The sequence below is a fragment of the Meriones unguiculatus genome, chromosome 6, assembly GCF_030254825.1.
Source record: "Meriones unguiculatus strain TT.TT164.6M chromosome 6, Bangor_MerUng_6.1, whole genome shotgun sequence".
In the NCBI taxonomy this organism is placed as follows: Eukaryota; Metazoa; Chordata; class Mammalia; order Rodentia; family Muridae; genus Meriones; species Meriones unguiculatus.
The window spans coordinates 125,734,548-125,878,726 of NC_083354.1; the positions used below are offsets into that span (position 1 = coordinate 125,734,548).

The window sequence follows — 144,179 nt, forward strand, 5'->3', positions numbered from 1 at the left end:
ACTCTAGGCAAGTGCTTCTAGCACTGCCTTAAACCCACAGACTCCTGTTACATGCACACCTGGTATAAATTAACATTTTAGTATACTCATCTTTGGGACACCCTAAGTGGTGAGCAAAGGGTACTACTTGTGGTAAAGATGTAGCAACTTTCCGGGGGAGGGAAAACACTCTCAATTGAATTCAGAACTGCTTCTGGTAAATCCGGAGCATCTTCGTTAAGCCATTCTGCTTCCTGCTCTCTGACTCAGATGTACTTTCCCTCAGGTGCTACTCGTTAATATTTACATGTAGGAAAAAGACACAAGCTTCCTGCTTGAAGGCACTGAGTTAAAAGTCATCCTGAATGCACCACATGCGGTTCTCCAGGACGGCTTCTCCAGGCAGCAGCCTGTTTACACAGAATCTTAGGGGGTTGTCTATGAGAAGGATACAAGGTACAGAGCAATTTAAAGGTGCCCTCTTGGATTTGTTTCATTGTGAAGTCATGTGAGTAGGAAATGCAGCCAATGTTCCTAGGGAATGCACAAAGCTGTTAAAGATGCTACAGAAATACACAAAAGGAAATGAACAGAGGGGGAAACCATGCATATGAGCACAGCACTTAAAGCGGGGCACTGAGAACAATGGCCGCCTCACTGTGTGGGACTGGAACATAGGACCTAACTGAGGTTTAAGAAATACTTTGGGCAGAGTGCGGAATCTTCTGAAAGAAGGGGAAAATAGAAAGACCTGGAGGGAACAGGAGCTCCACAAGGAGAGCAACAGAACCAAAAAATCTGGGCACAGGGGTCTTTTGTGAAACTGATACAAACAAGGACCATGCATGGAGATAACCTAGAACCCCTGCACAGATGTAGCCCATGGCAGGCCAGTGTCCAAGAGGGTTCCTTAGTAATGGGAACAGGGACTGTCTCTGACATGAACTCATGGTTGTCTGGCTCTTTGATCACCTCCACCTGAGGGGGTAGCAGCCTTACCAGGCCACAAAGGAAGACAATGCAGCCAGTCCTGATGAGACCTGATAGCCTAGGGTCAGATGAAGGGGTAGAGGACCTCCCCTATCAGTAGACTGGGGGAGGGGCATGGGAGGAAAAGAGGGAGGGTGGGATTGGGAGAGGATCTGGGAGGGAGCTACAGCTGGGATACAAAGTGAATAAACTGTGATTAATAAAAATAAAATTAAAAGAAAAAAATTAAAAAAAAAAACTAATTCAGCGTGGATTTTAAAGTAGTTTCCTTTTTATTCTCAGCAAGTGCAGTACCAGATCCTGTATTTTGAAATATATTTAAAGCACTCACCTTAGCAGTAACTATTTTGGAAAGTAACTATTGTGGAAAGCAGGCTGAATGACTTCTGAGTAGGTGGTTTTAAAACTCTATGCTGTTTCGTTTATTCATCTCTGTAGCTTTTATAAAGACATCCCTGTCCTGTGGCCCTTCAGAAGCTACAGTTCCAGAGACTCAACTTTTTCTCCTTCCTTTTTCAGTCAACCGCAAAACTAAGGGAAAACCAAAGATTCAGCTCGGGCAGTGTCTGGAGTCCCTGTCCTGACGGTACTGCGTTCCTGAAGGCTAGTTCTTCTGGCATATGCAAACCAAACAGAAAATAGAAGTACAAAATATTTTATTATGCATTTTCATAAATATATACCGTATGTACATAGCATTGCTTTTAGGCGGTTACACAGCATCACTGTAGAGAGCAGCCAGACATGTTGTGGCGGGACAATTATCCTGCAGTACCAGGGCCTTTCAAGTACACAGTATGCCATGAAGAGAATTACTTAAGAGTATAGTGATGGGAAAATAGAAAATGATTAACTATATGGTTCAGGACTTACTTTAATTGTATCCTCACTCCACTTTCTTCTTTATTAAAAAATAATCTACTGACTCATGAAGCCTTAGTTTGCCTTGAATAAATTGGTCAACGTAAGATGATGTGTTTATAGCCTGTTATTTCTAATATTTACTCATAATTGAACAGCAACACTTTGAAGGAGTACTGTTAAAATATTAAAATGTGTGGAAAATCCTATTTTGGAAAAAATATCACCCAGTTTAACAAACGTAAATGACAGGAGAGACCAGGTACATAACAGACTGGATTTGTACCTCTCCATGCTGTGTCTAACAGGGACCTGTCCACTACACACAGGGTGAGTTATTACAAAGAAGCCCACTCAGTCAGCAATAATACAAACCCACATTTTAAGTAAATATGAAAATATCTTTTAGAGTTTATTTAACCATAAATATAGATAAAACATACAAATACTGACCAGAACACTAGCTTTGAGCCAAGTAACAAATAGATTTAAAACTCAGAAAATGTAGGCAGGTCATTTTCTGAGACGATGGCAAGTGACGGGGATTAGTGTACTATTAAGACATCAAGACCTGTCTATGGAAGGCAGCATTGGCTTTTTTTTGTTTTTTGAACTCATGGTCAGTATAAATGTATTATTTAGTAAATAAATATAACACATAATGGGGAAATAATATGTTCTACTATATATCATATTTTACAAGCTACAAAAATAAGTCTGTTGGTAAAAAATGAAAGAATAATATGTATTACAAGTTTTTTTAAAAAAAAATATAACTTGACATCACAGCTTGTACCACAATTATACTGAGTCCTTAAGCTCTGTATCTCAGGTTAGATCAGAAATCTTTCATCCACTAGTGTCTTAGTTGCCAAATTCTTTTGTCCGACTGCATTTCGGATAAATCGAAAAATCTGGAAAATAAAACAATTGAAAAGGAAATTAAATATTCATAAAGCAATTAAATACATCCATCAATGTAAATATCTAAATTAAATTAGCTCATTTTCTCAATCATTTCTTGTCATGAATGAGATACTTTAATTACTAGATACAATTCTTTTAAACCATAAAATACTAGGAAATACTTGTATGTATTAATATATATTCATACTCATACGAATATACTTTTAAATACTTAAGGAATTTTTTAAAAATCCCTATAGCTACAGAAACATCAAAAACATCTTCCCGGTAAGGACAGAATTAATCCATGATTCTAGATTCCGGGTTCCTTTATGCAGGGGGTATTTGGGTGCTATTAAGAATGACATTCCAAGCACAGCTGCCATTTTTGAAGTGTCCGCCTCGGAGGTTCTACCCACCCGGTCATCCACTGTCCACCCAGTGAGGCTGTGTGAGCTTGGGGGGACATCCCTCAGTGGCATCTGCAGTGCTTTCAGTTCTGCTTGAAAGGGACTCTCGTCAAAACTGGGGCTCACTCTAGGCCTGTGGGGGACTGCCAGCTAGTGTCCTCCCAGCTGCCAGAGGACTGCTTTCCACTGGCTGCTTGCACTTCACTGTCTTCCGGAGCAGAGTGTGGTCTGTTGAATGGTTCTTCCTTCCTTTGGTAGGGTTACTCACATTCTAAACATTCACCAAGCCCTACGGAAATGGATGCTCTTTGTATTCTGTTAAAATAAACACCTACACTTCTAATATTCCTGCTTCACAAGAAAACAGACTACGTTTTTAGACTTACCTCTTGCTGCAGGTATGTGAGGAAGGATGCTAAAACAAAATTCTGGCAAGCCAAGTCCACAACACAGAAGAACAACAGATCAAAGATAAGGAGCATGGCCTCGTTTCCATAGTACAGCACACTGCTGAAAGAATGCGCTTCATCTGCAAAAACCACGGAGAAGACGTGTCAGACAGTGACAGAAGAGATCTGGCTACACTCTGGACGCAGGGTAAACATGCGGTGCTTTATGGCTCCCACCAAAGTAGGAGGTCTACAATGCTAGTCAGAGAACTCAGAAAAACTAGAAACAGCAATTTTAACATCAAAGCAAACGCTGATAATTGTGAGAAAGGGGAGTGCACTATGAATGCCTTCCACAGGGCAGCAGCTGAGTATCTGTTCTCTGCTTATTTAGCTAAGGGCTAAATTAATCTTAGAAATACTGTCTGAGATGAAGAATGAAAGATAAAATCCAGCAAAACATAGCATGAGTATTGTGGAATTTCTGTCTCAGTTTCCTGAGACAGAAGTCTTGCCCTCTTTGAACTCAGCACACAGTCCTGTCCTTTCTGGGATGTGAATACCCTTTAAAGGACCTGATAAGTGCTCCAGAACCCTTCGCCATGAAAAAATAAGCAAGAAATCAAGGAGGCATAGACAAACACAATGAACTAGTTCCTAGGGTGTTCAGAGAACTACCGGCACCGCCATTTAAGTCCAGTGAGGAGCTTTATGCAAGGTGGCGACATCAGGTGCTGTTCTGTCATGTTCAGATGTTAGAAGCAAGGATGATATAATTTGTGGAAATTTACTGTCTGTCAGCAATATCCTTACACTAAACGTACTTCTCTATATGCGTATGGGCATGTAACACATATATAAGCAAAACAAAATGGATCAAGTTCACATACTCCCCTGGTGACCGCTATCTGTTCTAGCAATGACACCACAGAATGGCTCCCTAGCTGATTGTGACCTTCTCTTTCCTCCAAGAGCTGCTCCCTTATATTTTCTTAATGGCATCTTCCTAGATGTCCCAAGTTACTTCAGGTACAACACGGCTCGCTCTCTTTCTCTCAGACCTGTCCTCACCTGCGTTTCCTGAAGGACATTACCGAGAAAGATGGTTAACTTTTGTATTATTTTCCTCTCCTTTCTTCTAGCTCTTTTTTTTCTTTTGTCACGGGTGGTAGTGCTGTGTGTGTGTATTCTCATGTGTGTGGGAGTACACATGTCTGCATGCACGTGATGCACATGGATGCCAGAGGAATGCATAAGCTATCCTGTTTTTTTTTTTCACTCTCTGTCTTACCTGGGGGGGCCAGGTTCTTCACTGTAACCGGAGCTAGCCTGATGACTGGGAAGCCCCACCACCTCTGCCGCAGCAGTGAGGTTACAGATATGTATGTAGTCATGGTCCGGGGGTGCCATGGGTCCTGGGATCCATGCACAGGCCCTCACGCACACACAGCCCTTTCTCCTTTATTGATGAGCTCACTGTGTTTCTCAGGCACCTGAAACCTGGGTTCTCACCTCAGCCTCCTGAGCAGGTGGAATTACTTGAGTGGACCAGCTCTGCCCAATTTTTCTTTCCTATTGCCTTTTCTCCTAACATCTCTAGTACCTCCCCATGCCTCTTTTCTTTGTATCTATTCCTACTGCCTTAACTTATACTATCATCATCATCTCCTGATGAAGATTAAGACAGAGAAATGGAAGGTAGGAAAAGAAAGGGAAATGGAGAAAGAACAAGTGAAAAAGAAGGGAACAGGAAGAACACAAGGCAGCAACTGTCCTTTCAGAACAGCCCTCCCTGGGCAAATACGCAACACCCCTCTCGAAGTGTGCACACTAGCACCCCTCTCCTGGCACCTGCCCATAACAGGCTCAGCTTTAGGTTCTTTACACATGATCATTCCACAAAATCTTTACAAGGTCATGCTTTACAGAGAAGTTCAGAAAGGATAAGCAACATTTTGAAGTTCAAAGACAGTTGAGTTGGGTTTTAAGCTTAAGGCCAGAAGACTTTAAAGCTATATTCTTTACACACACACACACACACACACACACACACACACACACACACACGTATATATATAAAAGATTTGTGTATTTATTTTATGTATGTAAGTGCTCTATCTGCATGTACACCTGCCTGCCAGAAGAGGGCATCAGATCCCAGTACAGATGGTTGGGAGCCACCATGTGGTTGCTGGGACTTGAACTCAACATTTGGAAGAGTAGACAGTGTTCTTACACACTGAGCCATCTGTCTAGCCCTTGAAGCTGTATTCCTAATGACTGGCCATTCCTTTAACTCAGCCTGCACTTGTGGCCAGCCCACACACTGGGTCAGTTTACACACGTCAACAGTCATGCTCATTAGCAGTGGCTTCTGAATTGCTTTCACCATGTGTTCTCTTCATTCAACACACTCTCACAACACACATATCTTATTACCTTTTATATTATTACTCTTAAAAATCCAGGATAATAACGGAATGATACATTTATGAAGTACTTTTAGTATTTCACATTTCCATGGATCAATTTACATATAGCTTGTACCAGCTAAATGTTTTTTCTGGAGTGACTAGTTTAGAAGATAAAGGAAAACTCACAAAACAATTTTTTTTTTCTTTTAAGACAGGGCTAGAGCCAGGCAAGGTGGTGTTTACCTGTTATCCCAGCACTCTGGGAGGCAGAGGCAGGCAGATCTCTGTGAGTTTGAGGCCACCCTGGTCTACAAAGCAAGTCCAGGATAGCCAAGGCTACACAGAGAAACCCTGTCTTGAAAAAAAAAAAAAGAACACAAAACAAACAAACAGACAAAAAACAGGACTGGAAAGATGGCTCAACAGTCAAGAGCCAGGCTGCTCTTTCAGAGACCTGGCCTTGAGTTCCAGCACTCATGGGTGGCTCACAACTGTCTGCAACTAGAGGATCTGATGCCCTCATCTGCCCTTGGTATGTAACAGGCACACACATGGTGCACAGACATCAAGCAAAACACCATAAACAAACAAACAAACAAATAGAAATGTAAAAAATTTAAAAATGATTCCTAGTACCAATGTCAGTAATTTTTAAGACTTTGGCTAAAAAATGAATTAGATACAGAAGATAGGCCACTCTTTAGACATTTTGTAAGTCTGCTCTTTAATGAATATCCCAATAAAGTCTAAATTTAATGTATTTGTTGTATGATCTGTTTGAGAGGTAGGTTAATTCTGAAATTTGGCCCTTTTGCTTTCTTGTATGTCTGTTTTTTTGTTACAAAATAGAACACAGGAATGACTATAATTTAGGAGTTTGAGTTAATTAAGTTCCCAGTGTTTCTATATAAAATTACAGAAAACAATGGAAAAAATAACTGCAAGCACTCCCTCCTCCACCTATACTGAAAACAGGACAAAGCTGAGCAAGAGCATGGGCGTCACCATTGTAGAAGATGCTCTTCTCCATGGGCTCCATGAATTCCATCCCAAGGATTCTCTCAAGAAGCAACTTGTCTTTGATAAAGTAATCCATTTCCTTATGAACCTAGTTGGAGAAGACAGTCATGTAAAAACCGTATCAATTAATGCAAACTTAGAAGCAGAAAAAATAAGGAATAATATACAAAGAAAAACGTTTATAAAATAAATCACTACACTAGTATTTATAATAAAATTAGAAATGCTTTAAATCTTAAATTCTATTAATATATTTAAGGCTAGAAATACTGAAAACTGACTTATAAGATGCTTTTTAAGAATACAATCATAGTGTAAGGATTTCAATGAGTAATAACATTTTGGTGACATAAAATTCTAGTATAGTATAAAGTTCAGTTTTATGGGATATATTTAAGAGAATCATCATTTGCTAATGGGTACATTAAAATCACACTTTTTTATGTAATTTAACTTGATCTCTAAACCATAAATTGTTAGTGACTATAAATATTTTAAATTTTTTTAAAAAATTTGTTAATTTATTTAAATTTATTAATTTAAATTTAAATTTATTAATTGTGGCAGACAACAAAAACATGGAGTTCACTGACATGGCTAATTGAAAATATAACCGAAATCCCGTTTAACTTTTCAAAAACAGTAGACGACCCTTGTTTACATACAGACACCAGCATACATACATGATCAATGAAAGAGCCAAGGAACTTATTCATTGCGTGGTATGCTTTTATACTTTGTTCAAAAGTGCTTGCTGATGAACTCAGTAGTCTGGCAGGGCCATTTCTCTAGTATGAAAAAGAGAAATGTATAAATATAACACACCTTATGCTTTGGAATTTAAATGACCATAAATATGGCAAAATGCATGTGAATAATACTCTATACAAACCCTTGTTAGTGTCTCGTGAATTCTGTCATAGTGCTGTCTCATCTGACTAGAAACTGCAATCTGAAAAGTCTGACCATCCGTGTTGGGTACCAAACCCCTTTGGCTGCACAAATTTTCCTGAAAAAAAAATTAAGGATTTAAATTAAGATAGGGGTCCTTTCTGAGACTGATACTCCAACCAAGGACTATGCATGGAGATAACCTAGAACCCCTGCACAGATGTAGCCGGTGGCAGTTCGGTCTTCAAGTAGGTTTCCTAGTAAGGGGAACAGGGACTGTCTCTGACATCCACTCAGTGGCTGGTTCTTTGATCACCTCCCCCTGAGGGGGGACAGCCTTACCAGGCCACAGAGGAGGACATTGCAGCCAGTCCTGATGAGACCTGACCTGATGGGCTAGGGTTAGATGGAAGGAGAGGAGGATCTCCCCTATCAGAGGACTGGGGGAGGAGCAGGGAGGAGATGAGGGAAGAAGGGTGGGATTGGAAGGGAATGAGGGAGGGGGCTACAGCTGGGATACAAATTGAATAAATTGTAATAAATAAAAAAATAAATTCAAAGAAAGGAAACCATACCGTTTTTCTTTAGTTAGTATCACAATGTTACAAGACTCATTAACCTAGTGAAATGTTGCTGATACTATACTTGAGACAAAGACTGTAATATTATTCCAGACCCCCAACTCCAGCTCTGAGCACATTCCATCATCCCAGCTTCCCTGCTGGTCTCCACGCCCTCTCCTTTACTCTGCTCTACTGGAAACACCGAGTTCACGGGTATGCGGGATTCCTAGCTTTCCTGCGACCAACCTTACTGTTCTGGAGTGTTCGCGAGAGAAGACTGAACAGTGACTGTTATGGACAGGGCGACTTCTCACGGAAGTGCACACTGACAGTCATGACACACACTGTTTACCCTAGCTTACTGCCCAGACGCTTTCCACCGATGGCTCATGGCTCCATCAGATTCTGATTCCGTGACACTTCTCCATTTTAAAGAAAAATTTAACTTAGAAGAGGAGAGGCAGTTGTGGGGATTGCATAAACTATGAAGAAGTACCAAGAGAAAGAGATTAGCTACACATCTCAACATCTGGACTAAATGTATTTAAAGCACTTCATCTCTAGCCCCTTTCTAAGTCATAAACGCAAGGACAACAACAAACTGCAGCTACACCGATTCCTTTTTTGTTTAACATCACATCCTAAGCAATTTTCCACGTCATTACATACTCTATAAACCACTTGGGGGGGGGTGTGGAAATAGTGCAGTTTTTTATTTGCATATAAAGTGACATCACAGAGAGAGCACCCATGTACTGTCTGACAGCTCTGCTCATGGGTGATGATGGACACCCCACAGTCTTCACAGCCTCCACGTGGCAGGCAGCATCGGATAAAGACGGGGATCTTTTGGACCTTGAGTTCCTTCACTGCAATGAGCGAAGTCTGCCTCCCCCTCAGCTCTATCATCACTGGGCACACAGCGAGGTGTGGGGCGCTCAGGGGCCCAGCACCCCGTGGTTTTCTCGTCCTCGGTCATGTGTGGAGTGCAGCTGCGGCCTGCAGTTGCTCCCCAGTTCTCCTAGGCATTTTCCAAATCATCGAGGCCTTCTCCCCCCTCCACATCGTCAAACTGAAATTGTCCTTTTTGTGTGACACTGTGTTCTCATTGCAGACCTGAGAGCTGTGTACCTCAGGCTCCCAAGGCAGCACATGGGGTCTCCCATTTTAATATACAATATTTAAGCGCTTACCTCAGAGATGTTTACTGTAAAGATAAACTAACGTACATAATAATCTATAACTTTCACGTTTTCCTCTTGTGTTAAAAATCTGGAGTCTAATTATCTATTTGTGTTTTGAGTTTTCCTTGAGTTAAACCTATATAATCAGTCAAAGACTATGAAGTCCCAAGGAGCTCCTGACGTAGAGTACTAAACCTTTTTCATTCATAAAAACTTACAATGTTCTATGGGTGCCCATTCTTTAATGTTATTAACTACTAGCTTCAAAAAAGTATGGTGAGTTGAAGAGGGAAAACCATGCTTCTGGATATTAATATTGCTGACATATTTGTTATAGGCACTTTATCCTAATTTGCTATCTTTTACTTATGACTGATATATGTGTACTAAGACACTGAAGTAAACTGGAGTAAAATCAATTACTACTGGCTTGTCAAGGCTTTCTGTTATGCTTTGAATGCCATTCCTCAACTGGACATATCTTTTCCAGGGGCTTTTGGTTTAAATTATTACGGGTGACCTTCGATCTCAGAGTCATTTCGTAGAGCTAAGCTCCTAATTCTCCAAGTCACCATTCTGATGAGTAAGTGCTCACAAGTCACAGATGTGGGCTCAGTAAAACCCGAAGGCTTTCTTAAGTGTTCTGTGCCTGTTTGTTTGTTTTCTGAGGAAGTTATGAGGGTATACAGTAGAAAGAAGAGCAAATCAGTCATCACTCAGATTTTAACATCACCAGTATTTAACCAATCTTTGTTTCATTTATTGTCTCAAATTTGTTTTCTCTTAGAATATTTCAGAGCAGACTTCAGATCCTGTCATTTCAAATGTGGCTCTCTAATAAGGACTTAATAGAACATCTGCCATTGTCATTTTTATAACTAACAAAGTTAATCATTGCTTCATAAATGTAAGTTGACATGGGATCCATTAAGTCAGGCTTTTTCCAAAGCCTGATGAGGATCTGAAGTCCATGCCTTGAGCTTCATTGCTTTGTGTCTTAGGTGTCCCTCAGTACATGGCATCTCCTCTCTCACTCCATTGCCCTCCTCTCCTTCCCTGCCATTGCTGTGCTTGGAGACAGTCATTTGTTCTGTGGCATTCCACACTCGGGATCTGCTAAGCACTTCCTTCAGTTCCATTTAAGTTATCCCTTAGTCTTTACTACTTTAAAACTGTAGTCAGAGCTGGAGATTTGATTATATTCAGGCTCAATTTCTGCATCATACCAGGAAGTGCATAATGTCCTCTTGCTTCATTTTTAACTTACTGTAAAGGAGTCATTGTGTTCCCTGATTGTCAGCCTGACCCTTCATCATGATTTCCCAACTGACAGGCACTGGTTTTGACATCCGCTGGTGAGGGCAGCTTATACTCAGTCATCTATTCGCCACAGTGAAAGGGTGATTTCTTAACTCAATGTCCTGCTTTCTCTGCTGCCTATTTTATTGATTACTGTCAAATGCAGTTCACATGGAAACCACAGGACAAAACTAGACTCCTCTGAGACTCAGGCGCATGACTTGGCATCCCTGCAGCTTTCAAGTCATCTGTGAGGACTAAGTTTTCAACTTAGAGAAGATGTAGAATACATTCCTACCGCTTCTCGCTTAAGGTTCATGTTCATTTCCTCCATGTTCGTGTCCGCATGGCCATGGACCGACCTGCCGTGGATGTAGTATCCGAAGCATCTGTGGGACAGCAGAAACACTGACACCTGCAGAAAGAGGAGGAGGAGAAGCAACTTTAGAGAGGAGAAGCTCCTCTATAAAACTACAAAGTGAGCTTTTGTTAAAATGGCTCCCCTCTTCTCAAAATAACAAGGATTAAGTTCTTAGGAAGTATATGAAGTGGAAACCAAAGTAGGCAGGATAATAAAGGTGCCTTTTTGTTTGTTTTATGTAGATGGAAAGAAGGCTGGAGCTCTTTTCTAAAGAAGGAAGACATTCTGATATATATATTATATATACGGTATATATATATATATCCTGATATATATATATATAAAATTTTCAGGGGCTGCAGGATGAAGGAAGCATTAATTATTCATAATTAAGAACTGCAGATAAAGAAGAAAAAAGCTATGACAGGAGAATTAAATTGTGGAGCTTTATATTTAGTCTTCATATTAACAGCTGGTTGAAAATTAGATTACTGATCCGGGCATCATAAAGCAGCGTACGAAGCTGCAGCAGAACTGCTTCGTGACATACATGGACACACATGTAATGCTGCTCTACGCATACTTGTCTTTTCAAAGTGGGGAAATAACAGTTGCAAGATGACCCCACCAAGTACTCACGTTGCTCATGGAACACAGATCAACAAACTGCCGGATCTTGTCTTCTATGAATCTCTCGTAAAAGGCGGCAAAGAAAACAACCTGAAACAGCAAGTCACGATCATGGTTGCCTCCTTCCAAACAAGAACCTCTACAGGGCTCCCATGGAATAAGATCTGTGACTCTCTCCTCAGAGGAAGGAAGTCTCAGAAACATGCTGAGAGCTACCCACTGAGCCCATTAAAACATCTGTGTTGATGAAGCAAGGAAAGACAAAGGTGGGAAGAAAGTCTTCCAAATTCAGCGTGAGTTAGTTCTGGGACAGGGCTCAGTCTGTACTGTGCACGCTGCACGGGCATGAGGATGTGGGTTTGGACCCCAGCTCCTGCAGAAAAACCTGGTGTGCAACTGGCCTCAGTGTGCTGGCTCACTGAGGGACCTTCAAAAGTACAGTGGAGAGTGGCTGAGGAAGACACCTGGGGCTGGTCTCTGGCTTACACATGTGCACACACACGTGTGCACACCCATACCCACATACACACCCACACACATGTACACATGTACATACACACACACACCTTTAAAGAACAGGAAAATACCAACAGTCGAGGTGTAAAAATGAAGTGCACACTAAAGGCTGACTGATTAGAATCCAGAAGAGGTTGCACACACTTGTGAAGCAGTAACAGGTAAAGGAACTCACGAGGATATCCGAGGGATGACCGTAGAACAGAGAGGAAGGCTTTCTTATTGGTGTTGCCTCATGACCAAGGTTCTAGCCAAGAAGACACTGACCGGTACTTTGCAAAGTACCGGTCAGTGAATGTGTGTGTGTGTGTGTGTGTGTGTGTGTGTGTGTGTGTGTGTGTGTGCGCGCGTGCTGGCGAGTATGCACATCACATGTGGATGCGGGCGTCTGCAGAGGCCAGAGAGGCCACCGTGGCCTCAGACACGGAGTTACAGTAGGTTGTGAGCCACATAACTTGAGTGGTTGGACCAAATTCTGGTCCCCTCTGCAAGAGTACTGCCTGCGGTTCCAGCTTCAGCCACCAGCTTGATAGGGCCTATCACCTGAGAAGGGGTTCCAGCTGGGGACTGCCTCGGTCAGACTGGCCTGTGGGCGTGTCTGCTGGGGATTGACTTGATGATTAAATGATGACGGAGAGTTGCCTATGCCCAGTTACCTATGGGCAACAGCACTCTGTGGGTAGGTGGCCCTGTGCTGTGTGAGAACCCTGGTTAAGCATGAGTCTCGGGGCAACCGGCAAGCAGCCTTGCTCCATGGGAAGGCTTCAAGTTCCTACTTGGTTTTCTGCCCCAACAACCCTTAGTGATCCCCTGTAACCTGAAAGTTTAAGTCCAATCAATCTTTCCTTGTCCTAAGTTGTTTTGTCATTGGTCTCTGTCCCAGCAACTGAATCAAAGGGAACATGTCCTTAACCACTGAGTCATCTTTCCAGCCCCAAGACTTGAAAAGGGGGAGGGGCAAACTCGACTCATGATTTCCTTCTGTGAGCCCATCAGCCATGATGGACCAGGAGATGAGCTCAGGGGTGGGGGTTCCACATGGCAGAGAAGGGGCTCTGGGTCCTGAACACACCACCGAGCCACTGCTTTGGCCTCTGCTCTGGCTTCTGCTCTTCTTTTTTCATGAGCAGAAAGCGGAAGGCAAAGGAAATGGTCTTCATTTCTGACACTCCTATTTTGCTTTGTTGTTACATTTAGTGAAGTGGGGACTGCTTCACACAGCATTCCATGAAACGACCTACAGTGATGCTACCTTAAAGTCAGATGTAGCAGGTTTGGCCACAAAGTGGCGCACGCACAATACTTCCAAACATCAGGCCCACACTCATCAAAAGATCTCATTTCAAACGCTATCGTCCATGTGTCCTTCCCCCCTGTTAGCACATTTACGAGCTCTCAAAAGCCCCAGTTCTGTAGCTTCAGGTTTGAACAGTGTCATCAGTGCTCAAAAGTGTATATTTCAAAAGTCAGTTCTCGGGCTGGGAAAGTGGTTCAGTGATAGCACATACGTGCCTGGTATATATGTAAGGCCCTGAGTTCAATTCCCAGCTTTGGGAGAAGAAGTCCACTGTGGAATGCCACTTACATCCAATCCAAAGAAAAAAGGTAATTTAAAAAGACATAGGGTAAGAAAAACACCATATAAACAAATATAAACAAAAGAAAGAAAAGAATCAAGAAAGAATCGCAGCACTCCTGCCCCTAGTTACATGTAAACTAGGGTCTGCCCTGGGACTGAGTCTTCAACAGACTCTTCAGAATCCACAGTCGACAACAAGTGAACTCTGAAACCAAACTGTCTGGGTTCAAATTCCAGTGCAGCCAACTCTAGCCATGTGACCTTACGCAACCCTTTAGCCTCCAGAGCCTCAGGCTTCCTCGCTTGCGACATGAGGACGCTGACTTAACCCATCTCTGAAGGCTAAAGTACAGACTAACTGGTTAATGTGTGTAAAGCGACTATTGATTCGCACAGTGCCTGGACCATGATACAACACAAACAGCTATTATTCCTGGCTTGGTCACCTTCTTTCTGCTGTAGAGCTCAGCATCTGAGTGACGTCAGTATACACCCAGGGTTACAGACTGGCAATGTGGCTTACGGAACAATCTCTTGTTACCTGTATTATTCCAATCACCAGCCAGATAGCAGTAGCCACGGCATATCTCAAAATGCGGCTGTAAGGAGCTATGTAGTCTGACGGGTCTCTAGAAAGGCTAGAGGATGGATCCATTAATGCTAAGTTTTTGAATCCCACAACCTAAAGGAAAAGGAAAAATGATAATTTAAACGGACTTTGGTGAAGAAAACGCTTCTAGACTGAACATGAAATACTTTTCTCTACCTGCCTTGAAAAATGAAAATACATAAGCTTATGAAAAGTAGGAAAACCTAGGCACAAATTACAAACCTAAAACCACCAATACATTAAACAAACACCTAGCAATTCATGAGTACTTCACAGGTGTCAGGCACTATGCTAAAGACTTTCTGTATTTCAAAAGAACACATCCGCAAATGTCTTCCCTCTTGGAAGAAGTGAAGCAGTAGTTAAGAAAGGTTGATGGGTACATTACTTTGACTGCTCTGTCTCTTCCCCGTGGAAAGCAAATCTGTACAGTGAAGTTCCTATACAATTGTATTTACTCTAGTGTTTTACAAAGTTAACTGCAGACGCATTTACTATCTTTTCAAGCTCATCAAATATTCAAATCCTTTTTACTGTCCTTTTGTGTTTCCTTTGCTTAGGCTAGGTTGGAACCTGCTATGTACATGGGCATGACCTTGAATTATTATTATTTTTTTATTTTTCTTTTCTTCTTTTTTTGGGGGGCTGTCTTTGTTTTTAGCTTCCCATGGAGACACTCTAGATAGGTAGACACACTGTTGTCACTAACCACTGAAAGAACACATGTGCTTCTGTTAACAATCTCTAGAGCCTGTGACATCCTGCAAGCTTGGATCATCTCTATTTCTCACACTGTTACAGAGTATGATTGTCATAGTTTGAAAGTGCATTCAAAAAAGCAGGTGTTGGAAACTGTATCCTCAATGCAACAATGTTAGAGTGAGAGGCATAGAGGGGACATTTAAGACATGATGGCCATAAAAGGGGGGTTGGGCCAGCTCTTTGGGATGGCCTTGAATTCTTGATTCTTTTCTGCTTTCACCTTTGGAGAGTTGGGGAACAGTACTGTACTACCACACCTGGCTTCACCAAACAGTATCAAAAACACAAAACACTGCTTTATCAAAAATATAAGTATCTGAGGCAACAGAAGTGTTGATTAATTTAATTCGGCCATTCTGCAATAAATACACACACTCGTAAATCAGTCTGAACACAATAAACACATAATTTGTGTGGAGGGGATGTGCTGGAGAGGAAAGTTGGGGCCTCATGGATGCTGAGTGAGTGCCTTATTACTGAGCTATATTGTCCTGCACAACACACACCCTTCCTGTAACTATTTGGAGACAAAGCCTTGCCAAGTTGTCCAGGCTATCCTTGAACTTACTCAGAAGCCCAGGCAGGTCTTGAACTTGTGACTCTCTCACCTCAAATTTCCAAGTAGTTGGGAGATAACAAGCGTACAATGGTGGTCAGTTCTGAGGCAGGGGTGAGACTATGAATCATACAGAAGGGAGTGTTTTGAAAATACACAGGTGGAATCTCCTAAAAGCTACTAAAGATAATCTGTAATGATAAGGAACACAGGTATTTCACACAAGTTCATCAGGGAACGCTGCAGCAGGCCACTGGTGCAAAAGCTGGCCCCTAAACCCAGCGTACTCAAATTCCCGGGGACACAGAGTGGACCCAGGGTAACCCCAGCGCTGCTGGAAAGAGGAGGAGGTGACTGGGTGACATGTGAACTGTTGCGCATGAATGAAGAGTCTGGCTTGTGCGCGGTGAAGTGCACTGGAGGGAGACAGAGGTGAGCATTTGTTACAACCAAGTGGACACCTACAGCACTGAACTCCACTTTCAAAGCGGTTCAGACTGCAAACCTTCTAAGTGCCTCATCACAGCGCATTGAATCTTTTTGCTTTTGTTTGTTTTATATGGAAAGGTAAAAGGTGAAATGTAAAAGACATTTCTTTATACTGTTTGGACAATACTTCACCACAGAAAGCTGTTGCGCTGCCTGAGAACTTGACATTATAGTAACATTTATGAAGTGCTAGAAAGCTGCATCAAAGGATTACATTACAGTTTATACCTCCAAGAAGAAGAGCGTGGTGAGCACTTGAAAGAGCGGATTAATTTTTCTCACGGTCTGAATCTCATTCCATTCATTTGCTACAAAGTATGTTCTCCATATGCTCACGGGAACAGTGGCACTGCGCACACCGCCCTCACCTGGAAGGAAGGCTCAGTGAGTAGAGGCCCTTTGCTCTGCAAGGCAGCAAGAGAGTGCTGGTGCAAACACTGATCCCCCGTACCTTCAACAGCTTTGAGGACTTTTCCTTTCGGTCGTTCCCAATCAATGAAGAATATATCTATGGTAATCTGGGATATGAGCTTATGCAAAAACTGCAAAGCCTAAAAAGAACATAACAAAACACCTGAGAAGAATCATCATTTAAGAGTAATTATGAAACCTGTATTTTTCTTGCAAAGCACAGCACCATGTAAGACCATAACGTATGCTCAGAATCACCAAGAATACTGTCAAATTAGCTGCAACTCATGATTGCCCAGGCCAATTTATAACATCTCTGAAAAAATAATTTAAGGCTTAACTTTAAATGGGCTATTATAAATGAAGACAATTTCCTGTGTAAGATAAAATAACTGATGTTTTCTTTCAAAGCCAAACAAATTTTATACCCAAAATCTTAAAAGTATCTGAATTTGAAAGACTCACTAGCTTCTTAGCAGGCCTTTGAAACTGAGTAACTTGTCCTTTGAAACGTACCTTCATAGCAAAGGCACACCCCACGTAAGTAACAAAACGTTCTTCCTGAGCTGGCATCGGCAGCAAAACGGAGACAGATTTCTGTGCCTGTAATAACAATCACACGAGGCTTTTTGTACACAATTTATAAGCCAAATGAAGCATCAGTGCAGCAAATAGAGATGTCCTAATACATGGACCACCACAGGGTGAGGAGATTAGCAGCTTTCTTAATGAGCTTGAAGAGAAATTGTTCTCTTATGAAAACAGATTGCCAGTTATTCAGACATTGACATTTAGGTTAAATTCAGAAACTCACTCACTTTGAAGAAAATAAGCCAATAAAGACCAGTTCCCACTGTGATGATAAAAAACACATTGGCCAGATCACCAGCGTAGTACACCAAGAATTTCATAACTGTCTGCAATTTAAAGAGAATTACCGGTGTTAAAGACTCCATTTGTTTCCTGCTTATTACCTTTATTTCTGCAGAAAACTGAGCAGAAAATATAAGCTCTACTTCACTTTCATCATAAAATGGGAATAATAGAAGTATCACTTTTAAGAACTTACACTATAAAATACTTTCTTCTTTGTGTGTGTGTGCATGTGTGTGTGTGCGTGCACGTGTCCATGATCTGGGTGCATAAGTGCTGAGTACCATGGAACGCATTCTGAGGTCAGCGGGAAACTTTATGGTGTCGGTTTTCTCCTTCTACCTACACCCCCAGGAATAGAACCCAGGTCTGAGAGCTTGTATGGCAAATGCCTGCACTTCACTGAGGTATTTTATTGGTCCATGAATATTACTACTTTTTATTTATTGATTTACACATTTATTTTTAGGATTTTAACACTGTGTGTGTGTGCAGGTGCCTGCAGAGCCCAGAAGAGAGCATCAGATCTGCAGTTCCATGTGGTCATGCGCTGTCCAACATGGATGCGTGGACTGAGCTCGGGCCCTCTGCAAGAGCGGGGTACACTCTTGTCTCTGAGCCTCTCTATCTCACTGAGTATTATTTCTAATAATACTGATCTGTTGTTCCACTCATTTCTCAAGCCTGAAGCTTTGTTTCACGTGTCTATATACTCCCAGTTACAAAGGCCAACTGCATTTGCCTAATATATTTCTCCCGAATCCTTTTCATTCCACTCCTCTTTCATCTCTCCCTTTATGAGAAAGGGGAAACTGCTTTCAAATTTTCTTAGTTGGCTATTGCTACTTAAATCTATCTTGTATGTTTTCACAGTTATTACTATGTATTCTAATTATCTGTTGCACAAAAGGATTGAAGGTTTCTCATGCTAGGTATATACTGAGTGACATCTCTGGACCCTAGAGTTCGCTTTCTCAGATGTAAACTGGATTATGTCATGTTTTTCTTAAAAAATATAAAATGATGACTCACTAAACTCTTGACCCACAAAATCCTTCAAGGCCAGCTTTCTTCTTGGCTCATATGCCAGCTTCAGCCTCTTACTCAACGTTAACTGCTTCACAGTTCCACCTCAAACACTTTGTGGAAAGCAACTGTGTTATTGTCATCAGTCTTCCCTCTCTCCATCATGAGCTCGGAGGGCAGCCTCCACTGTATGTGCTATTCTCCTGCTGCCCAGTACCTGACGTTCCACAGCAGATGCCCAGTGACCACCGTGGAGTGGACAGTCAAAGGTGTGCCTGTGTAGAACGCCTGCTTTGACTATCCCAGCAGCAGCGCCAGCCCTCTCGCTCTGACTCCTAGTACTGGCTTTGGGGGTGGGAAGACACCTTGGCTACAAAGTTACTACAGACCCTTTCTCATATTCTTGATTTGCAGAATGGTAATAACAGCTGCCGTTGAGTTACTGCAAAACCTTAGCAGAAAGTCTAAGCTCTACTTCACTTCTGTCCTATGCAAAATGGGAATAATAGCAATGCCCACCTAGACAGAGCTTTGAGAAGATTAAGTAAACTATATGCATAAAACAAAAAAACAGTAAATCTTCAAATATTCAGTCAATGTTAGGCAAAAAAAATTTCAAAGATTAAGTGAGAAGTAAACTATAAAGTTAATGGAGTAAAATGTGGAAGAATATCTTTTTGGTGTTGAGATGAGCAGGTTTTCCTAACAAAATGAACATGATATATATAACACACAAAATTCACGTGACAATGTGAAAACTAACTAAATGTTAAATGCTAATTATATGTTGAATGTTAAAGGTATGGACAGGATAACATCCATAAATTTGCTCATAAATTCGCACAAAAGATTTCAACATGAAAAACCAAAAGAGAATTAATATTTTGAAAAGAAAAACTCCTTCATATGAATAAGAAAAACAAGAAAACTAAAAAAAAAAAAAGAGCATGAGATGTAAATAGTTCACAAAGAAGAGAGCCTAAACATTTAAAAAGCATGTAAGGGACTAGAGAGAGAGCAGTTAGGAACACTTTCTGCTCGACAGATGTTTGCTTCCCAGCATCCTCGTGGCCTTTCACAACCATCTGTAACTCCCACTTCAGGAGACCTGATGCCCTCACTTCCCTGTCATTTCGGTGGGCACCAGGTATGCATGTGTGCACAGGTATACACGCAAGCAGAAAATCACAAACATAAAATACAAATTCTAAAGCATATGAAAAATAAAACAAAGAAAATCAGTAATGAAATCCTAATATGTGCTACTGTATTGGACAAAAATGGAAAGGTTAAAAAATATCAAGCACTGGCAAAGACAAGAATGAAAAAGGTGGTGGGGACACTGTCAGCTCTATGTGATGCTGGGAGGAACGGGAAGGTGCAAATGTTTTACGAGCTCAAATCATTTCCCTAACTTAACTCCAGAAAAATCAAAGGCAACTTTCTTACTCACCTTCTGTCTAGCTCTTACGGGAAAGATCTTGAAGAGGAAAAGATTAAACAAACGTCCTTTAAAAGCTGGGCATGTACCTGTAAGTCGATCATGGGGCTCCCAATGCGCCTCTTCCACCCCGCTGTCTTCAGGAGAGACGATAACACAGCCAGCCCACCCAGCACACCCAGCGCGATCTAGAGGAGAAAAAACAACAGAAAAGAAAAAACACCGAGGACTTACAATTCCGCTCTTTGGTGCTAAAAACTACTGTTGCTAGAAAGTAAAAGTACTCCAAAACTGATGGAAAGCTGAAAAAAAATTCAATTGCTAAGTTTGGGGGAAAATTGAGCAAGAAAAACGAATAGTAATGGATTATAAAATCACCTACATTAAATATCCATAAGATTATATTGACTTAAAAAATAACTGAATAAATAATTAGTGAGGGCAAAGGGAAAGCTCTGCCTTATAATAAATTTCCAATTTATAAAGTCACAAGAAATTAAGAAAATAGAAAAATCGCCAGGCAAATGGCACAGTGACGCTCTCTGCAGCCAGGCATCAGCAGTGCACGCTGAAACAGTAGAGCAGCGGCTAACAGGACTGCTCGCTCAGTCCCCGCCGCGCAGTCACAAGGACCTTAGTTTGGGTCCCCAGAACCCATGTACACCCACATAAACAGCATGGCGCATGCTCCCGCAGGCCCAATGCGGCGGGGGCGGAGCCTGAGGACCCCAGCAGCTTGCTGGCCAGCTAGTCCTGCCAAATCTGTGAGCTCAAGGTTTAGCGAGAGACTGAAAAAATAAAAACACGGTGGAAATCTAGAGGAAAATATCTATCTAAAGTTGCTCCCTGGCCTTCATATGGACATATATGTAATATGTAGACACATACACATACACACACACACACACACACACACACACACACACACCCCACTCCTGACCTGACCCCAGGCACTGACTACACAAACTCAAATTAATCATGGGAAACTTGCAAAAAAACCTAAATGGATGGCCGAAAAAGCTAAATAACAAATGTTAACAAAGTATCAAGGCCATGAAAGACAAAGAAACACGGGGCCACAGCCACAGACTGTAGGACACTCAGAGCTCAAAACTGAAAGCCATGTAGAATCAGAAAAATGACAGAGACAAACCCAAACCAACTCGGGTTAGTCCACAGGATTACATCAATGCTAATTTCCTGGTTAGCATCACTGTGCCACGGCAAAGAGCACAAGGTAAATCTATTCTCACAACTTTGCTTACATCTGAAAAATTTAAAATTAAAAATGTAGCGTAAATATTTAACAAGGAAAAGGTACTCACATCTGTCTGAACAAATGCATCTCCTTGATTCATCTCATATTTGACTGAGAAAGAAACCTGGTATTTAAAAGAGAACAGATCACTCATACTAAAACACTATATAGCTGTTTTTATAATAATAAAATTGTAGCTGGGTTCTGTCATAAGTTTTGTCATATTTTTAACAACCACTTTATGGATGTTGGCCTTTATTTACAGAAATAAGCTTTTATTATTATTATTATCATTTAGTACAGTTTATTCAATTTGTATCCTGGCTGTGGCCAGCTCCCTCCTCCCCTCACAACCTCATCCTCCCTCCCTTATATACCCCTTCCCTGTCCACTGTAGGGGAGGTCCTCCCCACATTCCCTCTGACCCTAGCCTATCAGGTCTCATCAGGACTGGCTGCATTGTCTTATTCTGTGGCCTGGCAAGGCTGCACCCTCCTCAGGGGAAGGTGATCAAAGAGATGGCCGCTGAGTTCATGCCAGAGAAAGCCCCTCCTCTGATAGGCTTTTTTAAAGAACAACTATGCTGCATTGGATCTCTCTCTTGAACATGCATGAGAGGAAAGAGGAGTTGCTTGGGAACTGAGGTTGCTGACAGTAGTTCTAGCCAAGCGAATCATATTGCATTTTCAGAAAGGTTTTTGTCACTGAGAAATATGATTGACCTTCTATCAAAAGTTTATCAACTAGCTAAATAACCCTAACCTAAGGCAGACTACTCAGACATTTGAACAGGAATCCTTGGGACATCACGATGTTAAGAAACAAGAGAAAGCATAAGGGCTCACTGAGACTGCAGCGACAATCACGGACCCTGTATGGTTGAGTAGGTCCTCTGCATATACGTTACAGGTATTTAACTTGGTGTTCTTGTGAGACTCTTAACACTGTGAGTGTGTGTGTGTGTGTGTGTGTGTGTGTGTGTGTGTGCGTGGTGCATCACTGATGCTTTTGCCTGCCCTTGGGACCCTTTTCCTCCAACTGTGTCACCTCGTCTAGACTTGAGCTGGGGGTTTGTGCCTAGCATTATTTGTTATACCATGTTCGGTTGATATCCCTGGGAGCCCTGCTCTCTTTTGGTTTTGTTTAAAGGGAAACTGAGGAGGACTGGATCTGGGGGAGAGGGGAGGCTGTGGGGGGGCGAAGACGAGGTGGGATGGAGAGAGGAAACTGTGGTCAGGATGTAACATATATAAAGAACATATATAATATAACATAACATAATATAAATAACATATATATTATGTATAAAGAATCAGAGAAGAGTATAGGTGGGGAGAGGCAGTTACCTTGGTTTTCCCACGGCTATAGAAGAGTGGGTTTGGGGAAGCATAAGGGAGTCAAGAGTACAGTGTCAGATGCACAAATACCAAGGTAAAGATGGCTGCCTTCATGAGAGATTTTCGGCGAAGAAAAGTGTCAAAAGCTGAAGTGGGGACAAGCGTCAAACGGCTGGACAATGGAAGGGAAGCTCAGGAGCTAGCAACATGGACGAAGATCTAACGGCTATTAGTGGCTTCAGGGGGTTTTTAGGGTGAAACACTCCACGAGTTTCACAAGCAAAGGCTCTATGAGAGAGGCCAGCCGAATACCAGCTGGGGAGAAAGGGTATCACACAAGGTTACTGGGGGTGGGGGGCAGGCAGGAATGGGAAAGGAAAGAAAGCGCAGAGTCCCACAGTGGATGGCTGACCTGCTTGGTGAGGGAGGAGCTGAATTCAGCTGCTACAGCTACAGAGGAAAGGGACAGCTGAATGCTCAAAACTCAAACACAACATTTTTTTATGGCTGCCATAAGGAATGTAAAAGGACATAATTACGTTTTAATTAAAATGTTTTAAGTTTAGAAATGATCAAAGAACTGTGTATTTTGTACTTACAATATATTTGAGGTGCGCTTCAGCAAATCAAAGTAGTTCATACCTCTAAATTTCTTTTTCTTTTTTCTTTTTAAAAATTGGTTTATTTATTTGTTTTGTGTGTATGTGTGTGTGGGGGCACATGTCATGGCACATATGTGAAGGTCAGAGGGCAGCTTTGTATAGCGAGTTCTCTCCTTCCACCGTTAGTTCTGGGACTGAGCCCATGCTGTCAGGCTTTGCCTAGCACCTTCATCCTCTGAGGAACCCATTGGTACTCCTCTTTTATTTCTTATGTTTCAGTTTCTAAAGACTTGGTTTGCAAGTTGTGGATGATAATAATATTTAAAGAAAGAGTGCTTACATTAAGATAAGAATACTTACAAGGAAATTTTAATCCAGGCAGCCTTATTTGTTATTTAGCATGTTTCTGGATTTTCATCTCTCATTCTAGTATATATAAGCCCAGTGAACAGAGGCTGATTTTACCTAATTGTTTTAGGCACAACAAATAAGGACAAGACATCCTTTAACTTGTACCATGTTCCTCTAGGGTCACAGCATTAGGAAGGCTGAAAACCACTGTTCTTTTGTTTAATAACAGCCTGGTCATAAGCCCAGTACAAGTACCACAAACAGGACAAGAGCACCATGCCAGCTAACCAAAGTAGAAATTAAGATGATAATGATAAAAAGAATGACAGAAATTAAGTTATTAGTGAATGCTCTATAAGGAAAGCTTATCTCCTGCTTCCCATGTTTTCACAGGACAGGTAATGCGCTAGAAACCTTCAGGAGAAGATAAAGCATCCAGGATTTTCCGCTTCACTCTATTCTCTCTCGTTTTTGGTCCTCCATGCAGGAATGTTCTCTCTGAGGGACAGACTGAGGAGGCTTGGCCATGTATGACCAGGATTTTCCAGGCTTATTCTTTGGTCCAGCCTGCATTTTGAATGTTCAAGCTGTCTTTCACCCGGGGGCAGGGCGGGGCGGGGGCTCTCAGACACAGAGGGCCTTCAGTTCTTTAGTGAATCGAAGCTGCAGGTCTGAACTTCATTCTCTAGTCCATCTTTGTACTACTAGTTATAAAGCCGGCATGTTAATCTGTCTGTTGAAACATCTCTATCCAGGGGCCCATGGAATGTTGAGCCCGCATATAGCCACTGTAATTTACGAGTTGCTGGTTTAGCCAGGCAAGGAAACACAAGGCAAAATGATCAGAAAAGTCAGGGCCAGATGCTATGTGCCTCAGTGTAACACTATAGTAGGGGTGCTTACTTGTTGGTAAGCACCATTGTTGGGGCTGGAAGAAGGGCTCAGTGGTCAAGAGTGCATACTGCCCTTGCTCAGGACCTGAGTTCAATTCCCAGTTCCCAAGAGGAGTGAGCCATCCTTAATTCTAGATCTACTCCTGCTCAGTTACTGGGGGAATCTTACGGCTCGGACCTCCCGGGGAACCTGCACTCACAGGCACACACCTGCCCCCTCTACTACACAATACACATAAATAAAAACAGTAAAAATTTCATTCTTCCTTGCCCTTCAGTGCTCAACATCCATAAGAGCTCAGCTTCTTTCTTACATTAGACACTGCTAATTAAGATTTGACTATCTAAGGAAAGATATGTGTTTAAAACTGTAAAAAGAGCACCTTTTGACGATATAAGCCACATCGGTGTTATATTAATTATTTACAGATACAGGGCACCAGCTAATAAAGACCTTACCTTCACAGACTGGCTGTTAACAGTTTTGATGTCAATGTCATTGTAGGCAATGGTCAGGAAGGGAGTATATATGTTTCCACTTTTTGTGTTGGGTACAAGGCGTATGCTAAAAAGAAAAGACACTCAAATTTACAACTATATTTAAAGCCTTAGGCATATATTTATCATTTCTTTTGCATTCCATATAAACTATCTTGATATTTAGGAATTGATCAGTTAGTATGGACTAGCAGAGGCTAAGTACAAACTAAGAGTTAGACCATAGCTCATCTTTATCGGTTAAAAACTTTAACACTAGAAAAATGCAAGTAGATCTATATTTATCACCCTGCACAAAACTTAAGTCCAAGTGGTTCAAAGACCAAGTGGTTCGACATAAAACCAGACACACTAAATCTGTTAGAAGAAAAAGTGGGGAAGAGCCTTGAACTCATTGGTATAGGAGACAACTACCTGAACAGAACACCAAAAGCTCAGCTCTAAGATCAACAATCAATAAATGGGACTTCATGAAACTGAAAAGCTTCTGTAAAGCAAAGGACACTATTGTCAGAACAAAACAACAGCCTACAGATTGGGAAAGGATCTTCACCAACCCTACATCTGACAGAGGGCTATTATACAAAATATATAAAGAACTCAAGAAGTTAAACAGCAACAAATCAAGTAATCCAATTAAAAAATGGGGTAAAGAGCTAAACAGAGAATTCTAAATAAAGGAATACTGAATGGCAGAGACACAAAGAAATGCTCAATACCCTTAGCTATCAGGGAAATGCAAATCAAAATGACCCTGAGATTTCACCTTACACCCATCAGAATGGCTAAGATCAAACTCAAGTGACAACACATTATGAAGAGGTTGTGGAGAAAGGGGAACCCTCCCCCATTGCTGGTGGGAATGTAAACTTGTACAACCACTTTGGAAATCAATCTGGCACTTTCTCAGATAATTAGGAATAGTGCTTCCTCAAGATCCAGCTATACCACTCCTAGGCATATATCCAAAAGATGCTCAAGTATACAACAAGGACATCTGCTCAAACATGTTTGTAGTAGCTATATTTGTAATAGCCAGAATCTGGAAACAATCTAGATGCTCCTCAATTGAGGAATGGATACAGAACTTGTGGTACATTTACACAATGGAATATTACTCAGCAATTAAAAACAAGGAAATCATGAAATTTGCAGGCAAATGTTGGGAGCTAGAAAAGATCATCCTGAGTGAGGTAACCCAGAAACAGAAAGATACACATGGTATATACTCACTTTTAAGTGGATATTAGACATATAATATAGGATAAACCTACAAAAATCTGTACACCTAAAGAAGCTAAGCAAGAAGGAGGACCCTGGGTAAAATGATCAATCTTCATTGAGAAAGGCAAATGGAATAGATATCAGAAGAGGGATAAAACAGTGAACAGGACAGGAGCCTACCACAGAGGGCCTCTGAAAAACTCTACCCAGCAGGGTATTAAAGCAGATGCTATAGCCAACCTTTGGGCAGAGTTTAGGGAAGTTTATGAAAGAAGGGGTTGATAGAAAAACCTAGAGGGGACAGGAGCTCCACAAGGAGAGCAACAGAACCAAAAAATATGAGCTCAGGGGTCTTTTCTGATACTGATACTCCAACCAAGGACCATGCATGGAGATAACCTAGAACCCCTGCACAAATGTTGCCCATGGCAGCTCAGTCTCCAAATGGGCATCCTAGTAAGGGGAACAGGGGCTGTCTCTGACATGAACTCAGTGGCTGGCTCTTTGATCACCTCCCCCTGAAGGGGGAGGGACAGACTTACCAGGCCACAGAGGAAGACAATGTAGCCAATTCTAATAAGACCTGATAGGCTAGGGTCAGATGGAAAGGGGAGGAGGACCTCCCCTATCAGTGGACTGGGGAAGGAGCAAGGCAGGAGATGAGGGAGGAAGGGTGGGATTAGGAGGAGCCGATGGAGGGGCCACAGCTGGGATACAAAGCGAATAAAATGTAATAAATAAAAACAGTGGAAAAAATAACTTTAACACTAAAGTATATTCCAGCAGACAACACTGAGGCTCTGACACACACAAAGGAAACCACTGAAGCACTGTGAACCATGTTTAAGAAACAAATAACAGGGGGGCTGGAGAGATGGCTCAGTGGTTAAGAGCACTGTCTGCTCTTCCAAAGGACCCGGGTTCAATTCTCAGCACCCATATGGCAGCTAACAACTGTCTATACCACCAATTCCAAGGGATCTGACACCTTCACACTAATACACACAAAATAAAATAAATTATTTAAAAAAAAAAAAAGAAACAAATAACAGTACAGGAGCCTACCACTGAGGGCCTCTGAAAGTCTCTACCTAATACCTCAGTATCAAAACACATACTGAGACTCATAACCAAACCTTTGGCAGAGTGCAGGGAATCATATGAAAGAAGGGGGAGTTAGTATGACCTGGAGAGGACAGGAGCTCTACAAGGACCAAATATATCTGGGCACAGAGGTCTTTTATGAGACTGTAACTCCAACCAAGGACCATGTATGGATATGACCTGGAACCCCTGCTTGGATGTAGCCCATGGTAGCTCAGTATCCAAGTGGGTACCCTAGTAAGGGGAACAGGGACTATTTCTGACAAGAACTTAATGGCTGGCTCTCTGACCCCCCCCCCCCCCCCGCCAGGAGCAGTCCTGCTAGGCCACAGAGGAGGACTTTGCAGCCAGGCTATCCCTCCCCTGGACTTATCAGTGGACTTGAAAAAGGGTAGGGAGAAGATGAGGGAGGGAGGGTAGGACTGGGAGGGAATGAGGGAGCGGGATACAGCTGGGATAAAAAGTTAACAAACTATAATTAATATTAAAAACATAAAAATTTAATTAAACAAAAAAATAAACATCTGAAAGAACTACACTACATGACACCTAAAGAAAGGCACAATTAGCCAGGCCTGATGGCACATGTCCTTTTTTTTTTTTTTTTTTTGTTGTTGTTTTGTTTTTTGTATTTTTTTTTTAATTTTATTTTTTTTTTTATCAGTTACATTTTATTAACTCTGTATCCCAGCCGTATCCCGATCCCTCATTCCCTCCCAGTCCCTCCCTCCCTCCCTCCCTCATCTCCACCGTGCCCCTTTCCAAGTCCACTGATGGGGGGGGACCTCCTCCCCATTCATCTGATCCTGTTTTATCAGGTATCTTCAGGACTGGCTGCAAAGCCCTCCTCTGTGGCCTAACAGGACTGCTCCTCCCTTCGGGGGTGGGGAGACCAAAGAGCCAGTCATTGAGTTCCTGTTAGAAATAGTCCCTGTTCCCCTCACTTTGGGAAACCAATTGGTTACTGAGCTACCACAGGCTACATCTGAGTGGAGGTTCTAGGTTATATCCATACATGGTCCTTGGTTGAATGTCAGTCTCAGAAAAGACCCTGTGCCCAGATATATTTGGTCCTTGTGGAGCTCCTATCCTTTCCCCATCAGACTAACTCCCCTTCTTTCTTATGATTCCCTGTACTCTGCCAAAGGTTTGGTCATGAGTCTTTGCTTTGAAAACACTGCTAGTTAGAGTCTTTCAGATGCGCTCAGTAGACCTTAATCCCAGCACTCAGGAGGCAGAGGCAGGTGGATCTCTATGAGTTTGAGGCCAGCCTGGTCTACAAAGTGAATCCAGGACATCCAAGACTACACAGAGAAACCCTATCTTGAAAAAAGCCAAATTAATTAATTGATTAATTAAAAAAGGAAAGGCACAATTTGGCAAGTACAATGTATTAGTAACATACAGTTAGTGAGTCCAAAACGAAAAATCCCAGCATGGCTTCACCAAGAACAAGTCTACCCTAATTAGGGCTGATTTTGTTTTTATTAGGGATTCTACACTGGCAAACTGAGCAGATGTTAAGACATCGCACATCTGGATGTCAGCATCTCCTGACAGTGTCAACTCATATAATTGTTATGAGAATCCATATGAGCAATGAGAAAATAATGAGCATATGAAACGCTTCAATATGTAAAATGAATGTATTCAAAGCACACATTATAAAATACCGGAGAGGAGGGACTCAGTTAAGATCTTAATATTACATGGGAAAGAGCAGTACAGGCTGCATTGTACCACTGAAAGGCAGGGGATTTTAACAAGAGGGAGATGCTGGCTAACCTGGGTCCATCTCTAGGTTCTAGAGAGAGCTGTACAAGGCAATGGGGTTGGAGAGGCTGAACTCACTCATTCCTCAGCTCTTACTAAAGGACCACTTCAGCCACTGGGATTGCCTTCCCTCCTCTCTCAGTCTACTGGAATTCGCAAGGTACAGAGTAGCCAAGAACATAAATTTGTGCAAACGCTGGAGGCCATCTGATACAGGTCCCCAGCGTTAGCCTTTAACCTTTACTGGTCTATGCCCATCAGGACATATCTAAGTCTTTCGTATTATTTCAGCACAGTTCTCCCTATTTCAGTCTGATAATTACCGGTAAATACTTTCCTTTTGGCATTATCTCATATGCCCCCAAGTCATCAGGCAGCTTTATTTATTTATTTGTTTGTTTATTTGTTTTTACCTTAGTGATATCTGGGTGGCAACTCGAATTACTCTCGGCTGATTTCCTAGGTCATTTTCTCGACCACTTACGGCATCCACTAAGAAAATACGCCGAGTGAGAAGCCACTTGCTGGAGCTACTGTCTTTCATAGTAAAAAGGAAAAAAATGGTATTAGGAAAACTGCTTTCAAACTGACACAACATTTAAAAGAAATTAAGATCAAAACTTAGCATTTTGTTTTAAGCAAGATGGCCACAAAGAGCTACTCCTGTAAGAAATTATCAGCCTGTTCTACTTCATGCCTAGGTCACATTTTGTAGCATGGGTAATGACAAAAGAAATTAGTTTGTCCCAAAAGAAGGTCAAGAACGGTGAAGAAAACGTCTCAATTTTCAATTTGACTCATTTCCCTCAGGATGTACACTCAGCAAGGGTATGATTTCTTAAAGTCCTGACAATCAAATTAATAAAAAGCCTAAACATAGCAGCAATCTCACCGCTTGCTTATACCTTGGCTTGTACTGTATAAAATCACACACTAAGAGGCTCCACAGTCATTATCAGCACCACTGGCTGACTAAACTATCATATTGGTTTACAGCTATTGATTTCAGCCATGAGAGAACGGTGTTGACTGTCTTACCTTGGTTCACAAACATTTTATTGTGTTGAAGATTTAGGTTTAACACAGGTACAGCCCAAAGGTAATGGTGTTGATCCTCATCAGTATATTCGAGGTAAACATCATAAAATACAGGACTGGGAAAGTCAGCCAGGATTTTAGAAAGAGAGATTTCACACTAGGAAAATAAAAATAAAAGCATCACAACTCAAAATTAGAGAGCATATGTTATCATTAAACATTTCTCTTTTTTTTTAAATTTTGTGAAGTAAAAGTATCTTTAAACTGTATTATTTGCATGCACTCCTAAAAGCCCCAGTCCAAAAAAGAAAAAGAAAAAAAGGCCGACTAGTAAAGACCTTTTCTGTTTTTAGCCTATACCATGAGGAGAAGATTGGATTTTACTTCCAATACTAAGTGCATAACAGAAGAGGCTTAAAAGCTATCCCTGTCCTATGGGACAAGGACCATTCTTCCTCCTCATGTGCAATCATGCTTGAAGCTGGCTCCCTTCAAGAAGGCTAGCTCATCTTTCACCCTTCACCCAGTCTAGGCTCACCCCTTCATACTGACCCATTCCTGTTCCTTGCCATGACTGTGCTAGGCCATCCTACCGTCCCAACATTCCAACTGTGGGTTCTGCATAAATTGCTTTTTTTACTGTGTTCTGTCCAACGCTGTTCATTATATAACCTGAGTATCACTGACTCTTGAGTCCTTCTGTATTTCCTTGAGAACTGGTACCTTATGCATACCTGCAATATAATACTTTGACAGTTTCTGCCAATTCCTGTCTACATAGCTATTTTGTTCACTGAGCTGTGCTTTGTCAGTGGCAGTCAGTTACACTGCAGAAATCATGGTTTAGACCTGTCAGAATATTTACCTGATGCAACAGTCTTAGTATTCACCTCCTATTAGTGACTCCCACTGAAACACAGGCACCAAGCACCTCACACAGCTGTTTTATGAATCGAATGGACCTGACTGATAAAATGCTGAGCACATCATCCTGTACTTAACACCCAGTCTCCCTGCTCATTGCAGTTCATGTTGTTATGAAAAGATGATGATGAAACACCCTATAAGTCATTTCTCATCATAAAATTCATGTTCATGGTAGAAAATTTGGAAAATACAAGAAATAAAACAAAAGTCACTTCTGGCACAATTGTCCCAAATTAATCAATAAAACATGTGTTTTCTTCCAGTGAATTTGTCACCAAGACATTGTTCCCTGTGGTCTTGTTCTATGAGTATGACATAGAAGTTGTTTAAGAAGTAATTTTACATGCTAGTGAGGATCTTTCAAATGTTACATGCCTCACATTTGAGTCTTCCTTTGTCTAATACTGTGATGTCAAAGTGAAAGAAGGTCATGATAGGAAGGAGAAAGGGAAATGTGGAGAGAGGAGAGGAAGCATTGTTATCTTACTGGGCAATAAAGTAAGCAGGGAATTACAGTTTTAGTAGCCTCTGAACAGAAGCTTTATTGTCAAGTGCTCAAGAAGAGCATTATGTTTAAGATACATACGCCTGGATGCAGACAATTGACTATGAAAATCTAACATTATAAAATATTTAAAACTGCAGATGCCAGTGTCCCTTTGTCTTGATGATTAGAGTTTTCTGTACCCAGATAATATAAAATTTATTAATTAGTGAAATTGTTCATTAACATGAAAAAAATTTCTGAATTAAAAAACATTCACTTCTCATTCTAGTCACTAGAGAACAAGGTGAAAATACAGACGGTCAATAAATACAGACGCACTCACATCTTGCAGGTACGTCGTTCCGAAAGAGTATGCGGCATCCAGTCTCCTCTCTGTGTCTGGACAAAGCTTCAGCAGAGAACACAATTGATAAACATCTCTCACAGATGATTCCTTTGCTGAAAGAGCTCGCTGGTTCCCATATGAACACAGGCTCCGTTTTCTACTTATTTAATGCGTGGAGGCAACAGAAAGCTAAAGAAGCATGTTTTGTTATAAATTAAAGCTGTAACTTGAGAAACAGTTTTAAGAAATTCCAGCTCGGCCATGGCATGGTGGCTCAGCAAGGAAAGGCACTTGCCACCAAGCTTCAGTCCCTGAGACCAGGAGGAGAGAAGTGACGCCCACAACGTGTCCTCGATCCTCCACACATCACATGTGTGCACGGACATGGACACACACACACACACACACACACACACACACACACACGAAAATTTAAGATTCTATCTAAAGCATCAGGACTCCCCCCAGCTGATCTTCTTTAAGCAATACTCTAGTCTGCTCCTCTTGTCTTTGCCTCAGATGAAGATGAAGTACGTTTGCAATCCTTTAGCTGGAATCATGCTTACCTGTAAAACGCCGCCTTCTAAAGTTTGCCATTTGATAAAGTTTCCTCTTATATCGTAGGAAGCAGCAACAAACTTCAGCTTTATGTTTTGGTTCAAGAAAAACAATAGTAAAATTATGTCAGATAGTCTATGGAGGGTATTTTTCATTCTGTCTTTTCAATGTAAACACTATCTTTGTTGAAAAATTAAAGTCAACTATTTTATTTAAATGTAAATTAACCGCATATCTATACAACTCAGTGCACCTTAAAACAGGACTGACATTTTGCTGAAGTACTGTTTTAGGACAGAGAGCAACCAATGTTCATGGCAGAAACCTTCCTCTCAGATCCGCTACGTGGATGAGTGTGGAGGAAAGGCCTAATACCGCATTCTGGAGAGTTCAGCAGTTAGGGGTGAGAGCCGGGAGCTGTGGCACGCTGCGAAGTGCAACAGGACCTCCGGCAGTTTCTGGAAACTGTCTTAAATCTGTGGGCAGATATGACCAAGACTTATTTGCATCTGGTGATGAAACCACTCTTGCCAGCCCTCCAAGTGCCACCGTACCCAAACAGTCCAGATATTTACACAGCTGAGTGCGACAGCCCAATCCTGCACCTGCAGTTGTCGGGGGCAGCTGATATGTAGCTGAGTATGTAAACTTAACTGTCTCCTTCCTGACACTGGAGACTGGGGTGGAAGCCAGGGACGGTGTATGCCAGGTAAGCGTATCACCACCGGGGTCCATCCCCAATGGAGTTACTTTCTTAAAGTCAGGAGATCATGTGTTGTACCTGGTTTTGTCCTTTAAAACTGAAATTTGTTGGAAGAGGGGTCGTACTGAGAACTTGAGGTGCCAATCCTGGCTGGTCTCCATAAAACAGCCAAGGAAGGTTCTGTCTCCTACAAACAATTAGACTCATGTTAATAAACAGAAGAAACACTACATATTATTAATATTCATGAAAAAAGTACACTGAATTCATTTTGGAGAATTCCATCAATCCAAATATCCTCACCAGAATGGAATAGAATGAACACTGATCAATCCAGCAGTACTTTCAAAGATATAGTGGAACAGCCAACACGCATCAAATGTGGTGGAGTCGTAAGAGTTCATATTCATCACGCACATATTTCCAAGAGCTTGGCAAGATGTCAGGTTGGCGTGAACCTACACGAGGAAGTGGAGCAACGGTAGCGGTGTGAGCAAAAGTTGACAGAAAAATTGTGTCTCATTCTAGTTGTATCTAATCTTCTAATTGCTTTGTATTTTCTTTTGCTTTGTAATACTTTGTCTGTAGCTTAAGTAGACAACAAACTTTTAAATATTTTAATTTAAATGTCTGTGGGCTTTGCCTGCAGTGGTCTGCACCCTGTGCCTGTGAGGTGCAAAGGCTTCAGTTTCCTGAGACTGGAGTTACAGACCATTGTGTGTCACCAAAGGGGTGCCGGGAATTGAACCTGGGTCCTTTGCAAGAGTGGCCAGTGTTCTTTATTTTTATTTTTATTTTTTATTAATTACAGTTTAGTTACTTTGTATCCAGCTGTAGCCCCTCCTGCATTCCCTCCCATTCCCACCCTCCCTCCCTCATCTCCTCCCATGCCCTTCTCCAATTCCACTGATAGGTGAGGTCTTCTTTCCCTTCCATCTGACCCTAGTTTATCAGGTCTCATCTGGACTCGCTGCATTGTCTTTCTTTGTGGCCTGCAAGCAGCCAGTGTTCTTAACTGCTGAGCTGTCTCCCCAGCCCCCCAAAACCACTTAGGACATAAAGATGAATAATAATATTTTAATTATAAGTTTTAGGTAAATATTAGTGTGAGTGCCTGAAAGGAGTATGAGAACACAGAATGATATCTTAAAGAAACTATTAGAGAGAATAGTTATATATATTATATATATATATATATATTTTTTTTTTAAAGATTTTCTTAGATTTATTTATTTTATTTTATGTATGTGTATTCTGCCTGCATACATGTCTGTGTAACACATGCTGTCTGGTGCCTTTGGATCCCCTGGAACTGGAGCTACAGATGGTTGTGAACCACCATGTTGGTTCTAGGAACCGAACTCTGGTCCCCTGCAAGAGCAACAAGTGCTCTTAGCCACTGAGCTGAGAATAGTTATAGTTTAAGGAATACCATGATTGTATATTACATCTGAAATAGAATTTATTTCACTTTGCTTGAGTAATTTGCTTTTATGAACAACAAAGTAAGGTCATTAGTTGAGTTTACTCTCAACTTTCTTTCCCAGTTCTCCCTATCTAGAAAAGAAAAAAAAAAAAAACCTTCATTTTGTTATTCAAGTAAAACACTCTAGAAAGAGCTTATCTTTTCCCCTTCTCCTATCCAACTTGTGAGTGAACCTTGTTGCTCAGCCTTCGCATAAGAGGCAAAAGCTCAACATTTTCCTTTTTCTACAAATCCACCGGCACCTGTGTTCTCCCTCTCTCCAATTTAGCACGACATGACTCTTTGCTCCTGCTGTTGCCCCAGCAACTCTATTCTTCACGCTACAGCAACACTTTCAAAGCCTGAAGACACGTTAGGACTTCTTTTGTAGACATCCTCCTAGATCCTCTTGAGAGCCACTCACACTCCATCTCCACTTCCCCTGCCCACTCTGCTCAGCCACTCCTGCCCACTTCCAGCTTCTTCAGTGGGAGGGAGACAGATCTTTGACTCTGGGATCTCTGTTCCCTACTAGTGTCTTCTTAGAACACTCTTCCCCTTCCTCTTTGTGCGGCTTACTAGCACTTCTTTCAGGTCTTCGCTCAAGCAGCATCTCTAAAGCATGTGCGCCTTTAACATTCAACATAGCACAGGCCAGGTGCTGGTGCACAGATTTAATCTTAGCACTCGTAGGCAGACTGAGGTGGGTCTCTCAGTTTGGGGGTACCCTCATCTATATAGTGAGTGAGTTTCAGACCGGCCACGTCTTCATATTGAGACCCGATCTTAATCCAGCACACACATGCACATGCACACATGTACCCATGCATACTTGCCTGCACACACATACAGGCACACACACTTACTTTCTTTGCTCTTTATTCTGATATATCACCTTCATACACTATCAACAGCCTGACATTTACTTAGAGCAAATATAGAGCAATAAGTACATTTTTATTATCTACATGAGGGAGCTTTCCTGTCTTCTTGTGAATGTCAAAGCTGAGAACGGGCCTGGCACAGAGCATGTCACCCTAAGGTACTTCCCAAAAAAACATTCCCTTTCTCCACACAGTAAATTACAACTGTGGAAGATTTAATGAGAATGGGCCCCAGAGACTCATATGTTTGAATACTTGGGCCCAGTTAGTGTAACTGGGCGTGGTCTTGCTGGAGGAGCGTGTCATCTGGGGTGCCTTGAGATTTCAAAAGTCTCCCTGCCATTCCCGACGGTCTCTCGTTCTCTCTCTGTCTTCTACTTGCACGTGAAGATGTGAGCTCTCAGCTGTCCCTGCCACCATGCCATGCCATCATGAACTATAACCTTCTGAACTGGAAGTCCAATTAAACGCTCTCTTTGATAAGTGCCTTGGTCATGCTGTTTTGTCACAGCAATAGAAAACTAAATCAACAATCAAATAAACCTGGAGACAGTCAGCACGTGTAAACTGCAAAATATTTTATGTACTCTTATTTCAATCCAATGGAAAGGCTTTATTTTTCTTATAGAACATTAATATAAAGGGCTGTGTCTACTTAGAGAATTTTTATCCAAATTAAAAAGATGATGCTACAATTCATGAATGTAAAATTAATTTTAAAAATATTTATGCTTACCCAGCATGCAGCTGCTGTTGCCTGCAAATACTTCGCAAACCATTCTGAGTTTAATGACAGGCCCTATAAACAGAAAGCTAGGTTTAAATTCAAAGGAAGATTCCTTAATTTTATGAATCAGGAAGACACTAATACATGTATTAACTGAGAAATGACCAATGTTGTTGTCTTATTGCTATTAGAAAACTAGAGTCTAGTAGAATTTAAAAAATAAAGCTGCATGACAAAATGATACTTAAACAAAGGATATAAGATGACAAAATATGTACATATTCCTAATTCCTAAAATATACATGCTAAATTCACTAATACAAAAAGTGTCAAAAAGAAAAATGATAGAGTCTGACTGAGTACTAAATGCTTAGCATTTATTGACAGGATTATTATAAGTATATCAAATTGACAGTCACTAAGAAATTAGAACAATTTCTACACAATGGGAAAGTTGGTATCTACAGAATAATATTTAACATCTCCAAAGTGGTGCTTTGTAAACAATGAAGGACATCAGAACAACCTTTGCAATGTCCTAAAACCAGAAAATACCTGATTTAACCAAAATCAACCAGAATCACCAGGGGACAAAGGCAGGCATACATTTGTTTTGTTTTATTGAGACAGGTTTCATGTAGCCCAGATTGGTCTCAAATTTACTACATAGTTAGTCTGTGACTTTGAACTCCTGATAGTCCTGCCTTTCAAATTCCAGGAGTACAGGGTTGTGTCATCAAACCTGCTTTCATATCTGAATCCAGAGAGCTATAAACCTCTGTCCAAGAATCACTACTTTAAGGTTTACCTGTACGTCTTGCTAAAAGCTAAGATGTTGAGAACATAAGAATAGTAAGAGTGAGTTACAGATTAGCAGAGGAAACGCAACCAAATTATCTGGAGTATAGCATAACAGCTAGCAAATACATTTAAAATTACAAAGGCACCATTTTCATTTCTTCAATAAGCAAAATTTTCTTTTTTAGGAAAATAAATAAATGCATAGGATAAGGCTGAAGACAAACACATGCACTGTTGCACTCACATACACACTCACATACATGCTTACACATGCACAGATGTTCTTTATGATAGAACACCAATGCATAAATGTGGAAGGTTGTTAAAGGAAAGAATCCCAACGGACGAGATGGAGCTGGTATGTTAAGAGCCAGTGAAGTATGACCTTTGAAATTCTCCTCACACCATCTGTGGCCATTCCACCTTGACTGTGCCTGAGCTCAGAAGTTAAGCAGAGTCAGGCTTGGATAATGATTGGATGGGAGAAGATCTCCTCAAAAAAAGCACTATTCAGTTACAAGGGAGGAAATGGTGAGTTTCAGGTAATCATGTTAATTTCATGGCAGGTGTTCAGATGGACAGAGACAGACCCTGTACACCTCTGACAGGATGTAAGTACTGTGTTGAGCACACCGTTCTTTCTTTAATGGCTTTCTACTGTGCACACATCAAATGTGACAAAAGACAAGGCAGACGCAGCCTGGGGTTATCCCACAGATGGGAAGTCTTGGAACCTGAACTGCCAAGTTCATGAAAGACAGGGAAAAGACTTGTCTCACACTAGACACAATACGAGGGCATAGCCTCTAAAAGCCTGGCGATTTCAGGAAAAAGAAACATTGTTGTGACTTTTTGAAAAAAAAGTTTTTTTTTTTCAGTTTTAATTTTGTGAAAAGGTAAATCCATCTCAATTAAAGGAATGAGCTAAGGTATAGAAGGGAGTAAACTTTTAAAATACTTTGCTGAGCTGTCAGACTCAGGTTTTTATAGTGATTTTACACGGTACTTTCCAGTGAGTTACGAATAAAGCGTTCTCAGTTTGTCTGAAATTATTCGAAGGAAGAAATGCAGTACCTTTCTCAGTCACACAGGGGCAAAAAGAACTGAACACACTCACGAGTTCTCCGTAGCGTGCAGTGGAGATCACACGTTGACGGAAATTCTCTGTGCTGCTGACACACAGCCCACCTGTCTTCACAGACCAACAAGAGAAAAACGCCGGGTTATAGACATGTGTTATCTACGGAATTGAAGGGTACCCTTCACCCACTTGACGGTCCTTACTAAGACGTGAGGCTCCGAACATGCACAGGACCTGCTTGTATTCACGAACGTTGGTTCGCAGCGGACACACCTGGTCAAGATAATAAACTCAGTTTTAAATGTTAAGGAATGACACTGAGCCTAATTTAACTGAGAATTTATCTTCCTAATGACACATTGGAACACAGTAAGTCAGCTAAGCAATTAACTATATAAGTTTAAAACAGCATGACTTTAAAGAAGTTTACATCATTTTTTGTTATAAGGTAAAGTATAAATGAAACTGGCTAATCACAAAGGACTACATACATGAAAATGTACAGAATGAGTAACACTAAATAGCAAAGATTATAAAAACATTAACTAACAACAGAGCCCAACAAACTCATATAAACATTACTAAATAGTTTGTCTAAGTAGGTATGTCAAATATACCTTTTCAGTGTATGCTGAGAACATGAATTGGTTACCATTTCACCAAACCTGAAAGGACACGTTAACCTACCATCTCTGTTATTTCTGATTAAGCATTGAGATAGACAGAGTGTTCTGGGCTAGCATGGGATTCGTGGGCATTAACTTACTATAATATGGAGAGAGGTTAAGAAGCAGGCTATGGCATGGCATGAGACTCAGATCAGGCTTGGAGAAGTATTAGAGGGAAAACTTAGGAGTCAGCCCAGGAACACATTTTGGATCTTTCAGCTCAAGTCAGTCTGAGAGAGTAAATAATCTGCTGCTGCATTTCACAAGAAGATCTGTTATTTTCAACGATCAATTTAGGAAGTGAAGAGACAAACAGAGCTTAGAGACAAGTTATCAATGTATACTTTAAAAACACTGAAAATGCTGGACGAGGTAGAGGGTGTTTATGCTACAGGAATGTGTGTGGAAAGGGATGTGCTTATGAATTTATCTGCATGGGGCAAATGCATACATAAAAAGAAAACAAGCAATACAAAACTGGGCTATATATGAGTGGACCTGAGTTGTGATGACATTTATTAATATGCCCTTTGTGCAGCTTTGAATGAGAATGGCCCCACAGACTGCTATATTGGAATGCTCAGCCATCAGTGTGTGGGACAGTTTGAGAGGAATTAGGAGGTAAAGCTTATTTGGAGGAGGTGTGTTGGTGGGGTGGGCTCTGAGGTGTCAAAAATGCAGGGGAAGTGCATTGTCTCTCTCTTTGCCTATTGCCTGCATATCAGAATACAAAGCTCTCAGCTACTGCTCTAGCACCAGGCCTGTCTGCTTGCCATCATGATAATAATGGACTAAACCTCTAAAATTCTAAGCAAGGCCTCAATTAAAGGCTATGATTTGTCTTGGCCATGGTGCCTCGTCACACCAAGAACATTAGTCAAGACACCTTTCTATGTAACACTGCAATATAAAATGGCTTTAGAATCATACTCTACACATATTAAACTTATCTACACTTATTATACATGTATAATATACATGTTATATATGAATAGCTTAAGTGCAAATTACATAATACTAAAAGATCTTTTGCTAAGCAATTACTAACGCACAATGTTCAGACCTTTACATAGTTATTTTAAGGCAGGACAACTTATGAGAGATATGAAATGAAGAGTATGAGGGCTACCTAAAGTCAAGCTAGCAGAAGGCTAATCCAAGACTTGAACCTAATTTTTGTGGATTCTGGGTCTCAGCTCCTTTAATGTCTACTCATACTCCTTCTTGGGATATACAAGTGGTACATAAGAAAAATATGATGTTAATGGATACAGGTTTTGGTACCCTACTCACCTGGTTCCTAAGATATTGGCTTTTGTAAATGAGTTTGCATTTCCATCACAAAGCTCGCATGTTGCTTGGGATAACAGAGACCCACTAACATTTCTTTCCACTGTAAAAGATAAAGAAAATGGTGAATGTTGCATTATACACTCTGAAATATTTGCATATGTTTATAGTTATTAACATTATAAGAATTCTCAAAGCAACATCATTTGCTTGAAAGGCATGTCAAGCATGTATACAATATTAAAAAAAATTTCCCCATTCCAAATGAAAACATATAGAGACTAGTTTTCTAAGTATTATAACAATAAATCAACATTTCTCCTAAATAAAATTTCTAACATGTTTCCTGTCATACTAGGATGAGAACACATATTATCCTATTATCTTTATAGATTACTGCCAAGTTTCTATGGGTGAGAGGGCCGCTAATCACCTCAAAACCCACGTACTCCACGCAGCACTAAATTTTATTTCCAGACACAAAACCTACATAAGCATTTGTCCCAGTATATAACAATATTCATGAAAGTGTTATTTGGTAGAGCAGAACCAAAATATCTAAACTAGCAGAATGGAGATCTCCTATGGTTAATTTTTCAAGTTTTAACAGATTTTGTCCGTGACTTTTGTTACTTTTGGATATTTTAAAAATTGTAAGCCATAGGCAAGGTGGCACGTGCCTATCATTCCAGCACGGGGAGATGGTGGCAGAAGAACCAAGGATTCAAGTTCGTCTCTGACTACACCCTGAGTCTGAAGCCAGCCTGGTCTACATGAGACCCTGCCTCAAAACAAACAGGGTATTATGTATTTATTTGTACGGAGGAGGGAGGGGTTACCATTGCAAGAGAGGTAAAAAAGGCTGGAGGCTGAGTATAATTAGAATACATTATATAAGTGTATGGAATTGGCAACCAACAAATTTAACTAATAAAAAGTAAAACTATTACATTTCTTACTAATTTGTAGAATGATCCTTACACTTATTGAAAAACTTGGACCTCTAAGTATTCTCCAATTTATCAGTTTTCCCTTCTATGGCTTTGGTATTGGGGTCTTTCTATACTTAGAAAACCCACATACAAAGAATGTAAGTTTATCTTTATTTTAAGAAATTTCATGCTTTACAGTAAATATTTAAATACTGGATATAGTTGAAACTTAAGGATTGAGGTAGAAACCCAATTCAATATTTTCTTAGCACCAGTTACCAGTCTCACTGACTGAAAATGCCGGTCTTTCACAGCAAATTGCCACATCGATGGACTCATTTGGAGTGTGTCTTAAGTTCCACAGATGCTGTTTTTGAAGGCATAAAATATACATGATATCTGACAGTATAGCTTCCTCTTTCAGAAATTTCATGTAGTTTGTGGTATAAACTTGAGAGTCTGTGTATGATTAATATCATCCCTTAATATACAAGTAGGTGGGACAGATGCCAGTTTTGTTTTTTGGGTTTTTGTTTCTTTTTAAATTTTTTTAAAGAATTTTTTATATTAATTACAGTTTGTACATTTGTATTCCAGCTATAGCCCCCTCCTTCATTCCCTCCCAATCCCACCCTCCAAGTCCACTGATAAGGGAGGTCCTCCTCCCCTTCCATCTGACCCTAGCTTATCAGGTCTCATCAGGACTCCTGCCATGTCCTCTGTAGCCTGGCAAGGCTGCTCCCCCATCAAGGGGAGGTGATCAAAGAACCAGCAACTGAGTTCATGTCAGAGACAGTCCCTGTTCCCCTTACTAGGATGCCCATTTGGATACTGAACTGCCATGGGCTACATCTGTGCAGGGGTTCTAGGTTATCTACATGCATGGTCCTTGGTTGGAGAATCAGTATCAGAAAAGACTCCTAGGCCCAGATATCTTGGTTCTGTTGCTCTCCCTGTGGAGCTCCTGTCCCTTCCAGGTCTTTCTATCTCCCCGTTCTTTTCTAAGATTTCCTGCACTCTGCCCAAAGTTTGGTTATGAGTCTCAGCATCTGTTTTGATACCCTGCTGGGTAGAGTCTTTCAGAGACCCTCTGTTTTAAGCTCCTGTCCTGTTCCCTGTTTTCTCCCTTTTCCGATGTCTGTCCTGTTTGCGTTTCTGAGTGAGGACTGATCATTTTACCCAGGGTCCTCCTTCTTGCTTAGCTTCTTTAGGTGTACAGATTTTAGTATGTTTATCCTATATTATATGTCTAATATCCACTTATAAGTGAGTATATACCATGTTTGTCTTTCTGCTTCTGGGATACCTCACTCAGGATGATCTTTTCTAGTTCCCACCATTTGCCTGCAAATTTCATGATTTCCTTGTTTTGTTTTGTTTTTAAATTTTTTTATTAATTACAATTTATTTACTTTGTATCCCAACTGTAGGCCCACCCTAATCCCCTTCCAATTTCACCCTTCTCCACCCATGCCCCTCCCCCAGTCCACTGCTAGGAGAGGTCCTCCTCTCCTTCTATCTGATCCTAGTCTATCATGTCTCATCAGGACTGGCTGCATTGTCTTCCTTTGTGGCCTGGCTGCACCCCGATTTCCTTGTTTTTAATTACTGAGTAGTATTCCATTGTGTAAATGTACCACAATTTCTGTATCCATTCCTTCATTGAGGAACATCTGGGTTGTTTCCAGATTCTGGCTATTACGAATAAAGTTGCTTATGAACATGGTCGAGCAATGTCCTTGTGTACTTGAGCATATTTTGGATATATGCCTAGTTTTGTAGTTTTTAATCATGAGGAGTATATTTTCATCATGAAAGTCTGCTTTGGCAGACCTTCCAACATAGTCACAAAGGTCACGTGACCGGAAGTTTTTGTTTTAGTCTCTCTTGGCTCTCTTTTTAGATGCAGGCCAGAGCCGCGGGGCTGACTTCTCAGCTTAACTCAGCAGCCTGGCTGGCATGGCTCTTCCCCTCCTTCCTCAGTTCTCCTCCTCAGGGCAGCAGTGGAGATTTACAACTTGCTGGCCCTCAGGCGATTTCTATTATACTCTAATAAAATTGTCCTCAGCTTAAAAAAAAGTCTGCTTTCAAAGTCCATTTAAATATATCTTTAATTAATTTAGCTTGTACATTTCTTCTAGAGTTCGTTTCATTTTTTAATTCTTTCATCACATTTTCTAATGACTTGGACTTTTTACATAGAATATACCTTTTTAATATTAACTTTGCAACTTAAGGTCTGTCTACTGGAATTCTAAATTTCTTTGGGTTTTCAAAACATGCAGTGACTTTATATTGAAGTAATGACTTTTAAAAAACTTCTATTTCAGAATACCTTCATCTGTTACGTGAGTACAACAATCTCTATCCCTTTCCAAGTATGGGCACTAACAGACATGCTTACAATTATTCCCTATTAGAAATTAGGGGTGTCATGCCTGGTGGTGCACACCTTTAAACCTAGCCCTTGGGAGGCAGAATCAGGGAGAGACTGAGCTATAGGCCTATATAAAGACCCTGTCTCGGAAAAAAAAAAAAAACAAAAAACAAAAAACAAAAAACTATGAGCCATCAAGATGGTTTGGAGTGCTCTCTGAGGCCCCCGTGGCGTAAGGAGAGAACAGCTCTCAAGCTGTCCTCTGCTTTCCACACAGGCACACAATACAGAAGTAGAAATCTTAGTGCTTGTTTGCACATGTGCACACAAAAACAGATGTAAGATAGATATCGTACCATGTTTTATTAAGGAAATATCCATCTAATCTTGAATTGGAAATAATTCTTACAATTTTTCTTTTCAGTGTCTGCTGTGTTACACATCATGAAATTTTGCACAACTTCTTAGACAACTAGAAAGTCACTTAGATTAATGTCCTTTACAAAATAAGCACAAATAAAAATTCATCAGTACTACTTTATAAATATTATAATATTATTCTTACCTAATATATGACCAGTGGGACAGTGGCATTTTCCTTCAGCAGTTAAGCCACTAGGGCAAGAAATACAGTCCCATCCATCTTTGGTAACACCTTTCTAAAGTTAAAAAAAAAAAAAGGGAGATTTTCTTCTTAATTGATCAGGTAAACTCAAAATAAATTTGTCAACTTTGCATTCACAAATATACAATACAATACAACACAAGATAATTTAATAAAAAGCCAGTTACCAGTTTGATTTTACCTGTTCCAAAATATTCTAATTATTAAAAATGCAATTTCATTGGCTTTTAAAATTTAAGTTATATTCTAAGTGGGTTAATGGCATGTTAACTATATGGTTATTAAGTTGATTCAAGAGACTGCAATAGAATACTGATCTTGTTCATTAAAATGCACTAGCAAAGGTTTTAATACAGTTTGAAATTATGAAGACTACCTTCTCAATCACATGGTTTAGGAAAATCTGGAATAACAGGCATTAAAAATACAGTTATTCTAAGTGTTACAGAGAGGTGGTGAGGAGAGAAGAGAGTAATAGGTGACCTCAAAGGTTAACTTCTTTGGTTCATGCATACGAAGGTCAGCTGCAGCCAGAGGTACAGTCCTGTATGTGAATGCATGGAGGTGAGGCTTTAACACCTTATTAAACAAGCATTCTTTTTACATCCCAGTTTGTAAACTGACTCCAGTGACCAGAAAACACAGAGATAAATTCTGAGCTCTGGCCATCAAAGCAGCCATAGCAAACAGTGTTAGCAGTGGTGGCTGGCAGCTGGCAACGTCAAAGAAAGCAAAACCAACCAACACACAACACAGGAAGCTCACACGCTCATAGTCAGAACAAACATGCAGTGGTCACTGTCATTCAAACACTCAGCTGAGCTTGGCCTATTTCCGTGTTGGCTCCCATGTTTACAACCAAACATATGGATACACCAGAAAACACAGAACCATCTGCACACAGAAAATAGATACAACTTTCCAAAGACCGGAACCAGGCAGGTGCACTGCATCTCGCCTTCTGCCCTGGATGGAGTACAAGCGTTTTGTAATTGGATGAGAGGGGAACCATGCTTGCCCATACAGGGGTTTTAGGTGTCCCATACCCGGGACTCACCTGGAAGTTGGCAAGGAAAAAGGTGTGTCAAATTGTGTAGTTTGGAGGAGGAGGAGGATGACTTAGGAACCTGGGGTCAAGTGGATGTGGAGAGCAAGAGAAATAGAGGCTCCTACTTTAGCTACAATGTCCCTCCCCAGCAAGGGAACAGGATGGGTTGGTACCGCTTTGAGGAAGTGGGCAAGGAGAACACCCCTAAAAATATAGCTAAGTGGTAGAGCTTGGTACAGCTCTCCCTCTACTCAGACAATAGAGGAACGAGGAGAGGTAGGTCCCAAAAATTCCATCAGGACTGAAAACGTGGCTGTGGTGTCCAGAAGGAAGGAGACGGATCGCCCTGGTACTGTGGCGTTGTCGCAGACAACAGTGGTCAATCAGGCCAAGGGAACCAGGGCCCTGTCAGTCATTAATGGCCAGATCTAGGAGGTTGGCTGAAGGGTGATTTGGGCTTAATGTCATCACACTGAAGGACATCAGGACAGTCAGAAGCTCAATGTCCCTCTTGATGGCACGTGGGCATGGTCAGAATGTTTAGCAAGCAACGATTTAGACAGACCTGGGCCCAGTGACCCTCTGACTACATTTGAAACAGGGACCCAGAGGTCCTGCGGCTTTGGGAGCCTGGGAAGCTGCTATAGCCAGCTGATAGGCCTTGGCCAGCATCAGGTATTTTTTTCCCCAGTGTTTTCATCTCTCCCATAGTAGAGGAATCATCTGGTTTGGGCTTCATAGCCAGGAGGAGCTGTTTTTACCTTGGTTGGCTCATGCCATGTGGTCCCTTTTAATCAAGATGGGAGGAATGAGGTCACATGGCAAAATCTATTCCTTTCAACCCTAGCAAAGATGGCTGTCAGCAACCGCCTCCATCCTGATGGGGACACAACAGCTAAGGTGGCATCAAGCCATATAATCCTTAAAGATTACCTATGTACAGATGTTTAACTATCGACACAGGTGTTACCAGTTTTAGGTTAACCCCTTTATTACAGATTTTACAGGCTTTTCATCATACCCAATATGCTTACAAATATTGAAGTAAGATTTAAACCTTAGCAAAAGTTTTAGAGAGCTAAACCAAAAATGAAAAGAACATGAGATCAGTAGCAAGAAAAATCTTGGAGGAAACCTTTAAACAAGCATGCTTCAGTCTAGAGGAGGGAGAGCCACACTCCAACTCCACAGCATAAAACAACAGACTAATGCCACTCATACCTAAAAGACCTGAATTTCCGTAATACTGAATCCAGTAAGCTGAGAACAAAGAAGGATTAGAGACAGAAAATTTTTGAGCCCAATAGACAGAGGACGCTGTAGGAGGGAAATGAGAGACACCAGCCAGCTAATAGTGTGTGTATGCTTTCTTCCCTTCAGGTAGGTCCCGCTCCTACTTTGCAACAAACTTATAGATCCATCAGTAGTAACTTAAAAGACAGCACGTTTACTCAGTGTGTGAAGGCGAGACCAGGCAAAACCAAACAGGGCTTGGAGCAGAGAAAGGAGAAACAGGGAAACCAGAATCTCTCTTCAAAAGAGAAACAGGGGAAATGGAATCTCTTTTCATTTCCCCATTGCTGACAGTATTTATAAAGGTCCTGAATAATATTAGGATCTAGGCTGCCATTAGGCAGCTATTTGGATTGATTATCTAAGAAGTACCGAGGCCAAATTTGATCGCAAAAGTGAACAAGTTTAGGGCTCTTCAGGTCTGGCATCAGGTAGAGAGGCTGAGATTTTCTAAAAGGCATCCCAAGGGGGAATGAGAGGGTATGTGAAGCTCTGTTTCCATGGATGAGGGGGGAGGAAAAATGTCACTGCAACCTTAGTTGTGAGCACCCCGGGACGCAGGGGGGACGGGAGGAAGACACAAGCCATTCAGTGGGTTATCACTGCACTCCATTGGGGGCAGGAGCTTAGCCTGGCTGAGCCCGAGGAAAGACTGACACCTGGTAACAGGGCCAGAAGGAAGAAAACCAAGCTGGGGGAAGGAGGTTCTCCTCCACAGGAAGAGGTTGGAGAATGGAGTCACAAAAGCCAGGAGGCCCTTAGGGGAGCTGTGGGATCACCGGCAGCCCCAAAGGGAATGTGGAAGAGGGTGGAAAGGGGTGCAATAGCCCAGCAGGGCCCGAGGAAAACTGCAGGGTTGCAGCACCAAGGGTGGTGGGGTAGGGTCAGGTGAGGAGGGCCAGCCGTAGCCTTAAAGACCATGGCTGAGGGCATCTCCACCCCCAAGAGTAACAGAGTAATGTCAGACACTCAGCGGCCACTTCCTCAGAATCAGGAAACGTTCCCACCAATCGAAGGGGAAACTTAACTAATTGCAGGTGAGGAGCTGAGCTATCTGTGAACCAGGTGAGGTCTGTTGAGGGTGTATTGGCGAGGCATAGGTGCCAGTGAAGCTTAGATCCCACGGAGAGATGCATGCACCAGGGGAGCCCATCCCATCACAGAACCAAAGCAAACACTACTGCTCTGCTCCGAACGGCGCCCTGGTAACGCAAAGTCACAGCTCACAACAAACCTCACGTAAGAGACTGGGATGGAAGAACCCGGGACGGCGGCTGCCTCTGCTTGTGAGAGAAGCAGCAGAGAACTGGGCAAAAGTCTAGGGTTATATAACATTTCTTGGGGCCAGAGCTTTCCAGGGTTTGAGCTTTTCAGGATTGGGATGGGTGGGGTTTCAAGTCCTGAGCTTGGGACAAGGCCAGGGATGGGTGGGATTTCAAGTCCTGAGCTTGGGACAAGGCCAGGGATGGGTGGGATTTCAAGTCCTGAGCTTGGGCTTTTTACTGTGTGTGTGTGGGGGGGGGGGCTGGGTCTAGCTGTTGGGGCAGTTAGAGTGCTCTGTGGGTGGAACCTGGTAGTAGCATGTCCTCAGGGGAGGGGCCTGGCCACTCACAGAGGGGCTCACAGTTATACACCAAAAACTAATGACACAAACTAGACTGCTTGAAGAGACTGGACTTACTAAGAAATGTTTCTGTATTTGCATGCTTCTGTAACACTAAATAGCTTCAAAATGTCACTGAAGACTCCAGTGCCTCCAGAAGTACATTCTATCCACAGCCCTTCATTTAGCTACAAGTAGTTCTTGTAAAACAAGGACTATAATAAATATGATAATCAGAGCTAATAGGACAAGTAGTTCAGAGGATAACTGCAAATGATAGTAGATTCTTGTACTTAACTTTCTAATAGAATATGAAACAACATTTCAATAAAACTCAGAACTGTCGGCCAGGCAGAGGTGGCACACACCTTTAACCCTAATACTCAGGAGGCAAAGGCAGGCAGATCTCTGTGAGTATGAGGACTACTTGGTCTATAAATCGAGTCCAGGACAGCCAGGGCTACCCAGAGAAACCCTGACTCAAAAACAAAAAACAAAAAACAAAAAAAACCCAAAATACAAACAAACAAACAAAAACTCAGAACTGTTACAGAGACTCCTAATTAGCTTTAATGATTAGAAAATATATTTCTATTAAATAAAAATTAGCCCGTGTAGCAACTACTAATTGAATTTCCCTGAAACAATATGTAATGAAGAGGCTAACCGAACTGCAAATCATATTTAAATTTCTATCAATGAAGCTGGTATCACAGAAACTTATTGTACCTGGCAAAGCGCTTTAAATATCAATCATCTTGTCAGAAGACTGACGCTTTAGGTCTAAGCCACTGAATTCCATCTGTACCAAAGAGTATTTACCCTGAATTGTTCTACATTTGTAACACTTATCTTCTCTTCTTTATGGCCGAGTTACTCTATGAGGAAAGTAGAAATATTTTTTTTTCACAGCTTTGTACTTTGGAATATCTGATTCAAAGCTTTCATAACAAAATTAACTTTCATGTAGTTTTACTGATCTCTCAAAATGTACACTAGTAAAGTTAGCTTAATAACTTTAAAGTTTGTGGACAAATGGGAAAGATTATATTGAAGTTTGAGAGAGAAAGACATTACTTTTAAAACAAAACAAAATAACAAGCGTTATTTTACAATAAATTCTTCATACCATGTTTTCTGGACACTTTTTACAAATAATGGCAGGTCCTCCATTATTAGAGATCAGATGATATCCTGGCAGGCATACACATGAAGTTCCTGAAAAACAAAACAAAACAACAACAACAACAAAGACTAAAACTCCAAGACAGGGAAACTTAACAGTTCTTGAGGGCTTGAAGCTGACAGTGGTAGTGTATGCCTGTGACCCCAACACTTGGGAGGAAGGGGCAGGAAGATCAGGCCGGACTTCAAGGTTATCCCCACTCACAGAGAGAGTGGGAGGCCAGCCTGGGAATTATGTGAGACTGTGTGCCTTTCTCTTTCTCTCTCTCTCTCTCTCTCTCTCTCTCTCTCTCTCTCTCTCTCTGTATGTGTCTGTGAAGACTGAGTGGGTCACTAACTTTATAACTTGGCTACCTAATAGGTCCAAGATTTAGAACAATGTCTGGCATACATCTGGTATTCTGTTGCCACTTTTTAAACTGCAGTTATTATTAAACTATGAAAACTACTTGCCTGCGATAGGAATTGTATTTCCAGGTCACTAAATCGTATGTGTGGCATGAGTTTTAATTTTGCCAATATCTTATTGGAAAATTATTTTCATTCAAACGTACCACTGTTGTTCTTTGTTTGGAAAGACAGTAAATGCTATTTGGAAATTACAACTCAACTTGGCTAGTTAATGAAAGCATTCTCCAAGGACCCGAAGTAGAAACAGCACTCATAGGAGTCTAGGCTTGGTGGCTGTGCGTTTTCTGAAACGTTCTTCTAACAAGATACCTGGCTATGAGGAGAGTGTCATTTTGGTCAGGGTCTATCCCCCCCCCCCCAAACCGCCTCACCTAAGGCATCCCGCTTCTGGTTGGCGCCACAGGGGGCACAGGAGAGCGTGGAGATGTCAAAGTACTGGTTGAGGCCGCACGTCTCTGGCCGCCGGAAAGGGAAGGAGAAGATCTGGGCCCACGAGACTTCGCAGAGAACCAAGAGAAGGAACGCAGTGCCAGCCCCGACTGAAGAGCAAGACCTGGCCGCCATGCCCGCCGCAGGCCCTGCAAGCGTCGCCAGGGTACCTGCTTGGTGCACAGTCGCCCGCTTCCCAGCAGCCTCCGCGGTGAGTCCGCTGAGCTGATTGGACAACCGGGTTCAGGAAATCTCAGCCTCGCCCGCCTGGTTGCTAGGTTACCACGCACGCGGGGAAAAGATGGGTCAGAGACAAAAACACTGTTTCATGAAGGTGGCAATGGCACCCACACGAGAATTTATTCAGGCAATATGATTTTCACAACAAAGGAGCTATAGTATGTATTATTTTTTAAAATCCCACTGAGGGCAGGGGTTCTCTCAGGTCCTGAGCTTTATTTTTCAACAAAGCACAACAAACAAAAACTCATTGATTTTATATGCAACACCCGAATATCTTTATGACAAAAGACTGGGGGAAACCCTTGCTTACTAGATCTTGTTTGTTTTTGTTGTTGTTTTTTTTCCTTTTTAACTTTCCCTGTTTTGTGCATAGAGCGTTCATGGAAAGCTCATCTCACTTGGTTTGAACAAAATTTGTGCATACATGAATGTTATTTTTTAAAGTAGACACTCTTGCAGAATGTTAGCTCATTATATTCACAGATAATTTAGGGCTCCCAAGACAAAATGGTTTTTTAATGTTTAAAGCACAATTCTATTTTGCCGTACATTTCGTTACACTATTGTATTTTATCTGTTTATCCTTTTCTCCCCAATAAAATGTTTTTTCATTTTTATTTACTTAGTTTTTTTAACTTATAAATAGTAGCCTGCCCTGATTTTTGTTTTCTCAAAAAAGTTAACGTTTGGTAATAAAAATGGTTCTCTGCTCTTAGTAATGATGGTATATATATCCTCAAAGGCTGTGGGAAATGCATGTAAAGAAGTCAGATAACTTTTGAGTTATCACTGACTTTCTCAAAAGACTATTATAGATTTGGATTATAGAATGTATGAGAAAAGAGTTGTATGTTCTTAAGTAGATTCCCCCCCCCCCCCACGAAACATCTTTTTTTTTTTTTTTTAAAGCCTTTTAGTCATTATCTTATTGAATTGGAAATAACTTACCTGGATACACTTAAAAGTAATGGAGATCGAGAAAGGAGAATTCGAATGGTTGGAATTAACTGTGAGCATGCTATGGGTGCATCCTGACTTCCATTTTGCTTGCTGAGGTGCATACTTGTGATGGTCTCTGGAGGTAACTCCAGCAATGGCGTGCCCTTCCTGCCCGCTGTATAGTGAAGAGTTCCCGTTCATGATGACCTCACACGTTACCCTGTGCCAGGCACTTGATAACTTTAGTCTTAAGTTTTCAGACCAACTTTTGGAAGAAGTCCTATCCCCATTTTAATACGTGGAAATGGGAATATCAAACATGGTAACAAAACTGGGATTTATCTTTATTTTTCCAGTTCCCCAAACGTGTTACCTTTTCACTCCATGAAGTGGCTGCAAGATAAATAGGTGCAGGAAAGAAACGGCTCATTTACATGCATCCTCTCTAGCTAACAGTGAAGCTACACTCATATACCGCCGACACAGAATGTAACTGTCTGGCACCTTTGGCCACTGAACCTGACAAAACATGTAAGAAATAAGGAGTTTAGCTGTAGTACAAGGACTTGACATAGACAAACGCATGCCTCCAAAATAACTGTACTGTGGGCTCTCCAGGCAATAGGAATGCTAAGAAAGAGCGTAAACTAAAACCATTACCCATAAAGTTGAGAGTGTATTGTTTGCATTATTTTTGTTGCAAGTAATCGAAGACCATGCAGCTTGAGCCAATTCATAATAGCTTAAAGGAACATAAAAGCCTAAGCCTGAAGGTTTGTGGTTGATGTTTGTTCAGTGTACTGGCTCATCCCTCTTAATTGTAGATGGCTGCCATGTACCAGACATGAAGTTTCAGATTTAAGACAGGAGTAAAGAAAGGAGCTGAACGGCAGATATTTCCTGCCTCTTATATACATACATACAGCATTAAAGTCACACAGCACTAATGAGAGACATAAGAAGGAGCAGACAAAAATATTTTGAGAAATTTTACAAAAGAAATGATGGGGGAAAAAGAATTAAAAAATTTAATTATACAGCTGGGCATGGTGGCACAAGCCTTTAATCACAACACTCCAGGTGGCAGAGGCAGGAGGATCCCTCTGAGTTTGAGGCCAGCCTTGTCTACAAAGTGAGTCCAAACCAGCCAAGGCTACATAGAGAAACCATGTCTTAAACAAAAAAACAAACAAACAAAAACCTATAAAGGCAATATATTTGTAAGTGAAGAGGAGATGCTCAACAGGAGAGATTTAAAATAAATACTGAATTTTCTCTTGTTCAGGAAAAGAGTAAAAAACCGAGATGGAAGGCGGGGAGGAAGAACTTCACAGGGATGAAGATTCATTCTTTCCCAGAGCCCCCAAAGAAAAGGGGAGAGATGAATGAAGCCAAAATAAAGCCTGGTGTAGAGATGAGAGACATCCAGCATGATCAGTTTTCTGAGAAAAGAACAGGGAAACAAGTAGGAAAAAAAAATTGAAATAACATGATGAGCAAATCACTTTCTGATTTTAAAATATGGCTGTATCCTATAATGCAGGATATCCTATAATGTTGGCTTGGGAGGATGGAGAGAGAGTAAAGGAGGTGAGTCCTAGAACAGGGGTGAACAGTGTGTGGAGAAACAGCGCTGGCTTGCTTACCTCCTAAGGTTGGGAGGAAGAGCAGAAATGGATGTGGACCAGGTCTGGCGCTTGGTGAGGAGGTTGAAAGCAGAAGTTACGCTTGTTCACAAGGTTACACTGACTTAGGAGATATACTCACCGTAAACAGAGCCTTCATGACAACTCAGAAAGCTACTTAGCCTTGCAGGGGCGTTCAGTAATTTTTTGAGACATTTATTCAGCATTTCTGTCATATCAACATTTGTTCCTAAATGTCTGGAAAGAACCGAAGAATCTCTAGTTCAGTGTGGTTACTTTATCTTACACTCTGTTTTGCTATTCTGGAAACTTTGTTTTCTATTTGTAAAAACGCTTAGGTCCAATCATGAGACCACCATGTGGTTTCCTTCTTAGATTATAATGGTAAAACTGACAGATACTTACCCTGGCATCTTTTCTGGGGAAAGTACGTGTGAACTGAAGGGGGATGGTCAGCCCAGAACAGTGAGGGAGGTAGTTGGGGCCTCATAACACCTGTCAAGTATGTTGAGAGTCTATGAGCATTCTTGTCCAGGTGAATTAAGTTTTCATTAAATCATGGCTGTATGTAGAGGAATTTTAATTTAGAACATGGCTGTTCTGGCAGAGATCATATCCAAAGACCATCTAGGTCTGCGTGATCCAGCTATAATACAAACATCCCTTTAATCCAGGAGACAGAAGCAAGAAGATCTAAGTTCAAGGCCAGCCTGGTATAGAGCAAGTTTTAGGTCCAGGCATGGTGGTACATGCCTTTAATTCCAAATGATGAAGATAAAGTTAGTTTGCAGAAGAAAGCACCCATGTTTGAAAGTGATATCTAATTGAGGGACAGAAACTGTGATGAATCAGAGAAAGGCTTGACAAAATAGGATATGCCCAACTCTCATGAGAACAGAAAGGAATGTGAAGCCATTTAAGGGGCAATGAGAGAGAGGAGGCAGTTTTACCAGGACAGTAATAGAGAGATGGGTTGCAGAGAGAACTCAGGTGAAGACAGAAGGAGCCAGAAAATGAGAAGGAGCCAGAAGAGTAGAGCAGATTGCTGGAGACAGTTTGAGGCCAAGCAGAGAAATTCAGGGGCTGAGAGAAAACCTAGACTGAATAAGTCAGCTGGGAGAGGAATCTGAGCCAGGACACCTGAGTTGAACCAGCCAGCTCAGAGTTCAGAAAGAACAAAAAAGAGTGAGCTTATTCTGCAGTAAGTCTCTGGGGCTGAGAACATTCGAGGCCTAGGTTATGTATGGAGGCTAGAAGCTTCCAGTATTAGGCCTAGAAGATCATTATCTTCTGAGACAACAATTGAAGCAGGAGAATAAAAGTTCCTTTTTCAGCTGAAAGTTCTGTGACCATGGGTGTAAGTCACTACAAGTAGCCTTGACACACACACACACACACACACACACACACACACACACATTCCTCATCTATCCTCAGCTCTTGTCCTCTTCCGCCCTGCTATGGTTTCCTTCCTTTTTCCTAATAGGACTTTTTTTTCCTACCTAACATGCCTTTCTAACCTTACAGACTAACACAAATGTGTGTACGTATGTAAGGCCTAGGCATGCCACAGCACACACATGGAGGTCAGAAGACAGCTGTGTGGAGTTGGTTCTCTTCTTTCATGTACATGGGCTCTGGAAATTGGACTGAGGTCATTGGACTTTCCTGAAAATATTTTTCCCCACTGAGCTATCTCACCATCCACTGGGGTCCTGTTTTGAGATGAGGTGTTCATATTCCACTTCCAGTCTTAGTAGCACTTCTCTAATGATTTTACTTTACATAGAACACACATAAAGAGTAGAGGTGATCTCCACTTTGCTTTGCCAGTGTTTCTTCTTGTTACTGAATAGTGTTACTTGAGATTACCAACTGACTAGGACTGTTGTAAGGAAATGTGCGGTACGAGTTCAGAGCCCCCTCTACAGCGGTCTCTGGAAGCAAATTGCTAGGGTGCAATTTCTGGATGTATCTTTTACCATTCATATTACCTTGGGGAGGCTGTATAATTCCCTACATTTTCACTTATACATAAAATAAGAGTATTTACATTTCAACAAAGTTCTGAGACTAAAATGTGATAACACACAGGCCTGACACATAAGACCTCAATGAATGTTAATAAGCTTTTGAGATTAGGGTCCTGAGCGCTCAACTCCAGGGCCAAAGCAGGGGTAAGGTATCTGATCCTTAGAAAATGAATCCTGCCTCTCATGGCATCCTCTGCTTGTGTTTTGATCAATTTGACATTTCAGAGACGTCACCAGCAACTTTAATACTGTTTTACATTGCCAATGTTTTCATTAAACCGAAGAGGCAGGCGCTACTGTTATTCCCACTTTAGGACAGCAAACCAGAGCACAGCAGCAGACGGCCCAGAAACCTCTTCTATTCACTTGTTCCACCACCTCATTTCTTACCACACCTCGTTTAGGACATTATTTTACAGTGTCAGAAATTAACATCTTGTTTTCTTCTAAGATTTAAGTGTGTTTCCACTTTCTTAGTGAGGTGTGAATCTACTCATACATACACGCGGTTATTTTTTAGCAACTAAGGAAAACCAAACACAAAGCAGGCATCACGCAGCATGCCTGTAGTTACACTTTTCATTTCTCAGTTTTTAGAAGCGGGCTACCCACTTTGTTTCAAAAACTCCAGACGAAAACAATTTTATAAAGGCACTTACGAACGTTATTATTTATTAAGCATTATTTATTAAGCCTGTAGCTACTCACACTGTACTTGTGCACAGTTTACAGTAGTAAATTGAACATTGATGGGGCTTTTCAGAAAGAGGAGGAGCCTTTCAGAAGACACACCCGTGGGAACGTGAAACCAAAACGGGCCACATTGTTATACATCCTTATTAAGTCTCCGTACCTTACAAGAATAAGTTTGTTTCCTAAACCCAATGTAGCCTAAAAACCATGTTTTTCAACTTATGTCGAACTTGTGACCTCATGATGTATGCCACCCTTTCCTTTGCTAAACTCCTGAGTCTGTGATGCTCGATTGATCTTTTGCCTTATGAAAACGTGTCTTTCCAGAGACCTTGATGACTCCCCATCTACATGATGTATTATTCTTGCACTTATCTATCCACCCCTCCCCCCTCCCCCCAGGCAGTCTTGAGCCAAGAGCTCCCCAATCTTCTGTCCCGGTGCTAACAGGCCATTATCTCGACAGTAGTTTTCTGTCAGCTCTAATCCTTTCCCATAAAAGCGACCTGGAAAGCCAGTGAGGGGCTGCTCTCTGAAATACCGCCTTTGGGAGAGGCAGTGGGCTGGCCAGTTCCTAAAGCAGCTTGCTTTAATCAGACAGTCGTGGAATTGTTCCTCTCCCCTTGGGTCTAACAGAAGCCGTAGCCGTGAAGGACAAAGAAATCTCCAGCTTTCCTCCTTCGTATCTTTTCCCTTAACCTGAAAAGAAAACGAAGAAGACACCGGTCCGGTTTGCGCATTTTTGCACTTGTCTCCAGCAGATGAGAATTTCGCAGAGGGCAGGCCCGGGCTCCGGATTGGCTGGGAACAGAGCTGGCCAGAAGCTCCACTTTACCCAGGGCGCAGCCTCCCCCGCTCGCTGCCCCCAACCCCCCGCGGGCGCCGCCGGGCGTGTGCGCAGGCGCGGGCCGGGCGCCCGGCTTGCCGGCTGTGCCCGCAGAGCGCATGGGCAGACTAACTGTACGTCGGTTTGTCCCGACGGGAGGGCGGTGTGGGCGCCATCTTCCTCGCCTTGGGGGCCCGGCCGGCCGACAGGAGCGCCCGGCCCCGCGGGTGTGCTGAGTGCTCGCCGCCCAGGGCGAAGCGCCCGTCCTCGGGGCGCCGGGCGGGGAGGCGGGGACGCGCAGGACGGGCGGGCGGGGCTCCGGGCGCGGCGGCGGCGGCGCGCTCCTGACCCGGCCCCTCCCGGCAGCCCGCGAGTGCGGGCGTGCGGAGACCCCGGAGCATCGCCTAGGTATTGCTTCTCCCTGCCGGGACCGAGTCGGGCGCGGAGAGGCCCCCGGCCCGCTCGGCTCGGGCCGCAGGGCCGCAGGGCCGCAGGGCGGTTCCGTGAGGTCGGGCGCCCGGTGCCCTCGGGCGAGCTGGGGTGGAGCGTCCGCCCCGGGGACCGCGGAGCGCCGAGGCACGTTGGTTGGGCGGTCCCGGTTAACATGAAAGCCGTTTGGGCTCCCAGCCTGAGGACAGTGTCAGACCCGACCTAGCAAGGTGGCCTGGCGCTAAAGGAAGGAATCCCTGATCCTCGGGAGCGTGGATAAAGGCGCCGGGCTGTGGAAGCGATGTCCTCGGAGGATTCCTTATTGATAATGATGGATGACGTGGGAAGTGTGTGTCCTGGAATCGTCCTCACTTAACAGTTCCTGACCCGGGACTATGGCTCTGTCTGGTCATGCTTTTTTTTTTTTTTTTTTTTAATTTTAAACATCCACATTATTAAAGGCAGATTTTACCATAGAGTATTTGTGGACTGGGGTAGATTTTCTGCAAGGAAAGTTTATGTTTAGGATTTTAGTGGTTCTTCATTCTGGGCAATAAGGTATAGTTGGAGGCATATAGTAAAACTTTTGTCTCTGGTACAAAAAGGTCTGGACTCTGTTAGTTAAAATCAAGTGGGTCAGAAATTATAGCTCTTAAGTTTAGTCTCCCGTTTTTCTCTAACTCTTGATTAAAAGATTCCCCACTTAAGATCATTTAATTAAGTTGGTGATTTAAGTGTAAGGATGGCGTGGTAAAATTAGCAAGGTTGTTTAAAATGTGTCTATCATTAGATGGATTTTTAGGGAAACCCTCCTCATAGCAGCTCATCGTGGCATGACAGCAACACTGTCACTAATCGCTTTGGTATTCATAACTGAAACAGGGCTATTTTGTGTTTTGCTCTTGTGCAGTGGCATTCAAAACTAGATAAGGACAATTTGTGTTTTGACTTTGGTGCAATCTAATGCGTCAGTAGACTTTCTGGAGATGGTAAGGAAAATAGTGAATTGTGAGAAATACTTAGGGTCTCTCAGCTGTTCCAGATGTTACTATCTGGGTCAATGACACCTTACCCTACTACGGCAAGGGCACAAAAGTTTAAACATTAACTTTTATTTGGCAAATTAGAACAAACTGTAGGTCTCTTGGCTTGGAATTCGATAGCTTTGTGCCTGTGAAACTGATTAATGAAGGTGGTTTTAGTTAAGATGGGTAAGATAAAGTGGTTATTAAGCTAGGATGTGTTGTGAGGACATTTTGAACTTGGTATGTACTTATTTCCTTCAGTGTCTCTGAATTCATGTACCTGTAGCTGAATTTATATCCTCAGGGTAAATCCCGTCTGAAGTTAAAAAAGTTTAAGGACAGACAACTTAAAAAGCAGACAAGTCGGCTTATATAGGAGTCTTGGAATTGCATGTGGACAAGTGTTTCAAGGAGCCATTTATAGTTTTTGTTCAAGTGTTGGGTATGAATACTGATTTGTTGAAATTAGGTTTACAGGTTTTTTTTTCTTTTGTACTACAAAGACATTTTAAGAATAAATTTCAAATGTAGTGTGTACCATTTTTATTAATGTCTAGTTTAAAAAGTTTAATCTATAGACCCCTCCCCCATTTAAAAGACAACCTTTTAAACTTGGAGGCCCTTTGTGAATAACGGCACTTAAGTTTAAGGGAACAAACAATTATTTACACATTAATATTTTAACGATTAATTTGGCACATTTAAAAAGTTATTTGATAAATATTTTCTGGTGGTTTGTGAAAATGGTACAAGCGAGTTTCTGTAAACAATATTGAGTTTATTTTCCCCAGGAATGAATATTGGCAATCCTAATATTCTAAATTAATAAGTCTTTACATTGTTTACTTTTGTATTGTATTATTTTCATTGCAATACAGTATATTATCATATTATTAAGGTTTTCATAATGTAAGTGTGAAGGATAGTTTTTTTTTGAAGTGCCTATTGGCATAATAAATAACAAAGTTGGTCCAGCTGTTGTGTGTGAGTTTGCTTGAGATGAATTGTAGTAGTCTGCTTACTGTTGTAAACATTGGCTAAGGAGTGGCATTGTTTTTTCTCTTTTGTATTTTAGGGATGCTATAGTGTTTGCCTTAATTATGTCACAGTAGCCTTTGTTTCTGCAGTTGTAATATGTACCCAGTGGTAGTCACTGACCTGGACTTATTACATAGAAATTGGTGGTCTTGAGCTTTGATATTTGTACTGTATCATTTTGAACTGTCGCCTGGTTGCTTGGTTTCTTCGTATGTTTGGAAGGTTGGAGAATGGCAAGGGACTTGGATAGAAGTATGAACTACGTGTTTGGATCGCCATTAGGTGAAGTGACGCAAGGCCTTTCAAGCTACTTGATTTTCAAATTGATGTTGTACTAATAAAACAGTTTTTTAAGTACATGCAAAACTTCTATTTATCAGCATGTGATAAGCTTGGACTTACTTGCTAGAATTCAGCGTTCATATATTTATACACATGTAACCATCACTACACTCAAAATATCTAATATTTCCTTCATGGCGTTTTCATACTAATTCTAATCAAGTAGTATAATTTTCAGATCACATTTTAATTTTTTAATACTTCTTAGCTGTGTGCTCTGGTTTTATATTTCCTTATTTTTGCAAAAGTATAATTAATTTCTCTTTGGGATAAAAAGACCATTTTGTCATGCCCATAATTGTGATGCCTTTTATTCTTTCACTTCAAAAGTTAATTTTGAAATGGCTGTCAGGCATTGAGATCGAGTAGAGTTCACAGATTAATTATATTTCATTTTCTTTCCACAGTTAAGTTGCTTTTACAGAATTAACAGGTCTCCAAGAAATAAAAGGAAAAGGTAAGACCTCGGAGTTTAAGGCTTTGCGCAGACGTGTGACAAAATCAGACAGATAGTGCATCGTTGTCCTGGTTGTTCTGTTCTTGCCTGGCCAGTGATACAGTGCTAGGCAGCTGCACATGAGCAGAGACTGGAAGCTGACCATAGATGGCTTTTCTGAATATACAAACCTTACTGTGGTCAGTAAAGACAGAGCAGTGGGAGTCACGTTTCTAAAGAGTCTGAAAGCAGTTTTGTCTTGTTGTGAAGCAGCATTTGGCAGACTTAAAATGGAAGGTTTGATTTTTTTTGGTGTTCCTATTGAATAGGGTAGGTGATGTGAAATGTTTCTTTAAGGCAGTTGGTTTATTTGTACGTTTAGATAGGAGAAAGTGTATTTGTTTTCTTTAAGAATTAGATAAGATCAGGTTTTTCTGTGTGTGAACTTGTTTCCATTTCTTAATGCTAAAGGAGGCAGGAACCAGGTAGTTATTAAGCTAGTGTGTGCTAAGGTACTGCAAAAATAAGACTTGCTATTATGTGTACCCTTTTGTCTGCAGGTCATTATTGCTGTGGTTTGAGCTCAGCATGGCTGTAGTCATCCGTTTACTGGGGCTTCCTTTTATTGCGGGGCCTGTGGAGATCCGTCACTTCTTCAAGGGATTGAGCATTCCTGATGGAGGAGTGCATATAATTGGAGGGAAAGTGGGGGAGGCTTTTATTATTTTTGCAACAGATGAAGATGCAAGACGCGCCATAAGCCGCTCAGGAGGGTTTATCAAGGACTCTTCTGTGGAGCTTTTTCTTAGTAGCAAGGTAGAAATGCGGAAGACGATAGAAATGAAAAGAACTGTTCATGTAGGAAGAGGGCGCCTGGGATCTGGGGCATCCGGGGTTGGCAACCTTTACCATTTTATTGATGCTTTGAAGGAAGAGGAAAGTTATTCTGGATATGGCTCTTCAGTTAATCAAGATTCTGGGTTTCATGCTAATGGTACAGGACTTGATTTAAGGCCAAGAAAGACCAGGCCGTCAAAGGCTGAGAATCCTTACTTGTTTCTACGAGGTTTGCCTTACTTAGTAAATGAAGATGATGTACGTGTCTTTTTCTCTGGTTTGTGTGTGGATGGAGTAATTTTCTTGAAACATCATGATGGCCGAAATAATGGTGATGCGATAGTAAAATTTGCTTCGTGTATTGATGCTTCAGGAGGTCTTAAGTGCCATAGAAGTTTCATGGGTTCAAGATTTATAGAAGTCATGCAGGGCTCAGAAGAACAGTGGATTGAACTTGGTGGTAATGCAGCCAAGGGTGGTGACATTCCTCGAATGAGAGCTGAAGAACATTCTCCTTCAAGAAGGATTAGTGATAGACAGCTGCGGAAACGGTCTCATTCAAAGTCTCCTAGAACACGCTCTCGCTCTCCTCTTGGATTTTATGTTCACTTAAAAAATCTGTCTTTAAATATTAACAAAAGAGATTTAAGAAATCTTTTTAGAGATACTGACCTGACTAATGAACAGATTAAATTTTTATATAAAGATGAACGAAGAACACGGTATGCCTTTGTGATGTTTAAAAATCTAAAAGACTATAATACTGCCCTGGGTTTGCATAAGACTGTTTTACAGTATCGTCCCGTTCTTATTGATCCAATTTCTAGAAAGGAAATGATGAAATTCATCGAATGCTATGAAAAGAAGAGACCAGGGTCTGTAGAGAGAGAGAGGCCTGGGCGCGTTTCACAGAAGTACGCTGAAGAAGGCTATTCTGGTCGGAAGCTGTGCATATACATACGAAATTTTCCATTTGATGTTACAAAAGCTGAAGTACTGAAGTTCTTTGCAGACTTCTCTCTTGTTGAGGGTGACATTTATTTGCTCTATGATGACAAGGGAGTTGGTTTGGGAGAAGCACTGGTGAGATTTAAATCAGAAGAACAGGCCGTGAAAGCCGAACGTTTAAACCGACGAAGATTCTTAGGTACGGAGGTGTTGCTAAGACTTATATCTGAGGTACAAATGCAGGAGTTTGGTGTGAAGTTTTCCTTCAATGAGAAGACACAAGCCCGTTCCCAGTCACATGATGGAGATGACCATTCCCATCTGTTTGACTTAAAAGATCCACAGGTATGTTCATTTGGCCCATCTGAAAGCGTTCATTATCAGCCAAAAGATGTAAAGAAAATGGGTAATTTCAAGCATCCCCACAAGTATTTCCAACAGCCTGACAGGCACCCTCCAGAGGACTTCCGCCGCTCCCCTGAGGACTTCAGGTTCCCTCCAGAGGACTTCAGGCACTCCCCAGAAGACTACAGGCTCCCCCGGGGGGAACATGGCAGGCGCTCCAGGGAGGAAGACTGGAGACGGTCTCTTGAGGATTGGAAATGGCCACCGGAAGATGATTTCAGGCAGTCCTATGAAAAAGATCTTAGGCATCCACCAGAGGAAGATTTCAGTTGCCCTTGGGAGGAGGACTTCAGACGACCACCACAGGAGCATTTCAGGAGGTCATCCCAGGAGCACCTCAGAAGGCCACCCCAGGAACATTTCAGGCATTCCCGAGAAGATCATTTCAGGCATATGGCGGATGAAGACTTCAGGCACCATTCTGATGAGGACTTCAGGACCTCCCAAGAAGATCTGAGAGGTCCCACTGATGAGGACTTCAGGCAGCTTTCTGTGGAAGACCTCAGGGAAACCCCAGAGGAGGACTTTAGACTTCCTGATAATCTTAGACCTCCCGGAGAGGATCTTTGGACCACATCTGATTTCAGGGGTCACCATCCTTTTGTGAACTTTGGTCACCTAGAAGGTGGAAAGTTTGCTCTTGGAAAGTATAATATGGGAAGTTTTCCTGAGGGAAAATTTATGCCTGATCTAAAATTAAATTGTGGTTCAGGTAGAATAACTCCTATTAAGATCATGAATCTTCCATTTAAAGCTAATGCTAATGAAATTTTAGACTTTTTCCATGGTTATAAAGTCATACCTGATTCAGTTTCAATACAGTATAATGAGCAAGGATTACCTATAGGAGAAGCAATTGTTGCTATGATAAATTATAATGAAGCTATAGCTGCTATTAAAGATCTAAATGGTAGACCAGTTGGTCCCCGCAAAGTTAAGCTCAGTTTGCTTTAGAGAGCCTTTGTAAGTCCATAGTTTTCCCCACAGTATTGATGCCATGAAGATACAGTTTTTATTAAGTTTATTTTAATTATCTAATTAAAATTTTTAATTTTGACCTGTGAATAGGAAAAATGTGTTATATAAATCTGGGTTTTCTCTAGCTTACAAATGGACATTCTTTCCCCCCTAATTTAAAATTACATATGCTGTTTTCTTTGATAGGGGAGAGAACAACTTTCCTGAATTATTTACTTTCATTGATGTTATGGATAAACTTCAGAGACTTGTAAAAAGTGGAGTTATGTTTGGGAAAGTAAATTATCTTTGATTTTTTTTTTGATATCTTTTACTCAGACTGTATAAGGAAATGATGGATGACTGATCCAGGTTTGCCAGTTATTGCTGCTTGCCTGCAGAACTCCCATTTGTCTGAGATATTGTGTTAAGGTCTCCTATATACCCTATATAGTTCAGAAAAATAAACATACTGTGTGAACTTGAAATTTACTTATGTGAAAGGCTTAGGAAGTTCTCAAAATTTGTGTTCAGAACATTGAAAAGTTTTATAAAAATAAAATATCAACTGAAATACTTATTAACTTGTATTTGTATAACAAGAACAAGGACAAAAGAATTGCCACCGGGTATTATAGAGTTCCCCGACAGCTATAAAAGTATGTGGTGAGCAGGACGAAATAATCTGTAACTAGCGTACACTTCTGTGATTTCTTCAACATCAGTTTGACGCTAAGCACTGGGACCTAGTGCTTGTCCTAACTACATTGCTAAGACGACACAAAATGTTCAGAAGACTCTAAAGTAATTTGTTAAGGGCAAACGGGGGAACTCTGAGGCTGGGAAGAATATGATAACAGGATATAGTTTTTCTCAGAAGAATTTACTGGTGATTCATTATATTAGGTTCTCTTTTTAGCTTCAAAAGTTTATATCTACTCAGACTCACTAAATACAAGATTTCTGGGTTTTGACTTCTTTGGCACTCAATATTTATATTTTGCTTATACTCAGATTTTCCTTATCTACAAAAACAGAAGTAGCTGACAATGGGTACCTTCATCGGGCACTAAGCACTTTATATGTATGATCTCAGTGTTTATCATCGTTTACAAAGAAGAAGTAAAGTTTAGAGAGGTTAAACAAGTTGCCTGAAGTCCGACTAAGTTAGGCAACCCATTTCAACCCCAGAAGACCCCTGATTCCACCCTGTCCATAAATATTTTTGCTGTGTCACTTTCTTACATGGTATTTTTAACTTCAGTAAGGCAATGATAAAAATATTTCCAGAAGTAAATACTTTGTTTGCTTTTAAAGTTGCATTTAAAGAACGATAAAAGTGATTCTTAAACATTGTTAGCTAAATTAAAGAGAAGGTAACTTAAGAGTTTATAGTTTCTCTTGGGATACATTATATATATATATTGGTTTCCAATTCAAAATTCATTTTCTCTAACTTGATTTATGATTTTATAGTTGATATGAAACAAAGTTTTACCCACTTCCTTCATCCAGACATTTCCCACACTGAGTAATTGTGAATAAACTTTTTTTCATATGTTGTATCATTTAGCTACTGCAGAAGAATAGTTTCCGTATCCTGAATTAACATTCAGTGATTTAAAGAATTTGAAAGCCTGCATAAGTTGTTTTTAATAGTTAATATCCTACTTAATAGGATAAATTGGTAAATTTTGTTAAAAAAAAACACATCGTAAGTCTTAAAACTAGTAAGGTTTTACAGATGGAATGAAAAATTTGGAATACCTAAGCCAAGCACAATGATACAACTGATATAAAGCTTAAAGTGAAAGATTATTGACTATGTAATTGTCTCTCAAACTGGGCTAGGGTGGGATAGTGATGGAGAGAGACAGCGGCTAAACAAAGGCATTATTGTCTTTTCATTTTCTTAATATTTTATATGTGTGGGTGCTTTTGCATGTATGTATGTATGTGTGTGCACATGTCTGTAGAGCTAAGAGGGTGCATCAGTCCTGGAACTGGAGCTACAGACAGTTGTGAGCCGCCTTGTGGGTGCTGGGAGTGAACCTCTCCAAGACCAGTCTGTGCTCCTAACTGCGGAGCCATTTCTCCAGTCCTGTGCCTTGATTTTCAAATTAAGCGGCTATTTTATTTCCTCTCAGTTGTCAGGTTTAATATATATTGATTGGTGTGTTTGTATGGAGGCTGGAGGTTGATGATGTTGTCCTGCTCCAACACTACACTTTGTGAGACAAGGTCTCTTGCTAAAGCTGGAATTGACCAGTTTGCTTGATTGACTACCCTGCATTTCCCTTTCCTCCCCAGTTCTTCCTAGATTTGCCTCCTCAGCACTTTCAGGTCCTTCTGGATGTGCAGCAAACACTGAGGCATCTCCCTCAGCTCCAGGCTTAATATTTTGTAAACTTCATTATAAAAATTTATTATAGAAAACTTGTTCCCTAAATAGTAGTATGGGAGTTATTTGTCCACATCTCTTTCTAATACTGTCTTGAGTACATGCTGATTTAACTTCAAGTGGCCATGATAGTAGCTGCTATTTATATCATGGAACTTAGTAAATGCAGCAAGTCAACAGTATTCCCTTTGTCAGCTGTAGGGAACTGTACACTGCAGTTTCACACACATGGAAGAATAGTCCTAAAGCCTCATGTTTTCATTGACCAGTCTAGCGACAGTAGGTGCACTAGGACTGTATGTATTCTTTTAACAAGACACCCAGTGTTGATTTGCATTCAAGTCATACTTTGTTTTTCTATTCAGAATGTATATAAAACATATCCAGGAAGTAAATACATAAAACCATCCTAGAAGTGTTCATCTACCAAGCAGCTGAGAATGTTTGCAGTGGATTTTGATCTGATTACCTGTTAAGCAGTGACTTCACCACTTTTATTTTTATATTACATATTAGCTGTTGATGTTCGTAACTATCAATTATGATAATTTTTGTTAGGGATGCTAAACTATTGGCTATTTAACATGGGATCTTAGCCTGTTTTTTAGTGGTGTGGGATTGTACCCAGGGCTTTGATCATGGGAGGCCAGTGCTAACCCCTTCATTTCCTTAAATGTAGTTACGTCCTAACTGGGTGTGTAAATTGTCATACAACTGCCTTGTTTTTGCCTCACTGCCCACAAAATGTGATATGCCTTTTGTTTTTATAAACCTACATGTATGTAAGTAATCTCAATGTTCATTGTTTCTTTGACAGTCTCATGTAGAACATGCTGGTTTTGAACTCACTGAAGTCAAGGATGACCTTGAACAACTGATCCTCTTGCCTCTACCTTCCCAGTAGTGGGAAAATAGGCTTGTACCACCACACTTAGCTCTTCTTCTTGGGAACAGCCCCTCTCCAGAACTGTTTGCTGCATTAGGCTGTAACGTGACAGATGAGGCAGGTGATATTTGAGAGAAGTCACTATTTATTGAGCAGCAATAGAAATACCACAGCTGTTTTCACCTGTCAACGCAAACATCAAATTTGAATACTGACCAGGAATATACAATTTTAGTAATAACCTCACTTCCTTAAGACCTACTTAGGGCTTTAAAGCATTCGGAGTATTTCATCTTAAAAAGTACCAAAGTAATTTTAAAGGTATGCTCAAGAAGCAACACTTTGTGAAAAACAAATTTTTTGTTTTGATAAGTGCTTTGAGATTCCTAAATGCATAATTCTTTACCAAAAGAAAAAGAAATGTCAGCTATAACTAAAGTTTTGTAGTTTTAGGAATAAAGTATGTACATATTTATCGACTGTGGTGGCCTGATAAGACAGGAAAGTGTGCTTAATGCTTTATGGCATTCTATGATGAGGCAACATTTCTAACAAACTACCTGCCTTCCAAGTATTAATGACTTACACAAGTAGAGTGTACAGGGTTTTAGAATGAGAGGAGTTTTGTTTAAAACCAACAAGGCTGAATATGGCCTTTTTAAATTAGAAATTTAATCATGTGCATTATAAAACCTGATATCAATATCCCATACCTTTATTTAGTTACATTCTTGTTGAAAACACTAAATTTACATACCAAATGATGAAACAATAAGGTTATAATAAAAGTAAAAGAAGAGATCTTTTTACTTAAGGCATTAAGGCATAGAATTGTTAACTGACCTCTTCTGGTAGTCAAAACCCTAGACTTGTAACCTAAAATAAACTAAAAGGAATTATTAAATCTTTTGTTACCCACTTTTAATACCTTTAAGATATATGTATATGTATACATGTTGATATATAGCACTAAATCTGAAATGCTTTGAAATACATAATCTTTTTTTAATAGAACATATACAGAAAAATCATACACTACTATAGGTAGGACATTGAAACACTGGTATGTAATTAAAAATTTTTTTTCTTGTCAGCATAATTTCCTCTAATCCCCCTCCCCCATTTCATAGTAATATTTCACTCTGACGTTTAACTTAGCAAGTGAGTATAAAGTCATCCTGGATTTCAAGTCATTTTACATGAGAATGGGAATGTGACATTTTCTTAAAGTTAGTTTTCATCTTCTGTAACATCTAACTCTTCATCATCTTCATCATCTACTTCTTGATCCTTTCTTGTTCGACAAGTGGCTATCTGTTAAAAATCAACACATCGAACAATAAAATGTTTTTACATGTTCAGCATCTTTTTACGTGTTCTTAAAGGTAAGGGAATACAGAACAATTATTTCAGAAAATGACTAAATTCCCTGTGAATTTTTAGTTGAAGTCTCTACCAATGTATATGGGGTTAGCCATAAACTCAGTAGTATGCTTCAGTAACACAAAATACCATTACTATGTATTGTAAATTGAATGTTAAAGTAGGCTAATCCTTGTAATATTTGAATGAGAATCATCAAAATGGATAATAAAAGCAGATTATGTCCATTAGACAGATAGCAACACTGACAAATGAGTCCAAAACCAGCTCACCAGCTAGACATCTTACTCTTAAGATATCCAAGGGAAAACTTCTGTGAGGGTGATTTATACCATCCAGGAGACACTGGGCAATGTTTGGACACCAGAGATGGTCACATTGTGGACATGTGTTGCTAGGGACAGATGTTGCTTTATGGTATAAATACAGGCAGTATCTCCACCAACCCCCAGGTACCTGATCTCGAGTTAGTAGGGCTAAGTATTAAAAAATCCTAGTATACAAGATTCTGAATTCTAAATAGAATTTAATGTGGAATAGTGGAATATAAAGACTAAATTTATGGAATACATGTGTCAAGGCTAAAAATCATAGAAATGTAATTTTGCTGGGGGAAGAGTTGAATAAGAATAGAAAATAAACAATGCACAGAATCCAATGAGAGGATGTTTTAACTTTAGCAGTTTTACTTAAAATTGTATTTTGAGATTGTTTTATCCAGTTTTAAAATTCTGAGGCAATATTAGATTTTTGGTACACCACAATTATGTTATGGCTTTGGCTGTTGATCTAAAGAGCTATTTGCCTGGGTCCATGAGCTGTGCTTAGAAAAGGCCACTTTGAGGTATAATTTCTACCCAGATTAATTAAGCTCACTCACTTTAGAGTTTGTGCTCATGTCAGACACAGCCAATCTAGATAAGCATTATGTCTTTCCATCTGTTTCTTTAGGGTTCTGCCTCAGGAAGTAGAGTGTGATTATTGAAACTTTGCATCATTTTCAGAGGAAGAACTATGGCTGGAGATAGTACATAGTATGTGGTCACAAGGGAAGCCCTTTTACTACTGAACAGTTCCAAAGGCAACAATTCAAGTTCCTTTACAGTTTATTTTTTATTTTTATTTTTATTTTTTAGCTCACCTGTCCAGATCCAGTTGTGCACTTAGTTGAAAGTGATCTCTGAAGAGGTGACTTTGAATTTGCTCTTACAATATCTAAACGAGATGGATAATCTGGTAGATACAGAGAATTTCGGAAAACCTATTGCAATATAAAACAACATTATAAAGTAGATACTAAATGAACATCTAAACAACTTACATTATTAGAGTTATTGTAAACTAACGAAAAATTACAAATGTAGTCAAATCGGAAGAGTAAAAGCTTGTCCTAGACCCATGCAGACTGGTAAGAGTGTACAGTAGCCTGAAATCCTCTAGCAGAGGCTGCTGCAAACCAGTGTGCTGTTTGTCTTTGCTTGTTCTCTCGCCCATGCTCAGCTGGAGCATCCTTCACCGCAGGAGTGTCCCCGTGCACAGTGCCCTCTGGAGCCACCCTAACCGTTCATGGGTACCAGCAGCATTAGAATCTGACTCGCCAGTACTCTCAAGCCTTCCTGTCTCTGACACGTAGCCCATATTCCTAACATAGATGAGGAGTCATTAGGTGTGAATTTCAAACACCTCCCTACAAATGCTTTATTCTACTTTTTTATAAAGCAAACATGTGTATCTCTAATGTGTATTTTTCTTTCATTCTCAAAACTTTAACAAAGATTTTTGTTTCCACAGGTTCTCCCTAGATAAGTGGTTCTCAACTTTCCTAATGTTGCTACCCTTTAATACAGTTCCTGACGTGGTGACCCCAAACCTTTCTACTTTATAACTGTAATTTTGCTAGTGTTATGAATTATGTGAATATCTGTTTTCTGATGGTCTTAGTTGTGAACTCCATCCCCAAAGTTGTGACCTATAGGTTGAGAACCTCTGGTCTAGAAACAAGCATCTCCTCAGTCTTTTTCTTATTTTCATTATTTCAAGGTGTAAGTTAAAACACCTGATCACTTACTTTACCTCATCTCCTCCCCTACAGACTAGAATTACACTTATCCCACAAGAGCTGCTCACCGGAATCCTTAAGTCTCTATCTTCCCCGACTCCAGCTTTCCTTCCTCTCATGCCATCACAAATCATCGCTAGCTGGCTGGCTTCTTCCATTGCTTCATCTGTTCACAGCCACACCACAGAGAAAGAGCCTGTCTCTGCTGCTTACATCTTATACATGTTTTAAGGGTTTTAGTTGCTTAATGTTTCTTTTCTCTGCAGTGTTTTTTTTTTTTTTTTGTTGGATGAATTATTTTTTGTATTATGTATATAATATCTGCATGTGTGCCTTCACATCAGAAGAGGGCACCAGATCTCATTATAGATGGTTGTGAGCCACCATGTGGTTTCTGGGAATTGAACTCAGGACCTCTGGAAGAGCAGACAGTGCTCTAAACCTCTGAGCCATCTCTTCAGCCCCTCTGCAGTTTTTTAATGTGTAATGATTTTCTGTGTAATTCAGATGCTGTGTTTGGACAGCCACATTCATTTTCCCATCTACCTTCTATTATAGACTATCACTGTGTAATCACGTGTTCTGAGAAAAAGGAAATGTTTGATGTACAGAAAGTTTCCAGCTATGTGTGGCTGGTAGCCACTTGGAATGGTTTGTGTGTAATTTTGATTTTTTTTTTCCAATACTAACATAGCTTTATAATGAAAGGCTTTCTACCTAGCAACATGGATATTCTACTGAATTCCTTACTTGAAGTACTTCTAAATACTGACTCTACGTACCTTTCTTTATAGTCTACATAATCTCATATTACTGCAGGCAAAATATTCTCAACTAAACCCCCTTTTTTGGCTTTTACCTACCAGACTCATGTTTTAGGTAATCTTCAAAGACCTAATGTCACTCAAACTTATCTGACACCCTTTCTGTGTTTCTTAAATGCTGGTTTCTCAGTAGGATGTTTCATATTTGCCAGTCCTTAAGAGCCAAGTCAAATGCTCTCTTTCCCCATTCAGTAGCCAGCAGCGCCTGTTCTTATTCTTGACTGTAACTGTAATGTTACTATTTTTGACCAGATGACTCCACACCTAGCCATAAGTTCCTCTAGTGAAAGGAACCCTGCTTTATCTTTGCAGCTCTTCCAAAGAAATGGTGCCAATTAATTCGCTTTTGCCCAATGAGTGCTGCACAAAAACAACCTCCATTTTGTGGAAAAAATAAACCAAACTAAGGGCTGTTCCCACACATTCCTGTAAGCCAGTGGTTCTCAAACTTCGTAATGCTGTGACCCTTTAATACAGTTCCTCATGTTGTGGTGACCCCCAACTATAAAATTATTTTGCTGCTACTTCAGAACCATAATTTTACTATGGTTATGAATCATAATGTAAATTACTGTTTTCCGATGGTCTTAGGTGATCCCTGTGAAAGGGCTGTTTGATCCCCAAAGGGATCATGACTCCCAAGTTGAGAACTGCAGTTGTAAGCCTTCCAGTAGTGCAGGGTACAAGTAGAATCAAGGGATTCAATTTAGGATATAAGAACTGTATAGGAGTGTTCAAGGATAATTATGTTGGCAGATTTAACTTTGACGTCAGTGAGCACTGACATCCAGGTATAACAGATGGGTGGTTCATGGGCACCTGTATTGAGGGAATATATTTTTGTTTGAACATTCCCGTGTAATCTTTTCTAGTGAAGAAAAATAACGTGATATAGAATCCTTGAGATAAACATTTAAACCATATTAAAATAAACACTTTTGGTAAAATAAGTGTATTGGCAATGTATTTTTCAACATGATCCAGTAATTATAAGCTCTGGTTATGCATAGAAATTACTTTTGAAGGAGAAATGGGCCTGAGCTATTTGAAGAACAAGATGGTTTGTAGTAAGTGCAAAAAGTTAGCTGCTGCTTGCTATAATTCTCATAAAGTATGACAATGAAGAAAACCAGGTTATATCCTCTTCATTTTCTTCTTGTTTTCAAGAAATCTTTAGGTTATATGAACACCTTTCATATTTCTTCTGGTCCTAGAGTCACAGATGCCAGGTGTTACAATAGAGGGGTTCAGGGTTGTGTTTCCATTCATTCTATGTTAATATTTAAAGAACACTGTTCTTCATTCAAAATAGCCTCAGAACCTTTGTATAATCTATGCCATCATAAAAGTTTGGCTAGGCATTCTCATCTCTAGCCTTTTTGGCTTTAAGACTGGAACCTTCCATCACACACACACACACACACACACACACACTGGTTGCATTATAAAATTTTAATACTAGTAGAATTTTTGTTTTCTTCTCTGATACCACTGGCAGATTGTAATTTGCCTTGACAATATAGACTACTTCTTACGTATAATCCCAGCACTTAGAATGGTGCTTGGCTTAATAGGTGCTGCAGTTGTTGCTCAGACATCTTAGGAGGTAAGTAGCATAACTTCCATTTTATCACAACGACGAAGTTTGTTCAGTACTACTCCACTGGAATGTATAAGAAGATGTTCAGAAATACAAGAGCAGTGATAAGTGATAAAGAGTGTAGTGGGACATATCTAGGGCCTCTGGAATGAGGTGAAAATCTTAAGGACCAAAGAACTTAACTTGAATATCAGTTCACAGCAGGAATGCTGGGAAAAGGAGACTGATGCTTGTAAAGGGGACTCCAGATTTGCAGGAGAAGTATAGAGGTCACTTGAACCTGCTACTAAATGCAGGTTTGTTTGGTTTTTTCCCTTGCAGGAAATGCTGCAAGTCACTCATACTCAGCTGTAGTTGTAGCCTTATGTACAAAGCATTAAGATCAGTGTTGTGATAGACTTTTAGAGTCGACTTCCCCCCGTGCTACTAACTAGCTATTAGACCTCTGGGAAATTTCTTTACTGTGTTTCCGTTTTCTCATCCTTAGAGCGAGGAGATAAGTGTTTAAAGTTGGTGGATTAATTAGCATAGTTAAAATACATAGATCTGTTCAAAGCAATGATTACATAAATACTTGTTATTTTCTAATTGTCATGTAAATATTCAGTAGTTTTTTTTTTTTTTTTTTAAAGAAAACATGGAAGGGAGTGAGAATGAAATGCTAGCTTGAGTACTTGAGAGTGACAGTCATCTGTTAACAGGAAAACCACAACAGATCAGTTCTTTGGTTTATACACGATAACATGGATTATTACCCACATAAACTAAAGTTATTAAATATCTCCACAATAATAGAACTGAGTTTAAATGAAGGCCTACCTCTAGATCTTCATCCTCATCGATCTTCTGTATATTTTGGTAGGCAGCAGTGAAGACCTCTAAAGCTTTGCCATGAAATAACATTTCAATTGTTATAAACTCTGAAAATATGTTCTGAAAAACACAAAGTTTGAACTTTAAAGTCATTTAAGTTGTTTTATGTATTTAGGAGCTTATTGTAGAACCACCGAGTTTTATATTCTCCATTATATAGTCTTAATGTTTTGTGTTACTAAAACCTAGGAGTCAGTTTTTCAACAGGACAAAACATAAAAAAATATTTGTGAAGACTTTCAGCAAAAATTTAAATTGTGAAAAATGTTGCCTTAATCACTCTTCACTTCTCTGTCTTTCCTCTTAAAAATTTGCTTTTCTTTATACATGATAGCTGATATTTGGATGAAAAAAGTGACTAAAATATACACACCTCCATACTCCAATACTATATGCCTATAAATGTGGTAAAATTTTAAAACATTTTAGTAACTTCAGCTGATGTAAGAGAAGACCAACCAGCAGTAATTGTTACTGTATGATGAGCGTCATGGGCAGCTATGCTGTTCTAGCATATACAACTGAGTATCAGAGTCAAAAGCACTGTGTTTAGTATCTAAACATCTCCAGAGGTACACAGGGATACCTTAAGAGACTGAGTGGCCTCTGACGAGGACTAGGAATTAATTCCTTCATTTTCAGTTTTCCTAAGATAGGGTTAAAAACATCCATAAAAGAATGTGCTACTGTTTAAGGACAGGGTGAGATCATTAAGACTCCAGGAAATTGAAACATTTTCAACAAAGGTGCCTGCCAAAGCCATTCACAGAGTATATAAAAAGAGTGATACTAACCCCTGAACTCATACAGTGCAAAAGTAAGTGCATCACAGACTTTTTATGGATAAAAATGATAAAATTATTAGAGGAAAACTGAGAGAAATCACTACCTGATTTGACAGTGGAGTCTCAGCTGTAACACTGAACCACAAGCAACAAAAGAAACTGAAAAGATGTCACTAAAATTGAAAATATGTGTTCACATGATGCCATCAAGAAAGCAAAGACAGCAGATAATGTGAAAACAAAACAAAACAATGACGTCCACTGGAACTTGGGTCTAGAACGTGATTAAAAACAACCCTTACACCCAGTAGCAAAGACTACCTAACTGAAATATGGAGAAAGACTTGAACGGGCATTTCTCCAAGGAAAATACACACAAATGGTCAGTAAACATTGAGGATTTCAAATCAAAACCACAATGATATACTACTGTATAAACACCAGCATGGTTACAAGAGATTTTACTAGGAAGAAAGTACTGAGGAGTCAAAGGAATATGAACCATCATACAATGCTAGGAAGGCTGTACAATTACAAAGCTACCTTAAACAGACTGGCAATTCCTCAAATAGTTCAACATTTATTGAATGACCCAGCAATTTCATTCATATAGATAATATGTGAAAATGTATTTCCACACAAGAATGTGTAATATGTTTAAATTAAACATACAGCCAAATGGTGGGAACAATTAAAGTAGACATTAACTGATTAATGGATAGACAGTATGATACGATCATATTTATTTTGTCAAAACCAATGAAATAGTGATGCTTGCTACAATATGGATAAGCCTGCAAGCATGCTGAGAAATAAATCACAAAATATTATTTCATGGTGAAATGTCCAGACTCACCTTATCCATAGAGACAAGATTAATGGTCTCTTGGGCTAGTAAGCAGGCAAAAAGGTAAAGCTAAAGGGTACAAGGTTTAGGTGGTGAAAATGTTCCCAAACTGCTATGGTCGCACATAACTTAAGCAGCAGTCAGTTGTATACTTTTGATTTATATCTGCTGCTTCACAGGTAAAGTTTCTCCTGCTCCTTTCTCCTTGGAAACACCAAGAGACTTTTTCAAGGAGGACAGTATTGCAACAAGGAGAGGAACTTGGACATACTCTGTAGCTCCTCCATCTATTTCAGAGTCTCTGGAAGCAGTCACTAAAGCTAGGAATTCTGCACTTACTTTATTTGCTCCAGTTTTGTACTCAGTATTGAGCAGGAAATTTATAATACCTTAGAGGTAGATGGGATACATAAGAAAACCCAAAGGTCATAGATTTCATGTGAAAAACATTTGCAGGTCTGAGGAAGGGTTAACTGTTAAGCGGCCAGGGAATAATTCTTGATTCTCATTGTTCACGTTAATGTTAATTTTCTTAGAACTCTTAACCCCGAATTTGACAGAGAATGTCAGCAGCTGTGGAACTTCATATCTCCCCATATTCTCCCAGCTTGGAAAGTTGTTTATTTCAGAACCGCCTCTTTAAACACTGAGCAGTATTTGCACAGCTTTTATGTAGCACAGTGCAAAGCCTGTGACTTAATTCAGAGGCCAAAGTTCTGAAATGTTTTGAAGCTATGATTAGGAAATATTCAAACGAATTGCTTTCAGAGATGGATTTCCTAGTTCAACTATCACATAGTTCTTATTTTATTGGTAATATAGCAAAATAAAAAAAAAACTGTTACAGGAAAATTTGCAGTGAGTTAAAAAAATCCTTAATTTTATTTGCATATAAAATTAAGCAATATTTAAGATCTTTCAAAGACACCTAAAACACTGTTGTCAAAGACCTATGGAAAAGTCAAATCTGCATGTTTCTCACATAATAAAGGCAATTGTGAATATTTAAACCAAACTAGTTTATCATTGTGGATACAAATTTATGTTAATTTCCTAGTTAGGGTTTCTTTTGCTGTGATAAACACCATGACCAAAAACAAGATTGGTAGGAAAGGGTTTATTTGGCTCCCACTTTTACATCTTAGTCCATTATTGAAGTTGGCAGGAACTCAAGGCAGGAACCTGAAGGCATGAGCTGATGCAGAGGCCATGGAGAGGTAATGCTTACTGGCTTGCTCATCATGACTTGCTCAGCCTGCTTCCTTACAGAGCCCAGGACCGCCGCCCAGGGATGGCACCACCCACAATGGGCTGGGATCTTCCCATTAATCACTAAGAAAATGCCATACAGCAGGATCTTAAGGAGTCATTTTCTCAATTGTGTTTCCCTTCTTTCCAATGACTAGCTTGTATCAAGTTGACATAAAACTGGCCAGCACAATTACATCCTTGAAAGTAATGTAGCTATTTATTTTAGGCTATAGATGTTATTATCATAATAGATATATTTACTATAATGGAAATCACAAATTAAAAAAACAACTGGTTTATACTTCATATTTTCAGTTGGGGTTCTCTGACAAAGTTACGTTGTATGTACATCAGCTTATTTTTAGTAACTACTTGTTTCAACAGAGGAATGGATGCAGAAACTGTGGCACATTTACACAGTGGACTACTACTCAGCTATTAAAAACAAGAAAATCATGAAATTTTCAGACAAATGGATGGGGCTAGAAAAGGTTATCCTAAGTGAGGTAACCCAGAAACAAAAAGACAAACATGGTATATACTCACTTGTAAGTAGATATTAGCCATATAATACAGGATAACCATATTAAAATCTACAGACCTAAAGAAGCTAAGTAACAAGGAGGACCCTAGGGAGGATGTTTGAATTTCATTCAGAATGATAAGCAGGACAGACACCAGAAGTGGTGAAAGAGAGGGAACAGGAAGGGAGCCTACCATAGATGTTGTCTGAAAGGCTCCACCCAACGGGATCGAAACAGATGCTGAGATTCACAGTTAAACTTTGGGCAGCACGCAGGGAGTCTTAGGGAAAAAAAGGGGATAGAAAAACACGGAGGGGACAGAGAGCCCCACAAGGAGACCAAAAAGCTAAAAAGTCTTAGCCCAGGGGGTCCTGCAAAGACTGATGCACCAACCAAGGACCAAGCATGGAGAGGACCTGCTCAGATGTAGCCCATAGGCAGCTCAGTCTCCATGTGGGTTTCTGAGAAAGGGGAGCAGGGGCTGCCTCTGTTATGAACTTGGTTGCGTGCTCTTTGATCACTTGCCCCTGGCGATGTAGCCTTGCCAGGCCATAGAGGAAGAGGATCCAGGCAGTCCGGATGAGACTTGATAAGCTAGGGGCAGATGGCAGGAGAGGAGACCCCCCCTTTCAGTGGATTAGGGGAAGGGGATGGAGGAAAGAGGTAAGGAGGGTGGGACTGGGAGGAGTTGAGGGAGGGGGACAGGCTAACAGAATGGATGCAAAGACGGGATTCATCATTCTGTTGTACATAAGGATATCACCAGCAAAGACAGACAGTATCTCGGCGTGAAAGGATAAAAAAAGATTTTTCAAGCAAGTGGACCGAATAAGCAAGCAGATATAGCCATTTTAATATCTAACAAAATAGACTTTCAATCAAAATTATTCAAAAAAGTTGGAGAAGGACACTTCATACTCATCAAAGGAAAAATCCAAGATGACCTCTCAATACTGAATATCTATGCCCCATATGCAAGAGCATCCACAGTTGTAAAAGAAGCATTACTAAAGCTTAAATCACACATCAAACCCCACATATTAATAGTGGGGGACATCAACACCCCACTCTCACCAATAGGCAGATCATCAAGGCAAAAATTAAACAGAAATAATGGAACAAATAGACATTTTGACCCAAATGGGCCTAACATATCTACAGAATATTTTACCGAATGTAGAAGAATATATCTTTGTCTCAGCATTTCACGGAACTTTCTCCAAAATAAACCATATATTTTGTCATACAGCAAGGCAAGTCTCAACAGATACAAGGAAATTGAAATAATCCCCTGTATCTTACCTGACCACTATGGATTAAAGCTGGACTTCAACAACAATAGAAAGAACTGGATGCCTACAAATTCATGGAAAATGATCAGCTATCTACTCAATGACCACTGGGTCAGGAAAGAAATTGAAGACTTTCTAGAATTCAATGAAAATGAAGACACAACATAACCAAACTTATGGGACACAATGAAAGCAATGTTAAGAGTAAAATTCATAGCACTGAGTGCCTTCATAAATTAGTGAGATCTCAAACTTAAAATTTAACACATACCTGAAAACTCAAAGCAAAAGAAACAAACATATCCTGACAAAGTAGAGGGTAGGAAATAGACTCAGGGCTGAAATCGGTAAAATAGATACAAATAGAATAATATAAAGAATAAACAAAACAAAGAGTTGGTTCTTTGAGAAAAATCAACCAGACAAACCCTCAGCCAAAATAACTAATAGGCAGAGAGACTGTATCTAAATTAACAAAATCAGAAATGAAAAGGGTACATAACAGGACAGATACTGAATTACTAGGTCTTATTTCAAAAATCCATTCTCCACAAAATTGGAAAATCTAAGCAAAATGGGTGATTTTCTTGACAGATACACCTACCCAAGATAAATCACCATAGGCAAACAACTTAAATACACCCTTAACCTCTAAGAACATAGAATCAGTCATTAAACATTTCACAACAACAACAAAAGCCCAGGGCCAGATGGCTTTAGTGCAGAATTTTACTAGACTTTCAAAAAAGAGCTAATACCAATACCTCTCAAATTATTTCACAAAACAGAAACAGAAGGAACACTGTCAAATTCATTTTATGAGGTCACAGTCATCCTGATACCTAAACCACACAAAAACTCAACAAATAAAGAAAATTTCAGATCAGTTACCCTCATGAACATTCATGCAAAAATAATTGAATACTTGCAAACCAAATCCAAGAACACATCAAAGATATCATCCACCATGATCAAGTAGGCTTCATCCTTGGGGTGAAGGTATGGTTCAATATATGAAAATCTATTAATGTAACCCATCATATAAATAAACAAAGAAAAAAAAACCCTACATGATCATCTCATTAGATGCTGAAAAAGCCTTTGATGAAATCCAACACCCCTTCATAATAAATCTTGGATAGATCAGGGATACAAGGCATATACCTACACATACTCAAGGTAATATACAGGAAGCCTATAGCCAACATCAAATTAAGTGTAGAGAAACTTAAAGCAATTCCACTAAAATCAGGGACAAGATAAGGGTTTCTACTCTCCATATCTATCTAACCAGTGTAGTACTTGAAGCTTTAGCTAGAGCAATGAGGTCAAGGGATACAAATTGGAAAGGAAAAAATCAAAGTATTGCTACACACAGATGATACATTGTATACATCAATGACCCCAAAAGTTCTACTGGGAAACTCCTCAGTGCCTTCAGTGAAGTGGCTGGATACAAAAAAAACCAAAACCAAAACCAAAAACAAACAAACAGACAAAACAACAACAACAACAAAAACCAAAAACAATCAGTAGTCTTCCTATATACAAATTAGGGAAAGAACACCTTTCAAAATAGCCACAAATAATTTAAACTATCTTGGTTTAACCCTAACCAAGCAAGTGAAAGAAAATATGACAAGACCTTCAAGCCTTTGAAGAAATAAATTGAAGTATCAGAAGATAGAATGATCTCCTATGTTCATGGATCATGGTAAAAATGGCCATCTTACCAAAAGCAGACTACAGATTCAATGCAATTACCATTAAAATAACAACACAACTTTTTACTGAAAGAACAATACTTAACTTCATATGGAAAAACAAAAAACCCAGGGTATCTAAAATAATCTTGTACAATAAAAGAACTGGAAGCATTACCACCCGATTTCAAATTGTACTACAGAGCAGTAGCAACAAAAACTGCATGGTATTGGCACAAAAACAGACAGGTTGATCAATGGAATTGAATCGAAGACCTGGAAGTAAAGCCGCACACCTATGGACACGACTTTTGACAAAGAAGTCAAAATTATACAGTGAAAAAAAGAAAGCATCTTCAATTAATGTTGGTGGTTTAACTAAATATGTGCAGTCTTCTGCACATAGAAGACTGTAAATTGTAAAGAGCGAGGTTTTACATCCATGGGGTCCAAGGGTGGTTGAGGCGGGATGGGGCATTGGCAATAAAGGGTAAAGGTCCAAAGACTTTTGCTTTAGGCCTGTTGGGGCTAGTAACTGATTTCTCCTAGCATTTCTCTCTGTACTTTAACTCTCAAGCTTTCAGGCTATTTGTGACCGCTGCTCCTGGCAAGAAATTGAACTTTCTTAACTGTTAGGCTCATGGATCTGGAACTTTAACTCTTAAACTTTCAGGCTGATAGCCTTGCTATTTGGGGCTGCTGGTTGCGGTAAGAAGAAAGAAAATATCATACTTTCACACAAACATAGGGAGCTCCAAAAGACCATTCTTAAACATACATAAAGACAGACAATCAGACAGACAGACACATTTGCTGGATGGTGAATGGAGGAAATCTTCAATCAACCAACAACTTTATTTCTGTCCTGTGTTTTATGCCCTCTAAGACAAAGGTTTTCTATGTAAAAGAAAAATTTACCTCATTTAAGAATAGATATAATCGTTACACAAAAAAGGAGTTACAGTAGTTCTACTGATTCTAAGTTTTCATTAGAAGTATATTTAACTACATACTTTTGTTTATTATAAGTTTTATCTTTTTCTATTTGAAATGTATGTTATGTGTTCAAAGCAAGAGTTTTTTTTATGTCAAAGTTTTTTTCTAAAAAAAAGTTATCTGCCTTGCCTTGTCTAAATAACCATTTATTCTTTCTTTCGTGGTGTACACCTGGGCCTTATGGGACTAAACCTAGAATGGATGATTTCCTTGATCATTAATTTGTTCGAATCTTGTTTTCTTTCTTAGTGTAATTCACATGGAGGTTTATAGCATTCCTAGAAGTTTTTGCTATACTGTAGGAAGGTTTAGAATTATCTGAATCAATCCACAAATCATTATCAGGAATTATAAAAATCATCTGCAGGAAATCTGCCCAACAGAGAGAGTGGTACTTACGGAGGAATAATATTATGCTATAGGCAGTGAGGGTCTATATGCTCAACTGAACTATGCCAGGCATATGAGACAAGCATAGGAATACAAGCGATACAGCAAAATAAGCAATCTCGAGGCAAAAGCCTTTGGGACTTTGCCTAAACCAGGGATATACCCATTCGTCAGCCATGCAAAAATGAGTGGGCTGCCTCCAGGAAGCTCACCTGTTTGCTTTTGCCAATCCAGCATGCAATTGCTCCCAGCACAAATAGATCCATACTTATCTCCCTGTAAAAACTCAAGCCTAAGTGGATCAAAGACCTCAACATAAAACCAGATGAACTAAGTTTGATAGAATAGAAAGTGGGAATTGCCTTGAACTCACTGGCACAGGAAACAGCTTCCTGAACAGAATACCAATAGCTTAGACACTAAGATCAATAATTAATAAATGGGCTCTCACAAAATTGGAAAACTTCTGCAAGGCAAAGGACATTGTCAAAATGAAAAAAAGGCAGCTTTCAGAATGGGAAGATCTTCATCAACCTTGACCGAAGGCTGATATCCAAAATAATAAAGAACTCAAGAAACTGGTCATCAACAAACCAAATAATCCAATTACAAAATGAGGTACAGAGCTAAACAAAGAATTCTCAACAGAGGAATCTTGAATGGCTAAAAAGTGTTTAAAGACATGTTCAACGTCCTAAGTCATTTCTTTAGGGAAATTCAAATCAAAATGACTCTGAGATTTTCTCTTCGCACTTGTCAGAATGGCTAAGATCATAACCACAAGTGACAGGATAGACTGTTGAGGGTGTGGAGCAAAGGGAAGATGCCTCCATTGCTGGTGGAGGTTCAAACTTGTATACAGCCACTTTGGAAATCAACATGGCAGTTTTTCAGAAAATTAGGAATAAATCTACCTCAAGACCCAGCTATCCCACTCCTGAGCATATACTCAAAAAATGATCTATCATACCACAAAGACACTTGCTCAACTATGTTCATAACTTTATTCATAACTAGAAACAGCCTAGATGTCCCTCAGACGAAGAATGGATGAAGAAACTGTGGTACACAATGGAACACTACTCAGATATTAAAAACAAAGACATCAGGAGGGAGGGTGGAGCTGGGAGATTGGGGAGGGGCTACAGCCAGGATAGAAAGTGAATAAATTGTAACAAATAATAGATTTTAAAAAATAAAAACAAAGACATCATGAAATTTGCAGGCAAATAGACTGAACTAGCAAAGATCATCCTGAGTGTGCTAACCCAGACCTAGAAGGATGTCTTCACTTATAAGTGGATATTAGCCATAAATGATAACCATGCTACAACCCACAGACCCAAAGAAATAACAAGGAGGGATCAAGGAGGGGTAATCTCACTAAGAAGGGAAAATAGAATAGACCTTGTGGGTGGATGAGGGAAGGGACTGGAAGCTGTGGGGGGGGGTGGATGGACACAGGAGGGATTAGGTTGGGGAGGACAGAGGGAGAGAATACTGGGAGAGACAACTGGAATTGGAGGTGAAGTCATGTCTGGGATAAGCTAGAAACCTCAGGCAATGGGAACTCCCAGGAATGAGGGTGACCTAGCTAAGACTCATAGGAAGGGAGATATGAGCCTGAACTGGCCATCTCATGTAACCAGGCAAGACTTCCAATGGAGGAAATCGGACACCAACCCAGCCACAAAACCTTCAGGGCTACAATTTGGCTGCATACAAGATGTGCAGGGTAAAGATGGTGCAGGATCTGAGGGAATGGCCAGGCAATGCATGGTCTAGTTAGAGACCCATCCCGTCAGAGGGAGCCCATACTGTTAATGATGGTCTGCTGTACGTGCTCTACATACTGCTATATATGCAGACAGGAGCCTAGCAAAACTGTCATCAGAGAGGCTTCACCCAGCAACTGGGGGAAACTGATGCAGAAACCCATAGTCAAATATTAGGCCGAAGTTGGGGAATCCTGCTGAAGAAGGGGAGGAAGGAGCCAGAGCGGTCAAAGACATCTGAAGAAAACTCACAGAATCAACCAACCTGGACTCATAGGGGCCTAGAGAGACTGACTCGCCAAGCAGGGGCATGCATGGGGCTGACTCTCTGCACAGAGGTAACAGTACGCAGCTTGGTTTTCATCGTGGACTCCTAACAGCGAGACTGAGGGGCTGTCAGCAGCTCTGGTATCTACATTAGGGACCCTTCCCCGTCTTGGGCTGCCTTGTCTAGCCCCAACAGGAAAAGGCGCACCTAGTCTTAATGCAACTTGTTACACTAAGGCTGTTTGATGCCCATGGGAGGTCTCCACTTTTCTGAAGAGAAAGGGAAGAAGAGTGTGGAGGTAGGTGAGGGGGAAACACTAGGAGGAGAAGAGGGAAAACTGCAATCAGAATACAAGGTAAGCAAATTGAAAAAAAGAATATAGCCCCTTTAATATGCCATTGTGCTTATAATAATAACACTTGATAAATTTTGGTCTATAATTTTTTTTTTAAACTTAAGCACTCTGGGCTAAAATTCAGTACATTATTCTTTCTCCAACTGTAAGCAAGGTTAGAAAACATTCTATGTTAAGTTGGGTACCTTTATGTCCTTTATTTTCTGCTTTTCAAAATTGTCAATAGTTTCCTCCAAATGACGGCTTGTGCGGGTAGCATCAATTGTGGCTCTCTGTAATTCAGTCTCTGCCTAAAAAGTGAATCCCCCAACAAAAGAAAAAGCCCATCAGAATCCATGTAGTTGAATCTTTTGGCAAAAGTTACCATTTCAATGCTGACCTTAACTGGCCTGAAAGCGTGAACTGTTCAAACTTACCTTTTACCACAAACACGGAAAGAACTATATTAGATAATATGCACAATATAGGACTTTAAGTTTATTAAGTGAATTTCTCAAAACAAAATTCTTTCTTTAACACTATTTTCCCTGTTTCCCTGGGATTTGTGTGGAACTATTTTCTGTTTTCTACTGCTTCCCTCTGTTTCAGTCTGTACCATTTATTACAGTATCTGTTTTCTAATATCTGTCTCCTTAACCCTCATCCTTCAAAAAAAAACACATGGAGTTTGTTACTATCTTCAGTGCTCTCAACACTGTATTAACCTGTAAAATACAGATTATCTCACAAGATTACTTTATAGATTAAATGGAATAAGTAAATCTTTGTGAAGGACAAAGAGTATACACTACAAAGACCAACAATTATAGCCCCTTTCCACTACAGAAAATCTAATTTTTATTAGTATAACATGCAAGTGCTTAAGTCTATTGAGACTCAAGTATCTTATCACTGTATACTTTTAAGAGTTCCCTAAATCACTAAATACACAATATCTAATTTTGAGACAGGGTCTCTCTTGGTATAGCCTGTGCTATATTAGGATTCTCTAACTCGGGCTGATTGTAAACTCATGTTCTCCTGCCTGTGCTTCTTGACTGCTGTAATTACAGGTGAATGTCATCATATCTTTATGTCTATGTCTGATGTAGTTTAGGGATATATATATATCATGGTCTATGCTGGCTGTAAGCTTACTATCTGGTGGAAGAAAACCTTGACTTCTGATCCTCCTACCTTCCAAGTAACTCAATTACAGGCAAGTACCATCATGCTCAGCTTAATCAGTTTTTGATAAGCCAACAACGATGCATTGTTTCTGTTTAGTAACTAATCCTTTAAATGACAGGTTTTAATGTTTTGCTTTATACTTGGTGACATGCATAAGATCTAGATCTGTGTTGCAAAATCAATTATCATGGACTCTAAATATTGCTATTTACTTGTGGGCTGAACATAGATTTTTTTTTCTTTTTAAAACTGTTTCCTAAGTTAGCCCAGTTGCACACCAAGAATTCAGGTACATGCAGGTACAAACAGAAGCCACAGTACTGTTAAGTGTAGAAAATTCCAATTTAATCATGTTATTTCTCTTTACGCATCTTTTCCTTTAGGACAGTAGTTGCTTCTACACATTAAATATTTTCTTAAGCAATACCAACAGTTAAAAAGTCATACCTCAATTTTATGATTAAATTATTCCTGACAAAGTTTTGTTCTTTCTACTAAAATTATATTTTCTCTAAAGTCATATATCATTTAATATGAATCTTTCATCAAAATTTTGAGATGTACTATTCTGACATTTAGCTATTGCTTTCTCTTAAAAGAATCTATAAATTGAAACAAGTAAAAGGGTTTACTCTCAGGATCCATTTCTGGAAACACCATTTTATTGCCCACCTGCGACTGAAAATTTTCATAAAGGAAAAATACATTTCAAAGAGGAGTGAACATTTTAAAATAAAATCATATACCTTTATAGACTTACTCTTACAATTAGCATTTATAGCTTTTGTGACTTTTATTTTGTCTTTGATCATCTTATTTCCTGGTATTTTAAAGATTGGGAGCCTCTGTAGGACTGTTTAAAACCAGGAAAGCATGGGGAAGCAGAAGCCAAAGCCAGGATCTTCGCATCCCAGCCTCCAGCAGCCCCCATCCATTTCTAAAGTCTGAAATCCTCTTCCCAAGCACAGAACTCACCCAGAAGTCAGCCTTTGAAAATATACATGATAATACTGAAAACTGCTCAAAATCCTTCAATGAACCAATCTCAAGTAGGCAATATTAAGAACAATTAGCAGCGTATCCAGCAGAATCAGCCAAGACTTTCAAATGGTGATGAAAAGGGAAACCAGACTGATACTTTCAAACTGTGTTACGGCTTGTTCAGAAGCTATTTGGGGCTTTGGGGGTGATAGCAGATCCTAGGATTATCCTCGTCAAAAGACAAGACTCTGCTTGATTTACATATTGGACCTTAGCATACTTTTGAGTAGAGAGTTGAGTTCTAAGGGTCTATCTGGTAAAAACACTACAATACTCTTGACTGAGTGTTTTATATTGAATACATTAACATGTAAACTGTCACTCATGCTCTAGTTTCAAGCTGTCAGAATCCTTAAGTCGACCTCATCTAGGAGTAGAAATTCGCCTGTAACAGTGACTTGTGTTTTTCCCACCTTCCTTGAGGTGGGCCAGAAAGTTTGCCTCCTTCCTCTACGGCAGTTAACAGCATTTATAGGTTAGGTAAGTGTGAGCTAGCAGTGCATTCACTTCTGGTTAATGATCAATACAAATACTTATGAATCAATCAACAACTACGCAGAATTCTAGATGTCAAATTTTGCCTGCCTCCATAGACTCTTTTCCTCCAAGAACAAAACAAATTTTGATTACTGACTTAATTCTTAAACACTGGTGACTTCCTAGTCTTGACAGAGATTTCTTGTTGGCATTCAGGAATTTTAGCTTTCTCTGATTTGTCCAGCTTGCTTAAAACACACTTTGGTTTAAAAATTTAAACTGCAATAAATATCCCACAAATGTTCCGTGCCAGCCCAACTTAACTGCCTCTTTTTGTTTTTTTCTATTTTTTCTTTTTTAAAATAAAAGGTTGGTCTATGTACCTTTGGTCCAAAGGAAGATAGACCAGGCAATTGATGAAGTCTCAAATCACTTAGGGGTCTCCCCTTTAGGAATGGAGGGGTTCTTCAACCTCCAATGTCCCCAAAGAGACACTCCTTATGTAGTGTCTGGCTGAGCTAGGCAGTATCAACCTTGAGTAGGCGGGGGACCCAGTGAGATAGAATGGGGATGGTATCAGGGAGATGTTAGTGCTTTTCACACATCTCTCAGCAGTGTATATACTTGTTGGTCATCAACGAGACACATTCTAGCTCAGGAAGGAACTGTTCTCTAGAAGATTCTTTGTACAACAAACATTACTATTTAGATACCATGTGTCCTGCTATGACCTTAATCATACTGAAATCTCCTGAAGGTTTGACATTAGTATTTACTTGTTAATTTACCCTGAAAACATTTACACTTCTGAGTAGATTGGGGGATAGTCAATCAAAAAAAAAAAAAAAAAACAACAACAACAACAAAAAAAACCAAAAACCAAAAACAAAAACAAAAACAAAAAAAACAAAAAAAAAAGGACTGGGTTAGGATGTATAACAGCATTATAGCTGGCTAGTTTCTTTTTTCTTTTCTTTCTTTCTTTTTTTTTTTTTTAGTATTAATTACAGTTGATTCACTTTGTATCCCAGATGTAGCTTCCTCCCTCATCCCCTCACAACCCCACCTTCCCTTCCTCTTCTTTCCCTATGGCCCTTCCATGTCCACTGATAGGAGAGGTGCTCCTCCCCTTCCCTTTGACCCTAGTCTATCAGGTCTCATCAGGACTAGCTGCATTGTCTTCCTCTGTGGCCTGGTAAGGCTGCTCCCTACCCCAAGGGGCCAGTGATCAAAGAGAGCTGGCTAGTTTCTATTGTGAGGATTCCTAAATATGTTTCTTTTTGCCACCAACATGAAAATTCTCTACACACTTCGAACTACAGATGCATAATTTCCATATACATTTACTTTTGTATTATATAACTCACAAAAAAACATTTAAGACCTAATCCAAAGGATACAATTACATGTCGATCAGATGGATTTCGTTGGCGTGTCCTTTCTAATTGAGATAACTGTTTGGCTTCTCGATTCCTTGCTGTTAATGTTGCTTTGAGATCATCCTGTAAATAAGCATTTTTGTTAATAAAACTTTCTAACATAAGAAATAAAACATTCTTAAGAATGGAAGAATACTTCTTGTTTGATCCCGGCACTGGGAGCTCAAAAGGTATGAGCAGTGTATGTGTGTGTGTGTGTGCAGGAAAGCATGGACATTTCAATGATATTTTCTCCAGATAAAACAATATGAATGGAAAATGAAACATACAAATACATGACTATGATGCTTACAGGAGCGTATGTATTTATAAAAAATAAACACCAAAAAGTTTTTATTATGTATAAATTTTACTCCAAGTTGATTTCAAAAATAGTTTCTCAGATTTTAAAAATACAGACACCAGCTTTAAAACAGAAGTGTAAAAACATATTCATCAAATATTATAAAATTTTCCACAATAATGATTTTGACTGCTAGAGCAGAATATTGGTATATTTAGTAAGCTTGGTAAAAATGCTTCATCATTTTTAAAGATCCAAGAAAATATTTTTCAAAGTATGTAAAAAGAATAACTGCATGTTATTTGTATTTGTTATGAAAAAGAAAACGCATACCTTGTCAGTACGCCACAGGATAAAAACAGGGATTTACTTACTCGTTTCATTTTTACTATGGTTCCATAAGCTTTCAAAGGTTCAACTACTTTGGCTTCAAGTCTTTCAACCTATTAAAAATTATATAAAACATAACTGAAAAGAAACATAGAAATATCGAAGTTTAAGCACTGAAATCAAATCTATGCTACTTAATCTGAAATAAATATGGTACAGATTAATAGTTTTGAAATTTTTGGTTAAGATGATATTGTTTATGATATTTTAAGAGAAGGATAATCATCTAGGTACTGCTAATACTCAGAATGTTAAGTCAGGCCTTGATGTGTAAACGGTGCAGCCACAGCAGCAGACAGCACCTGGAGCACAGCCAGATGGGAATGTGCCTGACACTTCTAACCGGCTCTCCCTTGAGAAGCACAGAATTTACCTCACAGCTTTCAGAAAGTCTGAAGACATTTATAGTTTTAGTACAGCTACCATTTTCATGTGTTCAAGCACATACTGTCAGCTAAAATAGATATGGACTCCTAATTCTTATAGCTCAACTTTCCAGATACAATGAAAGATACAGAGTTACTCAGATCAAAAGCAAACAGTTTAGGGATTATTGTATGAGCTGCATTTTTTTAAACAGCCACTTATGACTTATCAAAGCCCAGAGAACAAGATAAATAGGCTTAGTGACGCTGATCTACCAAACTGTACAACTGATCTCTTTTTATCCAGAATTAAACAGTTTCTCATACTCATTTCAATTTCATCACAAAGTAATAGCAATTCTATTAACAACACTAGCAAATAGAACTAAAGAAAAAATTTATATAAATACAGATAAAAGGAAACGACGAGGCACTGAAACTTTGTCAGGGTGGGCAAGCAAATGATATCTATTGCTTAAAATAAACATTTTTACAGCAAATAAAATCTCTTTTTAATGATACATGTTTATCTAGTCAATGCATTCCATTTCACATTTATTCTTTTGTTTCTGGAAATGATGTTACATGGATGTTTCATTTTAAAAGATTTTAGGAAAATGCTAAAAACAAGTTCCCGTCAGTCATTTCAGTGTTCAGATTCTGCAGTCAGGGTTGTGACGATTCAAGACGGCTTGATGCATACCGTGCCTACCAACACACACTCTGATGGTTTTCCAGGTCTAGCCTGGCAGCGTCCCCTCGCTTTCCCTTGCCTACCTGTGTCATGTTCATTAGCACCTCCACCATGTGGCAAGCAGGGAAACAGAGCAGAGCAAATGCAAATCAGTTCACTTTGCTACGTGGAAACTAGCACAAAAATTTTCTAGAAAGGGGAAATTATTGGTGAAATAGGACTTTAGGATTATCTGTGAATTAAAAGCTACATTTGGGACATAAAATCTCCAGTTACCACCTATAACTGAGTAGTGCTTGCTATAGAAGAAACGTATGCCAAGAGCTCGGTACTTTCCTTACGGGCATCTCTGAGAGGTTAGTACTCAAATTCTGTATGCAGAATGATGATAAGGTCAAAGACTATTTCTCCTATTTTAATTTCTGGTAACTGAAATTTCTTTTAGGCTTTAAAGATGAAAAAGAGCAGTGGTGCTTGTTACAAAAGTAAAAAAGAGATGGAGTGTAAACTTGGCAACTTTTGTAAGTTAACTGCTATCTAAAAAAGTATATCAAAGTGCTTATGCAGTATCCACAGTAATAAAAATACTGGTGCTTAGAAAGCTCAGGAGAGCAAGACTCCTGAGCACTCAAAGCCAGGCTCTCATACTCATTACCTGGCTTGTTCCTGTGTTATAAAATGTACTTTGTTCAACTTTCAAGCCAGGCAAGTATCAGCAATACGCTGCCTATTCGTTAGTAATTTGTTCATTTTGCCATTCTCAGCATTGCCATCTCTAGCCATTCTTTAAAAACCACTTGGTGCACACGGAATAAACAGGCGCCTTCCTTTCCCATGAGTGCCACCTTTTCTGAACACCGGCACCCTGTTACCAAAGTTGCCAAATGCTGCGGTAAACTCAAGACTTAAAGCACACCTCAAGTTTAGTTTGGAAAGTGTCAGGTCATAGAAAGGTTTCCTACAGTGGACTTACCCGTGTTACGGACATTTATCAAGTGTGCGTTCACCACCGTTGGGTAGGCGACAATGAAACGTCCCCCTAATTCCTACACACTACTTCTTGGCTTAGAATGACGACACCAGAACCCAATTTCATACCTCTGCTTGGCGGTAATCCTGAAGTTTGGCAAACTCATCTGCAAAGTTTTTCAGACCCTGCTTTAAATTTGGGGTCTCGGTAGAGGCATATACGTTGATCTCGTTCACCAGGAGGTCAGCTTTGTCTCGCAGCCTGGCAGTTTTCCGTACGTAAGCAGCAAAGATTTGGCAGAGCTCTCCGAAATGCTTCTCCACGTTGGTGACCGCATCCTGCAGCTGTTTTGTCTGAGCGTCTCTAGAAAAAAAAAGGAGACACAGAACACTGTTCTTAAAACAGTAAGACAGTGTCCGGCTAATGATATATGCAGACCTTAACGGGGCAGCCTGGAGCTCTGAAGGGAAACATTCCCAACTCTCCCGGAGGCCCGCCTCCTCCGGGACCCTAAGCAGGGTCTGGTCCTGCCCTTGGACAGAGCAGGCCCGGGAAAGGTCCCGCCGGGAAGGGGAGGCAGCTGCCTCTGTGCGGCCTCCCGGGGATCGGCACCACGGCGGGGCCCCCGCCAAGCTCAGCGGGGTGGGCCGGCCCGGGACGCTCTCTCGGGCCTGCACTAGCTGCAGGGCTGCGGGGACCTTGCGGCCTGGTCCCTCCCCGGCCGGCGGCGCGGCCCTCGGCCCGGCATCCCTCGCCCACCCGGCCCTCTCCCGCGGGCGGCCTGCACGACGAGGCCCCTGGCGGTTACCGGTCTTCCAGGTTGCGCCTCAACATCCTGCCTTGCGTGCCGCCGGGGACCCGGAGAGGGAGCCCAACGAGCGTGGCTCCGGGGCGCCAGGGCGCGCGGGAGCGGGAGCCGCCGCCACTTCTACCGGGAGGTGAGAGCGCGCCGCGCGCGCCGCCGCGCCCGCCCGGCGTTTCCGTGGCAACGCGGCGCGCGCCCCTGCGGTCAAGAGCGGGGCGAGGGGGACCGGAGGGCATGGGGCGGAGGGACCAGCAAGCATCCTCCTTCTGTGCAGCTCCAGAGCCCTCCCAGGCCGCTGCAGGCAAAGGAGGAAAGGCAACCCACCGGCAACCGGAAGGGGGGACGTGAGAGTAAAGGTGAACGGGGTCGCGGCTCTGCTTCTGGATGCGTGGATTTAACGCCGAGCCTGTCGCCGAGCCTCTCCGCGGGGCGTGACAGTGTGCGGGCTCCGGGAGCCGCTGTGTTGGTTAGATTTCTGTTGCTGTGACAAGACCCTGACAGGATCAAGTCCGTGAGGTTTCTTTAGTTGGCGCATCCCAAGTCACTGTTCTGAGGCTCTCTGGGCGGGAACGTGGAGGCCGGAACTGAAGCAGAGGCCGCAGAGCGGCACTGCTTGCCAGCCTGTTCATTCGGACCTCTTGCGCAGGGGTGGCGCTGTCAGCGGTGAGCTGGGCCCTTCCACATGGATCATCAACCAAGACAACTGCTACAGGACAAGTTTGTCTATAGGCTAGTGTGAGGGGGCACTTTCTGGACCTAAGTTGCACCTTCTCAGATTTGGTCAATCCCCCCCCAAACAAAACAAAACAAAACAAAACAAAACAAAACAACAACAAAAACAAATCCAGGCAGAACAGTAGTGCTTACTGCCTCATCTTTCTTTCTTTCGTTTTCTTCAGTTAATTGAGTTTCTAATTTGTGAAAAAGATTATGTTAGACACAAGGAATAAGTCAAAGTAGAGAGGCCTGAATGAAGGTCCCCAGTTTGAAGAGACACAGATAACCCAGAGCTTCTCCTTTAAACACTGAACACCCGTGGCCTAGCCGTGTGTGTGTGTGTGTGTGTGTGTGTGTGTGTGTAAGAGTGAGGGGTGGGGGGCGGGCAGTGACAAGGGCAAGAGGAGGGCAGTAGGAGAGAAGGAGAGAGAGAGGAGAGGGGATACAGAGAAACTTCTCCTTCACGTGAACTTGGGGTCCACATTCAAGCTTTATCTGTTTCCTGGGCTAATCCAGGACTTGGCTCAGACAAACGACCTCTAGCACACTCCTGGTTTTGTACTGACTCCTTCACACAGAGGAAATAAGATTTTTGTCTTTGCTCATTAGTGCCCCACAACTCCATGAAGGTTATTCTGTACAAATGGGTGTCCTAGTCCTGTGCAGCTTCTGCTTTAGAGCCCCCCCCCTCTGATGGTGTAACCTCTGTTTTAGGACCCCCACTCTCTCATGGTGTAAATGCCTCCTTCCTCCCTTGTAATACAGCAGGCCAACTGCTGAATGCCCACAATCTCTGACAATAGAGTCCTAAAGTAAGGTCAGAACAGTCTTTGCTGTTTCAGAGCCCACAGCCTTGGCGGAGGGATGAAGCTAGCCAGACAATCAAGTGCATATAAAATACAACCCAGAAATGTGCGTCTGTGTCAGCTTTTGTTGCATAGCAAACTCTAAGACCTAGTGATTTACAACAATGCCTCAGACAGTTCAGGATTGTGTGACTGGGATGGATGGTTCTTTGGTTGTGTTCACCTGGACTCTTTCCTGCCTTTCTCTCCAGGTGAATCAGCTAGGAGATGTGTAATATCATTAAATGTTATGGTTTGGCTATGGTTTGAGTGTGTCCTCCAACAGTTCATGATTAAGAGGCTTGGTTTGCTCCTTAAAGTACGATGAAATGTGTGGTAGACATCTGAAACAAGGAAACAAGGAGCCATGGGGACTACCATCCTTGGAAGAAATTAAGGTGGTATTTTTTTTTAATCCATTATTAATCAATTCTCTGGAGAGGGTGGTTAACTGGAATCTGGCCCCACTTGAATGTGATCTTTTTCACCCACACGGGGTGCTGCCATTATGACCAAATCTGCTATATGCAGTCTTATCAGAGCAGAGCCACTAGCACCAGCCCTTGGATAGCCAATATTGTAAACCAAATAAAACTTTATTTGTAAGTTTGCCAGCCTCAAGTATCTATTCAATATAGATTGCTAGAGCAATAAGACAACTAAAGGAAATCAAGGGGATAGAAATTGGAAAGGAAGAAGCCAAAGTGTCATTATTTGCAGATGATTTGATGGTATACATAAGTGACCCCACAAATTCTACCAGAGAATTCCTACAGCTGGTAAATACTTCCAGCAAAGTGGCTACATACCATGTAACTTAAAAAAATTCAGTAGCCCTTCTGTATAAAACAATAAATGAGCTGAGAAAGAAATTAGGGAAACACTCTTCACAATATCCACACATAATATAAAACATCTAGGTGCAACTAACCAAGCAAATGAAAGACCTGTGTGATAAGAAATTCAAGAAGATTTCAGGCTCCCATTCTCATGGATCAGTAGGATTAACATAATAAATATGACCATCTTGCCAAAAGAAATCTACAAATTCAATGCAATTCCCATCAAAATATCAACAAAACTCTTTACAGACCTTGAACAAAAAATCTCAACTTCATATGGAAAAAACAAAAAACCCAGAATAGCTGCAACAATTCTGTACAATAAATGATCTCCAGAAGGTATCTGCACCCCTGATCTCAAGCTGTACTATAGAGCAACAGTAATAAAAATTGCATGGTACTGGCATGGAAATAGACTGGTGGATCAATGGAATCGCATAGAAGACCCAGAAATAACCCACACTTATGAACACATGATTTTTGACAAAGGAACCAAAACTGTATGGTGGAAAAAAGATAGCATCTTCAACAAATGGTGCTGGTCTAACTGGATGTCTACATGTAGAAAAATGCAAATAGATACATATTATCACCCTGCACTAAATTTCAAGTGGATCAAAGACCTCAACATAAAACCATACACACTAAATTGGTTAGAAGAAAAAGTGGAGAAGAGCCTTGAACTCATTGTTATAGGAGACAACTTCTTGAACAGAACACCAACAGCTCAGGCTCTAAGATTAACAATCAATAAATGGGACCTAATGAAACTGAAAAGCTTCTATAAAGCAAAGGACACTGTCATCAGAACAAAACGACTGCCTACAGACTGGGAAAAGATCTTCACCAACCCTACATCTGACAGAGGGCTAATATTCAGAATATATAAAGAACTCAAGAAATTAAGCACTAACAAACCAAATAATTTAAATAAAAATGGGGTGCAGAGCTAGATAGAGAATTCTCAACAGAGGAATATCAGAATGGCCACGAAACACTCAAAGAAATGCTCTTTTCCATAGTCATCAGGGAAATGCAAATCAAAACTATGTTGAGATTCCATCTTACACCCATCAGAATGGCTAAGATCAAAAAACAAGTGACAACACATGCTGTTGAGGTTGTGGAGAAAGGGGAACCCTCCTCCATTGCTAGTGGGAGTGCAAACTTGTACAACCACTTTGGAAATCAATATGGCCCTTTCTCAGAAAATTGGGAACAACTCTACTTCTCCTGGGAATATGCCCAAAAGAGGCTCAAGTACACAATAAGGACATTTGCTCAACCATGTTTGTAGCAGCTTTATTTGTAACAGCCAGAAACTGGAAACAACCCAGATGCCCCTCAACTGAAGAACAGATAAGGAAACTGTGATACATTTACACAATGGAATAGTATTTATCTATTAAAAACAAGGACATCATGAAATTTGCAGGCAAATGGATGGATCTGGAAAAGATCACCCCAAGTGAGGTAACACAGACTCAGAAAGACACACATGGTATAAACTCACTTGTAAGTGGATAGTAGCTATACCGTGCAGGATAGCCGTATTACAATCCACAGACTTAAAGAAGCTAAGTAGCAAGGATGCTTAATTCTCATTCTGAAGGGCAAACAGAATAGACAGTAGAAGTGGATGAAGAGAGGGGAAAGGACTGGAGCCTTTCATAGATATCCTGTGAAAAACTCCGCCCAGCAGGAGATTGAAGCAGATGCTGAGACTCATAGCTAAACTTTGGCAGAGTGTAGGGAGTCTTATGGAAGAGTGGGGGATAGAAAGACACAGAGAGGACAGGAGCTCCACAGAAAGATCAACAGAGGCAATAAATCTGTGTTTAGGTGGGCCTGTGGAGACAGACGTGCCAACCAAGGACCATGCATGGAGAGAACCCAGGCCCACTGCTCAGATGTAGCCATGGCAGCTCAGTCTCTATGTAGGTCACCTAGCAAGGGAACCAGGGACTGGCTCTGACATGACCTCTGTTGCCTGCTCTTTGATCACTTCTCCCTGGGTGAGGCAGCCTTGCCATGCCAGAGAGGAAGAGGATGCAGGCAGTCCTAAAGAGACTCAATAGTCTGGGGTTGGTTGGTAAGGGAGGAGGACTCCCCCTTTCTGAGGACTGGGGGACAGGGATGGAGGGGGGAAGAGGGAGAGAGGATGTGACCAGGAGATGAGGGAGGGGGCTATGATTGGGATGTAAAATGAATAAATTAATTAAAAGAGAAAATGTCAATATTTATTTATTTATTTACTATGTTTATGTGAATACATGTGATGTGTGCTCTTGAGTTTATATGTCCCAGGTGTTCACAGGAAGGCCAGAGAGGGCATGGGATTCCCTGGAACTGGAGTTGCAGGCTATTGTGAGTCATCCCGTAGATTCTGGGAATGAAACCAAATCCTTGCAAGAGCAACAAGCACTCACAACTTCTGAACCATTGCTGCAGCCCACTAGCCTCATGTATTCTATAACAGTAATACAAAGTAGACAAATACAGATGCCCTAACGTGCCATGCTGTCGCAAGCCTGTCACTTGGGGCAACGTTTTTTATTTTCCAGCAGGTCAGGCAAGATTCTTCGTAGAGCTTCTTTCTAAAGTAGCCAGCAGGACATGGTAACTCCCGCTGTGCAATGCCTTCAAGGTGTCTGTCTTTGCCATGTATGCCTCTGCACTATTGCTTGATGTAAGTTACATGGTCCATGCCAGAGCGGCACGCTAGTTAGCAGGGACCTGGGTAGTGGCTGCTTCTGGTTGCTAGTCCATGTACCAACTGAGCACGTGCACGTGCTTACAACAGAGTTTTGTTATGACCTACTTGAAGGACTTCAATGACCTTTTGAAGAACTTCAAAAAGGAGGCATTTAAGCTGATCCCCAAACAATGAGAAGGAGTCACTAGGATTAAAACTAGAGTAACGAGAGGGACAGCACAGGCAAATTGTCTCCATTTGCAAAGCAGTTCTTTTTTTCTTTCTAAAATTACATATTTCAGAGAATGATATCATCTGCCAGCCAACTGTTCAGTAAAAAATCCAGGTGTTAAAATTTCGTTTTTCTAGCCACGCTGGCCATTTCCATGTCCCGCCTTTTCAAAAGCATATCGTGACGCACTTCTTCATTTTTTATGCCTTTTTAATTAACCCTTATTACCACCTCCCAGCATTGTTCACTATCCTGCTCAGGACCACTGTTCGGCTGAAGTACAGTCAGACATGCACATCAGATCATGGCAACTTTTCAAAGCTTCTGGTGTCTTTGAAATCAGCTTTAAAATTCTCATTCTATCAAGGCTCATTCCTGCCTACCCATGTACCTTCTCTTGCTGTCCTGTAGGGCTCTGCTGCGTCATCTTTCTGTGCCTGGCACGCACCAAACTTATTTCAGACTGGGTTTTGTGTGTGTCATTCCCTCTGCCTGGATGCTCCTTTTCCAGATCTTTACACAGGTGGTCCATTTTTAGAATATATAGAATTATGCTAATAAAGCACCTACCAAGAGAGCCTTTCTCTTTCTCAGATCTGCAAGTTGCTATGATATCTCCTATGATATTTCTTTGAAGCACATACCATGATCTGAAATTAACCTGCTTGTGTGCTATTTTGCCCTTCCATGAGAATACTCTCCATGAAATTAGTTTTCTATTTTGTTCACATTGCATTGCCAGTATGTGCCCCTTGTTAGACCATAGTAGGAACTCATTGATGAGAAGTCGTCTGTGAGTAAATGGGTGAATGAAAACCCCATAGCTGAGTGTTTACCTTTGTGTGAGAAAGTGGCAGGAAGTCAGCTGGAGTGGAGGTGGCTGTGGGATGTGATGGGAGGCTAGGTAGGGGTTAGGTCTTGTGGAGCATTTTAGCTAATGCTAACAGATTTAGACTTTGGTTCTTGTGTGAGTCAGGGTTCTCCAAAGAAAAGAACAAATAGGGTATGTATGTGTATAGTACAATGTATAAATTAATTAAACAGAAATTGTTTAAGGGATTACGGAGGCTGAGAAATCTCAAAATCTGCAGCTGAGAAGTGACCCTGGGGAACCAGTGTATAACATCAATTTAAGTGTAAGGCCTAAGAGCTGGAAAAGGTGATGCTGTGACTATCACTATGGAAGGTGGATGTCTCTATTCTCAAAGGGGTGCTTCAGTGCTAGTCTGAGGGTCAGCAAGACCAGTGTCTCAGCTCACGCCAGAAGGCAGGCTCTATTATATTCAGATCTTTCCCTTCCCTTCCCTTCCCTTCCCTTCCCTTCCCTTCCCTTCCCTTCCCTTCCCTTCCCTTCCCTTCCCTTCCCTTCCCTTCCCTTCCCTTCCCTTCCCTTCCCTTCCCTTCCCTTCCCTCCCTTCCCTTCTCTTCCACTCCCCTCTCTTTCCTTCCCCTTTCTTTCCCTTTCCTTCCCCTTCCCTTCCCTTCCCTTCCCTCCCCTCCCCTCCCCTCCTCTCCCTTCCCCTCTTCTGCCCTCCCCTCCCTTATAAATCCATGCATTTATAATACTGGGCATGGACTCCCTTCTGGGAGTGGGCCTCAGATCCAGTCAGAGAGTGGCTGGCGAGCCCATAGCAGTAGTGCCACTGTTGCACTGAGCACCTCTTGCCTGGACGGTCAACTCACGGTTCATGTGGTTCATAGTTGGGTTAGACCTTTGATGCATTTTATCCTGCCGTAGCCTGTTCAGCGCCATCTGGGACTATGAAAGCTAGCTAGCACAAAGGAAGCTTCCATCTCCGTTCCAGCATGATTTCCATGCACTGTACAACTAAGGCGTGTGGTATCTTCAGCAGTATGATCTTATCATCTAGTTCTGGAGGAGACCAAGAGGAATCACAAAAGCCTGTGTGTTTCCTGCTGTTGTCTCTGGGACCTTATTAACCAATAATTCATAAAGCGGTATCCCGCCCCTGGCACCAAGTTCTTCTTCCTTTAATCGTCCTTGTCATCTAGAAGCATTTGTTCCCCAGCTACACTGCTTCAAATGCCTTTAAAAGTTATATTTAAAAATGTGGTTACAAGATAGTAGTTTTGACGGGCTTGCTCTAGGAAAGGGTGCAGGGACTCCCTCTGGTGGCAGCTTTAGCATATAAACGTATTTGGTCCAGTACTACCAGCCGAGGAGACAGACTGATGCTCGCCATTTGTTCACGGTGAGTTTTAAATAGAAATGAACCGAAACTGGCTTTCTTCTCAGACCGTGGGTAGGGGTGTGTGTTTAACTAAGCACAAGGGCTTTGACATGCTCTGGTTTCTGTGATAAGGAATGAGGTTCTGGTTTCACTATTGGCACATATCTGAATCTCCTGGAATGAGTGAATATTAAGATACACCTTCCCCAGCTGCAGAATTTGTGGTAGGAGAGGTCTATGGTGAGGTCAAGCGAGTGCATTTGCAATGCTTTTTGGATGACTTCCTTCCTTCTGGTCAGAGACCACAGTTTGAATGTGAGGTTGATCTGGATTTCTGTCACTTATTGATCCAAAGTTTATTCGATCGATCTGCCTGGTCAGAGAGGTAGTCCACTGCTCTCTCACAGGCCTCTGTGGTCCCTCCTCAAGAACTTCCTGACAGGAGAAAGGAAGCCAGGTTTAGGTCAAGGCTGTGTGAGCAGTCGTACTCCCTGCCAGAACCTGCACACAAGCTCTCAGGGACCGTGCTTTGAGAACAGCGGGCTGCCTTGCATCCTCAGAGCAGAGCCGCGGGGTTGTGAAAGATCAATGAAACACTCGTTGTTAGGTGCTTCCATGATATCCGTTACAGCAAGTACTCTTCCAAGTTAGCTCCTACAACCATCATGTACTTATCAACGGAAAAAGAGGCCAGAGGCCAAGAATTCGATAGAGAGCAAGGCCCATGGCTTATAGAGGGTGGAGATAATGCTCATAGGAGGGCTGGAGGAAAGAGCATAAAAGAGGGAGTGAAGTAATTATATTTTAATTAAAAATGAGAACATATATATGGACCTAGGTTCCATTCTCAGTAACACAACAAACAAGCAAATAACTGTCAGAAACTATTAACATTTAAAAACTATAGTATATATAAGATAGGACTTTTGCAGACAGTGAGTAGAGGTAATCATGTAAAAACAGGGTGTGTGTGTGTGCGAGAGAGAGAGAGAGAGAGAGAGAGAGAGAGAGAGAGAGAGAAACACACAGAGAGAGATTATAGTGTGTGAGTGACAGTCACAGGAAAACCTCCGGCACTGGTCCTCACCTTCTACTTCGTTTGGTTTCTTTGTTGTCAGGCGCCGTGTATTCCAGGCCAGCTGGCTCACAAGCTTGTGTGGGATTTTCCTGTCTTCACCTCCTACCTCACGTGGGAGTGCTGGGATTAGAACACCCAGATTTGTGTGAGCTCCAGGGATACCACAGTCCACTCCTCACACTTGCACAGCAAGCGCTTTCCCCACTGAGCTACCTTCTCAGCCATCTCTTATAGTTTTAATAATCAAAAGTCCTAGATAAGACAACTCCCTTCCCTTTCCTTGCATGATAAATGCATCACTCTGACTACTACGTCTGAAAATCACAAGGCTCAGTCTGTCCTAAGTGGTAGTCTCCTTTCCATGCCTGTTTCATATTTCTGCCCTATGTGTGCCTTTTACGGTATAGTAGTTTTTGCACTGACGCTCTAACAACAATTGTTTGTAAACCTTTTATAACTTACACCTTTAACACAACATCACATGTTCTGCTTAGTGTGATGCGGATTTCGTGTTGTTTGATTAAATCATAATGGTTTTACTTTTTTAAGAAACTGGTTACTTGCATTTTTTTCTTTTCTTGGCACACAGTGAGCTGTAGCACACATGTACTTGATTTTCTCTGGAGTATCCACATAGCTTGTCTTTGCCTGTTGTTTGTGGTAGCTTTTGTTGTTTGTGCACGAGTTTTCGATTGTAGGTCCTAGTTTGAATGCATTTTTTTTATATACTGTGAGGTAAGTTTGTAATTTTATCTTAAAAAATATGGTTAACCATTTGTGCCAAATTAATTTATTGGGTAGTTCTTCTCCCAATTGATTTTCATTACCGTTTGTCGCATATGCCAAGTCTATAGGTTGCCCTGTTTTTTGTCATTCTTTACTTTGGCCAATTTGTTTATTGTTGTGCCAGTGCCAAACTGCATTAGTTGTAGGTGCAATGCTCTGGATGGATTGAATTACTTGAAACCGAGAAAAGGTTGCTTGGAGATTTGTAAAATGAGTGAAGCTGGCCTTAGGTGAATACATGGTAGGACAAGTTCTCTTTTTATCTTCTCTGCTTAAGCTGGGGATTCTCACAGTTCTACAATGAATCTGAGGTTTCATTTTAAAGTTAAAAGACAAAACAAAACAAATACCAACAAAACAAAACAAAACAAAACAAAACAAAACCCTGTCTAAATTCGTCCTCAGGTACTCGTTCCAAGATCCCTTTGGGAATAGTTGATGTGATAAGGAAGCAACTGAGGGCACCTGCTTCTGCTGTTGGTAACTTCGCCCATGAGACGTGAGACCAGATCCTCAGCTTTTTGTGTGTGGTATTTTGCTTGCAGGGATGTCTGTGCACCACTTTGCATTTCTGGTGCTTATAGAGGCCAGAAGAGCCTGTCAGAGCCCTGAACCCTGAATTACAGGCAGTTGTGAACCACTGTGTGAGTGCTGAGCCAAGTCCCTAGCCCTCATCTCATTCTATTTTTGACGGATACATATTTGTAGGTGTTTATGGGTACAGGGTGATGTTTTGATACATATATACATTGTGTCCTGATAAAATTAGTTTATGTAGTATATCTTTTCCTCAAGCATTTATTTGATTTTCTCTGGAGTATCCACATAGTTTTTCAGGTTGTTTGTAATAACTTTCATAAGGACAGGAGTTTCTAGGTGTCCTACTTTGAATGCATTTTTATATATATTTTGAGGTATTTGTGTCAAATTAATTTATTGAATTATTCACCCTCCCTTTTCCTTCTAGTTATTTCCCTCTGTTCTGGTTACTTTAAAGTATACTGTTGTTGCTATAGTTACCATGCTATTCATGACATCAGAAGTTAACATTGTTCTTGACCCTTTTCTTCACCATGCACAGTAGGAATGCTGACTTTGCTAGGTATGGAAGGAACAGTTATTTGTTCACTTCTGTATCACATAAAAGATACACAGAGGTGGGCTGCCTGATGATTTACAGAGCATCCACAAAGCTTTACAGAAAAAAATTTTTTTTTTCAGGTGTTGTAACAGAGTTTCAGTTCAGCCGCTTCATGAGGATTTTTGGTTTCTGCATGTAATTTTTGGAAAAGAAAAGGCTTTTAAAATACACAAAGTTGGGAGAGGTTGTAGGAGTGGATCTGGGAGGAGTTAGGGTGAGGAGTAGGGGTGTAAGTATGATCAGAGTATGTTCAAAGTACATTGTGGCCACGTATGCAATCCACGGAGAAGAATAAAAAACATTATAGTTACAAATGCTTTTCTATAAAGGTCTCTGTCTCTTTGAGGACTTAAAAAATGTCTCACCGAATGACTGGCTCACATCAGTCAAAGATTGATTCTGTGGCAACATCAAGCTTCAAAGGAAGCTAGAACATGTGAGCTAGTAGAGAATTTTATAGATAATTGGGGTTCCATCAATAAAGAAGGGGAAGATGACTCTGGCATGGACAGTAGCATTCACTGTTACTCCTACTAATTTTCAGAGTCCTTGTTAGGCTTTATGTCCCATGGACTTCCTGTTGTATAGGGGTTTTTGCATTAACTTGAAGTTCTTTTCTGGGAACACCAAGTGTTCTTAGAAATCACCTAAGTGTTGCATTGTTTTTCTTGAGATCAAACACATCACCTAGACAGAGCCCCAACAGCAGACCAAAGAATTGATTCTATCCAAGTTCAGCTTGATGAACGAATGAGCTTGTTGTTTCTACTTCCAGGAGTGTGAGTGAGAGTGACGGCTACTTTTAGTTGTCAACTTGATTACACCTGGAATTAACCAAAGCCCCCAAATGTAGAAGGATATCTGAGAGGGATTTTGGCTTAATTTGAATTGAGAAGATCCATTTCTCATTGATAGTGCCGAATTGCTCACAGAAAAAAAGGTTCGTTTTCCATCAATATTTGTGTGGAGAGAATATTAGTTTCTCTGTAGCCTTTCTTTCATGGAGTATCATTCATTCTTTAAAATACTTTCAGTGATTTGTACTGTTTGGTTCCAGTTTGTTTCTCTGTTGCTTTAATAAACATCATGACCAAAGGCAACTTGGGGAAGAGAGGGTTTACTTTCAGTTATAGGCTCTGGGCCATCATGTAAGGGAAGCCGAACAGGAACCTGGAGCAGAAAGCCCAGAGGATGCTGCTTATTGGCTTGCACTCTCCGGTTTGTTCAGGTAGCTCTCTTATACATGCTGGGGATGGTGCCCCCCACAGTGGCCAAGGTCCTCCTATGTGGATTAGCCTATGAAGAAGATAGAGATCTGTAAAGAGGAAATGAAAAAAATCCTCTAAAGAAATAAAAAAAATAAAAACAATTGAAGGAGGTGATTAAAACTGTCCAAGACATGAAAATGGAAATAGAAGCAAATGCAAACTGAGGAAATTCTGGAAATAAAAAAAAAATTAGGGACTAAGAACTGGAACTACAGAGGCAAGCTTCACCAATAGACTACAAGAGATGGAAGAGGGAATCTCAGGTTTTGACGATACAACAAAATAAATGCACACATCAGTAAAAAAAAAATATTTAATCTAAAAAACAAACAAACAAACAAAAAAACATGGCACAAAATTTCCAGGAAATTTGGGATGCTACAAAAATAATCAAACCTAATAATAATAGAAATAGAGGAAGGAGAAGAAACCCAGCTCAAAGTCCTAGAAAATATTTTAAACAAAACCATAAAAGAAAATTTGCCTAATCCGAAGAAGGAGATGCCTATAAAGGGACAAGAAGCACACAGAACACCAAAAATACTGGACCAGTAAAGAAAGCTACCCTACCACATAATATAAAAACACCAAATACTTATAGAACAAATAAAAATATTAAAAGCTGCAAGGGGAAAAAAGGCCAAGTAACATATAATTGCAGATCTATTAGAATTATACCTGACTTCTCAATGGGGACTATAATAATAAAAACCACATGGCATTGACATAAAATCAGATAGATTTATCAATGGAATTGAACTAAAGACCCAGACATAAACCCACACACCTATGGACACCTGATTGTTTTGATGAAGAAGCCAGAAATACACACTGGAGAAAGGACAGCATCTTCATCAAATGGTCGAACTGGGTATCTGCATGTAGAAGAATGCAAATAGACCCATAGTTTTTATCATGTGCAAAACTTAAGTCCAAGTGGATCAAAGACCTCAACATAATGCCAGGTACACTGGACCTGACAGAGGAGAGAGTGAGAAACAGCCTTGGACGCATTGGCAAAGGATATGATTTTCTGAACAGAGCACACACTCAGATCCTCAATGAATAAATGGGACCTCATGAAACTGAAAAGCTTCTGTAAGGCAAAGGGCACTGTCAATAGGACAAAGTGGAATCCTACCGAATGGGAAAAGATTTTTACCAACTCTACTTCTGATAGAAAACTAATATGCAAAATATATAAAGAACCAAGAAACTAGATACCAAACCCCCAAATAATCCAATTAAAAATGGGGTATAAAACTAAACAGAGAATTCTCTATAGAGGAAACTCAAATGTCTGAGAAACACAGTATTCAACATCCTTAGCCAATAGGTCAATGCACATCAAAATTGCTTTGAGATTCCATCTTACCTGTCAGAATGGCTAAGTTCAATAACAAGTGACAGCACATGCTGGCAAGGATGTGGAGCATGAGGAACGCCCCTCCATTTCTGGTGGGAGTGCAAACTTGTACCGTTACAATGGAAATCAATATGGTGGTTTTTCAGAAAGTTGAAAATTGATCTACCTCAAGACCCAGATATGCCACTCAAGGTCATATACCTAAAGGATACTCTATCTTACCACAAGGACATTTGCTCAACCATGTTCATTGGAACTTTATTCATAATGGTCAGAAACTAAAAACAACCTAGATGTTCCTCAAGAGAGAATGAATAAAAAAAACTGGTATATTTATATAATGAAGTATTACTCACTCAGCTGTTAAAAACAATGACATCATGAAATGGATAGAACTCGAAGAAAAAAAAGAGCATCATGAGTGAGGCAATCCCGACCCAGGAAGATAAATACAGTATGTATTCAATTATAGGTGGGTATTATCCATTGAGTAATGATAACTAACCTACAATCTGTAGACCTAGAAAGGTTGGGTAAAGAGGAGGGCTCTAGGAGGGAGAGGAGTGAAGGGGTCTCCCTGAGAGGAGGAAATAGAATAGACTTTAGGGTCATGGGGGGCATATGTGGATGGGAGCTGGGGGAAGTCAATGGGGAGACTGAGTAGAAGGAGGACGTGTGGTAAGAGAAAGCTAAAATTGAGGGGCCTTAGTGGGGGGGGGTTGTGAAAACCTAGTGCAGTGAAAATTGCTCGGAATGTGTGAAGGTGATCCTAATGAGGACCCTAGTAATGGGGATATAGAGTCTCAACTGGCTATCTCTTATTGCCAGGTGAGGCTTCCAGACTGGGTTGCATTCAGTTGAGTTGTTGGCCAAGGGGATTCCATGGAGATCCCAAACATCTCAGGCTGTTGCTAAGGCAAAAGTTTGTTCTCTGCAAACGGACAGTGGGGTCCTATTGCCAGGACATCTACACAACTCATTGAAAGTGGAGAAGTCGTGCTGGTGCCTACATGGAGCCTTCATCCCTATGTTCTAGGGTCCTTGGTGCAGCAGGGTATTCTACAGGCTACCTAAAGAGAAATGTGGGCCACAAGCCAGCCACAAAAACCTTGACCTACAATCTTCTTCTGCCTGCAAAATATGCTAGGGCAACGGTGGCACAGAACTTGTGGGAGTAGCCAACCAACGTCTGATTTTACCTAAGGTACTTTCCACCAGAAGGCACTGCTAGGGTAACCAAGAACCAGAGTCTAGATAGCCCAGAGACCTAAAGTCCAACCAAACACTATTGGTAAAAAAAATCAATAAAATTACTCCTAATGACATTCTGCTATACTCACAGACCAAGGCTCCATCCACTCATCATTAGAATGTCTTCCTCTTGCAGCAGATAGGAACACATGCAGAGACCCACAGAGAGAGTTTAAATTGGAAGTCTCCATCAAATCCCTTTGCTCAGAACTCAGGGAATTCCACAGAGACTGTAAGAGCCAGAGGGGATGGAGGACATTAGGAGAACAAGGCTCTCTGCATCAACTAAGCAAGGCACATATGAGCTCACAGAGACTGAAGAAGCAAGCATAAGGCCATCATTGGTCTGCAACAGGTCCTCTGTGTGTATGCTACACCTTACTGTTTTTTTTTCTACTTAGTATTTCTTTTTTTTTCAATTTTTAAAACTTTTTTATTGATTTTTTTGTGAATTTTCCTTTATGCACACCAATCCATTCATTTCCCCATCCTGTCCTATCCATCCTTTGCCCATGCAACTCCTTCACCAGAGAAAATAATAATAATAATAATAATAATAATAATAATAATAATAAGAATTAAAGTAAAACAAAGCAAAATAGTTCATCATGGAAGCTGTAGTATGTCACAATATGTCTCAGGGTACTCTTTTGTCCACACGTCCTCACTTGCAAATGTTCACTGCAGTGAGTCATTGATCTGGTTCGAGGCCTCTGGCTTCTGCTATTCTGTCAGTACTGATCCTCACTGGGACTCTTCTCAGGTACCCTGTTGTTGCCCTGTGTCAGAAAGATCTTGCAGCTTTGGATATGCAGGATATGGCTCCTTCATGCACTTTAGCAGTTCACAGATGGGGAAAATGCTGGCGTGGGCCAACTCAAAGCCCGGGATCCTGGCCTGGGTGGTAGCTGAGTTGATCACTTTTCCAGCTCTCCCACATCCAAACCACCAGGGTGCTGTCCCAGCTAGCTCACCCATTGCTGCATCCAGCAAGTGGCTTTCATGCCGTCAGGGCTGGCTCACCTGGACCAGCTCTACTGTGCTGCCCAGGTGAGTTGCAGGGCCCATTCTCCAAGTGCTGCAGCAGGCAACGGTGGGGCCAGCTCTCCTGCCTGCCACAGGTGGCAGGATGTATCTTTCCCTGGCCCATGCCATACGCCTTAGTGTTTTTCTTGGACTCCTGAGTCTGAGAATGGTGGGTCTCTGACTCTTGGGTCTGCTCTTGAGACTCTCTTCCTGTTGGGTTGCTGTGTCCAACTTTGGTATGATAGTTTTTGCTTCATGTTATTACATATTATTTTGTCACATTTGGTTCTTATCTCTTAGAAGCCTGTTCTTTTCTAATGAGAGGCAGAAAGGGAGTGGATCTGGAGGGGAGGAGAGGTAGGGAGGAGTAGAGGGAGGGGAAACTGTAATCAGGATACATTGTATGAGAAAATAATCTATTTTCAATAAAAGGAAAAAGAATTTTAAAAATGCCTCCACAAGGTCAAGACTATACAGCTATATTGGAGTCTACAATCCCATAGCATGGCAAGTGAGCGCTTTCCTGAGAGTAATTGATGCTCAATCCATATTTACAATATAAATAATGCTCTTTCTTCTTGTGTCATTTCCCACTATTTTCTGTGAACTTCCAGGAATGCCTGTCTTAGTTAACTTTAACACAGTAACCAAGGCAACTCATAAAAGAAAACATTGAGTTGGGCTTACAGTTTCAGAGGGTCATAGTCCACGGCAGTGCAAAAACATGGTGACATGAGCAGCAGAGACCTCACATCTTACCCCGAAACAGGAGGCAGAGAAGAAATGCGGGGTATGATGAGTCCTTTGAAACCTCAAAGCCCATCTCAAATTAGTGGTTAAAGACAGCATAGCAAATGATTTCAGGACAAGTGACTGACTACCCACTTGTAGAACCATAAAATAGTACAGTCAAATCTCACTTTTACTGCTATACCCATATGGGGCTAGGAGAAAAAAAAAAAGTTTTTTTTTTTTTTCCTGTGATAGTGGCAGTGGAGTAAAGAATAAGAGAGCTATTGGACAATGTAGATTTAGATAGTTATGTTTTAATATTCAGTATTTAAAGCATATTCATGCATGGGGCTGAGAATTATGTAAATATATTTCACAGTAGTGATTCTAATAGCAAAAATGAGAAAACAGTCAAAATGTCTACCGATACAGAATGAGCTATCTAAACCAGGATGTATCAGTGCAGTGGATTACTATATATTTCTTTAAAACTGAGACATCTCTAATATCCTTACATAAAACTTACACTAGGATATATTGTTTAGAGAGAAAAATAAGATTCATTGATGTAGGTTATGGGATTGCAAACACTTAAGGCCTTTTTTATTTTTATTTTTTAGAACATAGTTTTATTGCTACAGAGCCTCTCCCATTTTATTTTTTACACAAATCTGTCTAGTGAGTTACAGCTGCTTTTATAGAAACATTTATTATCTCTCTGTAGAAAAAAAATGTGGTGAGCCCTATTTGCTGTGATCTGTATTACAATAATGTTATAATAATTTCTGTTACAATCATATAGTAATGTTAGTTAAGATGACATATAAAGCAATTAATACAACAAACTCTAGATATACCTGCTTTTGTTATTGTAAACCTGAGAACATTCTCAACCTAATGCTAAATGAAATCCTCTGTCTTTAAGAAGATTAAAATGAAAATGAAGGTGCTTTTTAATGTTTTATTGCTTCATTTTTTTTTCTTTTTAAAAAGTAGAAAACAAATTGTTTAAGATTTTCACACATGTATATAATGGGTTTTGATCAAATATACCTCTCCCTCTCTCCCCTTCAAATCCTCCAATACCCAACACTTTTTTCTCTTAATTTCGTGCCCTCTTCTTAAAGCCTGGGTGCTGCCAGGCTGTGTGTGGGTGCAGAACCATCCGCTGCGGTGTGGGCATCCTATCAGGTGTCACAGTTCTGAAGAACACTTAGACACTCCCTCCTGTAGCAGCTACAATTGCCAATAGGTCCTCAGCTAGGGGTGGGACTTCACAAGCCCCTCCCCAACCCAGGTTGGGTTTCACCTAACTTGATCTTGCGTAGAGATCTTCTGTGTGGAGTGAGCTCTGGGAGTTCATGTGTGCAATGCCACTGTCACATCCAGAAAACTCTGTCTTGTAACAGTCATACACTACCTCTAGCCCGTATAATCTTTTTGTACGCTCTTCCACAAGGATCCTTGAGCCTTAGGAAGAGGGATGTGAAATCTAGATGTTCCATTTAAGACACTCCACAGCCTTTTATTTCGTGATTATTGACCAATTGTGAGCTTCTGCAGTATCAATCACCATCCATGGCAAAACTAAAGTTTCTCTGATGAGGGTTGAGGGACTTACTAATCTATGGGTATATAAAAAAAATATTCTGAGAGCAGTTCGATACTGTGTCCATTTAGCATCATAACAACAGGTTCTCTCTTAGGGCCTATGGCTACCCACCCTTTAGCTTCGTGGCTCCATTAACACTACCTGGCATGAGTTCCATCTTGTAAATCTAGTTAGAAAGTCCTTAGTTACTCCTAAAGCACTATTACACCGAAAGACAAGATGATATTGTATCTCCAGTTGGTGAGACTATTGATTACTTTTCTCCTTGAGTAACATGCATAGCACTTTCTAACGCTGTGGAAAGCTAGTCAGAAGATGTAGCTCCAGCTTCCCACCGTCTGGATTTCTCCATTTGAACATTAAAAAATGATTTCTTAGCCATTTGTATTTCTTCTTTTGAGAATTCTGTTTGATTCCATGTCCTAGTTTTTATCTTTGAGTTCTTTGTTTGTTCTGAACATTAATACTCTGTCGGATCATACTTGGTAAAGATTTTATTTTTACTGTTCTGTGGGTTTCCTCATTTGAATGATTGTGCCCTTTGCTTAACAGAAACGTTTTAGTTTCATAAGATTTCCGTTTATCGATTGGTCTGAATTCCTGTGCTTCCAGAGTCCTATTCAGGAAGTTGTTATGTGTGCTTATACGTTGAGTTGTACTCCCTGTTTTCTTCTCTAATGGATTCTGAGTCTTCAGTACTGGTTAGCTTTGTCAATTTGACACAAAGCTATACATATATGGGAAGAGGGAATCTCATTTGTTCTATCGACTTGATTATGTCCCGTCCAGCGGGAGTTCAGTGGGTTCCTAAGGAGGGGCAAAAAGAATGGGGTAGGAACAAGAGACACGAAGAATGAGAGCACGTCTATAATCTGATCTCACTTTCTTTTATTTGAAAAATTTCACACAACTGTATAGGGAGAAGGCAGGAAGGGAAAAATGCATCAGCAAAGTAGTTTACAATACAAAAGATAACAGGGTATTTGATGATGCAAAATACCGCAAGAATGTTTGCTAAGAAAGATACTACAAAAATGTCAGCTAAAATATCTCGAAATGTCTAGCCCAACGAACAGATGTCTCATAAGTTCCTGGAACATAAATCTCTCACCCACGACCTTGTTGCAGCTGTCTGTAACTCTCCACTAGCTGGCCTTGGCTCCCGGCATGATTAGATTATCCTGTGGGCATGTTTGCAGGTTATTTTCTTGATTAGTGACTGAGTTGGAGTGGCCAAGCTCACTGTAAGTCTTGCCACCGTTGGGCAAGTGGTTATGGGCTGTATAAGAAAACAGGCTGAGAAAGCCAGGGAGACCAAGATAACAAGCAACACTCCTCCCCAGCATTGCTTCATTTCCTGCTTCCAGGTTCCTGCCAGAATTTCCTGCCTCGATTCCCCTCCTGATGAACTGCAAACTGTAATTTAAAATAAATCCTTTCTTCCACAAAGTTGTTTTGGTTTGTAGTGTTTATCATAGAAATAGAAAACAAAGTAGGCCACTTCTACATGATTAAAAAAACCATAATCAATTTCCTTTGTCCATGACTTCTATGGTTCTATACCACACAAGAAAATAAATTGCAAAGCTGGAAAATTCAATCAACAAATTCATTATTTTGTATACTAAATAACTAGTTTTTTCCTGGTTATGAAGTTACTGTAACAAATGTGTTGCCTAAAGGAGAGAGGATGAACAGAATGAGCTACTTGCAAGGGTATAACTAACATTCCAAGATACATAGGAAAAGGACTTGTCCAGAGTGGGAAAGCCAGTGCCCAGACCGGCATGCAGTAAGCTCTGGCGTTGTTTGTTACTGTGCTAACAGACCTTGCTTTGAATGTATCCCCAGGATTTTGCGGGTGTGCACCCATGCAGGGAGAGTCTAGCTGGAGTTTGATGAGTCACCCTCTCAGGACTCCAGGATCATGACCACCATTCTTGTTAGGTTTACTCAGTTCAGGCTCCTGCCTATGGAACAGTTTACACTTAGATAATCAGTAAAGTGTGTGTGTGTGTGTGTGTGTGATCTATAATAATACTGAATGTGACGAGTGTGACATCTCACTTGGTGTGTCTGTTCTTGTGAGATGACAAGGCTCGGGTGTCTTCTGGCCAAAGGGTGAGTACCCCTCTTCTTCTAACAGCCCAGCTCTAGCCAGCCACACTCTAAATTTGTGCAATTTCTTCTGATACAATGACCTGGCAACTTTCCTTTTTAATTTAACAACAACAGTGACAACATCAAGAACAAAAATCTCTATTTATAAAGCTTTGGACCTTTACAAAAATAAATAGTAGAGTCGTATTTATCTCCTTGACATCTTTCCTCTTACTCTGTTTTCGTATTGACTAAATTCCTTGCTCACTGGGATCCTGGATGATCTGATAATCTCCTGATCTCCACATGTCTTATCCAGAACCTCTTAATAGCCCCCTGTTTAGTGCTTGGTTATGTCTGTTTAAAATCACACCCCATCAAACAATACATTCAGACATTCATACTCACAGACAGAGTCCTCATGGATCTGAGGGTGTTTCCTTCTGTAATTACGGTAGTAAATCTTCCTGAGCATAAGCTCCCCAAGCCCCCCTGTGATGGAGACACACTATTCTTTCATGGCTCTGCTTCAAGCTGTTCTGACAGGAATGCACCCAACACTCGGTACTCAGAAAACACCTCTTATTCTACCACATTTATCTCTGACTCCCTGGGGGGACCAGCACCCCCTCATCTTCAGTGCTCAGCATTTTATTCTTGAATCCATCAGTGTTTATTGTAGCTAAGTGATTTGCTTTTGTGTTCTACTTGCTCCTTGATCACAAATTGCACCTTAGTTATTTCGAGCACCATCTGTTTTGAACAGCAGCAACCACAGGGTGAATCCAGACAAAGGGAGGTTGAACTCCCCTTAAGAGTTTTAAGTTGGGGTCTATAAGTGTCGAGGAGATTACAGCAGTAAATTTGTTCAATAACAAATATTTACTAAGTATCCTCTATGTACCAGATCTGACATGATGTCTGACATATATTAAGGAACAAAACCAAAAATGTCTGTGCTCTTTTTAGTGATGAGACACAGGCAGGGCATGATAGGGGAATATAGGCAATGCTTCTCTTTCTAGCGTTATAGAAATTGTAAACTGTTACAAAAGCAAACAGAAAAAATAGAGCAGGATGAAAGAAACCAAGAGAGCTGGTGTCAGGGTGGACAACTTCCTGCCCTCTTGCTAATGCTTCTGTCTGGGGACCACAGATACCCAAATTTGAGATACTCAATATAAGCATGAATTCATTTAAGTGTAAGGCCAGCTGCATAACATGAAGATTATTCCTCTTATTCTCATTAAAGTTTAGGAGATGAAAGCAAATGTGTTATCTAAGTTGTTAAAACAGGCAGGTCAATACCTTGTACCTGGCCTTGGATTTGAACTCAGGCCTAAACTAAAAGTGTAGGTTTTTAGTTACCACTTTTTCCCCCCTAGGGGATGTATTAAAGCCCCTGAATTCTTCCTCAGTTTTTGAATATATGGTATAGTATTTTTTTTTCTTTTAAAAGCAAATTCATTGAAAAAATAAAGATGCTTTTCACAGCCAGGGGGCAGCAAATGATTGGTTTTAGACAGTAACAATTCATACAGACTAACTAAAACCCAAACCAAAGCAAACCAACCAAGCAAAAAAAGAAAAAGAAAGCAAAAACAAAAAACAAAACCAACTCCCCCAAATCCAAACCTGTTGATTATAATACATAAAGTCTTCAAAATAAGATTCAACTTCCGTCTTCCATATTCTTTCAGAGTGACATTCATTTCTTTCATGATAATATAAAACATTTAAAACTATTGCCTTAAAGTAATAAAATTAGGTATCATTTCAGTCTGAATCTTGACTTAAATATCAACATTACTAATATCTTTTTACTCACTTTGATTTAATGATATTTTAAGATGCCAGGATGAGTACATTCTTTTATTTCTACTTTATGTTTTCAAATTACATTCTTATTTATTTATTTATTTATTTATTTAATATATCCTTATTACAGTTTCCCCTTTCAGTTTCTTGATACTTCCCTTCCCTTCTGTATCCATTCCTTTTCTGTCTCTCATTAGAAAAGAACGGGCTTCTAAGAGATAACAACCTTGGGAGGGAAGAAAGGCTATGGCTGGGATACAAAGTAAATAACCTGTGATTAATATAAAAATAAATAAATTAAAAAAAGAGATAACAACCGAACATAAGAAAATTTTATATATATATATATGAAAATAAGATATATATAAGAAAATAAGATATCTATCTATATTAAAATAAAACCCTCAGGTCGAAGTTGGACAAGGCAAACCGACAGAAGGAAAGAGCCCAAGAGCAGTCACACGAATAATTTTTAACTTCAGTAACTTTGGGTTAGCAAGATGAAGGTTTCCCTTTGGTCACGGCCTTGCAGCTCGGCCCCATTGCCTTCCTGTCCCTCCTCCTCCCACTGACGCCCCGCCCCCTCTGAATAATCCGCTTCCACGCATTATCGATGTACACGTGCACTTGTGTATTTTTAGATTCTGCAGATGAGAGAAAACATGCTTTATCCACCTTTCTCCCATCATCCTCTCTTTCTCCCGACTCCCTCTCTTTAAACCTCTTCTCCTCACAATCGCCTTAACTTTCACATCCTATCGCCTTAAGAAAAGAATCTACCAGAATACATATATTATTATCTAAACACATTTAAAAAATGAGCAGATCTAGAAAAGGGGGGGGAATGATGTGTATTTATGTTTTTGTATAGTTTCTCTCATTCTTTGGATCTTTCATACATGTATATAATGAAATATGGCCATATGTTCTTTTCCCCATTCCCTCTAGCTCCTCCCGTATCTCCCATAGCCACCCTGCCTGCCAGGCTTTGGAGCCTTTGCACATCTGTCTTGAGACCACTTGGTGTCTTTCTCTGGGCCTTTGGGCATGCTCTTTCCTTTAAAAGCACGTGCTTTGTCCTTAGCTCGGACTTGCTCTGATGCCTGCACGGTTAATTCCCTCACTTCTGTCAAAAGTCACATTTACTGAAAAGTCACATTCTCAGTGTCTGAAATCCTCCTGGTTCATGTCACTTTGGATTTCCTTTTCCTGATTTTTTTTTTTTTATTCTTAGCACAAAATACATGCAGCATTGTATACTTTTACTCATTATCTTTTTTTTTGAGGGTGGAGGGTCTATTTCAAGTTACACTAGGATAGAGATTTTTGTCAGTTCTGTTTGCAATTCTCTAAATAGTGCTTAGCACAAAGTAGGAGACCAATACATATTTAAGGAATAAATAAATAGATAGCAGCCTTCAATAAACACAGCAGAAATGAGCCATGGCGTTTTAGGCATTGGACCCGAGCCTAGAACTAATGGCAAGGGAGATGAATGGGTTTCCCCCAACATATGTGAAAAGGCACTAGCAAAATCACTTCACATTTACCTACATCAATTAAGTTTGCAAAAAGCCAATCAATTGCTTACGTGTAAGCAAGCTTATATGTAAGAGTTGGGATATGAAGATTTCCAATCCATTTCTATACATCAGAGGGCCTTTGTCTCCTTACCACCAGAACAGTGATTAGGCTTCAAAGACATCTGCTCAGCTCCTCGTTGCAGTTTCCTCCTGCGGTTTGTACAACTGAGTCCATCGGTACATATTTGTTTCCATGGTGTGGCATATGGTATTGGTCAGTTCAGCTTTAGATGTGTCCCGAAGATTTACAGCATCACTAGGCCCTACTATGTGGCCTTTGCCATTGCAAATCAGTATTCTTTTCCCAGCAACTGAGTGCTGACCATTTTGGCAGGAGTCTTGAATGAAGATGTTCAGAGTTTTCATGCTATTGCAAAATAGTGAGTTTCAGGGAGACTTTGTGAGTGAATACTAAAGCACTATCACAGAAGGAAAGCAGGCTCAGATTTGGATACATTTGGAGGAATTTGATATATGGATCAAAATGAGGAAAATGTTGGGGCTTGTGGTAGGATTTATGAAAAGTACAAAATAATATCAGTCTCAGTTTGTTTGAGTGTAAATATTTTCCAGGAAGTCTGACTTTTGTAAGGGTTTTAGTAAAGAAAAGGAAAGTATGTCTGGCAACGCTAATACTCTTATAAAGACTGCACGGCTTTTTACTTCTAGAACAAGATGACTCTCTTTAATAATTCTGATTATTTTAGTCAGTCAAATTCCAGAAGCTTTAATCAGAGTTACTGGTTAAATAAAAACAGAAAGCTAGCTTTCTTTGCAAGGTGAGTCTTCATTGGAAAGGGTTGCTACAGGTGGGGAGAGGACTATTGCAGAGACAACACTGTGACCATGAGACTGGGGAGGGGGTCTCAGAGGATTGCTGAGAAGGTGTTTCCTTTCCAAGAGACGTGAACCAGGTGACAAAGCCCTGGCTTGGGGATGCAGGATGAAGGAGAGATGTGTCGGGCAGTAGGGGAAGTAGCGACGGGGCCAGAGATGGATTGACAGTCATTTTGTTTGACCAGCAGGAGAAAAGGAGACTGAGTTAACCATCTAGGAAGCAAAGAATGGCAAATCAGAGGGTCCCTGTGTGACCTTGTCAGAGCAGAGGTAAGACAAGGAGCAAAGAACTTCACAGAGAGCGTGGTCACTTGCACCCAGCCTAGTTGCAGACCAGGGAAACTGGCAGGGAGGTTATTTTAATCTCCTGTGTTTTCCAGCACAGAGGTCAGGTGAAATTTGTTCACTTCAAAACCTAGGATGGATTTGGAAAAACACTCTGGCCTTTTTCTTTTACAAAGGGATTAAAACAGCAATTTGATGGCTGTTAATTTTGACATTTGGAGCATGCTCTTCAGAATATTTGTGTGTGTCATATGTAAATTACTAAAAAAAAAAACAAACCATGAGCATAAACGTAAAAGGACTCTTTGGTGGTAGCGCCTTCAGAGATGCAGTTTGCTGCTGGTTTGGATGGTACCTGACATGCAGGGCCACTACAGACTTAACACAAGAACATGAAGGGGAGAAGAAAAAAATCTTTGAACTATTGGTCAACAAAATTAATATTCAGAAAGTCATTCTTAAAGGCAAGCACCCAGTTCACCTAAGCTATTTGCTTAACAGGAAAATGAAAGACTATTTACTGAACTCTCCAGTCTAATGAAGAACAAAGACAAGAACGCTGAAAAAATGTACAAAGAACTAAGATAAAGCATCAGGTGTTGAATTTTTACATTGTAGTAAAAAGACCAGAAAGCATGTTCATAGTGAATCAGGTTTTTTTTTAAACAAATTACATTGAACACAGTATAGAGAATTATGATTTGATTTTTTTAGTTGTGTATTTATACCAAAGTCTGTTTTTCCTAAAATATCTCCCCAAATGAAAACATAAATTTTATTAAGATCCCTGAAACTTTAAACACATCAAAAACAACCAGAAGTGGACCAGGGGACAGGAAGCTTTGGAGGATGTGGATAAATTCATTCCTACTGAGTGAGAATAATCTCTGAGGAAACGTAGTTAACCATTTGGTGGCTAAATGGTTGGGAGTCCGGGAGGTCACCCCAGTGTTCCTGACTTCAGCCTCCTCTTCTCTTAAAGACAAGCAGGTGAGACTTAACAGCCGCAGGAGCCGCATTCCTGTTATCTTCTCAAAGCCAGACATTCCTCAGCTTATGAAGGAATTTAAATATCGGGTCACCAGGGTTGGCAAAAAGTTGGGTACAGGGAGAAAGGAATGCTTCTGCATCTGAAGGAGGCCAGCTGGAAAACCTGCAGGAAATACAAGTAGGTGACACAGGAGAGACATTCTCTTTGGGAAGACCTCAGCACGCGGGGAAACTATGGCTGTTGCTGGTGACGCCCCCACCAAGCATTCTGCCTTCCTCTTCCTCTGCCTGGTGACTTACAGGCTTGCTGTCTTTTTCCTCCCCCACCTTCCTTCCTAAGGAGTGCTGAGGCGAGGACCCTTTCCCAGCCTCAGCCAGGACAGCTCAAGTCTTTCCAGGGCCTATGCACTGGGCAGGAAGCAGTTTCTGCTGCTATTTCACTTCCAGACGGTAGATGTAGCTGGCTTTCCGTCAAAAGAGTCTGCCTAGTCTCCTTACCAGCATCCCAGGTCTCACATACCAAATTCTGTGCTGAACCACCTCAGACTTAGGTATGTTTGAATTCTGCTTGTTTGTAATCACATATTATAGGCAGTAATTTCACAGATTTATGTAAAATACCCAAACAGAGCTTCCCCAGTTTAGATATTCGCGTTGAAGAGGCTTTTTTCTTTTTCTCTTTCTGATGCCACCGGTGGAGAAAGCTATCTCCCTGCCTTAAAGATTTTCCTTAAATCATGCCATCCACTTCGAGGCATTGAGAAGCTGCCTCCCCAAAAAGGGATTTTAAAGAAGGTGTATAAATGACAAATATCTTCTAGCTAAACTTCAGTAGTTTTTCCAAAGAAACTTTTTAAAACGGTATCACCCATTTGGTTTTTATGTCTTTGAATATCTCAATTTCCCTTTAAGCCAGAAGATATCCTTTAATCTTAAAAAAGGGAGCTAAGAATTGGTTTTCTGGAGACAGTTGCTGTTTCTCCCTAACGCCGTCCCGGTAACCCAGAGGAGACATTATGCGGCAGATAAACACATTTCCATAACAAACAGAACGGACTGCCATCAGAAATGTTTGTCTGCCTTGTGTAACAATGTAAAAGGCAGGGGATATGGGGACAGGGATGGCCCAGTCAGTCAAGAGCTGGCTGTGCCAGCGTGAGGACAGGTTTGATTCCCAGGACCCACGGTGGGAGGGATGGTGAGCACAGAGTTGTGTGCCTGCAATCGGCACTAGGGAGGCAGGCCCAGGAGGGCCACCTGAGCAATCTGGCCAGCCAGTCTAACCATGTTGCTGAGCTTCAAGTCCAGTGAGAGACCCTGTTCCAAAAATTAAGGTGAAGAGTCAGCAAGGCGGCTCAGTGGGCAAAGGAAGCGCTTGCTTCCTTGGCAATCTGACTTTGTTTCCCAGCACCCATGTGAAGGTGGAAGGAGAGAACAGCCTCACTACATTGTTCTTTGACCACACGCACACACACACACACACTCACACACTCACACAATTACACATAAAAAATTCAATGATGCCTTCTTGGGAAACATTTTTAAGAATTTTCATGAAAACAAATTATGCAGAATTTGAAGAAAATTAATCACTAATAAATTCACTTTTTTGAAACTCAAATGGTGACTGGTGTTTCCCAAATAAAATTGCATTCATTTCACTAAATGTAGATTTTAAAATATCAGCTCTTTTGTGTGGTATGAAACAAGGATGGTATTTGACCAAACGTTGTTTAAAGCCAAACCCCTAAAGGCATAAGCTGGCACAGAGAGGGCTTCATTAAAAGATTTTTAAAGCTCATAATTTATCTCAAAATCATGAATCACATCAGCTCTTCTAAGAAATGTTTTCTATTTGAAAAACAGTCAGCTAATTCTTGGTGCTGTTTTTGAAGAGGACAACCTACACGTATTTTCTGAGAAAAGTTAAATTTTAATGGGTTCTGAAGTTAAGAATTAAAAACACTTAAAAGACTGCTGATCCATTCTCAGACCTGGTGGTCTTGGAGACAAAATAACCTCCGTGGCATTCCCCACGGGTCAGCCCACACTTCCTTCTCATTCGCCAATTACTCGAATGTCATGGCGCTGGAGCACAGGCCTCTCTGACCTGGTGATGGATCTAGGGAGCTGTCAATCCCAGATTTATTGCTTCATTTGGGAACGAGCTGTTGCAGATCTTTCAAGACTGGCAGAGACTGCTCATCAGGGGCAAAATACAGGCCTACCCTGCATACGCCTCTGTGAGGTTGTTCAAGCGCTTTTTCTTCTGAATAAAGTTAAAACTTCAGGATGACAACACTAATTTACGTGATTTATCCCACCTTTGTATTTTCCTTTCTGGCAGCAACCGTGCCTAAACCCATGATTTAGATTTCAAACTCACTATAAGTGAGAAACCATCTTCGTGAGCCAGAATACACGAAGCAGCAGTCACAATATCCTTCTACAACACATTTGAGAGGATATCACAGTCACATTGCCAAATTATTAACTTTCTAGAAGAAAACCATTGGCAGCAAGTCTTTCTTCAGAGCCATGTTACTGTGCCTTGAAGATTGCTCCATCATGATAGCTGCCGCATCGCACGCCCAAGATGTTGTGACTCTTGCTAAGCCCGACTTCAACCGTTTTATAACTTAGACTTCCATAAAGAAGAACTCAGAACAACTTCTTGGAGCCAGATTCTGGTGTTTTGTTTTGTTTTTTTTTTGTTTTTGTTTTTTTTCTTCTACCAAGGAAAAAGGCAGAGAAATATAAGTATGTTTTACGTGTCCTGTTTCTCCTTCTCCATGCTTCTCATGACCAATCATTCTTAGAGTGGCTTGGCTCATGTGCTCCGTATCCATTGCCAATCTCCAGACAAGAATACCACCACCCTTTCTCTAAAATTTCATTTCTGTTTTTTTCCACAAAAGTGGGTGGCCATTTGGAATTCTCTCTCTTTTATTTTTTTTAAGTTTTAGACATTCTTTTTCTTTTTCTAATGTGTTTCCTCTTTTGTATCATTAAAATAAATGCTATATGTCTTTTGTATGGAAAATCTATCATCTATCTATCTACCTGCCTATCTATTAATCATCTATGTATGTATGCATGTATGTCTATCTATCTATCTATCTATCTATCTATCTATCTATCTACCTACCTATATCTATCTTCCTATATCTATGTATGTGTGTATGTATATAGCTATGTACTTATCACCTGTCTATCTACTTATCATCTATGTATATCTGTATGCATGTATATACCTACCTATTATCTATCCACGTATGTATGTATGTATGTATGTATGTATGACATAAGCATAAAAGGGTGACTATACTAGGTGAGGAAGGAGACCAGCGTATGATGGAAGGCAGGCAGGGGGAGGATAATACAGGATAACAAATATGACTAAGGTACCATATGCATTGGGGCCTGGGTAGATGGAAAGTCAGAAACTTGTTTGCCTCTCAAGCATAAAAACCTGAGTTTGATCTCCAGCATCCATAAAAACTGTGCTGACATGAGATGTGTTCCTGAAAACCTAGAGCTGGGGAGGGGAATGGGGGAATTTTAGGGTCTGGGAGGGAGTGCTGAGCAGCCAGGGTAGCCAAGTTGGTAAGCTCCTGGTTCATTGAGAGACCGTGCCTCAAGAAATAAGATGAAGAACAACCAAGGAAGACTTCTGATATTGACTAGTTTTCTCCTTCACAGGCCCACACTCATACACACACTCACCCACTAGGCATGTATACAGAAAAAAAATGTCATAATGAAACCCATTATTTTGCATGCTGACTAAAACATGAATTAAAACATTATAAGATAAACAGCAGCAGCAGCAGTAACAAAAACTAAACCAAACCGACTAAATAAAAAAGGTTCTCTCTTCTTTTATGAGATCTATCTATACGAATCTATCTATAGGTCATTTTAGCTTTATCTTGTCCAGAACAACAAGGTTTAGACCCTCTTGCTACTAAGAGCAAATGGATACTGTTGACAGGTTTTAGAAGGCCAGCCCCAGCTGGTGTGATGATTGTCATTTTATTTAGGATTCTCAAATAATATTTGTGGACATTTTCTTATACCTTCATCCACTGATTTATGAGTTGGTAGGAAGGGAACAAGAGCTTGAGGTGAGCCGCACCCTCATGCCTTGCTATGTGGCTGTCTCCAAGGTGCAGCTTTCTTAATAATTTGAAATATTTTAGCGTTCAGGTGACCTGGTTTGACAACTGAAGCGCATGAATTTGTAGACCGCAAACCAGGAGTTTCAGTTAAACTAACTACCTTATGCAGTTATAACTGCTTTAGGTTTCAGAAAGCCATTGGTCAGAGACTGACATTTCGATATTTGTTTATTTCTTTATTACTCGTTCATGGTTATGTAAGCAGCTTGTCCCTTTGCCTCCTGACTTTTTCTTGAATTTGTCCTTGTATTTCTTTGCCCAGTTCAGACACTCGTTGCCTCTCTCTTGAATGGTGGAGCACAGCCCCAACCTGTGCTTCTCCTGTGGAGACTGCCCTCAACTAACTGCAGCCCAAGTCTACCTTCATGCTGCAGCCAGAGTGTCCTCTGGTAACCAGATCCTTCCACGATGCCCCCTTTCACGTTCCTCTGCCAGAAAGAAGGCCCGGCTTCTTAGCACAACAGACGAGCCTGTTGCCTCCTCTCCTCGCCCCTCCACCCGGTTCTTATCAGTCCTCCCACACATTTGATGTTCTAATAAAACTGCCTCTCTGGATTATTCTCCCCAAGCTGTTTGGTTTCTTTCAGTGCATAATTTTTCAGTGCATAATAGTCAGTGCATGCATAGTTTTGACAATTTATTTTCTCTCACACAGGTCAGGTATCTTTTCCAGAAAGCTTTTCCTTGAGCACTGCTTAGCGGAAGGGTGCTTCTGCTTTTGATGCTGTAAGAGTGTACACACACACACACACACACACACACACACACACACCTGTGTTATTATTGCTCTTCTTACAAAGTAACCAGCATTAAATTCTGGGAGTTTATTTCCTTCATTTACTTCAATCATGTCACTCACCTTAACTAATCTGGGTAGGTGTAATGCCTTGATAGTAGTGATCATGCCTGAATCACCTCTGCGTTCTCAATGTCTTCCAGATATATGTATATGTATATATGTATGCATATATTTTGAAGATTTACTTATTGTTTATGTTATGTGCATGCATATTTAACCCACATGTATGTGTCAACACTACAGGCATGCATGGAGCCTGCAGAGGTCAGGACCAGGTATCCAATCCTCTGGAACTGGAGTTACAGATGTTTTTGATCTGGGAACTGAGTGGATGTTGGGGATTCAACTTTTAACTGCAGAGCCCTCTCTCCAGCTCCTGTAGCAGATGCATTGTGTGGGGTTTCTGATAACCTGAACTGAACTTGATTGAATAAGTGACCTTCTTTCTTGGTGTCTGAAACATGTCTGCAAATTTATTATTTTTTTGCATGCATATCTGCTAAACTTTTGGGCATCTAGATTTTGTCACTCTCATTTTGTAATCAGTGCCTTTCTATAATGTTATGGCTAGGAAATGCAATTTCACAACATGTATGGAAGTGAATCAGGTCTGTTTGTAAGATGAAAATCCGGTAGCCAGAGTTAGAGAGATTAAATGTGTGAGAAGATTGGTGAGAAATAGATAATGGGAAAAGTGCTTGCTTTGTAAGAATAGTGAGTTGAGTTTGGATCTCTAGCACTTGTACAAGCATGAAGAGTTGGGTTTGGCTCTTTAGCTCCTGTGTGTAGAGCAGGGTGTGGTGTCAGGCACCTGTAATTCAGCACAGAGATGGAGGCAGGAATCCAAGCTAGCCGATTGCTAATCTCTACATACAGTGAGAGACACTGTCTCAGAACATAAGGTGGAGAGTGACAGAGACACTTGCTGTCTACCTGTGGTCTCCACACACATAGGGATGCGTGCACACCCACATGTATCCAAGCACGTACAAAACACAAATGGGAGCTAAAGAGCTCTTTGATATTTCTCTTTCCTTCCTTCCTTCCTTCCTTCCTTCCTTCCTTCCTTCCTTCCTTCCTTCCTTTCTTTCTTTCTTTCTTTCTTTCTTTCTTTCTTTCTCTCTTTCCTTTCTCTTTCCTTCTCTCTCTTTCTTTCTTTTCTTTCTTCCTTTCTTTCCTCCCTTCATTTCTTTTTTCCTTCCTACCTTCCTTTTTTTTCTTTCTCAAATCATTTCACTATATGGCTTAGGCAGGCCTTGAACTCAGTTCACTGTGTTTGCTTAGCCTCCTGAGTGCTGGGGTTACAGTCCCAAACTGTCATGCAACACCATCTGGTACTTCCTAGATGAACCATATTTGCCTTGGATTAAAATGCTTCTAGTTAGCATCATTGTAAAGCTGTTTCTATCTCTTCATGTAGATGTCAACATTTATTGGTTGATCGATCTTTTCCAAGTTACAGAAAAAATATTATTATTACAGAATTATCATTTTTTATTCATTAGTAAATACTATATTCTGGCACTTATGAGTTACACTTAAACAATCTATTAAAATGCACAAAGAATCATAATTTGCATTTTGTGTCCAGGAAGATTAGGTTTCAAAGAGGTTAAGCTGCACAGCTATGAGATGCATAGAATTCAAATTCAGTGGTGTCTGGCTCCAAAAATCTTGTTCTTGTCCGCCTAATCTCAGTGCCTTTTGGAAAGGTGATCTCTGGAGGAATGTGAGTGAGGAGGGGAGTGTGATAGACTCGAAATGAGGACACACACAGGCTGGGTTGGTGGAGAAGCTAGTAGGAATGCCTGGATCCTTTCTGAGCGGCTAGTGTCTGGCTGGTAGGCGGTTCTTGCACGGGTTGGCTGGAGAGAAGAAGACAACCATCCTGAATCTGTGAAGCGGTCTCTGGGGAGGAAAACAAGTTTCTGTCAAGGGAGTGACCCAGGCCCAACAGAAAATATCTGGCATTTACAGTGCATCATATGAACCAAGGAGACGTTCCTCTGCCTCTAAGGATCATTTCTCCTAGAAAGAAGTTTGAAAGTGAAAAACAGAAATTGCAGTTCAAGATAAATTAAAATTAAGAAAACATATGCATAGACTGTCAGAGAAATAAGGTAGATTAAGAAATAGTTGCAGCAGTGCTAAGGTTGCTCTGCTGATAGCTTTCTGTGCAGAGCCAGACCTTCTTGGAGAAATAATTCATTTCAAACTATTTTAGGACCTTAAATTATATACTCCATGAACTACTTTTCAAGAAAAAATCCATTTGGCTTGATTTTACCTTTAATATTTAAAAGACTTGCAATCATCATTCTCTTGTTTTTTTTTTTTTTTTTTTTTTTTTTTCAGGTCCTTTATCCATTTTCAGTTTCTAATAGCACAATACCACAGATTGGATACACTAAAGAGAATTGGAAGTTTAATTTGGCTCCTTGTCTTGTCCAAGATTGATGTCGGATGGCTGCCATCTTGCTGGCAGAATCTTCAGATAGCTGAGCACCACATGGCAAGAGCAAGAGAGGATGGTATCTGTGTGTGTGTGTGTGTGTGTGTGTGTGTGTGGTATATCCACTTTCTCTGTATAAAACCACCAGTAGTGACACTCTGTTCTGATCACTTCATCTAATCCTAAACACATTTCAAAGGCTTCACCTTTAAACAGAGTAGTTGGTTCATGTTTCCAACCTCTTAATTCCTGAAAAACGGGATTAATCTTAAACATGGTTTTTGGTGTGTTCAAGCTCTATCAAGTCCCACTTTATCACCATTTAATAAAATTATTGAAATAGAAGTAGACAATTATGGATTTCTTTTAAATAGTGAATAGTGGATTTCTTTAAATAGTGTTTTTTTTTTCTGCAATTTCATTGGCATGTAGAAGTGACAGGTTGCCATATAATTTTATTTGCAAATCTGCAAATTTAGGCAAAGATGTTCAATGTGGAAATGAACGTGATTTGTGAAAGTTGTGTGGTGGAGGTGGGGCCATTCCTGCTGCTGAGAGCAGTGGGTGCTGGGCGAGGGACCCTAGGCTTGTCTGTGTCCACCTCTTTCCATGGACAGCCACATGTGGGCTGTCACTGTTGCTGGGACTAGGATCAAATCAGGTTCTTGGCATTGCCTTCACCAGTGCTAAGTGCCGGCTACTGCCAGGACTAATGACCAGAGTCGGCTATGTCAAGTCTCTGCTGCCCTTGGATCCATCAACAGAGCCGAGCTTACTCTTGGAGCACCTGAGCAACCCTATCCCTCACCTGATGTCAACATTCCTAAGGCTGTCACATCTACAAAGCGGGCAGGCAGCCCACATCTGCTGCTGTGTGCACTGTACCCATGTGGTCTGCTGGAGTGTTCCTGTGGTCACCAGACCTAATGGTGGCCTTTGACCTCTGTGATGGTTAACAGCAATGGTTCTCCTGCCTGGGTTGGGACTGGGTAGGTGAGGGAAGGATAGCTGTGGTATGTCTGTGACCATCTCCAGGGACAATTAGGTCACAAGAGTTCTGATGTCATCAATCCTTTGATGGATCATAGTGTGATACATCGGCAAGTAGTAAGTAAAAGGTAGAAGATGGAAACCAGTTGGAAGAGGTGGCTACGAGGGGCTGTATCTTGTGTCTTGTCTTGGTATCTTTCTGAATGACAGTTTTCTGTTTTCTGCCTGACATGACGTGAAGAATTCTCTTTGTCATGTGTGCTCACTTAAGGGATACAGAGAGAACATTATTAATACAAAACTTTAGAGTAATAAAAGCCTACACAAAAATAGACAATAGATGAGTTTTAAGCAAATTAACAAATAATGCAAAAGCAATGCCACCCAAAATCCAGTAGAAGGAGAAAAGTGAAAAAAAAATCAAAACCAAAGTGGAAGCAAATAAAAAGAGACAAAAAACAACATAAAGAATCAATACAGCAGAGAGATTTTGTTTTGGTTTTTATATAAAAACCTTCAGCTAGATTAATTTAAAAAAGAAGACTCAAGTAAAGTTAGGATGAAAAAGAATAGCTTATAATGGCTGCTACAGAAATATGGACTTATTAGGGATTGTTTAAAAAATGTATGCTAACCAATTGGAGAAATGGATAAATAAAATACACACAGGTTTACAACTTAAACACAACATGTAGAAAGAGGAAATACACTGCTGGCCTTGAAAATGTACCACACAGCTCCTCACAACACTGGCACAGAACAGACACACAGACCATTGGGGCAAATGAGGGTGCACAGAAATAATTATGCATTTGCTGCCAGGTGATGTTTGACGAAGGCATAGAAAACACAGAGAGAAGGAAGCCTCTTTGATAAATTGTTCTGGAAAAACTGGATATTTGCAAACAGAAGACTGAAATTTCACCCCTTCTCTCATTTTGTATAAAAATCAAATAAAAATGTATCAAAGACCCAACCATGAGAACTGAAATTGTTGAACTGGCAGAAGGAAGCAGAAGGCAAATACTCCAGGACATTGGTATTGACAATGACTTTTGGGATCAGACACCCAAAGGACAGGAAATAAGACTAGAAATAGATGAATAGGATTGCATTGAGTCAGGAAACATTGGTATTTGAAGAGGGAAAGTATACATGGAAAAATTTTTACAAAGAGTTCATGTGACAAGAAGCTAACCAACTTAAAAATGCAATGACAAAAATCCCCAAAACAACAATTGAAAATGAGAAAAATACAGATTTTTCTCAAAAGGAGAAATTTGAATGGTCAACAGATGTAGGAAAAAATGTTCAACTCTGTCAGCTGTCAGGTAAATGCTAAAATCACAATATGATCTATTTCACTCTCATTAGAAAATCTCTTATCAAATATACAAAAATATAACAAATACTGGCAAGGGTGTAAGGGGAGGGCACTTTCGTATACTGTTGGCAGGAAAGCACATTAGTACAGCCATTACAAAGAACAGTTTCAAGAAAAACCCACAAAACCAACCAACCAAACAACCAACCAACCAACCAACCAACCAACCAAACAAACAAACAAACAAGACACAAAATCTCCTCTACCCCCTGATCCAGTTATCCAGTTCCTGGGTGAGTACCCAAAGGAAATGCCAGCACATCACAGACGCCCCCCCACAGATGTGTGGCTGTCCCAGTTCACAAGGACCAAGGGATGGAATTAACTTAGATGTGCATCAGGAAAGTAACATCTACACATCCATTCATATTTTGAGGATGGAGTAACAAATTATATCACACACTGGTTCTGTGTGATATTCTGGTAACTTAGGTTGTTCAGCATGCAATAAAGAAGATTAGCCTCTCTTCATTAGGAGTAAAACTAGTGAAGCTGGAAGACCCCGTGCTGGCTGAGGTAAGTCACAGTCAAGAGGACGATATCCGAATGTGGGAGAACAGGTCTAAGCAGTGACATCTGGCATTCCTTCAGAGGCGCAGCATCAGAAATACGGATTTTTGAAGAGCGTGAAGGTTATCAATAAAGACAAGACACATTATTGCCTTAATAATAAAGACAAGACACATTATTGCCTTGATTTTACCAGCACATGCCATATGTACCGAAAGTAGCCGCTATAACCCCTAAATGTGTAAAGTTATTACCTGATAGCCCAATGCGGTCAGGAGGATGGAAACGTTACCTACTCTAACTTGACCAGTACATACATACACATGTACTGAACTGCTACAGAGGAGGCCACGAATCTGTACAATTAAAATAAAAGGAAACAAAAACTAAAACAATGTGAGAGGACAGGGAGATGGTTACCAGAAAATTTTTGATATGGTATCAAATGAGAAAACATTCACTTTTCATAAAAAATTTTAGAGCAATATTCACAAGTTATTTAATTTTTGTTTTCATTTTTTCCAACATTTTATTGATTCTTTGTGAGTTTCTGCCCAATATGAGAGCAGATTTGAATTAATATTTTTGAGGTAATGTATATATATATATATATATATATATGGACAACCTGTGTTTGGTGGGGGGACAACTGGCCTTACCTAGTAATTGAGAATTATAAACATGACTTACTTTTCATGTATGGTTTTCCTTATAAGTTGGACTTGAATATGCTCTTGCTTCTGGAAACATATCTACATAGGACAGTACATTTAAAAATAGTTCATTTTAAAATGTGACAAAATTTAGAAATCCGACTGAGGAAGATTGAACAGGGAGAGTGAACTTCTTGTGACCCATAGAAATGAAAGAGTGATTTCAAGTAGAAATAACGTCCCTCCCTCTGGAGCTGGAAGGTAATTTATGGAAACACCTCTGCGCCATCCGCACGCGTGATTTGAGGTCAGATGTTACATGTGCTTCAGGAGACCTCACCGAGATAGGTTAGAGAGTGTGCGATATGCTGCCTGAGCTACACGCAAGAACTAGCTGTTGGTCAATAAGGAAAGATTGCTGCATGAAACAAGCCCAGGAAAGCTGCAGGAAGACGGGGCTCAGCAGTGCCTATGGCTGCCAGCAGTTTGCTCCATCAAACAGGACACAAGGCTAGTTGGGGTGCGGACAAATCATCCAAAACTTATTCCTAACTCCTTTTGGAGTTTCCTTTCTGAGGGTGTAGGAAAAGACATTCAAGGAAATAGTTCAGATTGTATGGCATTCAATTCAACAAACATTTCAGATGTAACAGACATAAACACTATTGTTAACCTATGTCTTCCTTTTTGCTCTTTGTTACAAACAGGCCATTTCATTCTTTTTTAATTTTAATTTTAATTTTTTATATTAATTACAGTTTGTTCACTTCGTATCCCACCTGTAGCCCCTTCCCTCATTCCCTCCCAACCCCACCCCCTCCTTTATCTCCTCCCATGCCCCTCTCCAAGTCCACAAGGGGAGGAGGACCTCCTCTTCCATCTGACCCTAGCCTATGAGGTCTCATCAGAACTGGCTGTATTGTCTTCCTCTATGGCCTGGTAAGGCTATTCCCACCTCAGGGGGAGGTGATCTCAGAACCAGCCACTGAGTTGTGCAGTGGTTCTAGGTTATCTCCAGGCATGGTGCTTGGTTGGAGCATCAGTCTCAGAAAAGACCCTTGGGCCCAGATTTTTTGGTTCTGTTGCTCTCCTTGTGGAGCTCCTGTCTCTTCCATGTCTTTATATCTCCCCCTTCTTTCATAAAATTTCCTGCACTCTGCCCAAAGTTTGGTTATGAGCCTCAGCATCTGCTTTGATACACTGCTGGGCAGAGTCTTTCAGAGGTGTGGTAGGCTCCTTTCCTATTTCCAATTTTCTCCCTCTTCTGATTTCCATCACATTTGACTTTCTGACTGAGGATTGATCATCTTACTTCTTGCTTAACTTCTTGAGGTGTACAGATTTTAGTATGTTTATCCTATTTTCTCCCTTCCCTCCCCTCCTTTCTCCCTCCAGTCCCTCTCTTTCCCTCCCCTCCCTTCCTCCAAGCTCCTTGTCTTCCCTCCCCCAGCTTTCCTGCTTCTTTTATCTCTTGTGTTGCTTATTTTTTGATAACTTGTTACAAACTAGAATTGGTTGGAAAGAGGGAACTCCAGGTGAGGAACTGCCTCCACCAGACTGACTTGCAGGCAAGTCTGTAGGGACACATCAATTAACAATTGATGTGGGAAGGCCAGGCCCCTGTGAGCTCTGCCACCCCTGAGCAGGTGGCCCTAGACTGTATAGAGAGTAAACTGTCAGCCCTGAAAACATACATGCTAATAACACTATGCAAACCAAGCGGTTATATTTAGGTATATATACATACATGCATGCAAGGACAATTAGTGAAAAGTGAGGCCCTGGAATTGAAGGATGGAGAGGGGAATAAGGAAAGGTTCAGAGGGAGGAATGTTGCAATTATAATATAATCTAAAAAATCAAATTAAAAAAGTAAGAAAACTGAGCAATCATGGGAGTAAGCCAATAAACAACATTCTTCAGTGGCCTCTACTTCAGTTCCTGCCTTCTGGTTCCTGCCTTGAGCTTCTGTTTTTGCCTCCTTCAGTGATAAAGTCTAGCCTCTACTCCAAAGAAATGGTTTCTTCCCTAAGTTTCTTCAAGTTAGGCTCTTTAATTAAAGCAACAGAAAACCATACTTGAACTCCAATTCCCTTCCTTTCCCTAACTACATCCCTCTCCTCTCTTTACCTCTTTATTATTTTACAGTCAAATATTAATTACATTGCCATTTTCCCAGGAGCTAATGATATTTATGGCTTGTGGAACTCAGTCTGTTTGAAGACAGAGTTGATAAGTAGTACATGAAAGAGAATATCTTTATTAGTGAGCATTTATAGTGACTGTACTGTAAGACATGAGTAGGGCTCAGGACTAGAGATAAAAATGCCAGTTGGTCCTGGATAGCTTATTTGAGGAGGGGCAATGAAGCTAAAATTGCAGAAGAAGGGCAGCCATGAAAAAAGAAGGACAAGAACATTGCAGCCCAAGAGGAGAGGGAGCTAAGCCTTGAGATGAGGCTCTTCAAGGCGTTCAGCCTCTTGGTATTTCCAGGGAAGGGGAAAAAAACCAATTTTCTTACTCATCTGAAGTTGCTGTTAGGAAGGGAGAGGACACTGATGAACTAGAAGATGTCAAGGTGCTTGCAGGTTATGCATGCCAGATCTTCTCAGTGGAGGCAAGCAGTTACCTGGGTCCTCTTGAGGTAGAATGGAAGTCCTAGCAGCAGGTGATTTGTGATGCTGGGTTATGCTGGGACTGTTGCCTGAGGAACAGTTGGAGGTGAGCAAGTCAGGCAGCAGAGAGAATGGAAAGGGCTCTGCACTGGCTTTGGAGGAAGCACAGTGGCTTGTGTTTGAGGCTGCAAAGGAGGGGTAGGAAGGCAGCCAGTCATTGGAGATGGGGCAGACCGTGAGCCAATGACAGGCAGGCTAGTGTGCATGCTCTTCCCTTTTTGTCCTTACCCAGACTGTGGGGAGCTTTACTCTGGGTACACAATCTAAAATCTACTTTTTTCTTTTTCTTTTTTGAGACAAGGTTTCTCTCTATAGCTCTGGCTGTCCTTGAACTAGTTCTATAGATCAGGCTGACCTCAAACTCATAGAGATCCACCTGCCTCTGCCTCCCAACTGCTAGGGTAGTGGCCTCACCTGTAATCCTAGCACTTAGAAGGCAGAAGCAGGGGGATTTCTGAGTTTGAGGCCAGACTGATCTACAGAGTTCCAGGACAGCCAAGGCTACACAGAGGAAGAAGAAGAAGAAGAAGAAGAAGAAGAAGAAGAAGAAGAAGAAGAAGAAGAAGAAGAAGAAGAAGAAGAAGGGTATTTTATAGAGGGCAGAAAAGAATTTGCTTATGGTGTGGTTGATAATGTGGATTTACTTTTCTGTGCATTAAAGTAGCAAGATGGTGTTTGCATTCATGTGTCCTTTCTCTGAGGCAGTGACTGTGAAAGCTGGGCTTGCTTTGAATTCCATTGACCATTGGTGCAGTAGGAATTAGACAAGCTTGATCACTGAATACATTTGTCATGTTGGCAGTGTTAGAAAAGGAGATTATAAAATTCATTCTAGGAGGAGAGTGTTTGTTATCTGAAAAACCTTCCATTCTTTTCTCCTGTTTAAAACTATAGCGAATCATTTTATTATAGTGTTATTTAATTTGTAAATTGTATTGCTATGCACAAAAAAGCTATGGTTTAAAGAAAATTTCAGACACATAACAATCATCCAACTGAACTAATTGCATCAATGCACAATGATTGCCTTAGCTACAGACTGGGCCTGTAGTTTCTCTGAAGATTCTAGTTTTTCATATTCAAATGTTATGCAACAGCTTTGCACAATAGAAACCCATTTATGAAGGTACACACAGACTGCTTGCCATGTTTCATTTAAAGTATTCTGTGGAGGGAATAATTTCTAAATCCTTGCCTTGTAGTCTCATGATTGGCATCTTGCAATTAAAAGTCAAGATTGAGAGACAGCATAAACAATGGCAAAGGCCATCAGGAGAAAGAACAAGATGGATAGAGCCAATGACTTAAATGGCACAAATGAAGCTAAAAAGTGTTGCTGGGCTTTTTTTTTTTTTTTTTACTGTGCCTTTTCTTTTAAGGAGCTATGTGTGGAAGGTGAAGGTGATGGTTTGTGCCTTTCAGGATGGGGGCAGGGTGCGTTTCTGTATTTAATTCTGCTACAGTAGCACATGTCCTGGCAGAGCTGGGGCTTGATTATTGTAATTCTCTTTCCGTAGGACTTCCAGCAGGGCTTTTCTCTCACTTGCTGCTCATGCAGAATGCAGCAGCGCATCTGCGGGCTGATTGGAGAATGGGCAATCACATTACCCAGCCTGTATAATTTTGTCTGTGTGGGTCACTGAGGACTCTGGCAATGTCTTTGTTTCTCACCCTTCTTTCTTACATTGCCTCTGTGTCTGCAGCCATTGCTTATTAGTCATTTATCTTTTTTTTTTTTTTTAAAGGAGAATCATTTGAAATTTTACATATGTTCAAGTCATATGTCATTTTAGGCTAAAGGTATTGTTTGTAACCTGAAAGATGGTGATGAAATGATGATGATGAAGGTAATGATGGGGGTGTGATTTTTTTTATGAGCTTCTATTTTGTTTCTGCTTAATCAAAATGGCCTACAGCACACGGAATGATGAAGAGCTATCCCCATTCTACACAATCCACTCTCTCTCACTCTATCAATCCCAGACACAGACTAATTCCTATCCCATCCCATTCAGCCCATCCCATTCTGTATTTCCTGCCCATGTATCCCATCCATCCATCCATCCATCCATCCATCCATCCATCCATCCATCCCATGCTATATCATCCTGCTCCTTTGCATCCAGCCCTATTGTTCATTGATTCTTAAGCCTGGCCACTGCCCACCTGTGGTTGGTCAGTATTCTAGCTTTATTTGTTTTTGTGATAAGACCTTCTGAGCCAAAACAACTTGGGAAGAAAAGGCTTATTTGGCTTATATTTCCTGCCCATCATTAAGGCCAATCAGAGAAGAAATTCAAGGAAGGAGCTTGGAGAGAAAACCGTGGAGGAATGCCCCTTGCTGGCTTATTCTCTGACTCACTTTCAGGCTTTCCCACTCAGGGATGATACTCACCCTACCAGTGGGCTACCCTCCACCCCACCGGCCAATCTGACAAGGCAATTCTTCAGGGGAGGTTGGTGTCAGCCAGGCGATTCTCGATTGTGTCAAGCTGACAATAAAAACTAAGCAACATAGTCACATTGCTCTAACCCCCAAGTCAAGTGACTGTTGAGAGTGGATGCAGAAAAGGAGAACTAGAGATGATGACTGACTCCCCAGGCCTCTGCACATCTGTGGCTTCCAGTGGTTTCTTCTCCTGGAAAGTTTGTGGACGTTACTACAGGCATGGTGGAGGGGGGAGAGGATGGAAGTGTCGTACACAACTCGAGTGGACGTGGCTATTTCAGCACACACAGAGAGACAGGTGAGATGAACTTGGGGAGCTATTTTAAGGAGCTTAATTAGAATTAAACATTTCCTAAGTAACGATTAGCATTTCAGTATAGTTTCTTACAATAGCTGCTCCTTTTTTTTTTTTTAATTTTAATACTTTGAGACACTAAACCCAATGCCAATCTAATTTTCTCAAAAGAGCAGAACACATTTTTGGAAGAAGATAACTTTATTTCATATAATTTTTTTCCCTTACATTCTATGGCTCAAACTGTCTTCTAACTGTCTATGTCGCCTAATCTGGCCTCAAAGTCAAAGCAATTCTCTTGTCTCTGCCTGCCTTTGAGCCCAGTATATCGCTAAGGTTGCACTGGGAACCCCCTGATCCCTGGCCTTTTGAATACTGAGTACTGATGCTATAGGCACATCCCATCACACCGGGATTAAGTTTTTGATGTATCTAATTTTATCTGCAAATAATTTTTTTTTAATTTTTTAATTTTAATGTTTTTTTATTAATTACACTTTATTCACTTTGTATTCCTCCATAAGCCCCTCCGTCCTCCCCTCCCAGTCTCCCCTCCCCCCTTCTTTACGCATGCCCCTCCCCAAGTCCACTGATAGGGGAGGTCCTCCTCTCCTTCCTTCTGATCTTAGTCTATCAGATCACATCAGGAGTGGCTGCATTGTCATCTTCTGTGGCCTGGTAAGGCTGCTCAGGGGGAGGTGATCAAAGAGCAGGCCAATCAGTTCATGTCAGAGGCAGTCCCTCTTCCCATTACTATGTAACCCGCTTGGACACTGAACTGCCACGGGCTACATCTGTACAGGGGTTCTAGGTTATCTTAATGCATGGTACTTGGTTGGAGTATGAGTCTCTGGGAAGACCCCTGTGTTCAAATTTTCTGATTCTGTTGCTCTCCTTGTGGAGTTCCTGTCCTCTCCAGATCTTACTATTTCCCACTTCTTACATAAGATTCCACGCACACTGCCCAACAGTTGGCCATACGTCTCAGCATCTGCTTTGATAGTCTGAAGGGCAGAGGCTTTCAGAGGCCCTCTGTGGCAGGTTCCTAGTTTGTTTCCTATTTTCTTCTTCTTCTGATGTTCTTCCTCTTTGCCTTTCGGGATGGGATTGAGCATTTTAGTCAGGGTCCTCTCTCTTGATTAGTTTCTTTAGATATACAGATTTAACTCAACAGAATAATTTTTAAAGAAATTCTTTGAGTTTGATACTTATTTTCTCTGATGCATTTTTGTTCTGGAAAACCAACTTTATTCTGTATGTTTTTACTTCCCTCTTACTTCCTAATAAGCTGTCAAAACAGATAGTCAGACAGACAGGGTTTCAATTGGTGTACAGACCAGACCAGAAATTATGTGGTTTTAGTAAACTGATGGAGTTCAGTGAGAAAGGTATGGAAGCTGTGCACTCTGGCCTTATCTTGCCCTTGAAATGTAAAGTACTGTACGTGAAGATTTAGTTTTTATAAACACAGTGAAAGCAGTGTGTAAGAGACTAAGGACCCAGAATTAGAGAAGGTTTAAGAAAAGCCAAAGAAGGGGGACTCCAAGAAATATGTAGTTACATAGATGTATAGTTCCATTGAGACAGAAAGTGGTTCGTAAAAGCCGGAAATCTGCAATTTCTATAGATGTAAATGGTGAGAGCATTATTTCATATAGTAGTGAGTCTGTTCTTCTTATGTAAATATCAGCACTTCTGCTGAAATAAGCCACGCCGTGTCTATCTTAGGTTGGTGACTGAAGAACATAAATCTTGGGATGCATTTTAACCAGGGAGGACTAAAGCTCTCGGGACAGTGTGTGCTTTCAGGTTGCCCTTGGCTTTATTGACTTAGTGATATCGTGCTGGATAATGGAGTTGTATCTGGCTTTGGAGTTGTTTCTGTTTAGATTTGGGTTCTGCAAGCCATGAGTGGTGTTCTTTCTGACTTTTCCCTAAAATGTAAGTACCATCTCCAGTGTCACACCTAATGAAGCTGGGAGCTTCCCACCAAAGGCCTGACTTGCTGTGGATGGAGGATGTGTGAAGATGCTGCTGGATAGCATTTCTTCACAGCTGATGGAGGTACTATGTGGCTACATTTTGGAGTGATAACGTATGTCCAAGTCCAGGGGATGTTTCAGTCCAACAGAAACTTGTAGAAGCAGCTAGACTCAAAAGAAAGTTTTAGATTTGACACACTATTTGCATTTTCATGAATGTGTAGTTGATATCATTTTTACATTTATATCTTTTACAATGTGTAGTCATGTGTTTTCATTTAGGAAAATGGCGAAGACTTTTTTTTAAATAATAGTTATCCTTTTTTGTTATTTAAAAAACTTTTTTAGAGACTTTCATACAGTGTATTTTTTTTAATTTTATTTTTTTCTTATCAGTTACATTTTATTAACTTTGTATTCCAGCCGTGTCCCGCTCCCTCATTCCTTCCCTCGCTCCCTCATCTCCTCCCTGCCCCTTTCCAAGCCCACTGATAGGGGGGACCTCCTCCCCATTCATCTGATCCTGTTTTATCAGGTATCTTCAGGGCTGGCTGCAAAGCCCTCCTCTGTGGCCTAACAGGACTGCTCCTCCCTTGGGGGGTGGGGAGGCCAAAGAGCCAGTCATTGAGTTCCCATACAGTGTATTTTGATATTACCCCCCAATTCCTCATCAAACTTTGTGTTCTTTCTCTGTATTTCTGTTTTTTTTTTTTTTTGAGACAAGGTCTATTTATAAGAGGCGAGTCTTCCCTCACACCCTCTCACCATTAAGCATACTGTGTGCGGCCTATACTTTTGGATGCATGGTCTTCTACTGGAGCATGGCCTATCTACCAGGGCACAGACCTTCGAGAAGAGTGGCTTTCCTTCTCCTGGCAGCTCTTAATTGCCAATAGCTGCTTAGCTCAGTGTGGGACTTTTTGTCCACCCTCCTCTCCATGCTGGGTCTTTATATGGCTTAAGTTTGTATAGCTTTTGTGTATGCTGTCACAACTTTTCTGAGAGCATATGTGTTGAGTGTCCTGCTGTATCCAAGAACATTTTTTTTTTGGTAGTTGTTTATAGTTTCTGGCTCTTACTATCATTTTGTCCTCATTTCTGCAATGATTCCTGAGCCTTGAGGAGGAAATGCTGGTGACGTAGCTCAGTAGGTAAAGGTGATTTTTACTAAGCTTAATAACCTATTTCTATCCCCAGCACTCACATGGCAGAAAGAGGCAAACCATTCCCGCAGTTTTTCTAGAGTGTATAGTTCAGTGGTCGAGTGGGTGCTTGACTTGCATGCATAAAAATCTAGATTTACTGGCTTTTCAGAGTTACATTTGGGAACTAACAAAATGTGTTTATTAAGGAAAGAAAAAAATCTAGGATTCTACTTTCACTTTATAAGTGACATGCAAATGTACCAAATATAAGAAGCTTGTTATTAAAAATGAGAGAGTGTTAAATTCACCAAGCCTGCATTTTGGAACACTTATTGCATTGTTTTTATTTTCTTCTGGATGGCTAGACAGATCCCCTCTGAGGGCCAAGCCCTATGCTTAGAAAGCAGAGGTTCTTTCCCAAAATGGTATTTTGTGACTCTCGGTTGCATTTGTTGGGAGACAACTCTTCAGTGTGCACTCTCCTAGGCTTGTTTAAAATCCCAAGTTTGATGTCCAGTGGTGCCATTAACCAAGGAGCTGGGGTGCATGGGGGGGGGCAGCCTTTGGTTGGTTTTGAGGAGCTCACGTGTTCTGCTCTGGTGGATGGAGGAGTCACATGGACCAGTGCACCGAGCCTTCGAGGCAGCAAGGAACACTGTGACGACTGGATCTTTGTGGCCCTGCCGAGAGCATCATTTCTAGATCAGGTTTTATAATTAGCATAGTATGAATAACATAAATAAACGGATGGTGATTTACCTTGCTTTTTAAATTTCATTTCCTGGAGTTTTATGACTTGAGTTGTGTGGAAACCTCTATCATCAGTCAGCGGGTAGCCCGACCATCTAAAATGATTCCTTGATTGTCTGAGAACTAATTTTTCCCTGAGGAAGTCCAGCAATGAAAGAGTACTGATTTAACGTTGAACTTTTTTTTTTTTTAGTAGCTTTTTTGAGTATATGCTTTCTAGGTCCTGAGACTACTCAACAGCATTGAAGTGGTCCTGCCCGGGAGTCAGTTTACATGTATGGGTGAGAGCCTGCATCCCAGAACTCAGATTTTCCCTTCATGTTTGGGAGGATGGCAACATCCAGACAGGTATCGCCTAGAGGATTTTCCTTCTTCCCTGTCATGACTCTCTAGTGCAATCAGGCTCACTACCAATGTGAATTTACAATATAAATGTCTATTAGCTGAAACCAAACTCCCAATGCAAACTGATAGCCCACGTGGTGGTATAAAACACATCACTGCTGACGAGAAGGCCCATGTGTATTCTTCAAGCTCTTGACTTTGCCTAGTCAGTCTGGTTTTCCAGGAAAGAGGCCAATGTTAGTCTTGGCCCAAAGGCCCAATACAACAGAGTTATATTAGGGAGTTGGGTTAGGGACATGTCTCCCCTGGTTTAAAGTCACACAGGGCCCTTGAAAGACATCCATCATCTGATGTTTACACTAGGCAATTTTTCTTTTCCCTTAAAGAGGAATGTGAAATTCCTTAGGTGGAAAGTTCATTTGCTTCTTCCCAGTTGAATGTGTACACAATTGAACTGGTTTTCTTTTTAAAGTCCTGTCCCAGTTCTTTATTTGATAATAGTAAGGGCTCTTTAAAAGTGAAAAAAAAAAAAAAGCATAGATAGAGGCATGCAGAAGCATGAAGGTAGCAGCTTGGAGAATGCTATGGGCTTCCCAGCCCAGGCATCATCTTTGTTCTCATACTGTCCTTCCTATAAGCTGAGGCTCATTTCATCCACTTGGAGCAGAAATATGCCCATTGGATATCTCTATTTTCCCAATCTTTAAGTCTCAGTCAATGAGACCATATCATTCTAGCCACTTTTAACAAGACTTTTAATCTATTAAAAAATTATCATCAAGGCACAGTGGTAGACACCTATAATGTGAGTACTTGGGAGGCAGGGGGGTCAGGAGTTCGAGGCTATCTTTGGTGACATAGCAAGTTTGAGGGCAGTCTGAACCCCAAGACATCTTGTCTTAATGCTTTCCCTCCAATGAAAAAAATATGTCCTCTTGACTTTTCACATCTAATCATTTACTAAATGTGATAGATTTTTTTCCCCCAAGCCCTTCTCTCCATGCTCATTCTAATTACTCAACCCAGATCCTGTTAACTTTTTGGTGCTTTCTTCCTTGATGCATTCGGGTTTTCTAGAGGAATGAAACTAATGGGATCCACACGTAATAAGAGGAGGTTTGTTATACTGACTTGCACAGTGGCCGCCTCACACTGGAAAGGCTGAGTGCCTGCTCCATGAGCTTGGATGTCTCACGGTCCCACCCGGTTTGGCCCTGAAGGAGGGACCCTGCACGCCGTTAGGGCAGGTGATCAAACTTGAAGGAGGTGGGAAAGAAAACTCGGTTCAGACTGACTTCCTCAGTCTGGATCAAGACTTTAAGGAATCTGTCTGCAGATGTTTGATCGCCGGCACATTTATACCCAGTGTAAAGTGGAAAGAAGTTTCTTGGGATAACACAGCACCTGGTGCACAAGGAACATAAGTGGGTATGAGGTCAACGCGGGTACATGTAATTTCTGCTAAGAAGATGAGTTCTGGAGGTAGGCTACCTGTACTAGCTTAAGGGCCTAGGTCTCAGTTAGGAGGATAGCTTTGAGGTCTTTAGGGCTATTAGCCACCTCTGAGCCTGTTGTGGGAGCTTGGGGAACCTCTGGCTATACAGATACTGTAAAGGTCATTTAGTTTATTAGTTATCTCCCATCCTGATTGTAGGAGTTTGGGGAGCACCTAATTGTAAGGGTAATTTAGATTATTAGCCACTTCTGGTCCTGGCTGTAGGAGTTGATATGGCCTGGCCCAACAGACAATGCCTATCACTAAGCTATTAGTTACTTCCGATTCTCAGATTTCTGGATAGAAGAACAGGTTTTACATCTTTCCTATTGGAAAGATAATCCTGTGTGTGTAACATTCTTCATCTCCCTGTAGTAGTGGGTACAAGTAGTGGGTTCATGCTGTTCTTCCAACAATTGAGGTTCTTGAGGCTTCTTGGAGAGCTATTGCTCTTCAGCCCATATGGGCAGCCTGAAGAATCTGGGTTCTCATATCGACAAAGAAATGAAATAGCAGCAGCAGCAGCAGCAGCAGCAGCAGCAGCAGCAGCAGCAACAGCAACAGCAGCAGCAGCGTAGGTGAACTTGCCAGTGTGAGCAAAGACATGCCTAGGCTGTAAACTTGGTTCAGGGCCAGCATGGGCAGCACAGTGACACCATCTCAAAAACAAAGACATAACAAAAAAGCAGCACTTTAAAAAAATACTAGTGTTCATTTACCACCTTTTTATTTTTGAATCTGTAAGAACGTTATATCACATGAGATACACTGTTAGATACGCTACATTACATGTCAAAAAATCATCCATTGTTAACAGAATTACACTGCTCTTATGAGTGATTACAATTTGCTAAGGAGGCAAGAAGCAGCCCCAGCCCCAGCACACTGCTGTTTCTGTCCCTGCCATGGGGTGTGTGTGGGGGTGTCCTTTTCTGGTTAAAGGAGAAAGCTTTGCAGAGTCGGGTGGAGAGGATCACAGGCTGCAGTGGGTGGATGGGCAGCCCCAAAGGGAGGCGGACACTAGTGAATTGAGAAGTAGTATCCATCCATTATTTAAAAATAAACAATAAGCAACTTTTGAATCACAGCGCTGTGTTTCCTTCTGGGGTTCAAATGACTACACAAACCACTTGAGTTTCATTTTTATGGTTTATGAAACCCAAGGGGATTACACGCTCATGATTTACAGTTGCTGGTTTCACACGGTGCTTACGGCTCCGTATGCTATGTATGATGATGCGTGTGCATGCCTGTACGCAGAGCCTAATTAATGACCTAGAGATTATCCTTGGCCTGACTTATTGATGCCCCAGTGCTGGAAAACGACCGCTCACTCGCTGAGAAATCAGAGCAGTTCAGGGACGAGGGCTGCAGCTTTGGAGTGAATTTCACGCCGTCTCACGGTTGTAGCAGCTGCTGATGTGGTCTTTGGGATTCTGCGGGTGTTGTGCGCCTTTCCAGCATTCTTGCAGCCAGCAGAGAATTAAAAGTGAAATTAAACTTTGAGGCCTTTGATTCAGCTTTCCCCTATGTGTTTGGGAAGAGCAAACAGATGTAAAGGCACTTTTTTTTTTTTTGGTTACTCCTTTAAATAGCAATGGGGTGATTTTTTTGAGTGTGTTTGTGTAAGGATGTCTTTTGGGATGCGAAAAGAAAAAAAGCCATGGATTCAGGTTGCAATAAAAAGCAAACTTTTTTGTTTGTTTATTTATTTATTTATTTTTTGTTTTGTGTGTGTGTGTGTCTTTAAAGTAGCTTTTGCTAGAAGCAGATTTTAGAATGCTAAGCTGGAAAACAGTTTAATTAGATTGGGTTCAATGGTTCTTGAAAAAAAAATCCATAGGTCCTTCTCTCAGGAAGGCAAATGGAGAAAACAATGGATAAGACAAAAGAGAAGCTTCCCTACTGTCTGTCTCTGCTCTGGCTGGCTGAGAGGCAGAGGGTAGAGGGGTTAAACTGCTTAATTCTGTGGCCAAGGTGCTGGGACCCAGGTTTTTCTAATCGGCTGACAAGCAGTTTACTTTATCTCTTTGTGTCTGCTTTACAAAATAAGGATAACAGGACCAGGTTCTGCCATAGGGTTATTGTGAGGTGTAAATAAATGATCTATCATTCAGATAAATGTCTTGTACACGGTACTTTCTATCAGCGACTGTAGCTGATACTGGACTCCCCTTTACTGCTACTAGGGGATCCAAGCCACCGCTGCCTCCTCCCTTGATCAGTGCAGGAGCTTTTCCTGGCTCTCCTGTCTTCCTTTCAGTGTGTTCTTCTCAGGCACCTCAGTAACACTGTGCTCAACTCCAGTGTCTTTGTGTCACAGGCAAGTACCTCCCTGTGGCCTCTACAGTCCTTTGAGCCTGTCTTGCATGCATCTTCATTTCTTTCTCTCTCACTGTCCCCAGGTCAGCTGGCTTCCTTCCCTATGCTCCCAAAGGGCTCCAGGTAGCTTCCTCCTCTGATGCTTTGTGCTCTCAGCATTCTGCAGCCAGAGACACGCTTCCCCATATGTGCCCATCTCTGCTCCATCAACACGTTGTGTGCTTTTCCCGCCCCATTTTTCTCTCTTCCCCTGAACTCTGTTTTCCTTCAAAGGACTTGACTTTGTCCATTTCATTTTTATTTGACTTTCTGCCCTTTTCTCTCCCTGCCCCCATTAGACTCCAAATACCTGTGCAGCATCTGGGATTCTGCACCTGGGAAAGTAACTGGCCGTACTAAGGGTGTTAGTAACTACTTAGAGTAATGAATTGCGGAAGAACTGAAATTAACACAGGAAGAGAAACTGCTGGATATTTCCAGAAAGACTTGTGGTGAATGAAGCAATGGAAAGTAGAAGGCAATCTGTCTGAAGTTCTTTCTTGGTAGCACAGAAGACTGTACCTCCCTTGGGGGTCAAAGCTGGCGGTGTGGGAGCTGCGCGCAGGCTCAGGGGTGGGGTTGTTAGACACATTTTCCTGGCCTTTCTGTGTGGCCTTCCTGTTGCCAGTCTAGGGCACTGCGCCCTCCCAATCCTTTTGGCTGTTTAGGACAGTGGCTGATTCGCTGCTCATCTGAAGTAGCATATCGGAGCAGAATGGCTGTGCTTTTCCACACGGACCCCTGTGCAGAGGTTTCTCTGGGAATGGGTTTACAGAACCTTCCTTCCCTAGGAGGGGGAGGGAGGCTCCTCGAGCTTCTTTGTCCCCTTGGGAACAAGCCGCACAGGAGGAGCTTTAGTGCTGAGTAGCAGAGCCCTTTGCAGAGAAACTCTCCGAGGAATTTCTGCTTAGGTCTCCCAGGGTAGGGCAGTAATTTGTAGCAGTTTTTGGGTCTTTTATATTCTAGCTTCATCACTCTCCATTGATTTTGCCATTTGCGGCTTATAATGGAAATGAGGATCCTTGGTACAGATGGAGCAGTTCCTAGACACTTCTCTCTGTCTTGCAGGGGGGGGGGGGGACTTCTGGGGAATCAGCTGGATGGGTTTTTGCTCCCTTAACTTTTCTCTGGATTTCAGGAAGTTGGGGCTGCTGGAAGGTGGACTCAATTCTGCCGACTGGTTTCAATTGTGCCATGTGAATTAGGACGACTTCCCAACACAAAGGCTTTAGGAAAAATAGAAGCTTATAAACTGTGATGGTTTATATAAATTTTTGAAATATATTTTGCTCATACAGGATGAATAATATGTCAGGACAGATTCCCTCCCCCTAATTCTTAAGACCCATGAATGCTAATTTCACTGTAGTTTTGATGATCATGCCAGTGTTATAAGCGAGGCTGGGATTTATTTTGCTTTAAGAAAACACTGTACATACACGATAGCTCCAGTACATACAGAGACCCACCTAGAACACAGCTCAGAGGTGAGAAAACGAGCAGAGTGGGAGGCTCAGGGTGCTGTGTGAAGCCAGCTCTCCAACCCACTCTAAGCTCTTCACGGATTCCTGCTTCATCTTCTGTTCTCAACATCTTCAGTTGTCATGCTTCTCAGCCCAGAGCAGTTAAGAAGCAGCAAACTGGAAGAGGACAGAGGAAGCTGCGAGCCAAAGTCATACTGATGGACAAGAAATGACAGCTGACAGACTGGTGGTCAACCAAGTGACAACGGAGCTAAGCCAGAGATTCAGGACTGCCTCCGGCAGCCAAGGCTTGGTGGCCTTGGTCTGCAGGGACACTCCCCAAAAGGCTCACTGTGGGGAGTGCCTGCAGATAAGGAGGGGACATGAGAGAGAATGGCTTGAACAGAGAAAGATGGGAATATCCAAGATTTGTTTATGTACATGTCAAGTTAAAGAGATAATGCCCGTGGAAGAAGCCGAGCCAAGACTTCTTGGATCAAATCAGCAGCTGGGAGATGAGGGGGTGGTGGCTTCCAAGGCTGGCGGGCATGAATGTTACTAAACAGGGTGCGTGTGGATAGCTAGGTGTTGGGGAACTACACTAGAAGAATTAGGGGTTTTGAGACCAGCTTTCTTTATATGCCTAATTTAGAATCAAACACGGAACAGTGCTTTGAACAGAGGGAAAATAAAGTCTGGGGGGGAGTGTGGTGATCTTAGGGCATGTCGGCACCTAGTCACTGTGTCTTGTGGGGCTGGGACTTGATCTGAGGAGGGGCAGTGAGGGAATGAAGAAATGACCGAGACACACAGAAACACAGAAAAGCTGGAGTCGGTGGCACCATCTGCTGCAGTGTTCCAGAAACTCAGCTTGTTGATTAGGTGCAGCACGGGGAAGGTGTTGGCTGGTCTGGATAGGAAGTCTCTGTAGGTGAGCAGTCTTAGGATGTAAACATCTAGGTGGAGGAAGCTGCAGTTGCTAGTTTTTCCACACACTGGTCATCATGTGCCCGTGTGCTTACACATACTGTCAGTGTTTGTATTAGGGACCAGAGTAAGGGCATCCCTCTGAGCCTCACCTAGGAGCAGCGGGCGAGGCTTTGCCATTCCCATGGGTCTGACCCATTGGGTCCTTGAGATGGCTGAGCCGATGTCAAACATACATCTACCCAGAACTTCATCCTATCTTTACGTATTCACTCAAGTCTTCCTCTATACTCCACACATAGTGCAGAATGCCTTTTTAATAAAAGCATATAACAAAATTTAACATTAATTATTGACAGTATCATTTGTGTGAAACATCTATCTATCCATCTATCCACCTATTATCTATCTATCTATCTATCTATCTGTCTATCTATCATCTGTTTATTTATCTATCATCTATCCACTTATCTATCTATCTATCTGTCTATCTATTTATCTATCTATCATCTGTCTATCTACCTATCATCTATCTATTTGGTTGTATATGCGTGCTGTATGTATTAGCCAATACGTCTCCCCGTGGAAGTCAGTGGCTGATATCAGCTGTCTTTCTCCATTACTCTCTATTCCCCAAGATGAGGACTCTCTCACTGAATCTGGAGCTGAAAAATTAACTAGACTAGCCATCTAGCAACTGTCAGAAATTGCAACGATGAGCACCGTCATGCCTGCTTCCTATGTGGGTGTTAGAATCTAAATTCTTATGCTTGCATGGCACTCATAAAGCGGATGGTTCGCTTTATCCACTGAACCGTCTTCTCCGATCCTGTGTGAGGTTTATAGAAAAGCACGAATTTGTGGTATGTTCAAATCAAGTGCATAATAAGCAGTGTTTAGAATTGAAGTGCTGCACAGTGCTAGGGCCCACTGGTCAGAGCGAGTTCTGTTGTCTCCTGTTGCCAACAAAATCTCACACCTACCTAGCCTTATCATCCCTTCTGTGGGCCAAAGAAGCCTTCTTCAAAGGAAGGAGTGGAATTCTTGCCCTCCTTCTGAGGTGGTTCTGAACCCTCACTCAGGATCCTAGTCCCACCGGATGACTTTAGATCTTAACTTGATGGATGTGTTCTTTCTCTCCACCGAGATATCTAAACATTTTCCTGCTTAATATACAAATAATTTCACAAGCCTGCCATCTTAAGA

The 144,179-nt window shown here is 40.9% G+C and overlaps 3 protein-coding genes across 6 annotated transcripts; 1 reads left to right on the plus strand and 2 right to left on the minus strand.

The window, feature by feature from the left end:
* Nucleotides 1-1,608: 1,608 nt before the first annotated feature.
* Nucleotides 1,609-50,285, minus strand: Tmem67 (transmembrane protein 67). Of its 2 annotated transcripts, XM_021660920.2 has the most exons (28): nucleotides 50,021-50,285; nucleotides 49,183-49,271; nucleotides 44,050-44,143; nucleotides 40,179-40,278; nucleotides 38,421-38,490; nucleotides 38,254-38,328; nucleotides 36,345-36,407; nucleotides 33,563-33,717; nucleotides 33,338-33,446; nucleotides 32,565-32,642; nucleotides 31,996-32,061; nucleotides 30,239-30,395; nucleotides 29,614-29,737; nucleotides 25,061-25,166; nucleotides 21,486-21,542; nucleotides 20,250-20,348; nucleotides 17,639-17,737; nucleotides 17,337-17,423; nucleotides 16,861-16,960; nucleotides 16,638-16,777; nucleotides 14,534-14,674; nucleotides 11,907-11,987; nucleotides 11,205-11,321; nucleotides 7,862-7,978; nucleotides 7,653-7,757; nucleotides 6,955-7,057; nucleotides 3,533-3,675; nucleotides 1,609-2,744 (listed from the first exon to the last, which is right to left on the minus strand). In XM_021660920.2, exons 1-28 carry the CDS (start codon nucleotides 50,211-50,213, stop codon nucleotides 2,664-2,666), a joined length of 2,949 nt encoding a protein of 982 aa, XP_021516595.1. In that variant the 5' UTR covers nucleotides 50,214-50,285; the 3' UTR covers nucleotides 1,609-2,663. The 2 variants fall into 2 exon arrangements, with proteins under 2 accessions (XP_021516595.1, XP_060241987.1); XM_060386004.1 differs by lacking the exon at nucleotides 17,639-17,737.
* A 6,240-nt stretch (nucleotides 50,286-56,525) lies between these two features.
* On the plus strand, nucleotides 56,526-66,066 carry Rbm12b (RNA binding motif protein 12B). Of its 3 annotated transcripts, none has more exons than XM_021660922.2 (3): nucleotides 56,526-56,592; nucleotides 59,700-59,749; nucleotides 60,289-66,066. In XM_021660922.2, exons 1-3 carry the CDS (start codon nucleotides 56,578-56,580, stop codon nucleotides 62,870-62,872), a joined length of 2,649 nt encoding a protein of 882 aa, XP_021516597.1. In that variant the 5' UTR covers nucleotides 56,526-56,577; the 3' UTR covers nucleotides 62,873-66,066. The 3 variants fall into 3 exon arrangements, with proteins under 3 accessions (XP_021516597.1, XP_021516599.1, XP_021516598.1); XM_021660924.2 differs by lacking the exon at nucleotides 56,526-56,592 and adding an exon at nucleotides 56,622-56,866; XM_021660923.2 differs by lacking the exon at nucleotides 56,526-56,592 and adding an exon at nucleotides 56,933-57,234.
* Nucleotides 66,067-66,289: 223 nt separating this feature from the next.
* Nucleotides 66,290-91,036, minus strand: Cibar1 (CBY1 interacting BAR domain containing 1). The gene is made up of 9 exons (XM_060386005.1): nucleotides 90,725-91,036; nucleotides 90,045-90,279; nucleotides 87,872-87,940; nucleotides 87,176-87,277; nucleotides 84,930-84,935; nucleotides 83,273-83,377; nucleotides 72,848-72,961; nucleotides 68,687-68,806; nucleotides 66,290-67,476 (listed from the first exon to the last, which is right to left on the minus strand). Exons 1-9 carry the CDS (start codon nucleotides 90,955-90,957, stop codon nucleotides 67,393-67,395), a joined length of 1,068 nt encoding a protein of 355 aa, XP_060241988.1. The 5' UTR covers nucleotides 90,958-91,036; the 3' UTR covers nucleotides 66,290-67,392.
* Nucleotides 91,037-144,179: the final 53,143 nt, after the last annotated feature.

Bases quoted from the DNA above. Each gene is read 5' to 3' on its own strand.
- Tmem67 (XM_021660920.2), bottom strand. From the start codon at position 50,213: ATGGCGGCCAGGTCTTGCTCTTCAGTCGGGGCTGGCACTGCGTTCCTT. The intron at 44,144-49,182 runs GTATGAAGAATT...TTTTAACTTTAG, and splicing joins AAAAGTGTCCAGAAAACATG to AAAGGTGTTACCAAAGATGG. The intron at 25,167-29,613 runs GTAAAAACAAAT...TTTTCTTTTTAG, and splicing joins GCCACCCAGATATCACTAAG to CATACGCCTTGTACCCAACA.
- Cibar1 (XM_060386005.1), bottom strand. From the start codon at position 90,957: ATGCCCTCCGGTCCCCCTCGCCCCGCTCTTGACCGCAGGGGCGCGCGC. The intron at 90,280-90,724 runs GTAACCGCCAGG...TTTTTTTTCTAG, and splicing joins AGGCGCAACCTGGAAGACCG to AGACGCTCAGACAAAACAGC. The intron at 68,807-72,847 runs GTAGGCCTTCAT...ATATTGCAATAG, and splicing joins ATGAGGATGAAGATCTAGAG to GTTTTCCGAAATTCTCTGTA.
- Rbm12b (XM_021660922.2), top strand. The intron at 59,750-60,288 runs GTAAGACCTCGG...TTTTGTCTGCAG, and splicing joins CCAAGAAATAAAAGGAAAAG to GTCATTATTGCTGTGGTTTG.